At 47.3% G+C, this 118,319-nt stretch overlaps 3 protein-coding genes and 2 long non-coding RNA genes across 5 annotated transcripts; 3 read left to right on the forward strand and 2 right to left on the reverse strand.

The window, feature by feature from the left end:
* Positions 1-8,345: 8,345 nt before the first annotated feature.
* LOC125428855 (zinc finger protein 397-like) lies at positions 8,346-9,220 on the reverse strand. The gene has a single exon (XM_048489558.1). It carries the CDS (start codon positions 9,204-9,206, stop codon positions 8,661-8,663), a length of 546 nt encoding a protein of 181 aa, XP_048345515.1. The 5' UTR covers positions 9,207-9,220; the 3' UTR covers positions 8,346-8,660.
* A 10-nt stretch (positions 9,221-9,230) lies between these two features.
* On the reverse strand, positions 9,231-31,701 carry LOC125429911 (zinc finger protein 202-like). Its single transcript, XM_048491495.1, has 7 exons — positions 31,561-31,701; positions 28,641-29,545; positions 25,311-25,416; positions 23,686-23,768; positions 21,283-21,409; positions 16,761-16,868; positions 9,231-9,496 (listed from the first exon to the last, which is right to left on the reverse strand). Exons 2-7 carry the CDS (start codon positions 29,334-29,336, stop codon positions 9,231-9,233), a joined length of 1,386 nt encoding a protein of 461 aa, XP_048347452.1. The 5' UTR covers positions 29,337-29,545; positions 31,561-31,701.
* Positions 31,702-41,033: 9,332 nt separating this feature from the next.
* Positions 41,034-42,289, forward strand: LOC125428947. Its single transcript, XR_007243917.1, has 3 exons — positions 41,034-41,096; positions 41,956-42,026; positions 42,233-42,289. It is a non-coding gene; the product is annotated as an uncharacterized LOC125428947 (long non-coding RNA).
* Positions 42,290-46,935: 4,646 nt separating this feature from the next.
* LOC125429914 (zinc finger protein 271-like) lies at positions 46,936-90,817 on the forward strand. The gene is made up of 10 exons (XM_048491501.1): positions 46,936-46,957; positions 47,927-48,217; positions 50,125-50,597; positions 50,979-52,557; positions 52,976-53,144; positions 79,232-79,311; positions 80,747-80,802; positions 87,420-87,507; positions 87,596-87,639; positions 90,620-90,817. Exons 1-10 carry the CDS (start codon positions 46,936-46,938, stop codon positions 90,815-90,817), a joined length of 3,000 nt encoding a protein of 999 aa, XP_048347458.1.
* On the forward strand, positions 61,637-67,625 carry LOC125428924. Its single transcript, XR_007243889.1, has 3 exons — positions 61,637-61,730; positions 66,608-66,713; positions 67,567-67,625. It is a non-coding gene; the product is annotated as an uncharacterized LOC125428924 (long non-coding RNA).
* Positions 90,818-118,319: the final 27,502 nt, after the last annotated feature.

A 118,319-nucleotide genomic window follows, 5' to 3' on the forward strand; every position in this document is an offset into this window, starting at 1 on the left:
TAAGAAAGTCTGCATCCAGAAGCCGATTCTGTTCATCCTCTCCCATCGAAAGAGAGAACTGGGATGAGTGAAGTGGGCTGCACCGGCGTAAGATGCCCAAGAAGCATACGGGACCCGCGAACGCCAGCTATGGGAGTGAGGAACGGGCACAGTTACAGCAAGAGCTAAAACCTGCAGAGGGACCGGGAACAACAACGCGAAAGAAGTCCAACTCGAAGTTGGACCTGCGCTAAAGATGCGCCCAACGGCAATATGAGAATCTGTCAGTCCATGATGATAAGGTCCTGGAACACTCCAGACTGGATTTACAGCTGCAACGCTGAAGTCCGCTTCAGGCCTCATGGCGATCGCAAAGTGAGCTTTTACTGCAGCTATTAAACGGGATCCTAACTGGGCTAAATTGAACGCAGAAAAAAAGCAGCTCTGCATGCGCACCAGTGATGCATTGAGACCCCGGCTAAGGAGAGAGAGCTGGCTGCATTGGAGAGGGGAACTGAGGAGGCAGCAGACCAGGAAGCCCCAAGTTGGAGTCTATGCTGTTACTAATACTGCTTCGGGCGCCAGAGGAGCAACATTGCTGGGTCCTGCCACCTGCTAAAACGCTTCAGCCGCACCGCATTTCGATACCGCCGCGATTCCGCCCCCCCCCTGTGCAAATCACCGCTGCCCGCTTCCAATCCTGTTCAACCCCTAGCGGCAAATCACCGCTTCTGCCGGGCTTTAAGAGCCGTGCGGGAAAGGGGTTACTATAGGCCCCTCGATACGCTGCCCTCGCTTTTGATGGGACCGCTTCCAAACTTCTCTACTCTCCATTTTGCAACCTCGATGCCCACATGGAGTGACTACGCACTTACATGATTTAGTACCGGGTTCTGAGCTAAAAAAATACGGGACATCGGCTTTCAGTCCTGGATGGGGCAGCAGCCGACTGGTTTGTGACCCTTTTGGATTTGCAAGATGAAGACTCTCGCGACGGGTGCCCGCAGATTCCTCCAAGCCTTAAGAGCCGCCTAAGCATCCGGGCGCCATAAAATGAAGCTATCTGGCACCATCAAAACTATTCCAGCAGGGTAAAACCGATCGCTTGCAGAATTTGCCCGCGGAATTTCAGGTAGCGGGCGCTGCTGCTCGACTCTCCCTCCCTTGAGTGGCCTGAACGCGATTAGAAATGCTAATACTTCGGATGCTGTTGGACGGCAAGCTGCGTGGAGACGGTGTTTTCTTAATTCGGGTTCCTCGCGACTATTGCTGATTGATCCAGTTGGGATCCCAAGTGGCGCTCTCGCTGGAATACCGACGCTGCGCCGGAGGCCGCCCATCAAGCCTGCCACTACCGCGCTCTTTCCAAGACAAGCCTGGTACGCCGCTTCCCCACCGAAGTCCAATTCTCTGATGCCGTCGCCGACCGGGATTGTGTCCTGTACTCATGGAGGACCAGGTCATCTAGCCGCCAACTGTCCGAAGAAACAAAACTAACCGCTTCCAGCCACGCCAAGCATCTCTCGCCTGCCAAGCCACCACGCGAAGTCGGGTCACGCTCGATCGGGTTCTCCCTCTAAGGCGGTCATCGGCGCACCTACGAGGAGGAGGGAAGCAGCTGTTTGCCTTTCTTCAGCCTCCCCATGGATATGGGTCCGGACTCCTGACGCTGTGAGTGAAGGCAGCGAGCACTCCATTACTGTCCAGTTGCCGCTTCTGGCCAACCCCGCTAAACATACCCGCGATTATAGCCTCGCCCTTGTGGGATTCTGGGCTGCTCCCATTGCTTAATAATGCGCCACCCCTAGGTGGCAGAGAGGAGCTAGGTCTGGGACTACTAAATTCCCTGGCTAAGCTTCTTCCATACCATTCACCCAAATGGACGGCAGCCCTCGAACGAAGGACCGCCCAGTTTCAAAACACAACCGTTCTCCTCCTCGCTATGCCGCACCATTGGGGAGAAAAAATTAGTTTTATTTTTACGCCAAAGTGGCCAAACACTCCATAGTTTTGGGCATGCCATGGTTATTGTTACATGAACCAAAAGTTCATTTTGGAAAAGAACGATCTTTAGAATTCACTTTCGGACCCTCCCCGCGGTGAACACATGAATTGGGGAAAACCCAACTTCTCCTGACACACCCTCCCTGGCTTCTTACTCAGCCATTGCTCCCCCGGATTCTATTGGACATCCCACCGGGCGCATTTCAAGATCTAGCCAGAGTTTTCAGGAGCAAGAATGCGACCAGTTGCCACCCCATAGGAGACACTGACTGCAAAATTGTTATACAACCAGGGGCTTAACTTCGCCCAGCAAAGGTAGAATCTACCGTGATGAGTCCTTAACAAATGAGGAGAAGGAACTTCGCGGCTCTTTCTGAGACAAGAACCTCGCTCAGCGTGGTTCATAATGGGCGTATGGCTACTAAACACACACATCGCTGCTTCCCAAGGAGCTTTTGTTTGTAAAAAAGAAAGATGGGTCTTTACTTAATTTTGCGTAAACAGATTATCGAGGTCTCAATGCAGTCTCCTCCTGTCCAATAAATATCCTTTGCCTTTGATCAAGGACCTTTTAGGATGCACTGGGCAAGGGGCGCATGATATTTTACTAAATTGGACTTGGAGAGAAGCTTTACTACAGGGTCAGAATTGCTGAAGGCTATGAACACTTGGATCATGCGTTTAACACAAAGTTTGGACAGTTTGAATACTTGATAATGCCATTCGTTAAGCGGGGCCCCCGGGGCTTTTATGGCCCTTTATCAACTAAGTTCTCCATGATTTATTGTACAAGGGAGTTGTGGTATACTTAGATGACGCTTTTAATTTATTCACAAACCATAGAAGAGCATGAAACATTGGTTCGAGGTATTGAAACGCTTTGCTCGACAACTCTCTCTTTGCCAAACTCTCCAAATGCTGTTTTCACCAGACCTCCATTGACTATTTGGGTTACCGGATCTCACCAGGGCTTGAAAAATGGATCCTGCTAAAATTGACGCCGTCCTCCAATGGCCTGCCCCCACCAACCGCAAAGAACTCCAATCTTTCTTGGTTTTGCTAATTTCTATCGCGGACTTTATACCCCACCCGCTGAACTGACTCTCCCTCTCACAGACCTCTTACGCACTAAGGGTAAAGATCCACTGTCCGCCAAGCCCGGGCCCCTTTCCTGGTCTGAAGAGTGTCAAACAGCCTTTCAACTCTTAAAGTCTGCTTTTACCACCGAACCTATCCTAAAGCACCCTGACCCAGATCTCCCGCTTGTGGTTCACGAGATGCCTCGACAAAGCACTTGGGGCAGCCCTGTTGCAGAAAAAAATAAAGATGGTAGGCTGGTTCCGTGGTGCTTATTTATTGAAGAAATTCTCTGGTGCTGAACTCAACTGGACTGTAGGGGATAAAGAGACCGCGGCCATCAAAGTAGCACTCTCCACTTGGCGCCATTGGCTGGAGGGGCTAAACACCCCTTTCAGGTTTGGTCGGATCACAAAAAACCTGGCCGCTTCTTTCCACCCTCAAGATGTCCGCAAAACAACTCCGCGGCCGATTTCTTTTCTCGCTTCTCTTTTACAGTCCATTTTTTCCGGAAAACCAATAAACTGGCTGACGTGCTTCGCTACTGCCCGAGGTGGAGCTGCCTTACGGGACATTCCACGACTGTTCTCCCCTCCCAGTTGGGGCTGGCTGTCACCCGATCTCAAACATCCACTCCTCCTTCACCGCCCATTCCTAGCCTCGTCTCCCTTTCCTACGGGAACTCGAGGAGGCGGGGCTGCAAGAGCCTCCAGCGGAGGAAAGTGACTCCCAATTGCGCTTGGGAGAATGGGGTTTGGCTGAGGGGAGGTTGGTACTGCCTCCCTCCCTCCGCAAGCAGGTTCTTGAAGCCTGCCACCATGCCCGGCCGCTGGACATTTTGGCTTTCTTGAAAACTCTACATTTGGCCCGGCCAGTTCTGTGGCGCGCAATGCGCAAGGACATTGAGGCGTATGTTAAAGGTTGCTCGGTTTGTGCAGAAGCCAAAACTATTCGAAAGCCCCATGGGCTGTTGAGCCCTCTCCCGGTGGACTCCCTGCCTTGGCAAGTCATCTCCATGGATTTTATTACAGATTTGCCCGAAAGTCATGGCAACACGGTGTTGTGGGTGGTGGTGGACTTATTTTCTAAACAAGCCTATTTTATTCCATGTGCTTCCATCCCTCCGCTCCTAAGTTGGCACGGCTGTTCATTCAGCATGTTTACCGCCTACATTCCGCATAAGGTGGTCTCCTACCGCGGCCCCTAATTCATTTCAAAGTTCTGGAAGGCGCTTTTGGGTTGTTAGTCGCCTTCGCGTCAGCCTCTACCACGCCTTCAAAGTGACGGTGAGTCGGAGAGAACGCAACAGAACCTCTAGAGCAGTATTTACTTGTTACACCAACTACCACCAAGACAATTGGCGCAAGCTCATTCCGCTTATGAGTACGCCTATAACAATGCGTGTTCATAGCAGTACAAAGAAAACCCCTTTGAAATTGTGTCTGGTCGCTTCCTTCCCGCCATTGCACGCGAACTACCCGCGACAGCTTTGATCCTCCAGAGTTTCAACAATGGATTTCATCCTCAGTCGAGGGGTGGAAATCGTCCAGACCGCCTTTACAACAGGTATTAAGGACTCCCAAAAGCTGCAAGCGGATAAGCACCGCCGGATTTCCTCTGCAGGGCGCTTGGGTGTATTTGTCTACCAAAAAATCTCAGAGATGTGCATAAATTTTCCAAACTTTGGCAAAAGATTCGCGGGACCTTTTCAGATTACTAACGTGATTCATGATGTCACTGCCCGATTGATTTGCCTAACTCTCTTAGTAACATTCAGCCTGTCTTCCATTCCAGTTGGCTCAAGGGGACTCCCGCCTCCGATGCCTGGCACGACCCGCCGGAGAGACCCCCACCGACTATTATTGATGGCCACAAGCACTACGAAATTGACGCCATCCTGGACTCTCGCTTTAATCGCAAACGCTTGCAATATTTAGTCTCTTGGGTGGGATATTCCTCTGGGTATAATCAATGGGTTTATTCCGAAAATATTGACGCCCCCACCCTTATTTCTGCTTTCCACCGCGCCTTTCCACGTAAACCTGGGGGGAGGGGTCTTCTTTAAGGGAGGCAGAGTGTAAAGGTTTCAATGGTGTTGACGGTAAAGTAACCTTGAGTGCATTCCACAGCCCGGGCGATGGGCCAGCTTCAACTGCGGAGACTTTATCTCTGCGCGGGAGATGAAGTCTCCGTTCCCATGGGAAGCCGGGAGGGGGATGGGATGGATAGAGTTATAACCTGTGCTTCTGGCGGGAAGTGTCATTCCTGCCACTGCGTGTACTTGAGCTTTCTAAGATGTCTGAATAAACGGTCTTTTTTCACCAAAGAGCCTTTTATTTCTGCTTCTATGGAATTCCTTACACCTGGTGTATGTTGCTGACCCTGCCTCTCAGCATTACATTCCTAAGCTCCCTGATCTGGTATATCCCAAATACCACTGGACCTAGTTCTCGTGAGAATGTAGAAGTATTGATTTAGAAATAGTATACACTTCCACTCCAGGGAATCTGCTTTGGCCATTCCCAAGGAAGAAACCATATAATAAAATCAAGCATCAAAACTACCAGTTTGAAAACCAGCCAAACAAGCAACATGCTGCAGCATAAAATAGCATTTAAGACAACCTCCCAACTGTAAAACCAGTTTGAAAAGAGAGAATCCTGCAGTTGAAGCTTAGATCAAGAGGAACGTTTTGTTTTGGCTCAGCACCTACAGGACCACGAAGTTGAAAACAGGTAAACCTCAAGAGGGAAAGCACTCCACAGGGATGCCACCACTAAGAAAGCTTTGGAGAGGCTGAGCACACAACAGAAATAGAGAAGATGATTTCGGCAGGTGAACTAGGCGGTGTGGGGAAGAGATGGTCCTTCAGGTATCCAGGCCCCAAGCCTTTTGGCGCCTCAATTGCTGTTTTTTTGATGGGCAGCCACCCACTGGAGCTCAGGAATGGGAGCTTCTCCCCCAAAGTGGACCTCACAGAAAGTACCTTCTCCCTCTGACCCAGCAGGATTTTATTATCTCTGTTCACCACTCACTTGTGGCTCAAAAAATCCTCTCCTGAAACATAGGGGGTTGCCTGTTGTACATATAGCCTGTTGCACCCCTTGGTCTCTGTCACCCTTCCCGGTCTCTGATCCCCAGATATGATCTGAGCAAGCCATTTCATTTTCTCCATCCAGGAAGGCCATTATCTTTTCCAAAGCTTTGAATGTGGATACTTGGGTGATGCTTTGGATCCACTGACTTCTCCTTTCCTGCCTGTCTTGAGCTAGGAGAAAGGAAAAGCTTTTACAAGTCAACGTGGAGGTTTTACTGAGCCCGAACATCCAAATAAAATGCATTGCTGCACAGGCCCCATCAGGCCCCACAGTGCCTAACAACTTCCTGAGCAAAAAAGAAAAATCCCTGCCCCAAGGAGTCTGCATGTGCATATAAGAAGAGGGAATCTTGTGCACATAGTTTATTAGTCACTCTTTAGTTTATTAGCCACTCTTATGGGGAGGAGAAGTCAGGAGCCAGCATGGAGTAGTGGTTAAGTGCAGTGGACTCCAATCTGGGGAAACAGGTTCGATTCCCTGTTCCTTCCCGTGAAGTCTGTGGGGGACCTTGGGCCAGCCCCAGTTCTTAGAACTCTCTCAGCCCAAGCAGAAGCAGACAGTGGACTTGACTGCACTTTCCACCACTGTCACTGAGACCCAAGTGTAGTTTGTTTCAAAGTAATGGCATCACAATTTGGGATTAAGAATCTTTTCATATACTAGAATTCAACCATAATGTAAACAAGCATCAGACTGGGTGGCAAGTGAAGAAACCACTTCATCACTAGGGCTCATTCCGCACATGCAGAATAATGCACTTTCAAACTGCTTTCAGTGCTCTTTGAAGCTGTGCGGAATAGCAAAATCCACTTGCAAACAGTTGTGAAAGTGGTTTGAAAACGCATTATTTTGCGTGTGCGGAAGGGGCCTAACAAAAAAACCTTTGCATTTATTACAGTACTTGACTGGATGCTTCAAAGCGCTTCCCTACACTCTTGCTGTAATCCTTACAACCCAGGAGAAAAAGACTGAACGAGAATCGCTCGCCTAAAGCCACTTCTGGGTGAATGGCACGTGCAGGATTTGAACACAGGACTTGCAGATTCAGAGTGCGGTCTCTTTTCTATTTTTCCACATACTATTAGGAGCGAGATGCGTTATGTGCCAGAGGTACTAAACGGGATTCTGGCAGTAAATTCAAAGCACCTTCCTTCATGCATGCACAAATGTTTCAATCTTTATTGGTTTCATGAGCTCAAACATTTGCAGAAATTTCCTGTCTGAGTCTTACTGCTCGCACAAAGGGTATTTGGGAAGAGAAAGGAGATTTATGTACTTCTAAATGCAGGCATGGCTCCCCACCACCACCACCTCAGGAAGGAAGGCAGTCTCATCGGATCTGAGAAGCTCTAACCAGATTTTGTACTTGGAAGGGAGTCTGCCAAGGAAGGGTTTGCAAGGAAGGCAGTGGCAAACCACCCTCTGCTTCTCATTTGCCTTGAGAATCTTTTGAAGGGATTGCCGTAAGTCAATTGCAACTTGATGGCACTTGCAAGCATACTATGGTTTCCGCTCCCCAAACTAATTCAAAGCAACACAGGAAAAAATGAAAAAACTTCCCGCTTTAAGTGGGGAAAATTAAATGAAAACAATGAATTTAAATCACCTTCATATTAGTAAATTACAAAATAAGACATGGTGGAGTTAGGGATGCAGCCAACATAGGACTACCTGCAGGTAAAATCCTTCACCTGCAGCACTGCAGCTGAGGTCCCACTGAACTCAACAGGATTTACGAACTGGTAACTGCCATGCAGGGCTAGTCTACAAAGAGGAGTGCTCAAATTAGGCAAATTGCTGCTCCAGTGACCTGGAGTGCCCCGGCTAGGCTGATAGTTTCAGATCTCAGAAGCTAATCAGGATCAGCTCTGGTTAGCACCTGATTAGAAGATCACCAAAGAAATCCAGGGTCGCTATGTAGAGGCAGGCAATGGTAAGCTACCTTTGTGTGTCTCTGCCTTGAAAACCCTACAGGTTACCATAAATCAGCTGCAACTGGAAAGCACTTTCCACCAGCAGCAGAAGGCCATTGCTTTCACATCCTGCATGTGAGCTCCCAAAGGCACCTGGTGGGCCACTGCAAGGAGTGGAATGCTGGACTAGATGGACTCTGGTCTGATCCAGCTGGCTTGTTCTTATGTTCTTCTTATGTTCACCACTGGCTGTCCAAAGAGAGAGGCAGGGAGGTGAAGGTTATAGACTGTATTCAAGACCCCCTTAACTTTCCCTCCATACCAATCATTTGGCCGCTGGCTCCTCCCAACCCAGGAAAAGGTATCTCACCTAGTCTTTAACTCGGATCCAACTAGTCTGCCATTGAGGCTCACTGGGCAATCTGGGGGAAGGAAGGAGGGAGGGGAGGAGGGAAGGAGGGAAAGAGGGAAGGAGGGAAAGAGGGAGGAAAGGAAGGAAAAACTTTTTCAGCAAAACACACCAATAATAAACAAAGGGCAATGTCTTTTCCCCCAACAAGGAGCAGGAAGTAGTCAGAAGGGTTTGCTCTCAGAGTATTAAAAAGTCACTCTCTTCCAGATGGACTTGTTCATGTCTGTTCAGTATGGCTCTTCGAGTGAAGCTCTCCCTACACTGCTGGCACTCAAATGGCTTTTCCCCAGTGTGGATTCTCTGATGCCGGATCAGTACTTCTCGCTGATTAAAACTTTTCCCACACTCAAGGCATTCATATGGCTTCTCCCCTGTATGGATCTTCTGATGTCGAACCAGCGAATCCCTCCGACAGAAGTTCTTCCCACACTCATGGCATTCGTACGGCTTCTTCCCTGTATGGATTTTCTTGTGCCTGATCAGGCTCTCCCTCTGGCTGAAACATTTTCCACACTGGCTGCATTCATGCAGCTTCTCGCCAGTGTGCATCCCCCTGTGTCTTATAAATCCTTCTCTCCAATTGAAGCCTTCCCCGCACTCCGAGCACTGGTATAGTTTAGGTCTCACATGAATCCTCTGGTGTTTTGCAAGGTAATTCTTTTTCTGGAAGCGTTTCCCACAGATGAGGCACTCATGTAAGGATGCTCCAGCAGGGATCATCATCTGATTGGTGATGTGTCCTGGATTTTACAGCTGCATACTCATTTTCCCAGTCTTGGAGTGCAAAAACTTATTCACCCTGGAGTGCCCTGCGGTTTCCTTCACTGCCATTGGACCTTGCATGGATTCATTCCATCCTTTTTTTCCATCAGAGTCACATCCTGACTCATGAATCTCAGCTACCAGAGAAGCCTTTCCTTGGGATATCTCCAAAGACATGCTGTATATTTCCTCCGGCTCACTGTCTCCTTGTGGGGAATACTCCACCTTGACCTTGCTTGGATCCTCATCACCTGAAGGGAAGAAAAACAAACAAATTCTAAAAAAGTCCAATGCAGCCAAAAATAACAGAAAAGTCTAGTAGCATCTCAAAAACGAACAAACAGATTGCAGTCAAAGTTTTTGTGTTGCAAAACCCATAAAAATTGTTATGTCTTTAGTGGGACATGAGACTCTGCTAATTCAGACAGAGTCACTTGACATGGCTGGTGGATCTGCTAACTTCTATGTGATAAGGGTGTTCTTGCATGATTCTCCACATGTGATTGTTTAAAACTGTGGTTGAAATGGGGTGCTGTGTGGTTTCCGGGCTGTATGGCCATGTTCTAGCAGCATTCTCTGTTGACGTTTTGCCTGCATCTGTGGCTGGCATCTTCAGAGGATCTGATGGTAGGAATGGAAAGCAAGTGGAGTATATATACTGTGAGGTCAAAAGGTGAGGCCATCTGAATAGAGTAGCCTGGCATGTGAGTCACAGAGAAGTCTGTAGCATGGGAGTAACAATGAAGATAGCAAGGTCAATAGGTGAATGGATCTGAATAGGAGTATCCTGGTCTTTGTTCCCTTTGATTGCTATAGTCTATAGTTGTCCTGTGTTTGTGTGGAGCTGATTAGTCACTGTCTTGATTCTAGAGTTGTTCAACACTGGCAGCCAAATTCTGTTCATTTTCATGGTTTCTTCCTTCCTGTTGAAATTGTCCATGTGCTTGTGAAATATTCACAGATTTCTGTTTCCACCTCTTTGAGATGGGATGTGCAGAAAAGATCAGCTGTCTCAGGGACTGAGTTTAATGTGTTCTCTTAAGTGCAGGAAGACAGCTTCCCTCTCTTCCTTGCCTCAAGGTGAATGGAAGAAGGATTAAAACTTAGGAGATGCACAAAGAAGAACAGACTGACCGACAGGAGAATGGGAGGGAACAGACCAATATAAGCCGTAGGGCAGTGATGGTGAACCTTTTCGAGACCGAGTACCCAAATTGCAACCCAAAACCCAGATATTTATGGCAAAGTGCAAACGCAGCAATTAAACTGGAATAACCCCCTCGAGCAGGGGCCAGCCTGCTGTAGCCTCCAGCAAGTCCCACATGCGCCGCTCTGCGCCTCTCTAGCATCTCTGCTGCCTCTGCCCTCCGCCCCCCCGGGCAGCAGCCACCTGGAGCACAGGCACCAGGCCCGCTAGCCTCCCTGCTCACTGAAGTGCACGCACATCAAGTCCAGCGGCCCAGGCCAGCCCTCCACATGTGTGTGTGTGGGGGCTGCATTTCCCCATGACACAAACTCCGCGGCATGCGTGCCCACAGAGGGGGGGTTTCTGAGGGCAACCTTCTGGCACTGCGCAAGGCTATACAAGGTTCACCACCACTGCCATAGGGAAAGAACGACCAAAAATCACCAAACCATGTTAGCAGCATCTATAAAGAACCAGTGTATAATGGACACAAAGCACGATGTAAGGTAACATGTAAAGTGATTCACATTCCCATGCACAAAAGAGACAATAAAAGGGGGAAACAGGAGGGAAAAATCCTGACCTGCTAAGATCCTATTAACCAGTGCCTCAGCTGCAAAACCATGTATAACAGAAACCCTAAAACTTTACCAGAGCGCAAGAGTGCCCCTAGAGCACCTGAGATCCTGGATGCTTGGGGTTTTGTTTTGGTTTTGCTGTCAAGTCACAACTGACCTATGGAGACCCTGTAAGGGTCTTCAGGACAAGAGACATTCAGAGGTGGCTTTCCTCCACATCATGCCTGGTGTTTCTTGGAGGTCTCTGCTCCAAATAGTAGCCAGGTCAAGGCTGAGTGTGTATGGCTGGCCTAAGATCACCCAGCAAGTTTGCATGACTATGTGGAGATTCGAACCTGGGTTTCCCAAGTCCTAGTAGTCCAACACTTTAACCACTTCCCCATGCTGGGTCACCATGGAAACCCTTGGGGTTTACATTACCCCATTACCTTCCATTCCACATTCCTCCATTCTGCCAGAATTAAACTGGGGTCCCCAGGGGTTGAGAAGGGGCTAATGACTGCTCCAACATCTTGTTACTGAAAGAAACTCTGGACATGCTCTGAGGACCTTAATACAGCCTTGGTAAAGTATATTTAGCTGAGTCAGATCAACCTTATTGCTTTTATTTGTAAATTTGTGTGCTGTGTTGTTATGTATCTTTCCCCTGTATTTTCCTTTGCTATCTTCCCAACCTTTTTAGAATCCAAACACCTTCCCCCCTTATTTCTTTTATAACAAGTTTTCTTTTTTATAAAACTATCTTGGGGGCTTTGTTTCAAGTCAGTATATCTCTCTGGGATAGTTCTCTTAATCTCTTCCCCAAGCGTTAAGACTGCACAGAAACTATATAGTCTGTTATGCAGAGGCGTTTCTAGGCAAACTGGCGCCCAGGGACAAAACCTGAGTTTGGCGCCCCCCCCCATATGGGCGGCCACCCTCCCACACTACTCCCAAACAATGATTTTTTTGCACCAGCTCACAAAACACCCCCCCCAGCAAAACATACATGGCTCTCTCCCCACCAACTTTCTTTCCTAATTTTATCCTCACACCAACCCTATGAGGTAGGTTGTTAATCTGAGAAACAGCTCCTAGCCAGTGCAAGTGGGTTTTAAACCCTCTCTCGAGGTCACTTCACCTCGGCCACCAGCAGGTGGCACCCCCCCCAGCATTTTACCTCCAACACATAGTTTCCACATATTTTGATGTTGAATATGACATTTGTCATGTTTTTATTGGAAAACATTGGCTCTAACTCAATAAAGGCAGGTTTACTTTTAGAGAGGGGACATGGCTCAGTGGATAAGAGTATCAGCTTTGCATGCAGAAGCGATTCCAGGTTCAATCCTTTGACATTAAAGGAATAGGCAGTGAGTGATGGGAAAGACCTCAGTCTGGGACCCCTGGAGAGCCAACTGCCGGTCTTAGTAGCCAATGCTGACTTTACTGAAAACAGCCAGATTCAGTAGAAGACAGTAGAGCGATAGTTTCATGTGTTCAACTAGATTCATAGAGTTAGAAGAGACCCTAAGGGCCATCAAGTCCAACCCCTGCAATGCAGGAACACATAATCAAAGTAATTCTGACACAGATGGACACATCCAGCCTCTCTAAAAAAATTCCAATGAGGGAGACTCCACCTCACACTCCAAGCAGTAGTGCATTAGTCTCTAGAGCAGCAGAAAAACAAGCTTGCCCTCACCTAACGAACATGACATCCCTTCAAATAGAGTCTCAAGCAACATGTATATCATGTCACCTCTTAAGCAAAGTATACCATTGATGGTATATCCAAACCTTTAAGTATTTTATGTGGATCAGTTGAATTGGAAAATGCACATTTCAAAGGCAATACATATTTTGAATGTGGAAACAAGTTCTACAGAAGGATAAAAACTCCAGCCTCTGGAGAAAAAAGATGAGATTGTGGAGATGGGGGCTGGGAGTGTGTGTGATCAGTTGCTCCCAAAAATACAGCACTGCACCGTGTGATTTGTTAAAAATTTATCTACTTTGTTACCTGTCTCTGTAGGCAGGGCTTAGAGTTCAGGCAAGAACCACTGGGAAAGCAGCCCCACCTCCAGCCTTTCTTAGAAAGGTTGCTCAGGAGAAGGTGGTGCCAGGTTTTATCTCCCTTCTCGCCACAGGATTAGTAAACCTCACTGCTTACCCGGCCAGTTCACACATACCTATTTCTCTGACTCAAAAAAGAGCAGCAATGGCGTAGGGAGGCTGAGCCTCGTATCTAATCTGGAGGAACCGGTTTGATTCCCAGCTCTGTCAGCTTGAGCTGTGGAGGCTTATCTGGGAATTCCAGATTAGCCTGTGCACTCCCACACATGCCAGTTAAGTGACCTTGGGCTAGTCCCAGCTGGAAGCTTCCTCTCAGTTCCCACCCCACCTCAGTTGGTGGTGCTTTGTTGTGAGGGGGGAAGGGCAAGGAGATTTCATCAGCCTTTGAGTCTCCTGCAGGAGAGAAAGGGGGATATAAATCCAAACTCTTTCTTTCTTCTAAAACTGCACAGCTTAGAGAGTGGCAGAGAAGGTGAGGAGGTACAACCCATGAAGAAAAAAAGACTGGACATTTCTGGTTGTTATATAGTTGCTCACTTTTACCAGTCTCCTGACCACCAAAAGGCAGCCATAATGCCCCAGCATAAATAATCCTTTCCTCCCACTTTCTCCCACTGGTAGCTGGGGAGGGAGAGTAACCTCAGAAAAAAAGAGCCCATTCTATGCACAAAAGAAGTAAAACAATCAAATGGAAGGCTTGCAATTTAGTAGGCTGTAGTTGTAAATACCGTGTGTGTATGGGAGTGAGGTGAAAAATAAAAAAATTAAGTGCTAAAACGAAGTGGGACTGCCGTAAACCGAATCAAGATTGTATAATTGGGGAGGGGGGGGAGGATACAATTATGTGGGTAGCAATGGGAAAGGGGAGTGCGCAGGTTCTGCTGCTACAGCCCAAGGAAAGGGAGGGGAGTGCAAAGGTGATTGTGCAAGAGTGCGATTGAAGAGTGCAAAAGTCTCTGCTACAATCAGAGCATTGGCATCAGCCACCTCTGTGATCCTAAATGAGTTTTTACCAGAAGTAGTACTGCAGATTTCCATTCTCATGCCTTCCCCCAGTAAAGCCTCTGCACGCTACTCAGCACTCCACGCTGGAGGAGGAGGCTTCCTTCCATTCACGAAAAAAAGCAGCGAAAAAAGAGCCCCTCTCTACTGGTTTTCTGAATGGAAGGAAAGGAAATCCACCTGTAAATAACTCCTCTTTCTTCAAGTAGGTGGTGCAGGGGACTTGGGAAATGCCAAGCTTCCCCTGCGGCACTCAGCTGAGGGGGGAAGAGGTAGATTGCAGGCAGGATTTAATTTTATAAGTCGCTCATGAGGCAGCTGGGGGGAGGATTGGCAATCTCCCCCCAGCTGCCCCATGAGGCTTGGTAAAAGCTTTTAAAACACCACAAGAAAACTACCTCTCTTTCCCTCTCAGCCGGGCGTGATGGGACTTTGCATTTCAAGCCCCTGCACCAGCTGAGAGGAAAGAGGCCTGGGCTGGGGAAATGCATGGGGAGCACCCGACAATGGCTGGCCTGGCACTTAATGGAGGGGAGTGGGCAGCCTCTGCAGGGAAGGGACTTCTTAAAGGGGAGAAACAGGCTGCCCTTCAACCTCACACTCCCACCTGAAGGGGCCCATTGGCCAACGCCGGGAGACGGAGACTCAAGAGAGAAAATGCCCCCCGAAGCGCTCCCACTCCCATCGCCAGGCTACCTGGGCCTGTACCGGCTGGCTTCCTTCCCTGTGCTGCTGCTGGCCAGGCAGCCGGGAGAAGGCTGTGACCACACACAGAAGGCAAGGCATGCTGGGTTGGAGGGCGAGCTCCCGTCCCCTCCTGCTGCTGTGGGGCTTGCTGGGACTGGGGAGGCGGAGCACCTCAATGCATAGTGGGACTGGGCCAGTGGGCCACCGTACAGAGTGGGTGGGGCTGAGGCAGCCTGAGCCGGCTGCTCCGTAAAGCTTGCCGGTGCTGCTTGCTTGAACTGATGCAGTCTATGGGGGACATTTTGGCGCCCCCCACGTGACTGAAATGGTTGCGCCCGGGGACAAGGGGTACCCCTCGTCCCTAGGCAAATTCGCCACTGCTGTTATGTGTTTTTTTCCAAGGCTTACACCCTGTTACATAGGCCCTTTCCGCACACGCACGGATCCGAGCCTCCGCCAGCATAATTTAGCATGTGAGCGGCTGGCACTTCCCCTTCAGCCGGAGGCCGGTCGCCCCCCTCCACTCACCGTCCCATCCTTCGTTGCTCTGGAGTGCTGCAGGGACCTGCCCACGCTGCCCTCCAACCTCCAGGGGTCGGAGGGCAGAGTGGGCGGGGCTCTGAAGCCCTCCATAGCTACAAAGGACAGGATGGTGAGTGGAGGGGAGGAGGAAAGCAGCGTCTTCCCACCAGTGCTGTTCGCACCGCGCCGATGGGAAGACGGTGCTTTAGAAAAACCTCGCTAGTTTTGCGAAGTTAATAGGAGCGGCTTCACGCCGCTTCACGCCGCTGCTGCCTTGCAGCAACACCTCCTGTGCGAACAGCTGCCCAGGGACAGCGTTTTTGCTGTCCTTGGGCCGCTGTAAATCGCCCATGTGGAAAGGGCCTTAGTTATTGTTCTACTACTGTGCCAAAGGGATACTTTCTCAATGGGTCAGTCTAAGTGTTCTCAGGAGACACCTCAATGGTGGTGGGTTCTTTCCAGGGGATCTTTGCTCCCAGCAAGGAAAGGTAGCTCCCCCCACCCTTCTTCTGTAACACAATTGGTTTTGCTTGCCAAATTGTAGGAAGACACCAGAACACACACACTGTTGAAGGCTTTCATGGCCAGAATCAACTGGCTGTGGTGGGTTTTCTGGGCTGCAATTTCAGCTTTTAATATTTCGCCCACATCTATGGCTGGCATCTTCTGAGGCATGCAATGATAGAGATGGGTTTCTCTCCATGGCACAGTGTGGGGTGTTTTGTGTAACTTGGTATCTGTTTTGTAGGTGGGGCTGAGAGAACCGTGACTAGCCCAGCAGGCTTGACATGTAAGAGCAGGGAAACAAATCCAGTTCACCAGATTAGGGTCCGCTGCTCATGTGGAGAAGTGGGGAATTAAACCTGATTCTCCGGGTTAGAGTCTGCTGCTCTTTAACCACTACACCATGCTGGCTCTTGTACTGAGAGGTATACCATCTTTACATATGAGAGTTCTATTCTTGATTGTCTTAGCTGCAGTCCATCATCATGTATTTATCTAAACCTTTCATAAGAATGTAAGTACAACTATACAGAATCAGACCTCTGGTCCATCATCCTCTTTCCAAAGGAGGGGCATCTATCAGTCACTGAAGAAACCCAAACACAGGATGTAGAAGCAACAGGGCTCCTCAGCTTTCCCTCACCTACAGGTTCATACAGATATACTGCCATTGTATTTGGAGGAGCTGTTTAATCATCAAGGCTAACAGATGTTTTTAAAAATCATCACCAGTGTGTGTCTCCTGACCCTTGTAAGAGAGAAGAAACCAAAAGAAGCTTTCAGGATGTTTCTGTAATTATTAATTTTACAATTAACCAACTTACACTCCTGTGGAGTGCCAGCACAGAGAAAGAAACAGGACTTAGAAACACAGGAGAAATTTGGCAAAGAAGGTTTTCCACATCAACAGTGTGGTCTCTGGTGTGGGCGGTATCCCTAACGCTACCCTGTCCCCTTACCCTATCAGCCCCCCGTCCTCACCAGAGAGGCTTCCTGGAAATTCTTCCCCTTCCTCTGAGTCCTGGACAAAGGTAATTTCTCCTTGTTCCATCTGGGATACAGCTTCTGGTTTGGGAATCACAAATCCTCCTTTGGGATGGAAAGAGAAACAGAAAAATCACAAATAAAATAGCGCCAAGGAAACACGATTCATGATGTCCAGTATAACTGTATTGGTGGGCGGGGGTGAAACCACAAGAAGAAGAGTTGGTTTTTAGATCCTTCTTTTCTCTACCTTTAAGGAGTCTCAGAGAAGCTTGCAATCGCCTTGCCTTCCCTCACACCCCCACAACAGACACCTTGGGAGCAGTGGTAGGATTCAAATAATTTAACAACCGGTTCCAAAAGGACTCAGTGGTGGGATTACAACCATTCTCTGAACTACACAAAAAAATTAGCTACCGGTTCTACCGAATAGATGCGAATAGGCTGAATCCCACCATTGCTTGTCAGGTAGGTGTGGCAGAGAGAGTTCAGAGAAAACTGTGGCTAGCCCAAGTTCACCCAGCAGACTTCATGTGGAGGAGTGTGGAAACAAACTAGTTTGCCAGATTGGAGTCTGCTGCACACATGGAGGAACGGGGAATCAAACCCGGCTCTCCAGAGTAGAGCCCACCACCCTTAACCGCTGCACCATGCTGGCTCTCTCCATGCTGATTCTCTTCTTCGTACTCTCAGAAATTCCACAGATGACAACAGTGTAGACCAAGGATCATATCAAGCCTCTGCTCCCCAAATCAATCACACAAGGCCGAAGCCTTGCTTTAACCATGCATTCTTGCTGTAAGCAGCCATGCTGGTCTGCAGAAGAAGAGCTAGATTTGAGTCCATTAGTACCTTCAAAACCAACAAGATTTTTGGGGGAGAAGCCTGAAGGGAGCGTTGACTCCTGAAAACTTAAACTCTGCTGGTCTCTAAGGTGCTACTGGACTTGAATTTAGCTGAAGGAGGAGGAGGAGGAGGAGTTTGGATTTATATCCCCCCTTTCTCTCCTGCAGGAGACTCAAAGGGGCTGACAATCTCCTTGCCCTTCCCCCCTCACAACAAACACCCTGTGAGGTGGGTGGGGCTGAGAGAGCTCAGAAGAACTGTGACTAGCCCAAGGTCACCCAGCTGGCGTGTGTGGGAGTGTACAGACTAATCAGAATTCCTCAGATAAGCCTCCACAGCTCAGGGGGCAGAGCTGGGAATCAAACCTGGTTCCTCCAGATTAGATACACAAGCTCTTAACCTCCTACGCCACTGAAAAGAGAAGCAGCCAAGTTGCCCCACACCAGGTCATCCCCAGTTCGAAATAAACCTCAGCTGCAGTGTGTGCTGTGCTAGCCTGCGCACTGAAAGCCATCACAATGCTAATGCGCAGGCACTGACTTTAGAGGCGTTAAGAGCCATCTGCTTCCCAGGGTGGGGTAACTGAGTCCTGAGGAATGGGAACATGAGCAACTCACCCTGATGAAATTTTAACAAACAAAACTAGGGACAGCAATCTGCCATGGAGGAGCTCCTATTCGCCAGAATCAGGCGAAGTTCCTTAATCTCAATTCGTCCCCATCTTTTGCTTCCTTTTTGAAAACAGACCAATTCCTTTAAGATTTTGGGAGCTTCACTCATCTTTCTTCAGCCACTGGTTTCTCTTTTAGTGGGGTTGGCAAATCCTGAATTTCCTTCACAATGGCCAGCTCTGAACTTCAGCAGTGATACTGGAGCTTGAACCATGCATATGTAAAGCCAGAACTCTGTCGCCCTTTTGAAGCAGGTTTCCTATCAACGTTCCCTGTAAGCTGCGCAGACCCCATATTGGTGCTGTGGAGATTGGGTGGCCGCCAGCAGGGCGGGGGAGCTCTTGCAGGCAGTTCAATTCCGCGCAGAGGCAGAGAACTTCTGCGCAGTTCCCTACCATGATTAAAGGGACTACTGTTTCCTATTAAACTGTGTGTCCCTTCACAGAGCAGAATACATAAGGCTCATAAGTCAAAGTCTCCCTCTCTGCATAACCAGTTAAGATTGTACTGGGTTGTACAGAGGTGCTCTGAGTGGCCGTTCCTCAACTATACAATTTGCTCTTGGTAGATTTTTAATCAGCACCTTTGGAATTCTGACACAGGGTGATTACTGCAACCACAAAATGGCTGCCATCGGAGGTGCGGCCAATGACAAAATGGCTGCTGTGGGAGGTAAACCGACCATAAATTTGTCAGGGATAGAGGTTATTCATAACTATAATAGGAATCCTTCAATATTTCAGGCAGAAGCTGTGTTTTTTATAATGAGCTTATTGTTTTACAATATTTTCTTCCTACACACCGCTTATCTTCACTGGTGCAGTGAAGACCCTTGTGCTGTGGTGGCTGCTGCTGCAAAACTACTGCGCGCCTACTTACAGGAGGTGCCTACCGTGATCACATTCAGCCTGTATTGCGCCAGCTGCATTGGCTCCCAGTGGAGTTCCAGATCATCCACAAGGTATGGGTATTAACCTTTAAGGCTTTGCGCGGCCTGGGGCCCTCGTACCTTTGGGACCGCCTTACCCCATATGCGCTCAGCAGAGGCCAATTTACTGGTGGTCCCCGGCCCCTCAATGATACGGCTGGCCTCCACCCGGGCCAGGACCTTTACGGCCCTGGCCCCAGCCTGGTGGAACGCTCTCCCACCATCTGTCTGGGCCCTGCGGGATCTTGGAGAGTTCCGCAGGGCCTGTAAGACCGAATTGTTCCACCGGTGCCTTTGGGGAGGCCGGCCGCTGATAGTATGCGCCCCTCCTGCCCCTCCCTATTACCACTCTGGGAGCTACAACATCTATACCGCCCCCCTCTCCGGGAGGGGGTTCTTATTAATAGTTTAATGTTGGACGCCATATGGTTTATGGTTTATACGAAACGCTGTAATTTTATGTAATTTTATGCAATTTCTATATTTAATAATGTTATTGATTTTAAATGATATTGTTATTGCCATATTGTCGATAATATTTGTTGTTCACTGCCCAGAGCCCTTAGGGGATGGGGCAGTTTTATAAATACAATTATAAATAAACAAATAAATAAATAAAACCAGTTTTTTAAGAACCACAACCAATCAGATCGCCAATGGCTATGGGCAAAAGCTCCACCTGGCTGCACCCACTTTCTAAAACCACTTGACCGGCACCAGAAAAAGTGTCAAGGGTGCCACGCTGGGGACGACTGGCCTAGCTCTAAGAGAAGTGGATAGCCTGCCTGGGTTCTGCCTCTGTGAACCCACTGCTTGTGAAAGCTTGCGCGGTTGAAGGTTGTTCTGTATTTTTTAAAATTCACACACCCAGAAAAGTAGCCTGTCAGGGAGAAGGCAAAGCTAGTTTTCTAGCTGGAGGGAACTATTTCCTACAGAGGAGCATTCAGTCATTTGAGAGCCCACCGAGGAGGTTATGAAATAATAGCTGAGATCTGGAGAAGCAAGCTGAAGAGAGCTACACAGCGGAGGAACAGGAACCCCAAATATCTCTAACTAGATAATTTTCAAAAAGGAAATTTATACATTTTTAATTTGTTGATTTGGGAAATGAAGAGGCCGCTACTCCTGCGTCCTGCTTTTGTAATCAGTAGAAACCCCTTTTCGGTTTAGCCACTGGCTCAGACAATGTCAAAATGACACTTTCGTTCCAGGCAAGGACCTACAGACATTTTTTTGACAAATCAACCGGCTCACAGATGATCTAACTGACCGACTCAAAATATATACACAGACTGTGAAACTTCATCGAAAGGGCATTCTTTTCTGAAAGGGTCCAGGTGGTTAGGAACAGAACTTTTCAAAAAGCCACGACAGAAGGAAGGGCTAAGGTATGTATTTTCTTCTTCATCAGAACAGTCCAGAGATCTCCAATATAGTGCCCACTGGCACCACAGAGACAGCAAAAACGTTCCCTAGTACCTGCCAAGTGTTTTTTGAAACTGGGTGGGGCCAGGTGGTGCTTTTGGAGGTTCAGCCATTGGAAATTTGATTGGCGATGCAGATTTTCAAAAATGTTACTTCGCCAGCAGCTGCCACCACAGCACAAGGTTCACTGTGTGATTGAAAATATGCATTCGGTGGTTTACTCCATCATCTGCAGCAACCATTTTCGGACACAAGAGCCCCAAATAAACATAAATTAACATTCAATCTTTATCAGCATTTTGAAACGTACAGGTCTGACTGAATTGCTCTTTGTTTCAGCTGCCTGTTGTTCTTACTGACAGAAGGGTAATCCAGTAAAGGAATTCTCTGCTTGCTTTGGCACAAGCAGTGAAGAACAGAGTGTATGAAATGCTTTCTGCTGAGACTCAAATATGCCCCTTTCTGGTTTCTAATCACAAAGGCTGATTCCGCATGGGCCAAAAACAGCAGTGTGAAAATGGTGTGAAAACAGTATAAACCCTTTTACACCGTTTTAAACCCTTTTACACCATTTTCACACCGTTTTCACACTGCTGTTTTTGGCCCATGCGGAATCAGCCAAAGTGTTTGTGTGTGTGGGGATACCTACCTAAGTTGCTGACATCCTCTGAGTTCTCCTGCATGACTTCCCAGTGCATGGTTCCTTGGCTGGAGTTCAACATGGCACAGTCAACGTTGTCCAAAGACACCATCACCTCATTCAAATTCACAGCTGCCTGAAACAAGAAAGCATCTCCCATTCAGCTCCCGCTACTGCCCTGTTTTAAAATAACCCCCCACCCCCCGTTACATTGTGCTCAAACTGGTTTTCGTCAGCCTATCTCAGGGTGGAGTAAGCAGAATTTTCACCACAGAGATACCAAGCAATAGAGTGATGTCACTCTGCTGTCATAGTACATCACGGTCAATATTAGATTTCAGTTTTTTCTGGAAATTGGTCTTTATTGACAGAGTTACTGACTCCATGTTGGAAAATGCCTGGAGATACAGGGGTGGAGCTCAAAGGGTATAATGCCACATAATGCACCCCCAGAGCCGCCATTTTCTACAGGGGAGATGATCCTTGTAGTGTGGAGATCAGTTGTAATCCCTGAAGATATCCAGGCCCCACCTGGTGGTTACTATCAAGTTTATTGAGGGTTATAGTACAGTAATTAGGGGAAAAAACATAAATCCAAACCGTACTAATGACAACTAAGGTAATTAGCGTCTATGTTTTTGTTCGTAACATTTATAAAAACCACAACCTAACCAGAATAAAGTCACAACAGCAGCATTACATACAAAGTGAGCTTGTAAAAAAATCTTACCTCCAAAGGTCTGTAGTTCGTAAACAACTTGAAACTTGTTATCAACAGAACTCAATGTAAAATAACAACACAGATTTCAGCAGACGTTCATTAGATGACAGTGGATGTTTTATGAACTCTCCAGCACTGCCTTGTTTCACGTAGTAAGTTTTACACTTCCTCAGAAATCTTCTTCAGTGCTCTTGAAGTATTCTTATGATTTTAAATGTCAACCATACTCTTAAACCTACGTATTAGCAACGGGTGGTCTGCCCAGCGATGAACGTCCATTCCATAAGGGGCAGATTCTTGAATGTGCACACGTTTCCCTCTCCAGAACTCCCTGTGAGGTAGATCAGATATGCCCCTTGGCTTACCAAACCTCTTTAAGTGCAACTTTCCTTTTGTCTTTGCTGAAAAAGCAAAGATCTGTTGTGTGCCCTCAGCTCACTGCAGCTTTGCTTGCCCTCCCGCCTTCTCCCATCTTCCCTTGCCCACCTAACAGCAGTTCCTCCCAGCAGAGAAGCCTGAAATGTGTTCTTTTTTTTAAAAAGAGAAAAAAGTGGCTGGTAGTAAGACAAGTGGCAGGTAAGGGAAATGGAAGTTGGCTTGGCTAGGGAAGCTTCACAACGGGAAATTCCCCGGTTAGCGCTGAGAATTACGGAAAAAACCAGCTCTGAAGAAAAGAGCCACTGGGTAAGCCCTGCATGGTTAATAGGTCTAAGAACTGCCCAAGAGGCTTCCCGTGATTCAAAAAGGTCTGCTTCAGTTTCAAGTTGTTTATAAACTACACACCTTTAAGTGTTATCATGAAAGCAAGCCTGGAAGAGCCAATGCTTGTTTCAGTAAAACCTGGGTTCTTTTCTCCAATAACTCCAACTAGCCGAGGTCTCAACGATTTTTATTGAAAAACAGAAATCAAAGAAATAAAACATGATTGCGGTTAAGGGATTGCTTAGGTGGCTATGTCCCTTTTGGTTCCTTGTCCCCATTCTGGGAACCCATGGCCAGAGATGTTTCTCTGACCACGTCTCAAGATGGAATTCCAAAACCTTTGTTTTCCCCTTCTCAGGAAAACTCTGTTCAGGCCACGGGGTAACTTAGGCCTTTGAAGTTTCATCCTGGCACCTCTGCATAGTTTCCTGTCCTCCCTCCAGGATATCAAAAGGCAAAGATGCTTTTCACAGTCATATGTTACTTTGCTAGTTTTACAGTACTATTCCATCACAGGTGTAAATTTTTTTACTAACTATCTTTGTATATAATGCTACCCTTGTGACTTTATTCTGGTTGGGTTGCCTGTAACTGTGATTATCTTCACAAATGTCACAAACAAATATATACACTAATTATCTTAGCCATCATTGTTACAGTTGTTTGTTTGGATTTATATTCTTTCCCCTCTGGTTGTTGGTACCCTGTTTGTTACTGTGTTTTTATAGGGCTCCAGGAGCTATGTAACTGTCTTAGATTGGAGAAGAAGTGAGGTGTAGTGAAGGTCAGGGAAAGACTGGTGAGACCTAGGTTCGAATTTTCACTCAGGCATGGAACTCACTTGGTGGACTTGGGCCAGTCAGCCCAACCTACCTCAAAGGGTTTCTGTCAGGATAAAAATGGAGGGCAGCACCACAATACAGTGTATCCCAAGCTCCAAAGGCAGGATAACAATCTAGCAAATGGACAGGTTGGCATGATATACTTACCTCATCAAGTTCACCTTCAGTCAAGTCTTTGTCTTCAGGGGTCAGCACTGAGCTAGGATGGCTTGTGGACATTATTCCACTGGCTGTGAGGAGACAGAAAAGAGGAGGAGATTTCAGAAGGGATTTGTGCAGTTTCTTCAACCCCTAAAGTTAAGCCACCATCTCTACCTCCCACAAACTCAAATACTATTCTAACACTCAGATAGCTAATAAAATGTTATCTCTGCCATCTGGACTCCAAGTATATATAATGTGTTTAAGTTATGTCATATCACAGCTGACTTAGTGACAGCCTTCGAAACAGAAGATAAACAGAGGTGGTTTGCCATTGCCTGCCTCTGCATAGCGACCCTGGAATTCCTTGGTGGTCTCCCATCCAAGCACTAACCGGGCACGACCCTGCTCAGCTTCTGAGATCTGAAATCATCAGGCCATCCAGATCAGGGTAGTATATTCACTGCTACCTGTTAAAACAGTATGAATCATCAATTTATTTATTCCCATGACTGAGGGTTCAACTATATATTCCAAGTTTTGATGTCAGGATTAATTTGTCAAGGAGCGTGTGGATGGGTAATTTCATTTTTATTTATATTTACTGAAATTACGTTATGTTATTTATTTTTAGATTTCTACTCTGCCCTTTCCCAATTAAGCCTGGTTCAGGGCAACTCAGGGCGGTTATATCAATACACCAGAATAACAGAATAGGTTATATCAATACACCAGAATAGGTTATATCAATACACCAGAATAACAGAATACACCAGAGAGAACAGAGACAAAGAGGGTAAGCCAAGACATCAGGCCAAGTGGCCTTGATCGCTGCAGAGGATTCTGGGAAATGATCACCACAGAGTTCTAGCTGACCCCAAGAAACCTCACTGTCACCTGTTGTGAGCTGAGACAGCGCTCAGACCATATCTAGCTGCTCATTACGCTTCAAGAAACCCATCATAAGCTTTTATGGGTGCAAGGCCATTTCGACTGTGGATTTTGGAACTCCCTGTCCCAGAAAACCTGTCTTGTCCTCCTCATTTCTGGCCTTCCGTATATCTGTTAAAGCAATTTGGTTCCAGCAGGTATTTGGCAGTTGGCGAACTGAAACGATCTCCTGGCATGGTGTAGATTGAGACACTCCATTTCTGCTGGTTGCTGGTTTTACTGCTGTGGTTAATACATTACAACACTTGTCAGGCACCAGGGCACTGTGTTACTGATCGCAGAATTGAGCGGTGCTACTCAGAGTAGACAAGTGGTCTTGTACAGCAAACCCCCACCTTCATGAAGAAAAACTCCACACAGCTGTTTCATTCAAAAGAAGGCTTTTACCATTGAGTTGCTCTATGTACAAGATACTACATACAACATAGAATAAGCAGGAATATTAAGCAGTCCAACAAAGTGCTTCGCCGTGCACTTGTTTCCCTAAGGAACACAGACACAGTACAATACAGTTGCTTATATACATGGTTCCACCAATCATTGTAAAGGTCACTTGCATCTGGTTAGAACCGGTTCTCTAGCTGTCAGATCATTCCTTTCTTGCTGACTCATACCTCTGCTGGATAGGATATGATCACCATGATCTAACTGTCATGACGATTACCTCAATGAATGCTTACCGAGCAAACAGAGATCCCCCTCTGCTTTCTCCCTGGCCCCCATGTAGTTCTGTCTCTGAAGAACCTTCTTGGTTTCTGGCCTCACATCTGCCTCCTCCAATGGAACCTGAAAGAGCAACAATTCTGCAACTCAGGAGAAAGAGGCATGGATCGGCGCCAGGACTATGTGTGAGGATCCCCACTGTGTTCCCTCAGAGTCTGCTGGGTGGGTGGGTGGGTGGGGGCACCTTTGATGATGCTGACTATGGCTGAAAGAGCAGCATTCTTCAGCACCAACAAGAACATACCATACCCTTGGGCCAAGAAACATAATTCTGGAACATGTTTAGAATCCCATACCCTTCTGGTCACCCATCTCAGAAAAAAACACTGCAGTGTGGGAAAAGGTGCGGAAAAGGGTGACCAAAGTGATACAAGGTTATCTCCCTGGGCCGCCATGTTGGTATAGTGGTTCAAAGCAGATGGACTCTAATCTGGAGAGCCAGGTTTCATGCCCTACGCCTCCACCTGAGTAGTGGAGTCTTATCTGGTGAATCAGATTTGTTTCTCCACTCTACATTCCTACTGGGTGACCTGGGGCTAGTCACAGTTCTCTCAGAACTCTCTCAGCCCCACCTACCTCACGAGGTGTCTGTTGTGGGGAGAGGAAGGGAAGGAGTTTGTAAGCTCCTTCTCCTTACAGGAGAGAAAGGGAATATAAATCCAAACTCTTCTTCCTTTTCTATGAGGAAACAGTTTGGAGTTTTGTTAGTTCAAATACATATGATCAGAGGTGGGATCTCACAGGTTCCCGAGAGTAGGTTGCTAATTATTTGTGTGTGCCGAGAGGGGGTTACTAATTGGTGATTTTGCCACGTGATTTTTGCCTTAGTTACACCCCTCCTCTCAGCAGTAGTGCGCAGAACTTGAAGTAGTCTAGCAGGAGATGCACCGGCATGCGTGGCAGCCTGCGCCTATGTGCATTCGTTTCCTGCTCAAGGACTGGCGCAGCAGCTGCGTCCTTGCCACAGCCCCGCCCAGGAATGCCCCACCACCGGAATGCCCGGCCACACCTCCGGAATGCTCTGCACAGCCCCATTGGCGCTACGCCACAGTTTGAATCCCACCACCATGGGAACCTGTTACTAAAATTTTTGGATCCCACCACTGCATATGATCCTGAGGAGAAAGGTTTGTTTTTTAAAAAAAGCATCCGTCTTCCATAATGCCAGAATCCAGGGGCATTCAATTTAGTTGATAGGACATAGAACCAGGACAGAGAAACAGAAGGTAGTTGTTTGCATGATTAACTGACTGATGATAGTGATGATCACAACCTTAAATGGTTTTCAAAGAGGGCTGGACTAATTATCAAGGAGGATCAGAGAGCCAATATGTGGTTAGTATTGATGGATTAAGATCTGGGAGACACTGATTCAAATCCCCACTCTGCCATGGAAGCTTGCTGGGTAACGTTGGGTTAGCTGATCTCGCCCAGCCTGAGTGGCATTCAAAAGATCCCAGGCATTCAAACCAGGGCATCACCATCTAAATGGATCAGGTGAAAGAACTCTGCCTACAACTCTGCCGATCAAGTAAACAATACTGGACCAGGGATCTGATCCAGTATAAGGAAGATCCATACGTTTGTGACTAAAAAGAACTTCCATGTTCCAAGGCAGTCTATGCCCACCCTTTCCCCAGCAACTTGCATTCTAACAACAAGGCAAAGTTGCTTCCTACATGCTTGCTTCTGAGTTTCCTGGAGAAATATGCCTAGGCATCACTGGAAGGTGGGGAAGGATATGGATGATCCCACACCCACGTGGATCTCTGGCCCGGATAAGAATGGTGCCAAAGTGACTGGATCCTACCTGAATTTGATTCAGAGCAATTCCTTCTGCACATTTACTTAGAACTAAATCCCACAAAGCTCAACAGAACTTAATAGGATCTAATAAGTGGGTTATAGGATTGCCAGCTATGTGGAAGATTTTGGGGGGGGGGGTGAAATTAAGTAAGGGCAAGCACCATAAACACTACAATGCTCCAGGAATCCCGCCTTCCTTCCCACAAAAAAATGTCCATGCGGAAGACCAAAGGGACTGAGCAAATTCCTATAACATCATGGACAATTATTAGCAGTGCATGGTGGTGGATAGTCACTCCATTATGGACCACTTATCAGCCCCTGCCAGCATGGTCAATTGGCCATGATGGCAGAGGCTGATGGGAATTGTAGTCCATAACATCTGGAGTGGCAAAGGTTCACCACCACTGCCACAGCATTTATGACAGAGGAAAAGAAAGGGTGATTGCCCACAGTGGGCCGGAAACTGGCAAACCTGGGGTGTTGCAATCTTAATTCTGTAGAAGGACAGGACAAAAATCTGCTGTCAGGACAAAAATCTGACAGACATAACACTGAGAGATTGGGAAAGCTCTGCAAAGCTGACGTATTTCTTCCCCATCCTGTCTCCTTTGTGCACATACTAATTCGCTTTACTGGAGCTAATTGTGTTGTAGTGTTACATCCGCAGAAAATTGACGACTAATTGTAGTTCACTCAAACCAGAACTTATGACCAACTGTGGTTCACTCAAAGCAGAACTGATGACTAATTGTGGTTAGCTCAAAGCAGAACTGGTGACTAACTGTGTTTTGCTCAAACCAGAATTTGCAGACTGTCTCTCCCTGTGACCAGTGGTATTTACCACATTTATAGATTACCATATTTGTTTAGGCTCAAGGCAGATGCAGAGAGAAGTGCTGCCTCACAACTACCCTGTTTCCCTGAATATAAGACATCCCCAAAAAATAAGACGTAGTAGAGGTTTTGCTGAGGTGTGAAATATAAGGCATCCCCCGAAAGAAAGACGTAGCAAAGTTTTTGTTTGGAAGCACGCCCGATGAACGGAACACAGAAAAATAAGACATCCCCTGAAAATAAGACATAGCGCATCTTTGGGAGCAAAAGTTAATATAAGACACTGCCTTATATTCGGGGAAACACGGTACCATCCAGAAAAAGAATTGATGAAGGAGATATGGGAGGAAGGAGAGACATATATGAGCCCAACATGGACTGAATACCAGTGAGGAGAAGGGGAACATTGCGCATGCGTAAGACCAGGATGGGAAAATCTAATATACTGAAGAAAGGGAGATGTGTGACAAAATGTGATCCAAGAGAGTCATTAAGGTGGGAAAGAGATTTGGATTTGTGATCATCCTTGATTTAATAGGTTTTGTATTACTATTGGTGAATCTATGGCAGAGGCTGACCTTAGTGGCTGAACCATAAAATACATTATCCTCATGTCACACATCCTGATATTTTTCAAACCTTACCTGCCATTCCCAGGACTTGGCCTCTTGAGGATTCTTCAGGAACTCTTCTGCCAATGTTGAAATGCCAGCCTCTAAGTCCCTGGCTCTGATCTTGCTCTGGATTTCCTGGGGCAAAATGGCCAGGAACTGCTCCAGGATTAGCAGCTCCAAGATCTGCTCCTTCGAGTGCCTCTCTGGCTTCAGCCACAGGTGGCAAAGCTCCCGGAGCTGGTTGTAAACCCGCCGTGGGTCCTCCACCTCCCGATAGCGGAACTGCCGGAAATGCTGCCGCAGGGCTTCCATGCAGCCAGCTTCCCTACGCAAGATGGCTGCCCTCACTTTCCCATAATCCTCTCTGTCTCTGGCCTCTAGGCTGCTAAAGGCCTGATGGGCTTCTCCACTCAGTGCTGGTAGGAGCCGGGTTGCCCATTCTTCCCTGGGCCACTGACAGGCCTCGGCCACTTGTTCAAAGGAGGCCAGGAAGGCCTTGGCGTCATCCCAGGGCCCAAGTTTTATCAGCTGTGGGTTTCCCCATCCTAAACAATGGGAATCCAGAGCTTTCAGGAACTCTTGACGCTGGGCTGCCCGTTGCTGAGACAACCTATCATCTGGTTGTCGTTCACCTTTTTGCGAGGCCACCTGTCTTGGGAGTTCCTTTAAGCACGTTTCATTGACAGTTTGGGGAACCTCCCTTGTGGTTTTGACTCTCTCCTCCATTTTTAAACCTAACTCCTTCCCCTTCAGTTTTCAACAGGCCAACCTGGGCAGCTGGTTGTTTTGACCCTTGCTGGGCCTCAGTTTGCAGCTACTGAAAGGCAAGCTCAGCAAGCTGTTCCTACAGCATCTTGTTGGGACATGGGTCTTGATGGCTTCTTCTCAGAGGGCATCACCTACCAGTATGTCCAAATTGCAAGCAGGATTGCATCCTGTAGGAAAGACAAAGAGACAGAAGACTGTGGAAAGGATAAGTAGCTTACAGTGGAACCTCGGTAATCACCGGGAATCCATCCAGTGGCGCTCGGCAAACTCTGAAACGGCGTAAACTGAGGCTACGCCATTTGCAAATTTACGCAAAGAGCATAGGCAAACACCAAGGCACCCCACGACAACCGAGGAAGATAAAACAGCCGGGCGCAACCGACGAACACCGAAACCGGCATAAACCGAAGGCAGAGATTACTGAGATTCCACTGTATTTTTTTAAAAAACCTTGGTGAAGGCTGATGTGTCCCTAATTATTATCTACAACAGTGGTTACCAACCTGGGGCACGCATACTCCCAGGTGGATGTACCAGAGTGTTTGGAGGTACCTGAAAAAACGATGTAATGGATTTGCTAATATGGGGGTACAATTTTAGGGAAATTGGTTGCCAAGGGGTACCCAAGTGAAAAAGCCATTGGGAACCACTGGTCTACAACAACAGGCTCCAGCTCCTCAAGGAATTGGGGTGCGGGATGATGACAATCCCTATGCATACCCAACCCGCCACAAATATCCAAGCCAGAGATGTCAAACATGCAGCCTGGAGGCTGCATCCAGTTTCTTGGAGGGGTTTATCAGGGCCACCCCCCACCCCTGCTCCTTATCTGTGGGTTCACTAGTCCAGGCACCCAATTATCAAGAAGACTTATAAGTAACTGGGGTTTCTTCAGTCTGTATGCAGTTCTGTTCCCCCCAGTGGTGCACGGGAGGGGGGCATAGGGGGCTCAAGACCTAGATGCCACTTGCCTAGGTCATGTTGGGGGCACATTTGGCTGGCAGGTCCATCCCCCTCCCCCCACTTGTCCTGCCCTGCTCACTTGGTTGGCCACCACTCACCTCTGGAAGCAGCCATTTTTGATTTGGCTCAGTGACTTGTGGCAGCCATTTTGGAGTAAACCCGCTTTCAAAATTCTGAAGTTGCTCATAGCCTCAAAAGTTTAGGTGCCCGTGGGTTAGAAAGCTGATCTAGTGCTAGGGAGATCTGGGTGCAAACCTCCTATTCTTGCCATAAGGTGTAGCTTTGTGCCAGTCACTCCCTCTCACACCGTTTTTGTTAAGATAAACTTGGCAGGAGGGTTAAATCTGGAATATATTTCATTCTCATTTCTAAAAAGATCTCTGTCGCCCAACTAGCATATGTTCAAGGGAAACCACAAAAAAAACCATTTATTCAGGTGATGTTAACTTATGGAACTCACAGGTACTGCCACAAGTAAATGATATTATTTATTTATTTATTTTATTGGATTTTTATACCGCCCCATCCCCAGAGGGGATCAGTCTAAATTGCTTAAAAAAACAGTCATGGATAGCAGATCTATCAATGGCTAGTAGCAGTGATTGTTACATACATACAGGCACCTGTGCCTATCTGTGCCCTCACCTGTAAGGCCCAGGCTAACCTGATCTCCTCAGATCTTGGAAGCTAAGCAGGGTCAGTCCTGGTGAGTACTTGGATAAGAGATCACTGAGAAGACCAGGGTCCCTAAACAGAGTTCTCCCAGAATTACAGTTTCCCTGGATAGAACAGTCATTTTTGGGGATGAACTGTGTCACATGATACCCCACTGAGGTCCCCTTCCCCCCCATATCCTGCCCTCCCCAGGATCCCCCCCCACCTCCCAACCTCCAAGAATTTCACAACCCAGACCTGGCAACTCTGAATTCTGCCTGTGCCCCTGAGCAAGTGCAGAGTGTGATTCTCTCCTGCACAGAAGACCATATCAGGAATGACCAGGCTGCCTGGGGTTGGAGACATTGCGTCCAGCACCTAACAAATTGTAAAAATAAACTAAATCAAGCGGTGCACAAATCGAAGCCCCTGCCTGGGTGAAGGCGGGTGGGGGCATGACTGGCAGCACCCCTTTCTCCATAGCAACTTTTCCCTTCTGCCAGCCAACCCCCCCTCCCCCCGCAGCACCTTCCTGTAGGCAAAAATCTTCCCCTTTAAACCTCACCTTCGCTTCACAGCCATCCAAGGCAAGGGTGCCCCCTCCCAACGAAGCAGGAAAGAGCCGGGCTGGGTCCGGGGGAAGACGGAGGACTCCTCGCCCGCCAGCCCCGCCTCCCTTCTCAAATGTCCCCAGGTCCTCCAGCTTTAACCCTTTGGACGCCTCCCCCATCCCCGGAAAGGAAGCCCTTTGCAAGCTGCATCACAATGTTTCAGGGCCGCTCCTCCTCCTCCTTGGCAACTGCAAGCCCCGTTGACCCCCCCACGGGGTTGAGTCGCCAGGAAAGCGTGCACGGGGAAGCACCGGGCTTGCAAAGGGTGCGGGGGAGGGGGTGGATGCCCGGAAGGACCCCAAGATGCAGGACAGAGAGTAATACACGCCCTCCTGTTTCCGGTCCCCTTTCGACACGAGGAAGAAGTCACCAGAGGAGGAGCGCTGGAGAGTCGCGTGTTGTCGTACGTGCAAACGACGGACACGCTTGTGGCATGAGATGCGTGTAGCTTGCGCCTCTCCCTCGCTGCCAGGGAAGGCTTCGCTCTATCATTTGCGGCCTTTCCTCATTGCTTTGGGAGAAAACGATGCTAAAATACTGTGATGGAATAATACTGTAAAATCTAGCAGCGTCATACCTACATGGTAAAAAGGGTCTTTGATCAAATGGTCTTTGATCCACCGAATGGGGAAACCAAAAGGCCATGGAAATGTACCCAGGATAGGAAGATGCCCAAATAAGGCACTTCAAAGGTTTTGGAAACCTCATGGCGAGCGGGAGAAGTTTTCTTGGAGAATAAGGGAACAAAGCCTAGGTGACTCTATTTGTTATTAGAATCGTGTTTTCCAGATATTAGGAACTGTTACTCCCTCCTTATCAGTCTCTACCAGCGAGAAAGCCAGTTAGAATCCAGTAAGTCTATCCAATTTATATTGGACAGAGGCCGATGGGAATCTGTAGTTCCTGAACATCTGGAGAGCCAACAGGTCTTTTCCTACCCTGGCTAAGAGAAGCACCTCTTGACTGGAGGTCCCAAGAGATCCACAAGAAGCATTCAGCTGGTCAGTTTCTCTAAATGCATTTATGTTTTATTTCTTTGTTTTGAACTTTTACAATAATTCTTTGAGAAATCAGCTGGTCTGGAGTTTAATAGGAGGGAAAAGAACCCGAGATTGAGGTGAGATAAGAGTGGCTCTCCCAAGCTTAATCTCAGCCTCAGTCGTCATAAATACCCTCTGGAGATGCCAGCCACACATGCAGGCGAAACGTCTGGGCTGGAGAAAATGCTACTAGAGCACGGCCGTGCAGCCCGGAAACCACACAACAGCCCCGATGCTAAAATCCCCTACAGACGTCAGAGCAGAATGTGTACAATGCGATGGTCCAAGAGAGCATTTTAATAAAAGGAATTTAAGCAAAAAGGGGCTCTAGTTTGTCCCGCTGTTATTTTCATTGTTTTCTTGTGTTTGTAATTCAGTGTTTTCATAGGGTTGCCAACCTGCAAGTGAGGCCAGGAAATCTCCCTCTCAGAATTGACAACTGTGATGGAATAGTACTGTAAAACTAGCAAAATCACACATGACTGTGAAAAGCATCTTTGCCTTTTGATCTCCTGGAGCGAGGGCAGGAAACTATGCAGAGGTGCCAGGATGAAACTTCAAAGGCCTAAGTTACCTCATGGCCTGAACAGAGTTTTCCTGGGAAGGGAAAAACAAAGGTTTTGGAATTCCATCCTGAGCCGTGGTCAGAGAAGGATCTCTGGGCCATGGGTTCCCGGACTGGGGACAAAGAACCAAAAAGGGATATGACCACCTGGGCCAATCCCTTTAACTGCATCTTAAGTTTTATTTCTTTATTTCTGTTTTTCAATAAAAATCGTTGAGGACCTCAGCTGGTTGGAGTTATTGGAGAAAAGCACCCAGGTTTTAATGAAACAAGCATTGGCTCTCCCAGGCTTGTTTCTTTCATGATATGCGGTGGCAGCGTGCGGATCTCCGGATACTTCCAAGACACAAACCTTCGTGGCTTTGGCTATGCAGGCTTGCTTTCGTGGATTCCAGAGTGTGAGAATTTTTGGGAAGAGAAGGCTGGCGCGGCAGGCTCGAGATGGTAACCAGAGAGTCTGATGCCGATGGCATGAGTGCTTTGGGAGAAGATGTGCCAGGATCCCTCGCAGGGAGAAGTCAAGGGGCCAGGGTCTCAGGTTCTGAGCTGGGCGCTCGGAGGGCTTTCTCAAGCTGATGGCAGGAGCTCCTAAGAAGCTTTATGCCAGTAATCTACAGGCTATTTGGAATCTTTTGACAGCACAGCAGAGAAAACAACTTCCAAAAAATCTCGGGCTGGAGGGGACTGCAAAGTCTCAAGGGAGGGAATGAAAAGCCTCCAGGTGGGAGACTGTTCCATTCAGATGCAAGCGGAGAGAAGCCTGGAATGAAATCCTCTTCGGAAGCTACCAGCATCCTTTCAGAAAGGGGGGAGAGAGCAAATTTCCAGAGGGAACAGAAGAGGTCTTCGGAGGAAACTGCTTGGAAGTCACCCGGAATGAGCTCCATAGCGGTCATCCAGCACCAGAAGGTTGGTGGGAAGGAGATCAACCCCCAGGAACAGGAACTTTCGGATGACAGCATGAGAAGTGGACAGATGAACATTTCATCTTCTGAAGCTGGTGTAAGATTAATTGATGATGTTGAATTACATGTAAGTTTTAATCAGTTTAATGGGAAAAATCGTGTTTTGACCCATGAGAAAGGTAGAAATGCACAAATGAGTGTTTCCACTAGGCCCCAAGAAAATGTTGATTTGGAAGGGGGGGTGGAGGATGAAAAAGTTGTGTGAGAAGGTGGATCTTCCACAAGGTGATACAACTGTAATTACACAATCAGTCGAAGCAGTTCATATTGACGTCGCAGATCCTGTAACTGCTAAGAGCAGCAGCATTCCTCTGCTGGTTAAGGGGGATGGAGAGGAAATCCTTTTGAATGCAAACTTTGGAGGATGAAATTGTTTGGTTTGATATGCAAAGTGCTGAAGGTATCACACCAGAGCAGCAAGGGGCTCAGGTGGCAGAAATGCTGGCTGAAGGAAAAGGTATGTTCTGCAGCAAGCCAGGTCATACATTGACTTGATTTCACACTACATTGATATGGGCGGAATTTTGCCTATTGAAGTGATGTCCTTACACAATGATGTTGCATCATGCAGTAACCAGGAAGAGAAATTCCAAAGGGATAGGATACCTATTGTAAGTTTTCTCCAGAGAAGAAGGTATCAGACTATGGCTGGGAAAGTGAGCATGAGTCTTGTAGTTCAATGCTCAAGGATATTGCATTGTTTATTAGTCTGAAAGCATGTATTAGTCTGAAATTGTGTTTTGTATTAAATATTTATTTTCTTCATTCTGTATTGTTATGCTATCATAAGGACTATGTTATGCATGAAAGGAATTGTAGTTAGCAGATCTCTGTATTAGTTAGAGATGACTGATGTGAAAGTAACACACGTAATCTTTTCTAAATGGATAGATGAAATATGTAGCCATTAGACTACAGATTTCCTCTCCAAAAGGGGGCGTGTGATGGAATAGTACTGTAAAATCCAAAGCAAAATCACACATGACCGTGAAAAGCATCTTTGCCTTTTGATCTCCTGGAGCGAGGGCAGGAAACTATGCAGAGGTGCCAGGATGAAACTTCAAAGGCCTAAGTTACCTCATGGCCTGAACAGAGTTTTCCTGGGAAGGGAAAAACAAAGGTTTTGGAATTCCATCTTGAGACGTGGTCAGAGAAGGATCTCTGGGCCATGGGTTCCCGGAATGGGGACAAAGAACCAAAAGGGATATGACCACCTAAGCAATCCCTTAACTGCATCTAAGTTTTATTTCTTTTATTTCTGTTTTTCAATAAAAATCGTTGAGACCTCAGCTGGTTGGAGTTATTGGAGAAAAGAACCCAGGTTTTAATGAAACAAGCATTGGCTCTCCCAGGCTTGCTTTCATGATAACAACTGATTCTCCTGACTACCACACAGAGAAAATGGCAACTTGAGAGGGTGGACTCGATGGCGTTATGCCTCACTGAACTCCCTTCCCTTTCCCCAGGATCCACCCCCACCCAAATTTCTCAGCCCGCAGCTAGGAACCCTAGTTTGCGGTCTATACTTAGTGACTCTACTGTTTCTTTCTGGCTGGCCCTGCTGGATTTATTGTAGGGCGCTGAACCATATTTGAAAACCATATTTATCGGTATAAAAACAGAATTTAGTTGAAAACAATGCTAATCACGCCAGCTGGGTGACCTTGGGCTAGTCACAGCTTTTCGGAGCTCTCTCAGCCCCACCCACCTCACAAGGTGTTTGTTGTGAGGGGGGAAGGGCAAGGAGATTGTAAGCCCCTTTGAGTCTCCTATAGGAGAGAAAGGGGGATATAAATCCAAACTCCTCCTCCTCCTCTTCTTCTTCTTCTTATGTTTCACCTGCACCTGTGGCTGGCAGAGAATTGTGATACACCTCTGATGATGCCAGCCACAGATGCAGACAAAATGTTAGGAACAAGCTCTACCAGACCACGGCCACACAGCCCAGAAAACCTGCAACAACAAATAATGATGATGATTAACAGCCAAAATGGGTATTAAATTGGTCTGTATGTATAACTAGGACTATGCTCAGATAGAACTGAGCATGAATTTAATTTAGCATACCTGATTGGTAAGGTTTTTATCCTGATTTTAAATCCACAGTGTATTTTCCAGCTTTTAAAATTAATATTTATGAATGTAAACCCCTTTGATATCAATCTGGTCCATGACTGTCAATATTCATTCATGATGTTGAACCCCAAGGAACTGTGATGTTTTAAAATCACGCTGATTACATTTTAGCAGGTCGACTCTGAAAGGCCGAATTAGGGGCAGGTATTAAAACAAAGCTTTGCCTGATTCAGGAATGGCCTTCCTTTTCCTTTCCTTGCCCCTGTGCCTTCCTTTCATCGCTCTGGTCATCAGCCTTAAAACTTTTGCAAGGACAGCGAGTGAATGAGTCTAATGTTTGTTAGTGTGCGTTCTCCTGGAATTAACCAGTTTCCTTATTTCTCCTGCCTTACATCTTATTATACTACACTCAGGAAAATGGAAACACCAGGACTCAATAGAGCTGTTGAAGTCTTATCTCACTACATAGACGAACACCATTCAGTTCCTGCATCAGTTTGTAAAGTCTTTTGTTATGCTGTATGCTGATGTGCCACCATTCACAGGTTTTGCTAACTATTTTGAGCCAATCTGAGCTGTACTTATTGCTCAGTTACTTATGCACAGCACCCACCACCACCACCTATATGTAATGGTTGGGGGATAAGTATGCGTCGCCTACATAAGCTTACACCAGAAATAAAACTTTGTTGGTATTTATTTATACTTTGATTTCTAGGCTGCCCTTCCCCATGATGAGCTCAAGGCAGCTTACAACAATGAACCAACACATTAAAATATATGATCATACATTATGAGAATAATGGCACGCTAATATAATAAAAGGAAGAGGGAAAGGGAAGCAAGAAAAAAGGGAAAGGAGAAAGGAAGGCCAGCTGCGATGAAATGCCACTGCTGCCCTCAACAGTAGGCCTGGTGGAACAGCTCTGTCATACACAGGTCCTATGGAACAGCAATAGGATCAGCAGGGCTGGTGTGCAATTCAGCAGAGTTCCGCCAGAGCCAGGGCTAAAAAGGCCCTGGCCCTGGTCAAGGACAGCTGGATATCTTTCGGGCTGGGGGGGATCACCCACAAGTTGCTATTTATAGAGAACAGTGCTGTCTTGGAGGTCTTGAAGGTGCCACTAAACACAAACATTTTCCTGCTGCTTTCACATCTATCCGCTTGAATTTATTTTGTCTCTTAGAAAGATGTCAACAATGCTTGCTTTCAGGGCTGGCGTCAACATACCCCAAGATGGAGCAGCTGCTAGTGCCCAGGTCTTCCGGAAGGGCCCACTGCTTCTACTGTTGCATCCCCCAAACACCCTCCTGCCACCAAGGACCATCAGGATGAGTCCATGCATGTCTGTGGTGCATGTTGGCAAGGAGAGTGGGTGCAAATAAATGAGCAGGCAGGGGAAGGCCTGGGCAGGCAGTTGGGAGTAGCAGAGGAGGTGTATAGCCTTTTTGGGCTTTCTCCTAGCTCTTATTCTGATTGTGGGAAATATTCTTCATTGGCCTCCTCTAAAATATCCCCACTGATTCTGCTAGCTCCAAGTGTTTTGGCTGGTGGTGTCACTGTTTGTACTCCTGTAATCTTTGGGAAAGAAAAGAAGAAGAAGGAAGCATCAGTTTACTCATCCCGTATGACATCTGCTACCCTTTAAGGTCCAGAAGCAAAGTCCTATTCTCCTTCTCAGAGGTGCTTTTCAGGACTTGGAGAACAGCCTTTCTGTGACGTGATTTTGGTATTTCCTTGGATCCAACTTGACACAACACCAAAGGAGCCATCAAGGCAAAGAGCAGCAATGTGACAGATGAGGGAGGGGAGAGGGCTTCTAGGGAGAAGGAAGGAGGGATGGGTAACATCTCCAATTGCCAGAGGTAACTCAAGGCGGGTGGGGTGGGGGGATGTGAATCTGCCCCTTCCCCAAATGCTCCAGGTCTCCTGCAGGGTTCCCTTCCCTGCCTCTCATCTGGTCCTTTCCTCTCCAAAGGCCCTTTTGCAAAAGGACGGGAGGGGGGAGGGGAGATGCTTTGGGGGACGTGTGTCGTCCCCCGCCCCACCCCACCCCACCCCACCCCACTGGCTGCCTCCTCACCAAGGAAATGAACTCCTAGAGGGGCCAGCAAGGAGAGGGGCGGGGAGGCCACTTCCTTCCTTTCTTCCTTCCTTGGGTGGCCTTTGTTCTTGCCACTCCTGTAGCTCCATCAGCAGCCTCTTCCCAGTGAGTAAATGAAGTCGGGGGGCGGGGGAGAGCGACGCAAAGCTGGGGAATGAGGGGTGGGTGGAAGGGGGATCAGCGGCCCCGATCCAGGAGTGTTGCCTTACAGCAAAGTCGGGGTGTGTGTGTGTGTGCTCCATCTGGCGCCCCTCCCCCCACTCCCAGCACGAGGCTTGGGTTGGGGAAAGGCGCAGCCCCTTCCCTGCATTGCGGAAGTCTGGCGAGTGATTTAGACTTGCAGGGGGATGGGGGAGGAAGCACGGGAGGGTCTGGAGCAGTCTTGTTGAGAGGGAGGAAAGGCGGGGGAAGAGGCGCTGTATTGGGGAGGGTGGGTTGCTTAGGGACGGACCCCCCCCCCGCCCCCACCGGGCGGCTGCACTCAGGGGCGAGAGGCTGGCTGCAGAGGAGGCACCTGGGTGGGCATAGGGAGAGGAGTGAGCGTGGGGACCCCGAGCTCCTTCTCTGGGGCATTTAAGGCCTGTGCAAATGAGATTAATTCAAGAAGGGTCTGGGTCTGTAGAGGGCGTCCCTCAGGGGCGTAACGAGGCAGCCCTGGGAAAACTGTAGCCCTGGGCAAACCCTGAGTTGGATGCCCCCCCATGGGGGGGGGGGCAAGATTCTTGCCCAAGAATCTTTGTTCTGCATTGAGTTTTCTGCATTGCTGTCAATGGGGGTTGCAGGCTGGGGGGGGGGCACATTTCTGAAGGCACAGTCTCAAAACTTTCAGGGTCTCATCAGGAGACTGCCCTGATGATACCCCCCAGGTTTGGTGCAGTTTGGTTCAGGGGGGCCAAAGTTATGGACCCTCAAAACTGTAGCCCTCATCTCCTATTAGCTCCCACTGGAAACAATGGGGGATAGGGGCACCCCCTTTGGGAGTCCATAACTTTGGACTCCCTGAACCAAACCTCACCAAACTTGGCGGGTAGCATAAGGACAGTCTCCTGATGATACGCTGAAAATTTGGTGCCGCTAGCCTAAAAACTGCGCCCCCTGCAGGCCAAAAATGGAAAACCACTAAAAATACCCAAAAACGAACCCAGCATTTTGATGCCCCCCACAAGGTGATGCCCTGGGCAGCTGCCCACCTTGCCCAATGGGCGGGACGCCAGTGGCGTCCCTTCATTGGGGAGGGCAGACCCCTGAGCAAAGAGTTCCAAGGGGTCAAAAGGGGGCTCTCTAGGGGAGGGAGACGATACCTCAGGAGCCAAAATCCTCACATTGAGGGCTTGAGGATGGGCTGAAATGTAGGGCAGGATCTGCTAGGCAGGCCCCAAAGCATGGAGAAAGGAAGTGGGGAGCAGTGAATAGGGAGAAGAGCTTCCGTATCCTTCCTTATTCACACGCATACCGTTCCTAGGCCAGAAGGAGCTAGGAGCCACTTTGTTCAAAACAAAGAATCCCCTAAAAAATAGGAGAGGCAAGAATTAAGAAATGGCTTTTCTACCCGCTTTAGACTGGGGAGTGAGCTGATTGATGAAGGCTGAGGAGGGGCTGCAGATTTGGGGGGAGCCCCCCTTCTACCTCCTCTGCTTCTTGACAGCCTGGCCCCAGCTGGCCTTTCCTTCATCCACCTCAAAAATTAAAAATACAGCCTCTCCTTTGCTTTTTGGGAAGTTGATGAGGGAGAGGCCCCCCCCCCTTCCAATCCCCCTCTCTTTCTCCCTATTGAATTACCTGTCTGTCTGCATTATGAGCTGCTTTCCTATTACGCCGCACATGTAGCCACGGAAATACCACCAACACCCACCAATCGTCACAGGAGGTGACTGCCCTGGGACAGACAGAGAGGGGCGGAGCATGCTTGTGAACCCACGCCCCCTGGCACCAGCCTGCTGCCCACCACGTACAGAAGGGACAAGTGGCACATGGGCATGCATTACTGTGAGAGTCATGCCACACCTGCCCATCCCTCCCCAGCACCCTTGGCAGAGGCAGACATAAAGTCAGATTGTCCTTCCTGCACTGGGGTTTGTGTGAGAGGAGCAATTCCTTTTGCCAGGCAAGAGAGTTCCAGACCCCTCCAGGCAACACAACAGGAGAAATGCAAGGGCTCAGTCACAGGAGCCCTGTGTTCGGGTCTCATTAATGATTTTGACTGATGCTCCCCCTTCTCTCCCAGATGCAGGGTTGCCAATATCCCGGTAAGGCCTGGAAATCCCCAGGGTTTGTTGCTCCCCTCCCAACTTCCATTCATCCCAGCGACCCTTGTACCTCGATCCAAACACAAACCACACCCCTGATGCAATCCCACTTTGCTCCTGTGCCTGTGGATGGACATATCTCCTGACCCACTTAGTAACCATCCCAAGCTCTTGGAGCAGCCTGATCCAAATAACATCTTTAAAGAGACATATAAATAACCCAAAGGATCAAACAGGCATATTTCCAAATGCCTGTTGTGGGGAGAAGAAGGGAAGGAGTTTGTCAGCCACTTTGACACTCTTTAAGGTCAAGAAAAGTAGGGTATAAATCAAAACTCTACTTCTACCCCTTGTCTTACGTGTTGCTGTTGCTGCTGTTTCAGTGGTTGGGTCTGTCTATCTGTGAAGATGGAAGCGAATTTGGAAAGAGCTCCATTGGAGGAAGGGCAGCCGGGCCAGTCCCGGGAATGTGCCCAAGATGCCCTCTCACACGGTAAGGACTCATTCTGACTCGATGGGGTTGGGGCACCCAGTTAATTTTCTGGTTGGGAAAAAAATGAAGTGCTTCTTCATTCAAATTATGGAGCTCGATGTTCAATACTCGGGATGCCCATAAAAGTGGATTATAAAATTCATGGAGGCAGCTCCTCGCATTGATTCCAATATTCACATCCCTCCTTTCTCCATTGGAGAGACTCAAGGTAGCTCAAAACAAAAGGCAGACAAATCTCAACCAACTTCTTCAGTCTTGTGAATAAACAAAGGCTGCATGTTCTGGTCAGCACAGCTCTAAGTGCTTTCTGCTTATTGGGCCGTTTGACTCGGCACTGTAGGAAATAGAGCCCTGGATGAGGGATGCCGTACTGGGGGCGGGCAGGGCTTGAGGTGGGTGTGATGCCATGTTGATGTTGCCTGTGGCCAAAAACCCAGATGTGACATCAGTGGATCAGCAGGTGCTATGGACACCCATTGAGATTACTCTCCGTTTCTGCAGGTACTTAATTAAAGTCTGGGGTTTTTTGTTACCCTGGTGTGATAGTGACGTGCCAGATGATTTCCTTTCTGCCTCCCTGTTTTTCTTCCAGCAGTCTGGATTCAAGGGCCCAGCTAGTGGATTCAAGGGCCCAGTCAGTGGCATCTATAGTGCCCCAAGGTTTATGGCTTATGGGTACCTCATGTTTCTCTTCCGCCTCTCCCTCTACTTACTAGAAAGGCTGAGTCTTCTTGCTGGGTGTACATAGGGCAAGGTTTCACAGCCCTGGGAACCGGGATGCAGGAAGCATGATTCACACAAGCGAATAGAATAGGAAGCGGAGGCTAATTCTCCTTCTTCCCTTTTCCCTCCCTCGCAGGCAGTGAAGAAGCAGTGTTGATCGGTTCTGTTTGTAGAGGTGTGAAAACAGCTGCTGCGCCTCCAGTCCAGGTATGTGAGATGAGCAAAGGACAGCCGGGGTCTCCTCTCCTTTCTCAAGGGGACTTTTCTGCTGCAGCTGGTGCTGAGGGGCCCAGGCAAAAGGCTCTGAACGGCACTCCTTTTACCCCCTGAACCCTCCCAAAATGTCCCCTTCCAGCACACCATCTCTGCCTGGCATGACCTCTGAAGACTGAAGTCTCTGCCTTTTCTTTCAGTCTCTGTGTCATGGAAGATGCTATCGCTACAGTAAAGGGAAGTCACATATGACTGTGAAAAGCATCTTTGCCTTTTGATCTCCTGGAGGGAGGACAGGAAACTATGCAGAGGTGCTAGGATGAAACTTCAAAGGTCTAAGTTACCTCATGGCCTGAACAGAGTTTTCCTGAGAAGGGGAAAACAAAGGTTTTGGGATTCCATCTTGAGACGTGGTCAGGGAAGCATCTCTGGGCCATGGGTTCCCGGAACGGGGACAAAGAACCAAAAGGGACGTAACCAGCTAAGCAATCCCTTAACCGCAATCATGTTTTATTTCTTTTATTTCTACTTTTCAATAAAAATCGTTGAGACCTCGGCTAGTTGGAGTTATTGGAGAAAAGAACCCAGGTTTTAATGATACAAGCATGGCTCTCCCAGGCTTGCTTGCTCTGGTTTCTTTTTCTTTTTTTAATAATGCTTTATTAACAAACAAAATCACATACAAAACAACATATAACAAAAACACATATTGATAAGCTTCCACATATGCGCTTTCCTATCTGTCGACATTATAGTTCATTTCCATACTTTCATCTGTAATTATCTTATAATGCTTCCAAGATAACGTATTTTTGATTGTTTTTTCTTTCCAAATACATGAACCAATGTTTCCATTGTTCCAAAAAAGTTTTCTTCGGTTTCTAATATTTCGAAACCTGTTAATTTTGCCGTTTTGATTAACTTTAACACCTTTATTTGCCAATCCGAAATTGTAGGAATTTTGTCTGTTTTCCAGTTTGGGGCAAGGACTATCCTTTCTGCTGTTGCTAAATGTTGTAATAGTGTTCTATCACTCTTCTTTACATTTTTACAGATGCCTAATAAATATAATTCTGGTGTACACTTTAACGGTATATTTACAATTTTTTGTATCTCTTGGTGTATTAGTAACCAAACGTTTTTGACTTTTCCACAAGTCCATAACTGATGATAAAGAGTTCCCACTTCTCCTCTACACTTCCAACAAAGATTTTACTTATGTGTATATTTAGCTACCACAACAGGTGTCAGATACCACCAGAACCATATTTTATAGTAATTCTCTTTAATATAATTACTAGTAGTAAATTTAAGACCTGAATGCCATAATGTTTCCCAATCTGATAGCATTATTGTATGCCCAAAATCTTGCACCCACTTAATCATATATTCTTTGATAGTTTCATCTTCCATCTCCAATTTTAGGCATAATTCATAGAATCTTTTGATTAAATGGTCTTCTTTTCTTTGTAATATCTCCTCGAATTCATCATATACTCCCATTTATTAAATGGCTTTTCTGTGTGCGTGAATGTTGTGAATGTTCAACGCTGTTTTAATGTATTTTAATATTTTAATGTCTCAGTTAGTAGATAAATGCTCCTTTTTACTACGGTAACTCTGTAATTTATAATGCCAATAAAGGCTTTGGATTTTTGGATTTTTTGGAAAATGGCTTTTCTTCTTTATGGAAAGTACTATTTAGTTGCTGATGTAACCACCAGCTTATGTTCCAGCCCTCTAGTTTTAATTCCTCCAACTCTTTTATTCTGAAGATTATTTTATTCTCTTCTTGAGTCGTTTTAATTAAATCTTTATAAGTTAACCATCCCTTGTTTATGTTATCTCTTTTAAACAGTCTCTGGTTTCTTTTGAGGAGGTGGCCATATTTTTCACAGAGGAAGAGTGGGCCCTGCTAGATCCAGACCAAAGAGCTCTTTATGAAGACGTCATGCTGGAGAACTATAGGAGCGTGACTTCTCTGGGTAAGGAACTTCCACAGCTGCTCAAATCACACATTTCTGCACTTGGGATTATTAACGAATCAAAATATTTTTTTAAAATGTCTTTATTTATATGATTTCAAATAAAAAGTTTACTTGCATACATAATCTCTTCTTGGCATTTTCCATCGCAACCTATTTTTGCTTAACTGAAATCAGTTAACATAAACAATTATAACATACATGTTTGACTTCCTTTAGACTCATCTTATTACTTTCCATTTCACTTTCTTATTTCTGGAGAGTAATAAGATGAGTCAAAATCTTGAACACTAATACGTTGCATTAAGGCCTGTTCCACTATTTGCTCCCTTGTCAGCTGACTCCAGTGTTTATCCATGTCAGCTGACCAGTGTTGTGGCCATCACCCAAACCACAGAGACATGTTCCAGCCTGAGGCCAATGCAGGACTGAGAGGAAAAGAAGCAGAAGAGTTTGGATTTATACCCCACCTTTCTCTTCTGTAGGGAGACTCAAAGGAGCTGACAATCTCCTCATCTCCTCCCCCCCCCCCCAACAAACATCCTGTGAGGTAGGCGGGGTTGAGAGAGCTCAGAAAAACTGTGACTAGCCCAAGCTCATCCAGCTGGCGTGTGTTGGAGTGCACAGGCTAATCTGAATTCCCGAGATAAGCCTCCACAGCTCAAGCAGCAGAGTGGGGAATCAAGCCCGGTTCCTCCAGATTATACACCTGCTCTTAACCACTACACCACTGCTACTCTTAACCACCATGCCGGTGCTTCCTCAGGAAGACTCTGGAAGGAGCCACAACCTAATTTCTCTGTTGCCAAACATTAGAACACGTCCTCCAGATGGGATTACAGCGATCCCCTCTGACTGTGATCTGAAGAGCCAACATGGTGTGATATGTGAGAGTGATGGACTCTGATCTGGAGTGAAAGGTTTGATCCCCCCTCCTCCTCATGAGCAGTGATCTCTCATCTGGTGAACTGGATTTGTTTCCCCGCTCCTACACATAGAGTTTGCTGGGGGACCTTGAACCATTCACTGGTTGGGATTGTGGCCTTTGATGTTGACCAGGTTTCCATTTTTCCTGGGGAAAAAACCTCTTCTGTGGATTTCTTTCTTTGCCTATGTTAGAACCATCACTTTATGTGTACCAAAGGAGACAGGAATGTAATAGACATTTTGGCGGAGACAGACAAAAGCCTCACATCCGAAGAGAGGCTGGAGAGTTTCTCAAGAGTGTTTCCTTCCCAGATGAACAGGCTACAAGCAAGGATCCCTCATGGTTATGTGAAGGGAACAATCATGGAATAGCCCTGGAGGATTTCTGCTTCACCTCTTCAGAAGTCTTAATTTGGCAGAATCAGAAAGTCGGCTGGAAAAGGAAGGAGGATGTTCTTCTGGGGCCTGAAATCTGGGATGCTCTGAAGCTCCTTCTGGGTCTGAGTTTAGCTGTGGCTCTGCAGGGGCTGCTGTATCCTTCAATATTTATGGTAGATTGCACAGCTGCCAGATCTTTAGCTGGTTGTTGACCTTAATTACAATTTGAGCCTCACTCAGAGGTCTAAGAAGTTGTAATGTATCAGCGTAGTATTCGTATTATTAATATTATTAATAATATTATTAACAACAACAACAATAATAATAATAAAAGTGGAAGAAGGGAAGCATGCACTGGCAGATTATGTGAAGGAAAGTCAAGAACAGGCATTGATTGAAGTGAAGAACATACATTTTCTGCAAACCCAGAAAACAAGAATACAGAAAAAATGTGATTAAAATGAGGACTGAAAGCTGGCACAACAAGGCACTGCACGGCCAATTTCTGGAGAAAATCAGACAAGGTGGATAATGAAAAGACCTGGCTGTGGTTAACAACTGGAACTCTGAAAAAGGAAACTGAATCCCTAATTTTAGCCACCCAAGAGCAAGCCATCAGAACAAATTCAATCAAGGCCAAAATCGAAAAATCCTCAGATGATGCAAAATGCAGATTGTGCAAAGAATGTCCAGAGAAAGTAATGGAAAATGAGAAGGTCAAGATCCTGTGGGACTTTTGAATCCAAACAGACAAAGTGTTGAAACACAATACACCAGACATCACCGTGATCGAGGACAAGAAAGTGAGCATCATCGACATAGCAGTCCCCGGTGACAGCAGGATCATTGAAAAAGAACACGAGAAGGTCACTAGATACCTCCCGCTGGGATTTGAAAAAAATCGAAGCTGGCTCAGCCGCCTATGGCACAAGCCAGCTGAGGTCAGTGCCTCCAGTGGTAATTGGCACTCTGGGCGCCATCCCAAAAACACTAGGGCAGCACTTGAAACATCTTCGAATTGACAAAATTAACATCTGTCAAATTCAGAAGGCAGCCCTGCTGGGATCCGCAGATCAATATTTTCACGCTCTCGATACATTACAACTTCCTAGGCTTCTGGGTGAGGCTCGAATTGTAATGAAGGCCAACAACCAGCTAAAGATCTGGCAGCTGTGAAATCTACAATAATAATAATAATATGACTTGTTTGATCTCTCTACCCCTGAAGGGCTCAGAGCAGTTCACAACACACCAATATACAATACATAACAAGTTACAAAGAGCAGTCGAATAATACAGTTAAAATACAATAAAATACAATACTTAGAGTACACTAAAATCAGCAACAATAAAAACACAACTATAATTTAAAGGATGGTGTCCAGTCCAACTTCCCGGGAGGGGACAAAGCCAAGATTCGGGCAGATGACATACCGGGCATCATAAAGGGGTGGCGGTTACTCCACGCCCCCCCCCCCCCACAAGGCCCGGTGGAACAGGTCAGTTTTGCAGGCCCTGTGGAACTCACCAAGGTCCTGCAAGGCCCTTACAGCTGGAGCGAGAGCGTACCACCAGGCATAAAGGCCCTGGCTTGGGTAGAGGCAAGCCGTATCATGGAGCGGCAAGGGACCACCAGTAAGTTCACCTCAGCTGAACGGTGAGGGCGAGACAGGACATATGGGTTAAGGCGGTCTCAAAGGTATGAGGGCCCCAAGCCGTGAACAGCCGTAAAGGTCAACACGAACACCTTGAAGATGACCCGGAACTCCACTGGGAAGCCAGTGCAGGTGGTGGAACATGGAGGTAATGAGCTCTCTGACTGACCCACCCGTGAGAAGACGAGCCGCCACATTCTGAACCAGCTTCAATTTCTGGATCAGCCGCAAGGGAAGGCACGTGTAGAGCGAGTTACAGTAGTCTAGTCTGGAGATGACCATTGCAAAGACCATTCTAGCCAGGTCAGCTTGGGAAAGGTAGGGGGCCAGCCGCCGGGCCTGACGAAGATGAAAAAAAAGCAACCCGGGTTACATGTGCCACCTGGGTCTCCATTGAAAGAGACGAATCCAGGTGGACATGCAGGTTGCGAGCCGAAGAGGTTGGTGCCAAAGCAACCCCCACCAACATCGGTGGCTGGAAATCCCCAATCTCCCCCTCGCGGTCCAGCCAAAGGATTTCCGTCTGGGGATAAGGTGGGACTGGAGCTCAGTTGGAGAGAAAAAATATATGAGAAAGAAAATGATCACCTGTAAATGAGCAGTGCCTGATGGGTGACTTGACTTCTTGCCCATGTGCTAACTGGACCACTTCCTTCCTTCCTTCCTTCCTTCCTTCCTTCCTTCCTTCCTTCCTTCCTTCCTTCCTTCCTTCCTTCCTTCCTTCCTTCCTTCCTTCCTTCCTTCCTTCCTTCCTTCCTTCCTTCCTTCCTTCCTTCCTTCCTTCCTTCCTTCCTTCCTTCCTTCCTTCTTTCTTCCTTTCTTCCTTCCTTCCTTCCTTCCTTCCTTCCTTCCTTCCTTCCTTCCTTCCTTCCTTCCTTCCTTCCTTCCTTCCTTCCTTCCTTCCTTCCTTCCTTCCTTCCTTCCTTCCTTCCTTCCTTCCTTCCTGCAGCACATATAGAGGAGACGGTTGGGAGAAACCAGGGGTTCTCCTTGGAAAAAGACATGGATGATGTTTCTGAAGGAAAGGTGGAGGACAGAGACCGACCACCGAGGCCAGAGGGAAGCCGTGCAGACAAGACAGCAGACAAGGCCATTCCATCCCAAGGAGGATGCGTCTATGGAAGTCCAGTCCAAGAAATAAGATCAATCGAAACAAGAACGAATGAATGTCTTTGTGCTAATCAGAAAATCTGCTCCAGGGAAAACCAAAATGAAAATCTGGCCTTTGGAAAGACCTTCAGTAAGAATATCACTCTCATTCTTGAGAGGCAAATTCCCTTAGGAGAGAAATCGTATTATTATTATTATTATTATTATTATTTTATTTAATTTAATTTAATTTTATTTATTTAATTTGTATACCGCCGGATCCCCGAAGGGCTCCGTATGACTGCCTGAAGTGCGGAAAGACCTTCAATCAGATTCCACGCTCTGCTGCTTGAGCTGTGAGTGGTGGAGGCTTATCTGGGGAATTCAGATTAGCCTGTGCACTCCAACACATGCCAGCTGGGTGACCTTGGGCTAGTCACTGTTCTTCTGAGCTCTCTCAGCCCCACCTACCTCACAGAGTGTTCGTTGTGCAGGGGAAGGGGAAGGAGATTGCCAGCCCCTTTGAATCTCCTTACGGGGGCGAGGGGGGGGGGGCGCTGTTCAGTATAGATAGTTTAGTTTTCCCCCTCTATTTATATTCAATAAATAATCCTCTAACATAAGCTTCGAATGAATCCGAAATTATATTCCAATTATCATAGTTCAATATCATAACTTCAAAAAATTATTTTCATTTAGTCTATTATAAACTGTTCGTCCTGCATTAAGTATTTATCTAGTCTCCATCTTCTTTCATAATTTTTGTTTTTCTGTTTTATAACATCAGTACCAGTTTATGATCAGAAATTATATTCGCTTGTATTTCTACCTTCCTTATCCAATTAATAGCATTTTTTGATGTCCGTATCATGTCCACATTTGATGTCTTTCAGAATAGAAAGTGAAATCTTTCTCCTTTGGATTTCTATATCTCCACACGTCTGTAAAATCGAAACGTTCAATCCCCTTAAAGAAATTACATGGTAGTTTTCCATGGTCTTTCAAACCAGTAATTCCTTCCCTGTAGTACTTATCAAAGTGACTATTTATTACCCCATTCATATCTCCTAATATTATAAGACCTTTGTAGTTGTGAGATAAATCTATAATTTTCTTCAGTAACTTTTCATAAAAGTTGTTTCCCTGAATTGGGGGCATACATTCCCACCAGTAGTGTTTCTATATAATTCACAATTAAATCTGTAAATACAAATCGACCCTCTTTATCACTATCAATCTCATTATTAACATATATCATTATACCAGTTCCCCCCGCCACTCCCGAGTTCTAGAGGCAACAAATTCAGTGCCTAACCTAGCATTCTTCAAAAATCTGCTATCTCTATTATATGTGTTCCCTGTAAACATGCAATTTGTCTGTTTCTTGTCTGTTCAAATAGTTGAAGCCCTTTTTCCTTTTAAATGGATTCCTTATTTTTAATATTTTTGCTGAAATTTCTTTCAAGATTAATATTTCCTTACCTCCCATCTTCAGCCTATCCTCATGTTTGTGCAACATATCATTCCTAAATGACTTTCTGATCAGACCCACAATTACGTCCCTAGGTAAATTTCTCACTTTGGCTATTTTGGAATTTGCCCTATACACTTCATCTATCTCTTCTTCAACATCTTTAGACGATCTTCCTATAAACTCAGCAATAATTTCTAACATTTTAACTATGAGATACTCATTCTCTTATTCTGGAGTCATTCCAAATCTTAGAAATCTCTCTTTTTGTTTCAATTCTAGCCACAGATTATCATGCATATATTTATCTTTTTCTGTTTCAAAACCTGCCATCCTTTCTTCTACTGCTTCCAACCATTTTAACTCAAAAGAGCTGTAGCTGGAAGGCTCCAATCAATCTCATAGTTTGCCATCCTGTTGGAATTCGCACCGGAAGCCCCACAAACCAAGCTTTTTTGATGGAGCAGGCTTGAATGTCCTTTTAAAGTGTATAACAATATGGTGAAACATTTGTGTGTGGAGGGAACTTATAGGGAAGATCGGACTTCCTTGTGTGGATTCTAACAGGACTTCTCTTTTTATTCCAGCAGGAGATGAGCAGTGGAATGAGGGTGATGAGACAGCACTAAATAAAGTCCAGAAGGAAGACTTGGAAGGAATTTTCAGGAATCAAAGTAGACCTAATAAGCAGAAAGGAAGTCACATGGCTGAAAATAGGGATAAAGCCATTTCATGCCAAGGGCAGGATTTCAATGAACTAATCCATATAGGAGAGGAAGTGTATAAGTGCTTGGGATGTGGGATGACCTTCTCACATCAAAACCAATATGAGATCCATCTGCAAATGCACAGTGGAAAGAAGATTCATCAATGCTTGGATTTTGGAAAGAATTATGTTTGCAGAACAGAGCTTCCTAGCCATCAAAGAACATTTAAAGAAAAGAAACCTTATGGCTGCACAGACTGTGGCAAGATCTTCCCACGAAAATCCGATCTTACTCAAAACCATTGTCGGACTCCTTCCAGAGAGAATCCATTAATCTGCATAGAGAGTGGAAAGGCCTTCTCTGGTATAAGAAAGAGTAATGAACATTTTCCGAAGAAGAGTATAATAAGGGGACATAAATGTTTATGGTGTAGAAAGTTATTCAGCTGCAGATCAAAGCTCCTTATGCACCAAAGAACTCACAAAAAGGAGAGAACTTTTGAATGCTCAGAGTGTAGAAAGAGATTCAGTCACAGTAGCACTCTTCAATTGCATCAAAGAACTCACACAAAGGAGAGACCTTTTGAATGCTCAGAGTGTGGAAAGAGATTCAGTCAGAGTGGCACTCTTCAACAGCATCAAAGAACTCACACAAAAGAGAGACCTTTTGAATGCTCAGAGTGTGGAAAGAGATTCAGTCAGAGTGGCACTCTTCAACAGCATCAAAGAACTCACACAAAAGAGAGACCTTTTGAATGCTCAGAGTGTGGAAAGAGATTCAGTCTCAGTAGCTATCTTCAACTGCATCAAAGAACTCACACAAAGGAAAGACCTTTTGAATGCTCAGAGTGTGGAAAGGGATTTAGTCTCAGTAGCTATCTTAAACTGCATCAAAGAACTCACACAAACGAGAGACCTTTTGAATGCTCAGAGTGTGGAAAGAGATTCAGTCAGAGCGGCAGTCTCCAAGTACATCAAAGAACGCACACAAACGAGAGACCTTTTGAATGCACTGAGTGTAGAAAAAGATTCAGTCAGAGCAGCACTCTTCAACAGCATCAAAGAACTCACACAAAAGAGAAACCTTTTGAATGCTCAGAGTGTGGAAAGAGATTCAGTCAGAGCGGCACTCTTCAACAGCATCAAAGAACTCACACAAAAGAGAGACCTTTTGAATGCTCAGAGTGTGGAAAGAGATTCAGTCTCAGTAGCTATCTTAAACTGCATCAAAGAACTCACACAAAGGAGAGACCTTTTGAATGCTCAGAATGTGGAATGAGATACAGTCATAGTGGCCATCTTCGTAGGCATAAAAGAACTCATACGAACGAGAGACCTTTTGAATGCTCAGAATGTAGAATGAGATTCAGTCATAGTGGCGCTCTTCAAAGGCATCAAAGGACTCACACAAAGGAGAGGCCTTTTGAATGCTCAGAGTGTGGAAAGAGATTCAATCGAAGCGACGGTCTCCGAAAGCATCAAAGAACTCACACAAAGGAGAGACCTTTTGAATGCTCAGTGTGTGGAAAGAGATTCAGTAGGAGCAGCAACCTTCACACACATCAAAGAACTCACACAAAGGAGAGACCTTTTAAATGCTCAGAATGTGGAATGAGATACAGTCATAGTGGCCATCTTCAAAGGCATAAAAGAACTCACACAAACGAAAGACCTTTTGAATGCTCAGAATGTAGAATGAGATTCAGTCATAGTGGCGCTCTTCAAAGGCATCAAAGGACTCACACAAAGGAGAGGCCTTTTGAATGCTCAGAGTGTGGAAAGAGATTCAATCGAAGTGACGGTCTCCGAAAGCATCAAAGAACTCACACAAAGGAGAGACCTTTTGAATGCTCAGAGTATGGAAAGAGATTCTGTTCGAGCAGCAACCTTCACAAACATCAAAGAACTCACACAAAGGAGAGACCTTTTGAATGCTCAGAGTGTGGAAAGAGATTCAGTCAGAGTAGCACACTTCAAAAGCATCGAAGAACTCACACAAAGGAACGACCTTTTGAATGCTCAGAGTGTGGAAAGAGATTCAGTGACCGTAGCAATCTTCAAACGCATCAAAGAACTCACACAAACGAGAGACCTTTTGAATGCTCAGAGTGTGGAAAGAAATTCAATCGAAGCAACGGTCTCCAAAAGCATCAAAGAACTCACACAAAGGAGAGACCTTTTGAATGCTCAGAGTGTGGAAAGAGATTCTGTTCGAGCAGCAACCTTCACACGCATCAAAGAACTCACACAAAGGAGAGACCTTTTGAATGCTCAGAGTGTGGAAAGAGATTCAGTCAGAGTAGCACTCTTCAAAGGCATCGAAGAACTCACACAAAGGAAAGACCTTTTGAATGCTCAGAGTGTGGAAAGAGATTCAGTCGGAGTAGCCATCTTCAAAGGCATCAAAGGACTCATACAAAAGAGAGACCTTTTGAATCCTCAGTGTGGAAAGGGATTCAGTGATTGTAGCAATCTTCAAACGCATCAAAGAACTCACACAAAAGAGAGACCTTTTGAATGCTCAGAGTGTGGAAAGAGATTCAATCGAAGCAACGGTCTCCAAAAGCATCAAAGAACTCACACAAAGGAGAGACCTTTTGAATGCTCAGAGTGTGGAAAGAAACTCAGTCACAGCGGCTATCTTCAAAAGCATTGAAGAACTCATACAAAGAACAGGCCTTTTGAATACTCAAAGTGTGGAAAGAGTTACAGTCAGCGCGGCAGTCTCCGAGAGCATCAAATAACTCACACAAAGGAGAAACCTTTTGAATGTTCAGAATGTGGAAAGAGATTCATTCAAAGTAGCACTCTTCAATTGCATCAAAGAACTCAGACAAATGAGAGACTTTTTGAATGCTCAGAGTGTGGAAAAAGATTCAATCAGAGAGGCCATCTTCAAAGGCACCAAAGGACTCACCCAAGGGTGAGACTGTTGAAGTGCCTATCGTAAGGCCACTGCCCATTCTCAAATCTGTCAACCCAATCTGATCCCTGTCTTCAGTTATTATTTTTGAAGAACACCCCCTGAAGGGTTGAAAGTGCTTTTACATGCTCCAAGTGTAGAACAAGATTGTTTGTGTGGTTAGTTCTCTTCCTTTTGTGTTCTTTTCTGTTCCTTTGCTCTGATTATTATTAAAGTTCTCTTTATTCCTAAGTGTGCATACCTGGAATGCTGCATTGAGGCTGCTGATTTTATTTCTGTAATATTTTGCTTCTTTTTATTTTTAGAATTAGTTTCCTTCCTTATCCATCAAGATTTTCAATTTCATTTGGCGACATGAATAGCCTTTCCAAAGTTCAAGAGCTTAACTGATAACCACCTGCCTCCCTTCTTTCTACCTTTTTCCAGCTATTCTGGGGATTTTCACCTACTTACTCTTCTGTCTAGACATGCAAGTCATATGTCTAAGGCTGTATAAAACATATTGTATATACTTGGGAGTAGCCTAAGCTCTAATTTTTTTCAGCACATTTTTAATGCTGAAAAAGCCTCCCTCGACTTATATTCGGGTCTTATACTCAAGGACATGCGGTATTTGCTGTATGTGTCATTAGGGGGAGCTAAAGAGCTCAGATTTTCCACATAAGGAAGAAAAGACTCCATTTTCTCATAACTGTTAAGAGGCCTGTATTTCAGGTATGAGAATGTTTGTATTAATTGTTTAGAAGGGGATATTGTGTTTATATTGATTGACTATTAGTTTGTATTTTGGTTTCCTGTTATAAAATGTTATAATGGGCACTGCCTGTAGCTGGAGCCAGTCAATCTTACAGAGTTCAGTTAAGAGGTCTGTAGTCTGTATACAGATAGAGAGAACTGGGCTGTAAAGGACTGAGACCCTGCTAGTCTGTTTTGCATAGCAGCCCAGAACTATTATATGTTGATTATTGTTTCTGTATTGGTTTGCCATATTTTACTGTTACACTGCACACTATTGTTTATGAAACAGAAAACAGATTTAAAGTTTCTTTTGTTGTAAGTCTGGTGAATGTTAAGGGTCACAAGGTGGGATCACACTGGCAAAGACTTGAACTCCTTTTCTATTTCTGATAATATCCCTCTTAAAATCTGAGTTGGGTTACATTTGGACATACAGATGAGGAGGAGGAATCCAGTTTTGAATGATTTTAACTCTTGTGTTTTAGCTTGGTTGCTGATTAGGGTAAGTTTTTTGTACTTGTAAAGTTATTGTTGAGACCATATGGTTCTTGTTAACCCTCTTTTCCACTTATAGAGCTAGTTTACTGTTTTTCTTTGAAATAAATATTCAAAAACATTCAACCTACTGATGCCTCAATTAATGTAAGTTTATTGGTATCTTTTTATTTTTGGCTCATTCCGCACATGCAGAATAATGCACTTTCAAACTGCTTTCAATGCTCTTTGAAGCTGTGCGGAATGGCAAAATCCACTTGCAAACAGTTGTGAAAGTGGTTTGAAAACGCATTATTTTGCGTGTGCGGAAGGGGCCTTTGAAATTTACCAGTAGCTGCTGTATTTCCCACCCTAGACTTATACATGAGTCAATAAGTTTTCCCAGTTTTTTTGTGGTAAAACTAGGTGCCTCGATATGCGGGTTGACTTATACACGAGTATATACTGCTGCAGTAAAAATTCAACATGCCTTTCATTCAGGGCTTAGTTAAAAACCCAGTGAATCTGTGGCTGTTTGAATTGTAGTTTGAATTTGCTATCTTATAACATGTATGTAATATTTACTTTTTCTTAAAGCATTGGATCTTTCCCATGTATTTCTATTAAACCGTATTTTTCTATGTACTACATAGACATCTTTCAATAAATGAAATAAAAATAAACCAGCAAACCCTTTATCATCCCTAACTCCCATAAATGATGCCTGTTTCTCATAACCTCCAGACAAGCCCTGGCAAAGAAGCAGACCCTGAACACCTCTTGAAGATTTCCAAGGAGGTCCCCCTCACCTCTTCCGGAAGCCCCGTCCCTGATATAGGATGCCTGTTATTTTGGTTGGTCGTGTGCCAAAATATGAGTCTTTTTGTAATTGTCAGGATGCTTTTAAGTCCTCGTGTTGTGGATGAGAGGTTCAGAAACCTCCCAATGTAATCTTGCAATTCCAACATCTAACCCAGAGCAAAGTGACATCACTCCCTAGGTTTCAATGTGGGTTCCTTCTCCAGTCATGTTTCAAGTAGGGTTTTGGAGCTGCAGCTTTGTAGAGGTATCATCGTCTGGTGATTCCAGTCCTATCTGGCTGATGGGTCCCAGAACTCTATAATTCCCGAAGCCTAAAGAAAGCCCAAAATATTCTGAGGGACCCGTCTCATCCAGCACACTCTCTTTTTGAACTGTTACCATCCGGCAGACGATACAGGTCTATAAAAACTAGGACAAAGAGGCTTAGAGATAGCTTCTACTCTAGAGCTGTGGCTATGCTGAACTCCGTGGCTTCGTGTTGATGTGTTTGGGGCTGTGTAGGGATGGGTGGAGGAAGGGGAAAGTGAGGATAGGGCATGAGTCTGAAATTGTGTGCATTGAGGAATGCTGCTGTAAATTTAGTTGTGCGTGCACAATGACAATAAAATGCTTATGCTTATGAAAGTGGAGATAGGGAACCTCTGCTTGACACATGCCATAGGGTCCCCAAGGGTTCTCTCGTGTCCTTAGTGCTTTGGATTCTGCAATATTCTGGGGGACTTTGAGAGTCCAGGCGATGTCTCTGCTAGAGTCTTTGTTCAGGCATCAAATGTGAGGTTCTTTAGAAGCATTGGTCAGGATGTCTTTCCAATGTTCTCTCCTTCGTTCAGACAGCAGGCTGGCTCTAAGTTTTACCATGGAGCTGGAAGAATGACCAAGTAATGCTTAGCAGAATGACTCCTTTTTGAGCCTGGGGACTTGTTGGAATTCTGACATCATGTGCTAGGTGAGACTCCAAAATGGCTGCTGCAGGAGGTAGAGACAAAGAGGGACGGAGGGAGAGAGGGAGGGAGGGGTAAACAAAAGGAGGAGGAGGAGGGAGAGACAGTAAAACAAACAGGAGCAGCAGTGGTGTAGGAGGTTAAGAGCAGGTGCATTCTGAACTGGAGGAACCGGGTTTGATTCCCCGCTCTCCTTGCCCTTCCTCCCTCACAACAAACACCCTGTGAGGTGGGTGGGACTGAGAGCTCCGAAAAGCTGTGACTAGCCCAAGGTCACCCAGCTGGCATGTGTGGGAGTGCACAGGCTAATCTAAATTCCCCAGATAAGCTGCCACAGCTCAAGTGGCAGAGCGGGGAATCAAACCCGGTTCCTCCAGATTAGAATGCACCTGCTCTTAACCACTACGCCACATTGAAAGTGAAGCTGTTTCAGGGTGGGGGATAATCCACCCCAAGACAGCATCACTTTCAATGTTGTTTAACTAGGGACCCCAGATTCTCCCTTTAAGGTGGATTTAAAAGGAGAATTTGGGCTCTCTAGTTTAAACACCATTGAAAGTGATGCTGTTTGGGGGTGGATTCCAGCATCACAGCGGCTGCCTGGGGGGGGGGGGCGCAAAACTCAGATTTTGCACCGGGCTTCTTTTTCCCTCTATGCCTCTGCCCAGAGGGGAGGGCAGAAGGAACTGCCGGCTGCTGGCTGGGAGCCCAGCTGGTGGGGGGCAGGGCAGGGCAGGGGAGTCTGCTGTCCCCGGCCTCGGAGAGCTGCTTTTATAAGCGCTAGGCCAGGGGCGGGGCTTGGGGAGGCATGGCCATGCCCTAGGGCCACACCCCCACCCCAAACCTCCACCCCCAATTAAAAATTTATACCTACATCCCTGTCTCCTACAGGAGAGAAAGGGGGATATAAATCCAAACTCCTCTTCTTCTAGATGCTTCTGAGCAGGGAGCCCAGCAGCAGCAGAACTGAAGATGATGCCGACGTTTGTTTGGTAAACCTTCTGATGGGGGAGTGACTTGTGAGAGATTTACATGCTTAAAAGTTAATTCCCCTTGCACTGGTTTGGAGCTGTTTCTCAGGCTAGCAGCCTACCTCACAGGGTTGGTGTGAGGACACAATTAGGAAAGTGGTGGGGAGAGAGCCATGTATGTTTTGCTGGGGATGGGGGGTGTTTTGTGAGCTGGTGCAAAAAATTATTGTTTGGTCGTCGTGAAGGAGAGTGGCCACCTATGCCGGGGCGGGGCGCCAAGCTCAGGTTTTGTCCCTGGACTCCAGTTTGCCTAGATACGCCTCTGCTCACAGGGTTGTTGTGAGGATGACAATGGAGGCAAGGAGAAAGATGTGAGCAGCTTTGGGGCCTTGATGGAAAGAAGGGTACAAGTGTCAGGACCACATTTCCCAGCAATCACCAGTTCCTGCCTTTTTGAATTAGAGCGGGCAACCGAACTGCAGAGCTACGGCAAAACGAAACTATGTCGCTCTGTCAGAACCAATGAGAGACCAGGAGCTGGGGGGAGGGGAAGAGCTGATTGGTTGCTGTCTGTTTTTGTAAGTAGAATAAATACTGGAACTGAGGACAAGAATCCTCAGTTCCAGCACCCTGCAGTTAGGGCAACATAAATCAGTAAAGTTCCTTTTTAAAAGCTAGCTTTCTCTGAGTGTGTTCAGCTTTACACAAAAGTTTTGTTTGAAAAAAAACCCAATGAAATAATCATTTTACCAATTCAGAATCCAGCGTTCCTTCCTTTTCCCCAAATGCCATCTGGCAGAGGTGAGCTGGGACAGAGTGCGCCCGGTGCGCATTCTGTGTATTCCGTTCTCCCCGCCCTTACCTTAGTGCAGGCAGGAGAAGGGGCCTGTTCCCTTCAGGCTGAAAATGGCCTGGTGGAAACTTGCACTTCCCATGAGACCTTGGGGCTCGCAAGGTCTCCAGGAAAGTGTAGTTCCCACCAGGCCATTTTTAGCCTAAAGAGAACAGGCCACTTCTCCAGCCTACACTAAGGTAAGTGTGTGGGGGGGATGCCGTGGGATTTTCGGGGAGGGGGGTGCCTGATGCAACACGCATCCCCTGCCCCCTTGGCGCTACCCCACTGCCTTCTGGGGGCTGTGGCGGATCTCCCCTCCTCCTGGATCAGACACTCTGCAGTGATCCCCTTTAGTCCCCAACAGAAAGTCCAAGAGGTTGAAGGTTTAACTGTGTGCCTGTCAGGCTGGCGCCTAGCCTCCAGAAACACTGAGACGATATGGATGGCAGTGGGAGTGGGAATGGACAGTTACTTTCTCTTTCCTTAGGTAACAAAGTGGGAATGCCTGGGCCAGCTGCCTTCTTCTGGCCTTGAGCTGAGATACATTCCCTTCAACTGTGGTTTTGTAGTCTGGGATAGAAAGCAGGAATCGGGAGGGGGATGGGAGGAGTTTGAGGGTTGAAATTATTATTATTATTGTTGTTGTTATTATTATTAAACAAAATACATGGGGAAGGGCTGCAGCTCAGGGGCAGAGAATCTGAATAAGATGTAATCTTTATCCCCCACTTTTCTCTCCTGTGCAGAGTCTCAAAGCAGCTTTCCCTTCCCACAACAGACACCTTGTGGGGGAGATGAAAGAGTTCTGAGAGAACTGTGACTAACCCAAGGTCAAACTGCTACAACATACAAGATATCTTGGGCAATGTGGCCTACTATTTACACTGTGCTTAATGGCTTAAGTCAGAAACATAAACACAGAGAAGAAAGGTGTGAGTGCTCTGTTTATGTGCAATAAGGTGCCTGAAACATACAAAAATTAATGATTAGTAACACACTATGCTGGCTCTGCAGTGAGAATTTTCAGATTCTTCGGCCTTCGTAATTGCAGATCAAACTGGATTTCCAGTTTGTCCCTCCTGTTGAGTTTTGAAAATAAAAAAAATGCCCCCCCACATAAGAAAATCCTGTACATTTTAGGGCATGCAGACACTTTTGGCCTTCCTCTGATGTAAGGCAGTTATTTCAAGAGAGATGAGGCTTGGGCCACGTGCAGAAAGGAAGGAGGTTTTTACAATTAGAAGAGTGGAAGCTGACCTGGAAAAGGCACAATAACTTTACATTGACAATGAATTTAAAATAAAAATTTGTACAGATATTTTATAGATGGTACTACACCCCTGTCAAATTAGGCAAAACAAACCAAAAAAAGAGGAAACAGATGCTGGAAATGTAATAAGAAGGTACATTTATCCATATGTGGTGGGAATGCAAAAAGTTGGGATTTGGTATTGAAGGAAATGGATATGATTTTTAAAACAAACATTGAAAGAAAACCAGAAGTAGTTCTCCTGGGTTTGACGACAAATGATGTGGTAATAAAAAATGCTATCCTTTTCTTATACTTATTAACGGTCGCCAAGATCAAAATAGCAGGAATGTGGACATCAAAGGACCTTCCAAAGACCGAGGAGTGGGAACAGAAAATAAAGAATATGGCAAATATGACTGAACAGAAGCAAGTGTAAACAACAGATGCATGTTGGGGCAAAAAGAACAAAATATCATGTATGCACTTAGAACTGAATAAAATAAATTGAAGATTTCTGCAGACTCGGCACATCATTTCCCAAGGCATGAAATTCCAGGTGGCCCAGTGTAGATCGCAGGAAGGTGTGTGTGTGTCCCACTCTTGCCTGTTCTATAATGTGTGTGTGTATGAAGTGCAATAAAGTCACATCTGACAGCCTTGTAGGGTTTTCAAGGCAAAAGACAAAAAAAAGATGGTTTATATTCAGGGTCGGGTCTGTCTCCCAGCACTCAGTTCCACCCCCCTCCTTGCCACAAATGCCCACCCAGGGACCCTGGAGCACCCCAGAACCGACAGCCCCGCCACTGGACTTACACCAAGGAGCAGGGATGCCCAGGAACAGCAGAGATATGGCAGGAGAGTCAGAGCAGCAAGAGCCAGTCTCTCTGGCTTAGCCCCCCTGTATTGAGAGAGTCTGCTCCAGATGTCTGCTCTTGATCCAGCCACTGGCCCCTGAGAGACCCTGCTGTGGGTGTGTGTGGGGGGGGGGGAGATCTGTCCCTAAAAACTCCCCCTCCTCCAGCTGCCTTCCTCTTTCCCTCTCTTTGACCCAAAAAACTCCCCTGCCTAGGCGGCACATCCAGACCTTCCTTCAACCCACCCAGCAAATCTCAGTCCCTTGAAATACAGGGAAGGGCCTGGATCGTCCCCCCTCCCCTCAGGGTTGGGAGGGAGCTAGGGAGGTGCCCCAGAGCCTTTTCTTGGGTGGCTCCCTGCCCCGAGTCCCCTGGCCCTGTGCTACTCCTGATTTGTCTCCAGGACTGGGATATGGCATCTGCAGTCCTCAAGTGGCGTAGCTATTGTCTCACCCAGCTTCTCTCTTCTTTGGTTTCGGAGGTTGTGCCCCCTTGCATGTTCGGGTTTTAGGAAAAAGGAGGCTTGCAGATGCAAAACTGGCTGGCATCCGTTTTCTGTGGGGAAGAGACAGGGGGTGGGGGGTACTAGTATTGTCCCTAAGTTGGGGAGCCAACACAACTCTCCTGCTCTTTCACCCCTGCCTCCATGCTGCAAAAATGCCCTTGCAAGTACCTCCTGGGAAAGGCAGCCCTCCCACCAGGGCTGGCCAGAGCGAGGGGAACCAAGAGAAAGAGGGAGGGGCTTGCTAGTGGAGATCAGCAATGGCTCATTCCGCACATGCAGAATAACGCACTTTCAAACTGCTTTCAGTGCTCTTTGAAGCTGTGTGGAATGGCAAAACCCACTTGCAAACAGTTGTGAAAGTGGTTTGAAAACGCATTATTTTGTGTGTGAGGAAGGGGCCTATGTTATTGTTTTTGTTGTTGTATTTACTATCCCGCTCTTCCTGCCGGAGCGGGCTCAGAGCAGCTAATAACAAAGATAAAATGCCATTTATATAAAATCACAAAATCCAAACGATAAACGTCATATAAGACAGCGCTGAAACAGTTCCCCCCCCCCCCAACTTCCAGGTTTAAAGATAGAAAGAAAGGGGGGGGGGACGAGAAAAAGGGGGCAGGCCAGCTTTGGGGGAGGGGGAGATGATGCCCCCATTATCATAGCCGTGCATTATCTCCGGCAGCAGGGGAAGGGCTGGATTGCCTGCCTCCCCCCACCTCCTTGCCAGCCTCTCCCCACAGCCGGACTCCCTGGATCCTACCCCCCCCCCCTGCCCTGCAAGGAGGAGGGGGCTGGCAACGGAGATCCCCTTTCTGCCTCCAGGGAGCCTGTTCCTCCAGATTGGGGGAGGGGGTCTTCCAGTGAGAAGAGCAACATCTCCAATCGCCAGAGGTGACTCAGGGCTGGGCTATGGGTGATTCGCCCCTTCCCAAATATTCCTTGGCTCCCAGTGGTCAACCTTCCTGCCTTCATTCAGCCTCCCTCCCACTCCCCAAAGGCCCTTTGCAAAGGGAGGGATGGGGAGGAGACGCTTTGGGGGACATGCGTCGTCCCCCCCGCCCCACCTCACCCCACTGGCTACAAGGAAAGGGGGCGTGGAGGCCACTTCCTTCCTTTCTTCCCTGGATGGTCTTTGTTGCTTCCATTCCTGTCGCTCGGTCAGCCGCCCCTTCCCAGTGAGTCAAGGGTGTTTGTTTTTTTTGAGGGGGGGGGGGAACGACTCAAAGCTGGGAAATGAGGGGTAGGTGGAAGGGGGATCAGAGGCCTTGGTCTGGGGGAGCTGCCCCACAGCAAAGCCTGGGGAGGGGGCTGCTCCCTCTGGCGCCCCTCCTCTCTGCACAAGGCTTGGGTTGGGGGTGAGACATTTCCTGCATTGTGGAAATCTGGCGAGTGATTTCAAATTGGCGGGGGGGGGGGGAGGGAGAAAGCAAGGGGGGAGGGTCTGGACGAGTCCTCTTGGCGGGGAGGGGGTTGGGATTGGAGGAAAGGCGGGGGAAGAGGCGCTGGATTGGGCAGGGGGTTGTTTAGGGACAGACCTCCTGGCGGCTGCTCCCAGGGGCGAGAGGCTGGCTGCAGAGGGGGCATCTGGGTGGGCAAGGGGAGTATATAGGCCCCCCAGCATAGAGAGAGGAGTGAGCATGGGGACCCCCAGCCCCTGAATGTTCTCCGGGAATTCAAAGCCTGTGCAAAGGAGGCTCATTCAAGAAGGGGCTGAGTCTGCAGAGGATGATCCTCCGTTGGGGAGGGCAGACCCCTGAGCACAGAGCTGCAAGGGGTCAAAAGGAGGCTCTCTGGGGGAGGGAAACGATACCTTTGGGGCCAAAATCCTCACAGTGAAGGCTTGAAGTTGGGGTGAAATGTAGGGCCAGGATCTGCTGGGCAAGGGGAGCTGCAAGGGGTCAAATTGGGGCTCTCTGGGGGAGGTAAACGATACCTCTGGGGCTTGAGGATGGGATGAAATATACGGCCAGGATCTGCTAGGCAGTCCCCAAAGCGTGGAGAAAGGAAGGGGAGGGGGGAGCCATGAATAGGGAGAAGAGCTTCCTTATCCTTCCTTATTCACACGCACACAGTTCCTGGGCCAGAAGGAGCTAGAAACCACTTTGTGCAAAACAAAGAAGCCCCTAAAAATAGGGGAGCCAAGAATTGAGACCCACAAGAAATGGCTTTTCCACCCACTTTAGACTGGGGGAGGGGGCTGATTGATGAAGGCTGAGGAGGGGCTGCAGATTTGGGGGGAATAGAATAGAATAGAATCTTTATTGGCCAAGTGTGATTGGACACACAAGGAATTTGTCTCCGGTGCATATGCTCTCAGTGTACATAAAAGAAAATACATTTGTCAAGAATCATAAGGTACAGCACTTAATGATTGTCATATAGGTCTAGTAAGCAATCAGGAAACAATCAATGGTAATAAAAACATAAAATGTAAAATCATAAAATAAAATGAAATGTCAGCACAGGCTATAGTCATACAGTCATAATTGGGAGGAGATGGGTAATAGGAATGATGAAAAAGTAGCAGTAATAATTATATAATAAATATATACAAATAGCTTGACATTATCGAGGGAATTATTTGTTTAATTAGGAGTGATGGTATCTGGGAAAACTGTTCTTAAGTGTTCAGTTGTCTTGGTGTGCAGTGCCTCAGCTTAATGTTTAGAGGGTAAGAGCTGGTTAGCCTTATGTCCAGGGATGCGAGGGGTCAGTAACATTGTTCTTTTGACCTCGTGCAGCATATACAGGTCCTCAATGGAAGGCAGGTTAGCAGTACTGTTTTTTCTGCAGTTCTGATTATTCTCTGAAGTCTGTGTCGATCTTGTTGGGTTGCAGAACCAAACCACACACAGTTATAGAGGGTGCAGATAACAGACCTACCGATTCCTCTGTAGAACTGTATCAGCAGCTCCTTGGCAGTTTGAGCTTCCTGAGTTGGCGCAGAAAGAACATTCTTGTTGTGCTTTTTTTTGATGACATTTTGATATTAGGGTGACCATTTTAGGTCATGACATGATGGAGCCTAGAAATTAAAGGTCTCTACTGTTGATAATTGTGTTGTCTGCTAGGTATTGTGAGAGGAGGTAGGATGGGGAGGGTTTCCTCCTGAAATTCACCACCATTTCTAATGGGTTTTAAGTGTGTTCAGTTCTAGATTGTTCCAGTGGCACCATCGAAGAAGTTATTCAACCCTCGTCTGTATGGTTTCATCGTTGTTCCTCAATGAGACCAATCACTGTTGTATCATCTGCAAATTTCTATTTTAATGTATGGATCATTTGAGATGCAGTCATTGGTATACAGAGAGAAGAGAAGTGGTGAAAGTAACAGCCTTGGGGCCCTGTGCTCATTCTTTACAGGTGTCTGATGTAATTTTTTCCTTAGCTTCACCTGCTGTTTCCTATCTGTTAGAAGCTTTGTGATCCACTCTACAAATATGCTCAGGAAAATTGCTAGCGGATTGAGTTTGGCTAGAAGAATGTCCGGTCTGATAGTATTGAATGCTGAACTAAAGTCAACAAAGAGACCCCTGCTGTGGTTCATGCATTCAAGATGCTGTAGGATATAGTGTAAAGCCATATTAACAGTATCATCTGTCGCATCTATTTGCTCGGTATGCAGATTGCACGGGGTCGAACAGTGGATCCTGGATGGTTTTCTCAAATGGTACATCACTAGCCTCTAAAAGTTTTCATAACTACAGATGTTAGAGCAACTGGTCTGTAGTCGTTCAGTTCTGATGGGAAGGCTTCTTCGCACTGGGACCTATAGTGGAGTGTTTGGAAGCAGGAAGGAACATAGCACACCCTAGTGATTTGTTAAAGATTTGGGTGAAGATGGGGCCAATTGGACAGCACAGACTTTGTGGGCAAGAAGGCAGTTATCTTGTCTGGGCCTGGTGCTTTTCCAGGTTTCAGTTCAGAAATAGATCTTGCACTTCCTTTCTGAGATCACTAGGGTTGTAAACCCAATGAAATGGGTTCAGTTATAGGAAGTTTGGCTATTGTTGGTGCATCTGAGATAGAGGTTGTGGAGAAAGGTGACTGTAGATTGTTTTCAACCTGTTGTGCAGAACACGCTCAGGTCGCCTGCCAATTGGGTTGATTCCTCTCAGCTTGGGAAGGTGGCTTTCACTGTAACCGTGATATTTTGGAGAGTTTTCCTACGTTTGTTGGGTTCCGCTTGGTGAAAACTGATTTTTAGCTTTTCAGAGTAGTTTTGCTGCCTGATCTCCTTTGTTAATACATTTCTGGCCTGATTGTAGGCCAGCATTCTATCACCCTTTCTGTAGGCCTTTCTTTGGAACGACGTAACTGCTTAAGTTTAGCTGTGTCCAAGGTTTGTTGTTACTATATATACACGAAGTTCCTGGTTGGTATACAAAGATCTTCACAGAAGGACATATGATGTTACAGTATCTGTGAGTTCCATCCAAATCTGCAGAGGTACCTTTAAAAATATTCCAGTCTGTACAGTCAAGGTAAATTGGCAGCTTTAACTTCTATTCTTCAGTCCAAGTTCTCACCTCCTCGATTTAGTTGGTTTTGTGGTTTTAAATCTCTTTGTTTGTAGGCAGTACAAAGTGAATCATGCAATGATCAGAATGGCATACAGCTGCTCGTGATAAAGACCCATAAGCATCTTTCAGTGTTGTATAGCAGTGGTCTAAGATATTCTGTGCCTCTGGTGGGACAGTTGACATGCTGAAAGTATTTTGGTGGTGGTCTTCCCTTAAGTTTGCTTTCGTGTTTAAATCGTACCAAAAATAATAACCAGTGAATCAGGGTATTTGGCTATTTCAGCCTCCATAATCTGATCGGTTAGGAGTTCTGTAATGCCTTTTTTACAGATGCCAGTGGATGAATATATAAACCAAAAAAAACAGAACTGGAATTTATCTCTCGAGGGGAATAAAAGGGTTTGCAATTAATAAGTAAGGACTCCAAATTTTCATCACAGGAGCCCCCCTTCTACCTCCTCTGCTTCTTGGCAGCTGGGCCCCAGCTGGCCTTTCCTTGCATCCACCTCAGAATTAAAAAATGCAGCCATCTCCTTTGCTTTTGGGGAAATTTATGAGGGAGAGCCCCCCCCCCCTTCCAATCCCCCTCTCACTCTCCTCCTATTTGAGTTACTGGTTGCTCCACAAGCTATGAGCTAAGCTTTCTCTACTTCATGCCGCATGTTTATTAGCCACAGGTTCACCACCAAAACCCACCAATCGTCACAGGAGGTGACTGCCCTGTGATAGGCACAGAGGGGCGGAGCATGCTTGTGAACCCACGCCCCCTGGCACCAGCCTGCTGCCCACCACGTACAGAAGGGGACAAGTGGCACATGGGCATGCATTACTGTGGAGAGTCATGCCACACTCCTGCCCATCTCCTCTCCCTTCAGCAATTCTTCTTCTTCTTTGGGCAGAGGCAGACATAAAGTCAGATTGTCCTTCCTGCACTGGGGTTTGTGTGAGAGGAGCAATTCCTTTTGCCAGGCAAGAGAGTTCCAGACCCCCCCAGGCAACACAACAGGAGAAATGCAAGGACTCAGTCACAGGAGCCCTGAGTTCGGGTCCCACTAATGACTTTGACTGATGCTCCCCCTCCTCTCCCAGAGGCAGGGTTGCCAATATCCAGGTAAGGCCTGGAAATCCCCATGGTTTGTTGCCCTGCCCCCAACTTCCATTCATCCCAGCGACCCTTGTGCCTCGATCCAAGCACAAACCACACCCCTGATGTAATCCCACTTTGTTCCAGCACAAGATTTACACTTGAGCTATAGTAACAGGAGACGCCTTTGCCTGTGAAGGGCCTATCTCCTGACCCACCTAGCAGCCATCCCAAGCTCCTAGAGCAGCCTGACCCAAAGTAACGTCTTTAAAGAGACAGATAAATAACTTGAAGGATCAAACAGGCATATTTCAAAATGCCTGCTGCGGGGAGAAGAAGGAGTTTGCAAGCCACTTTGACACTCTTTAAGGTCGAGAAAAGCCAGGTATAAATCAAAACTCTACTTCTACCCCTTCTCTTACGTTTTGCCGTTGCTGCTGTTTCAGAGGCTGGGTCTATCTGTGAAGATGGAAGCTAAGTTGGAAAGAGCTCCGTTGGAGGAAGGGCAGCCGGGCCAGTCCCAGGAATGTGCCCAAGATGCCCTCTCACACGGTAAGGACTCATTCTGACTCGATGGGGTTGGGGCACCCAGTTAATTTTCTGGTTGGGAAAAAAATGAAGTGATTCTTCATCCAAATTATGGTGCTCAATGTTCAATTCTTGGGATGCCCATAAAAGTGGATTAGAAAATTCATGAAGGCAGCTCCTCGCATTGATTCCAATATTAGATCTCTCCATTAGAGAGACTCAAGGTAGCTCAAAACAAAAGGTAGACAAATTCCTTTTCAGCTGGAGTTCTTTCAGGGGTCTCTAGACAATACAGTACAAAGGCTGCATTGTTGGCCAACCTGGTCAGCACAGCTTCAAGTGCTTTTCTGCTTATTAATGCTTTGACTCCTGGCACTGTAGGAAATAGAGCCCTGGATGAGGGATGCCGTACTGGGGGCGGGCAGGGCTTGAGGTGGGTGTGATGCCATGTTGATGTTGCCTGTGGCCAAAAACCCAGATGTGACGTCAATGGATCAGCAGATGCTACGGAGAGCCATTGAGATTACCCTCAGCTTCTGCAGGTACTTAATTCAAGTCCAGGGTTTTTTTTACTCTGGTGTGATAGTGACGTGCCAGATGATTTCCTTTCTGCCTCCCTGTTTTTCTTCCAGCAGCCTGGATTCAAGGGCCCAGCTAGTGTCAGTGGCATCTATGGTCCCTCAAGGCTCATGAATATCTTGTGTTTATCTTCCCCCTTTTCCACTACTTTCTAGAAAGGCTGAGTCTTCTTGCTGGGTGTACATAGGGCAAGGTTTCACAGCCCTGGGAACCGGGATGCAGGAAGCATGATTCACACAAGCGAATAGAATAGGAACTGGAGACTAATTCTCCTTCTTACCTTTTCCCTCCCCCGCAGGCAGTGAAGAAGCAGTGTTGATCTGTTCTGTTTGTAGAGGTGTGGAAAACAAAGCCGCTACCTCCAGTCCAGGTATGTGAGGTGAGCAAAGGACAGCCGGGATCCCCTCTCCTTTCTCAAGGGGACTTTTCTGCTGCCCCTGGTGCTGAGGGGCCCAGGCAAAAGGCTCTGAACGGCACTCCTTTTACACCCTGAACTCCTCCCAAAATGTCCCCTTTCCCAGCACATTCCATCTCTTGCCTGGCATGACTCCTCTTGAAGACTGAAGTCTCTGCCTTTTTCTTTTCAGCTGCCTGGTTTTTTTTGAGGAGGTGGCTATATTTTTCTCTCAAGAGGAAGAGTGGGTCTGCTAGATCCAGACCAAAGAGCTCTTTATGAAGATCGCCATGCTGGGAGTAGAACTTTCATAGGAGCTGCGGGCTTCTCTGGGTAAGAAATATTCACAGGTGCCAGAATCACACATTTCTGCCTTTGGGATTATGCCTGAATCAAAATTTTGAACAGCAATACATTGCATTGAGGCCTGTTCCACTATGAGCTCCCTTGTGGAAGTCTCAAACTTGGCAGGATGGCAGCATAAGATAGCTTCAGCCATGTGTAGGTAGAGCGACTCAAGCTACCTGGTTTGTCCATGTCATCTGAGTGGTGGCCATCACCCAAACCACAGAGAGGTGTTCCAGCCTGAGGCCAACACAGGACTTAGAGGCCCTCGGGAAGACTCTGGAAGGGGCCACATCCAATTTTTCTGTTGCCAAACATTTAAACCCACTTGCCTTCCAGATCTGAAGATCCAGCATGGTGTAATTTGTGAGAGTAATGGACTCTGATCTGGAGAAAAGGGTTTGATTCCTCCCTCCTCCTCATGAGCGGTGAAGTCTCATCTGGTGAACTGAATTAGTTTCCCACCTCCTACACATAGAGTGTGCTGGATGACCTTGAACCATTCACGATTCGCTCAGAACTCTCTCAACCCCACCTTCCTCCTAATGTATCTGCAGTGGAGAAGGGAAGGGTACATAAGCAGTGGGATATAGATACCTTTGATCTTGACCAGGTTTCCGTTCTCCCTGGGGGGGAGAATCCTCTTCCTTGGATTTCTTTCTTTGCCTATGTTAGAACCATCACTTTCTCTCTGTGTGCACCAAAGGAGACAGGAATGTAATAAGAGACTTTGGTGGAGACAGACAGAAGCCTCACATCCGAAGAGAGAGGCAGGAGAGATTCTCAAGAGAGTGTTTTCTTCCCAGATGAGCGGGCTACAAGCGAGGATCCCTCATGGTTATGTGAAGGGAATTATCATGGAATAGCCCTGGAGGATTTCTGCTTCACTTCTTCACAAGTCTTAATTTGGCAGAATCAGAAAGCCGGCTGGAAAAGGAGGGGGGCTGTCCTTCAGGAGCCTGAAATCTGGGACGCTCTGAAGCTCCTTCTGGGTCTGAGCTTAACTGTGGCTCAGCAGGGGGCTGCTGAGTCCTTCAATATGGGATATTCCAGGGAAAGGTGGGGGCTAACCAAGCTGGAAGAGGCCAACAACCCTTTCCTTTAGCAGTCACCTAAATTCCTTTAGGGCTCACCTGCCTTCCTCACAACTGGCAGCTCTTCCACAAATAATGTGGGGGCTGTCCTGGTTGGGTTTACTCAGTGAAATACTGGTTCCCCCTTCACCCAAGCAAATGCACCAGCTCCCCCTTCCCCCAGGAAAAAATCCAGATCTTCCTGGCGATCTTCACAACTAGAATGAACCTGTCTGTACAGTTGCAGGATTGGATATCATGGTAACTTCTTATAAAGAGCCAGTTTGGTGTAGCGGTTAAGAGCAGTGGAGTCTAATCTGGGGAGAGGGGTTCAAGCAGAGGCAAAGCTGTGTGTGTGTGTGTGTGTGAGAGAGAGAGAGAGAGACGCACAGGGGGGGTGCCCCTGTGGGGGTGTGGCGAGGACGTTCCAGGGGCGTGGTGGGGGCGCTCCAGGACAGGGCTGGCACAGAGGATGCTCCGGGCGCTTTTCCCCTTTGCTATGTTTCTGCCCCTCCACATGAAGCCTCCTAGGTGACCTTGGGATTGTCAAAGTTGTTCAGAATGCTCTCACCCCCACTTACCACCCAAGGTGCCTGTTGTGGGAAGGAAAGGAATGTGATTTATAAGGCACTTTCAGGCTCTTTAGGGTAGGGAAAAGTGGGATATAAAAGCGTTCTCTTCTTCTCCTTGATCATAAATAGCAGAGACTCAATAGCGCTGCATTACAAATCAAATGTAAACAGTAGGGGAATATGGATTGCCATTTCCTCCCCTTAAAGTGCAAGGAATAGACAGAATATAAAACCTGCTGACCTGGAGGACCTGACTGGGGATAAGGTGGGACTGGAGCTCAGTTGGGGGGGAAAGAATATATGAGAAAGAAAACGGTCACCTGTTAATGAGCAGTGCCTGATGGGTGGCTTGGCTTCTTGCCCCTGTGCTAACTGGACCTCTGTCTTTCTTCCAGCAGCACATATAGAGGAGACGGTTGGGAGAAACCAGGGGTTCTCTGTGGAAAAAGACAAGGATGGAGTTTTTGAAGGAAAGGTAGACGACCGAGACCGACCAGCGAGGCCGGAGGGAAGCCCTGCAGACAAGACAGCAGACAAGGCCATTCCATCCCAAGGAGGATGCTCCTGTGAAAGTTCTGGTGGGTTTTCCAGGCTGTGTGGCCGTGATCTGGTAGATCTTGTTCCTAACATTTCGCCTGCATCTGTGAAACAGACTCTTCTCTGTGATGCCAGCCACAGATGCAGGCGAAACGTTAGGAACAAGATCTACCAGTTGAATCCAGCCGTGAAAGCCTTCGTCAATTCATCTTCCAATACAGTTTTAATTTCTTGTAATGATACTAGTGGGTCTTCTAAAATGAGAACTAGATGGTCTGTGAAAGCCTGAATTTTAAAGCATTCTTTATTAATTTTAACTCCTTTTATCATTGGATTATTTCTGATTTTATCAATAAGTAATTCTAACACCAAGATAAATAAAGAGTAGATAGGGGACATTCTTGTCGAGTTCCACATTCTAGCCTACATTCTTCCAGTCTCTCACCATTTATGATTCTTGCCGTCTGGAATGTATATATGCTTTTTATCCACTTTATAAATTTATCTCCAAAACCTTTCCTATGCAATACCTCCATAATTAAATTCCAGCTCAGATTGTCAAAGGCTTTATGCATGTCCGGAAAGAAGAGAGCTAAGTATCTATCAGGGTGGTTCTGGAAATAATCTATAATATTGATTATTGTACGGAGATTATCCTTCATTTGTCACTTGGGGAGAAAACCTGTTCGGTCATTCGGAATCGTATGTACTAGAACCTCTTTCAATCTGTTAGAATCATTGTAAAGATCTTCTAGTCAGAGTTAAGAAAGGGTATAGGTCTATAGTTCACAATCTTTCCCCTCTTCCGGAATTAATGTGATATTCGTATTCATCCAAGATTCAGGAATACTATCAGTGGCAATTATAGGCCAGTCAGTTTGACATCTGTTCCTGGTAAATTAATAGAATCTATCATTAAAGATAAAATTATAAAACATGTAGAAAAGAAAGACCTGCTGAGGAAGAGTCAGCATGGCTTTTGCAGAGGCAAGTCCTGTCTTACAAACTTACTAGAGTTCTTTGAGGGTGTAAACAGACATGTGGATAAGGGGGAACCAGTGGACATTGTCTACTTGGATTTCCAAAAGGCTTTTGACAAAGTTCCTCACCAGAGACTATTGAAAAAACTCAGCAATGAAGGAATAATCCTATGGATTAAAAACTGGTTGAGCAACAGGAAGCAAAGGGTGGGTGTAAATGGGAAGTCTCACAATGGAGAGATGTAGGGAGTAGTGTTTCCCAAGGATCCGTTTTGTGACCAGTGCTCTAACCTATTCATAAATAATTTGGAAGTAGGGGTGGGTAGCATGGTGGCCAAGTTTGCAGATGATACCAAATTATGTAGGGTGGTGAGAACCACAAAGGATTGCGAAGAGCTCCAAGCGGACCTTGATAAATTAGGTGAGTGGGCTAAGAAATGGCAAATGCCGTTCAATGTAGCAAAATGTAAAGTGATGCACATAGGTGCAAAAAATCCAAACTTTACATGCACACTACAGGGGTCAGTGCTATCAGTCACAGACCAGGAAAGGGATTTGGGCGTCTTAGTTGATAGTTCCATGGGAACGTCACCTCAATGCATGGCAGCTGTGAAAAAGGCAACTTCTATGCTGGGGATAATTAGGAAAGGAATTGATAATAAAACTGCAAGGATTGTCATGCCCTTATATAAGGGTAGCCCTTTGAGGGTCCATAACTTTGCCCCCCCCCCCAACCAAACTGCACCAAACTTGTGGGGTGCCATCAGGACAGTCTCCAGATGATACCCTGAAATTTTGGTGCCGATACGTCCAAAAACATTCCCCCTGCAGGAACATCCCAGAAATTTGTCCAAGAATCTTTGTTCTGGAGTGAGTTTTCTGCATTGCTGTCAATGGGGGTTGCAGGCTGAGGGGGCACATTTCTGAAGGCACAGTCTCAAAACTTTCAGGGTCTCATCAGGAGACTGCCCTGATGATACCCCCCAGGTTTGGTGTAGTTTGGTTCAGGGGGGCCAAAGTTATGGACCCTCAAAGGAAGTGCCCCCCATCCCCCATTCTTTCCAATGGGAGCTAAGGAGATGGGGCTACCCTTTTGAGGGTCCATAACTTTGTCCCCCCTGAACCAAACTGCACCAAACTTGGTATCATAAGGACAGTCTCCTGATGATACGCTGAAATTTTGGTGCCGATATGTCTAAAAATGCACCCCTCCAGGCACCAATGACCTGCTGTAAAAAAAACATTTTTGGGTCGTGGGGTGGCTGCCCAGGGAGGGGGGGGGGCATCCAACTCAGGTTTTGCCCAGGGCTCCAGTTTGCCTCGTTACACCCCTGGAATCCAAAATTATATTCCAATTACCATAGTTTATAGAGATAACCTCAAAAAATTCTTTCAATTTAAATTTACAGTCTAATATAAATTAAGTATTTATCTAGTCTCAATCTTCTTTCATAATTTTTGTTTTTACGTTTTAGAACATCAGCAGCGGTTTATGATCAAAAATTATATTCGCTTGTATTTCTACCTTGCTTATCCAATTGATAACATTTTTTGATGTACGTATCATGTCCACATTTGATGCCTTTCAGAATAGAACATGAAATCTTTCTCCTTCGGATTTTTATATCTCCACACATCTGTAAAATCGAAACATTCAATTCCCTTAAAGAAATTGGATGGTAGTTTTCCGTGGTCTTTCAAACCAATAATTCCCTCCCTGTAATACTTATCTGAGTATTTATTGCCCCATTCATATCCCCTAATATTATGATACATTTGTAGTTGTGAGATAAATCTATACTTTTCTTCAATAACTTTTCATAAAAGTTGTTTCCCAGAGTTGGGGGCATAAATTCCCACCAGTAGTGTTTCTATATCATTCACAGTTAAATCTATAAATAAAAATTGACCCTCTTCATCAGTATCAATCTCATTTGGGTTTAAATTGTTATTAATATAGATCACTATACCAGCTTCCTCCCCCTCTCCCAAGTTCTAGAGGCAACCCATTCAGTGCCTAACCTAGCATTCTTCAAGAATTTGCTATCTTTCTTGTAAACATGCAAATTGGGTTTTTTTTCTGATCAAATAGTTACAGACCTTTTTTCTTTTAAGTGGATTGTTCATACCATTTACGTTCCACATAATATAATTCATTTCTGTTTGATAAAGTTATACAAATGACAGAATTTAAACACAATTTATTCAAGACTGAAAAGAATAATCTATAAAACATAACACAACAATATAACCAAAAGCCAATAAAGATGTGAAGATTACGGTAACTATAAGTGTCTATGAAGTCAGAATAAATCAGATTCGAAGTACTTATTTCAGATCTTTCTTGACTTTTCAAAAATTCATCTGCCTTAGCTTTATTCCAAATAGATCTTCTAGCCCCTTTAAATTGGAATGAAAGCCCCTTTGGAATCTCCTATTTATAGTAAATATTATTCTTTTGCAATATGGAGTTGAGATCTGTATACTCTTTCCTTATTTTTAATATTTTTGCTGAAATTTCTTTCAAGATTAATATTTCCTTACCTCCCATCTTCAGCCTATCCTCATGTTTATGCAACATATCCTTCCTAAATGACTTTCTGATCAGACCCACAATTACATCCCTTGGTAAATTTCTCTCTTTGGCTATTTTGGAATTTGCCCTATACACTTCATCTATCTCTTCTTCAACATCTTTAATCGATTTTCCTATAAACTCAGCAATAATCTCTACCAACTATGAGATTCTCATTCTCTTGTTTTGGAATCATTCCAAATCTTAGAAATCTCTCTTTTTGTTTCAATTCTAGCCACAGAGTATCATGCCTATATGTCTCTTTTTCTGTTTCAAAACCTGCCATCCTTTCTTCTACTGCTTCCAACTGTCTGTCCATTTGCTTCATTTCATCCATTATCTGGTTAATTCCTTGTTCCAAAAATCCAATTTTTGTCTCTAGTTTAATACCAGTCAAGTCCTCCTCTATCTTTTTCACTTTGTCATTTGTTTCCAAAATAGTATCAGTTATCAAAAATCAAGTTTTGCCAGCAGCTCGTTCATATAAAGTTTGTCTGGTGTGTTGGTACCATCATCAATTTATTATTACAGTCAAAGACCAGCAAATTACAGTCAGGGATCGACAAATTCTATACAGCAAATTACAGTCAAGGATCAATAAATTCTATACACACTCTCAACCTTGTAATTCCCAGTGTAATTGTAATATATAAAATGCCCTAAAATCAACACTGAGGCCTAATTTGTTTCACTTGTCCCATACATACGGTAACTTAGCGTTAAAATACATCCAGTCCATAACTTAGCATTAAAAAATCCAATCCATAACTTAGCGTTAAAATAAATCCGATCTATAACTTAGCATTAAAATGAATCCTATCCATAACTTAGCGTTAAAATGAGTCACTCAAGTTAAAATTATTCGTACATGCGTGGGCTTGCCTACTTATTATCTTTCGGCCTGTCTGCACTCCCATTTGTTCAATCCTAGATTAAAATAATAATAGTAATAATATTAATAATTAATAATGATTGTGAGCCATATATTCATATGTCTGTATCTCTAATACAATATCAGTTGCCTACTCACTGGTCTGCTTTTCTTTATAACAAATGTACAAAATTTGGCAACCAGTCTAGACCAGTTTGGATTTTTGTCTTCCAGGAGCTTCCTTATACATACATTTTCTGGATAGCCCCTGAAGTTATTTAATATTGGGTCTAGTATTTTGGCTCTTATTTCTCTGAAGTGAGGGCAGCGGAGGAGGATGTGGCCTGTAGTGTCCATTTCTTCTAAATTACAGGAGCAGATCCTCTTTTCTTTGGGTATCTTATATCTCCCTTCTAGGATCGCAGACAGGAGTGATGCACATCTCACCAGGGTAAGGTGTGTTGGTATGAATTCCCTGATTTCCATGGCTGGCAGCTTGGTTCTTGTTATGCTTTCTTGGAGTCATCTTTCCTTTTCTTTCGCTCTCTTCAAAATTTTCCTGCCTGCATTTCAGTCAGTGTGAGCGCTGCAGGGCGTTACTATCTGTACTAGTAACCATTTGGAAATATGGCAAAGTGTCACGTGGGCTGGTTTATCCTCATTCAGTCAACATGCACAAGCTCTGTTTGAACCAAACAAAATATATTCAGTACTTGATACAGTTCAGGTGGAATCTTTGCCTACTGGCTCAGAATACAGCTGGGCTATCTCCACAGTTCAGTTAGCTCCTAAGAGGCATTATCTTGTGCTGCACCAATTCTCGGTCTTGGCCTGGTGCTTCTCCCGCCTTCGGGGAGATGAATGCACTGGAGGTCCTCTGCAAAGATCCTTTATACTGGAGATTTGATGTTGGTAAAAAGTAAAGCTGCTAGGGTTTTAACTCAAAAGAGCTGGAGCTGGAAGGTTCCAATCGATCTCAGAGCTTGCAATCCCATTGGAAGTCATACCGGAGGCCCAACAAACCAAGCTTTTTTGATGCAGCAGGCTTGAATGTCCTTTTAAGAACATAAGAACAAGCCAGCTGGATCAGACCAGAGTCCATCTAGTCCAGCTCTCTGCTACTCGCAGTGGCCCATCAGGTGCCTTTGGGAGCTTACATGCAGGATGTGAAAGCAATGGCCTTCTGTGGCTGTTGCTCCCGATCACCTGGTCTGTTAAAGTGTATAACAATATGGTGAAACATTAGTGTGTGGATGGAACTTATAGGGAAGATAATACTTCCTTGCGTGGATTCTAACAGGACTTCTCTTCTTATTCCAGCAGGGGATGAGCAGTGGAATGAGGGTGACAAGACAGCACTAAATAAAGTCCAGAAAGAAGATTTGGAAGGAATCTTCAGGAATCAAAGTAGACCTAATAAGCAGAAAGGAAGTCACATGGCTGAAAATAGGGATAAACCTATTTCATGCCAAGGGCAGGATTTCAATGAACTAATCCAAACAGCAGAGGAAGTGTATAAGTGCTTGGGATGTGGGATGGCTTTCTCAAATCAAAGCCAATATGAGGTCCATCTGCAAATGCACAGTGGAAAGAAGACTCCTCAATGCTTGGAGTTTGGAAAGAATTACGTTCGCAGAACAGAGCTTCCTAGCCATCAAAGAACATTTAAAGGAGAGAAACCTTATGGCTGCACAGATTGTGGCAAGAGCTTCCCACGAAAATCCGACCTTACTCAAAACCATTCTTGCACTCATTCAGGAGATAATCCATTAATCCGCATAGAGAGTGGAAAGGCCTTCTCTGGTATAAGAAAGAGTAATGAACATCATCCAAAGAAGAGTATAATAAGGGCACGTAAATGTTTCTGGTGTGGAAAGTTCTTCAGCTGCAGATCAAGGCTCCTGGTGCACCAAAGAACTCACACAAAGGACAGACCTTTTGAATGCTCAGAGTGTGGAAAGAGATTCAGTTGGAGCAGCCACCTTCTCACGCATCAAAGAACTCACACAAAGGAGAGGCCTTTTGAATGCTCAGAGTGTGGTAAGAAATTCAGTCACAGGAGCACTCTTCAAAACCATCAAAGAACTCACACAAAAGAAAGACCTTTTGAATGCTCAGAGGGTAGAAAGAGTTTCGGTCTCCGTTGCAATCTTCGATACTATCAAGGAACTTACGCAAAGGAGGGACCATTTGAATGCTCAGAGTGTGGAAAGAGATTACGTCACCGTAGCAGTCTTCAACAGCATCAAAGAACTCACACAAAGGAGAGACCTTTTGAATGCTCAGAGTGTGGAAAGAGATTCAGTCGCAGTAGCCATCTTCAAAGGCATCAAAGGACTCACACAAAGGAGAGACCTTTTGAATGCCCGGAGTGTGGAACGATATTTAGTCATAGTCACAGCCTTCAACAGCATCAAAGAACTCATACAAAGGAGAGACCTTTTGAATGCTCAGTGTGTGGAAAGAGATTCAGTTGGAATAAAAGCCTTCGATTGCATCAAAGAACACACACAGATGAGAGACCTTTTGAATGCTCAGAGTGTGGAAAGAGATTCAGTCAGAGTGGAACTCTTCACACGCATCAAAGAACTCACACAAAGGAGAGACCTTTTGAATGCTCAGAGTGTGGAAAGAGATTCTGTTGGAATAGCAGTCTTCGACTGCATCAAAGAACACACACAGATGAGAGACCTTTTGAATGCTCAGAGTGTGGAAAGAGATTCAATCAGAGTGGCCATCTTCACACGCATCAAAGAACACACAGAGATGAGAGACCTTTTGAATGCTCAGAGTGTGGAAAGAGACCTGCATCAGCAGCCATTACCTTTCACACTCCATCAAAGAACTCACACTTTAAGGAGAGACTTTTGAATGCTTCAGAGTGTGGAAAGAGATTCAGTCACACAGTAGCTCTCACACGATCAGCAACTCACACGTAAGGGAGAGACCTTTGAATGCTCTGTATGTGGAAAGAGATTCAACAGAGTGGCATCTCTTCTAACAGCATCAAAGAACTCACATGAAGGAGAGAGACCTTTGAATGCTCTTAGAGTGTGGAAAGAGATTCAGCCAGAAAGTGGGACCATCTTCAAGATCATCAAAGAACTCACACAAAGGGAGAGAACCTTTTGAATGCCCAGAGGCGGAAAGATGATTCTGTCTCGAAAGTAGCAACTCTTCACGCATCAAAGAACTCACACGAAGGAGAGACCTTTTGAATGCTCAGAGTGTGGAAAGAGATTCAGTCAGAGTGGCACTCTTCAACAGCATCAAAGAACTCACACGAAGGAGAGACCTTTTGAATGCTCAGAGTGTGGAAAGAGATTCAGTCAGAGTGGCCATCTTCAAGATCATCAAAGAACTCACACAAAGGAGAGACCTTTTGAATGCTCAGAGTGTGGAAAGAGATTCTGTTCGAGCAGCAACCTTCACACGCATCAAAGAACTCACACAAAGGAGAGACCTTTTGAATGCTCAGAGTGTGGAAAGAGATTCCGTCACAGCAGCAACCTTCACACGCATCAAAGTACTCACACAAAGGAGAGACCTTTTGAATGCTCAGAGTGTGGAAAAGAGATTCACACAGCAGCAACCTCACACACGCATCGTTAAACTCCACACAAAATGAGAGGCCTTTTGAATGCTCAGAGTGTGGAAAGATTCAGTCAGAGTGGAGCTCTTCAACAGCATCAAAGAACTCACACAAAGCTGAGAGACCTTTTTGAATGCTTTCAGATTGTGGAAAGAGATTCTGTTGGAATAGCAGTCTTCGACTGCATCAAAGAACGCACACAGATGAGAGACCTTTTGAATGCTCAGAGTGTGGAAAGAGATTCAATCAGAGTGGCCATCTTCACACGCATCAAAGAACACACAGAGATGAGAGACCTTTTGAATGCTCAGAGTGTGGAAAGAGATTCCGTAACAGCAGCCACCTTCACACGCATCAAAGAACTCACACGAAGGAGAGACCTTTTGAATGCTCAGAGTGTGGAAAGAGATTCAGTCACAGCAGCAGCCTTCACACGCATCAAAGAACTCACACGAAGGAGAGACCTTTTGAATGCTCAGAGTGTGGAAAGAGATTCTGTTCGAGCAGCAACCTTCACACGCATCAAAGAACTCACACGAAGGAGAGACCTTTTGAATGCTCAGAGTGTGGAAAGAGATTCAATCATAGTGGCCATCTTCACACGCATCAAAGAACACACAGAGATGAGAGACCTTTTGAATGCTCAGTGTGGAAAGAGATTCAGTCACTACAGTTACCTTCACACGACAAAGAACTCGCCACCTAAGTAGAGACCTTGAATGCTCAGAGTGTGGAAAGAGATTCGAAGTCAATAGCAGCAGCCACCTTCCTGCGCATCAAGAACTCACCGCAGAGGGAGAGACCTTTTTTGAATGCTCAGAGTCAATGAAGGGTCAGTCAGAGCAGCAACCTTCACACGCATCAAAGAACTCACACGAAGGAGAGACCTTTTGAATGCTCAGAGTGTGGAAAGAGATTCAGTCAGAGCAGCAGCCTTCACACGCATCAAAGAACTCACACGAAGGAGAGACCTTTTGAATGCTCAGTGTGGAAAGAGATTCTGTTCAAGCAGCAACCTTCACACGCATCAAAGAACTCACACGAAGGAGAGACCTTTTGAATGCTCAGAGTGTGGAAAGAGATTCAGTCGGAGTAGCACTCTTCAGCAGCATCAAAGAACTCACACAAAGGAGAGGCCTTTTGAATGCTCAGAGTGTGGAAAGAGATTCAATCAGAGCAGCCACCTTCACACGCATCAAAGAACTCACACAAATGAGTGACCTTTTGAATGCTCAGAGTGTGGAAAGAGATTCAGTCATAGCGGCAACCTTCACACCCATCAAAGAACTCACACAAAGGAGATACCTTTTGAATGCTCAGAGTGTGGAAGAGTGGCCATCTTCAAAGGCATCAAAGGACACCCAAGGGTGAGACCTTTGAAGTGCCTTTTGTAGGGCCACTGTCCATTCTCAAATCAGGGAACCCCATTTGATCCCTGTCTTCTGTTAGTATTTTAGAAGATCACCCCCTGGAGGGCAGAAAGTGCTTTTACCTGCTGCAAGTGTAGAACAAGATTCAATTGGCGTGGTTAGTTCTTCTGTTCTTCCTTTTATGTTCTTTTCTGTTCCTTTGCTCTGGTTATTATTAAAGTTCTCTTTATTCCTATGTGTGCTTACCTGGAATGCTGCATTGAGGCTGTTGATTTTATTTGTGTAATCTTTTGCTTCTTTTTATTTTTAGCAATTAGTTTCCTCTCTCATCCATCAAGATTTTCAATTTCATTTGGCGACATTAATAGCCTTGAACAGGAACGGAAGCGAACCAGCCTGGCCAAGGCTGAAACACCACTCAAAAAAACGAGGAGGGGAGATGCACTATATACACTAGGAGCATACACAAAAAAAGGCCACTAGATGGCAGTAGTGGTATTAGCCATGTATTTCATTGAAATATCCATTCAGAATTTCATTCACGTTTCATTGGATCATAATACATAGATGCGACAACATTTTCCCATGACTCGCAAATGGGGAAGATATCTCATGAGTCACAATACTAGAATAGTATATAAAAGGAGTACATCACAGCATCTCTCTCAGGAGAATCAACGAGAATGTCCGTGAGCCTGTACGATACCCGCAGGCAGAGGCAAAGCAGTAGAACGTGGGTGCGTTGACAAACGTTTTCAACTCAGCAAGTCTTCTTCAGTACAAGTCAATATACGATTTCACATACATGAGTATGCAACCCTATAACAGTGGGTTCCACATTCTAAAAAATAAATATTGTTGCATCTATGTATTATGATCGAATGAAACGTGAATGAGATTCTAAATGGAATATATCAATGAAATACATGGTTAATACCACTACTGCCATCTAATGACCTTTTTTTGTGTATGCTCCTAGTGTATATAGTGCATCTCCCCTCCTTGATTTTTTAAGCAGATTTTCAGCCTTGGCCGGGCTGGTTTGCTTCCGTTCCTGTTCATGTATCTCCACCGCTTTCTGTGCTTGCTTTGGTCGACATTAATAGCCTTTCCATAGTTCAAGACTTAACTGATAACCACCTGCCTCCCTCCTTTCTACCTTTTTCCAGTTATTCTGGGTATTTTCACCTACTTACTGTTCTGTCTAGACATGCAAGTCGTACCTGTAAGGCTGTATAAAATATATCTTGGTTGCAGTAAAAATTAAACCTGCCTTTCAATCAATCAATCAATCAATCAGTCAGTCAGTCTTTATTTGTTAGCCATAGGCCTTTCAAATTACATGACAGATCAGCAAATTAAAACAGAAACTATATTAAAACCAAATTTTATACACAATGGTGGTAACATGACCTTAAGGATTAACAACTTTTCAGATCCTACATCATTTCTTACCAAGTTTCAGATCTTCCATCTTATAACTTATTCTTTAAGCTGCAACCTTTCTGCGTTCTAAGTTTAGTAATAAATGAAGCAACCCTATGTGTAACTTCCTCAAAAACATCAGACAACAAGAAACACACTTTATTCTCAGTACCAGATATGTTGTCAAGAATATTTTTAAAATATAAGTTCCTAATGTGATCAAACATAGGAAAATGCAAAATATGATGTTTTACATCTTCTATCTGGTTTGTGCCACAATCACAAATACGTTATTCCTTGGGGCACTTATTATATCTGCCAAAGAGATAATTTGATGGAAATGTGTGAAATCTTAAGCTGGTGAATGCTTTCTTAAATTTGAATTCGTTAAGTGTAAAAGGTAAAGGGCCTGATTGCTGTTTTTCTTAATTTTTGGGAACCAAGGGGCAAAATCTGAGTTGACAGCACTCATAATATCCTGTTTTATTTATTTATTTTATTTATATATTGGGTTTATATACCGCCCTCCCCCGAAGGGCTCAGGGCGGTGAACAGAATAAAATAAAACACAATCAGATTAAAAATAAACCCTTCCCCATTAAAATGCAGCATCAAATAACATTAATACTAGATTTGACATTAGCACAAGGTGGCGCCTACTATCAGTTCCCTCTAACCCCAAGGAGGGGCGGTAGGATCCACTAGGTGTATAAAAAGCGGAAGGGCCCCGAATCAACGGCTGGTCTCCCCAAAGGCCTGGCGGAACAGCTCAGTCTTACAGGCCCTGCGGAACTCAGTGAGATCCCGCAGGGCCCGGACAGCTGGTGGGAGAGCGTTCCACCAGGCCGGGGCCAGAGCTGTAAAGGCTCTGGCCTGGGTGGAGGCCAGCCGTATCATTGAGGGTCCAGGGATCACCAGTAGGTTGGCCTCTGCCGAACGCAGAGACCGACTTGGGACATATGGGGTAAGACGGTCCTGCAGGTACGGAGGTCCCAGGTCGCGTAAGGCCTTAAAGGTCAACACCAACACCTTGAAAATGATTCGGTATTCAACTGGTAACCAGTGCAAGCGGCGGAGCACAGGCGTAATATGTTCTCTAACGGCACCTCCTGTAAGCACACGCGCCGCTGCATTCTGGACCATTTTTAATCTCCGAATCAGGCGCAAGGGAAGGCCCGCGTAGAGCGAGTTGCAATAGTCTAGCCTGGAGGTGACCGTTGCATGGATCACAGTGGCTAGATCGGCTTGGGAGAGGAAGGGGGCCAGCCGTCGGGCCTGACGAAGATGGTAAAACGCGACCCGGGTTACATGGGCCACCTGGGTCTCCATTGATAGAGACGAATCCAGGTGGACCCCCAGGTCACGAACAGAGGGGGCCGGTGCCAATATAGCCCCCTCCCACACCGGCGGCTGGAAATCCCCCGCCTCCCCCTCACGCCTCAGCCAAAGGATCTCCGTCTTCGATGGATTCAGTTTCAGCCTGCTCTGTTTCAACCAACCAGCCACAGCCTCCAAACAATGCTGGAGAGCCGCAGGGGCGGCGGCTGCTCCCCTCTCCATCAACAGAATGAGCTGGGTGTCATCAGCATATTGATGACACGTCAGCCCAAAGCTCCGCACCAACTGAGCAAGGGGTCGCATATAGATGTTGAATAACAGCGGGGACAGCAGCGCTCCCTGAGGCACACCACAGTGAAGTGAGCACCTCTGTTGAGAATCTTTAGTAAATAACCAGTCTCTAATTCTACCTGGCTCCCATATCACAATAGATTCCAAAGATGGGATCTCATAGATGTTAATTAAAACATTTAAATGGGTTAACTGTTATCATCAGCCCACTCATTTAGTTTATTTAAGATGAAACGTGTATATAGTTTATAAGAGATATTTAGCAGACTTACAGGCCTGTAATTTGAGGGGTTAGATTTTCCCCCTGTCTTATATAAAGGGATGGCTATACTTTGTTTCCAGTAATCTGGAATTCTACAGGAGTTGTTTATGTCTGAAAAAAGTTTTGCCAAAATTGGAGCCCACCAAGATGCATTTAGTTTATATCACTCTGGAGGAATTAAATCCTCACCTGTGGCCTTACAGTTTTTCAGTGAGTTTATTAATGTTTCACATTCAGATACTGACATCATGCTCCATTCTGGGAATGTGACCTTGTAAGCTGAAATTTCCTTGGGGGCCATGTCCTCGCTGTTATCATTTGAACTAAAAAGGTTGAAAAAATGGTTGTGCCATTTCTCTAGAGAGGGATCACTGCATTATCAATCCAAGGGGTATTCCTTATGTCTTTTGTTACTAGATTCCAGAACGTGCTGTCTTGCTTCTGTTCCATTGCTCTAATCAGATCACCCCATTTTGCTTTGTTGTAAGCCAATTTTGTTTTGTCTAAGCAGATGTTTATAGTCAGACCTGGATTTTGACAATTGGGATAACAACATCAACTATCCTATGGAATGAAACAACGGGGTCAACCTTATCCTTACACATCTGATCCCTTATAACTAGAAATGCTTCTGAGTATAATAGCTGTTTTATTTCATTATCTAACTCTGGACTCCATAGGAGGCGTCTTTTACTACAACTCACGTCGCCATCTGCAATTGTTATACTCTCACTTAATCCTGAAAAGGTGGAATAAATAGGAACATGGTCGCTTTCAACCCTGTTTGGGGAATGGAAGTCAATAACTCTATTACGCAAAGAAGGCGAAATTTATATAAAGTCAGTAACACTTGCGCCCAATGCACCTATAAAGGTGTATGAGCCACTAGATTTATCACAAATAGTTTCGTTTAAAAATTGTAAACCAAACTCTAAGCATAGATTTAGAAGCAAGCAACCCCCTTTGTTGAAGACATGGTCCTGGGAATGCCAGGGCTCCATCCATAAATTAGCTACAATAAGGTCATCTTTAACACCATTTATATCTTGTCCTACCCTTGCGTTAAAATCACCCATCATTAAAATATCGGCTTCCGGAAAATCTACTATGGCTCTTTCCATGATGAGATGTAGTTGCTGCCACCTAATTGCATCAGATCCTTTAGAAGGAACATAAACATTAAAACATAGGCCCCTTCCGCACACACAAAATAATGCGTTTTCAAACCTCTTTCACAACTGTTTGCAAGTGGATTTTGCTACTCCGCACAGCTTCAAAGAGCACTGAAAGCAGTTTGAAAGTACATTATTCTGCATGTGCGGAATGAGCCATAGAGTCTGTCTCATAATAGGGTTATTAATTTCTAAAACCTGAATACCATTACACTCTGGCCACTGATGTTGATGAACTGTCCCCTGAACCTCCTCTGCCACGAATGTAACTAAACCACTGCTAACCCGACCAAAAAAATTGTTTGTAGTTGCTGGAGAGACAAATTTTCTAAAACCCAACAATTCAATTGCATCGGATTCCTCACACCAAGTTTCCTGTAACCCAATAATATCGAATTGATTTAAATACTCTTTGAAAGCATTATCAGCTATTTTTGAAGCCCAGCCCGCGATATTCCAGGACATGGCCCTCCCAAGAGGACCTTTCACCATCTAGTCAATTTTCCAAAGTATTAGGGTTGGGAGGCTGGCCTGTAGTAATTTCAGTCTGCCAACTGTGCTGATTCGCTTGGTTACCTTCCTCAGTACTTATTCTGTTAGTGATGCAGATTTCTGGGGAGAGAGGAATAGGAAGCATATGGTGGGCTACTTTTCCGGACAATAAGGGGCTAATGGGAATACTGAGTCGCCGTTCAGAAATTTGTTCTGAAATGTTATGAGGGGCTGTCACTTCTGAATTTTCCTCTTCATTCTGTATCTCCGTTTGCTGAGTGACGCTCATTTCCTTCATGGCAAAATCCTTTTTGGGCACGAGATTCTCATTTGTTGGTGATGTTCTAAGAGGTCCAATCGGTTCCTCTGCGGAGTTCATATAACCATGGGTGTAATAACTCTCATTTAATGAGACTGTAGATGTGAATGACGACTGAGGATCCTCTTTCCCAATAACAAGTGAACAAATTGTGGGCTTTTCAATATCACCCCTCATAATTGGGTCACATAATTCTCTTAATTCCTGTGCCCACGACTTTTCCCTGCCATGGAAATTAAAATCCTTTTGTAAGACGCGGGCTGATCTGATATCAATGTCTATGTCAGCAACCTGTTGGTCTGTCTCGGGAACGATATGCATTGGCTCCTTATCTATTTTGATTATATCCTGGTTGGTGCTTGCTGCTTCAAACAACACTTGGCAACTTTCTGTGCGGTTTTTAGTACCATCCTTAATAAGATCCTCTGTGTGACGCATCCCAGAGTCAAATTGTTCCTTATTTACATGACTAACTTGTGAAAGCAGTTCAACAGATGACAACTGCAGGTTTTTTATCTGAACCAACGCCGTGTCAAACTGACTCCAATCTTTTGTCAATCTGACTAAACTTTGTTTCATATCTTCTAAGTGTGGTGTTTGCCTTACGCAAAGAGTCTCTTCTTTTAAAGGATTGTTGTTGTAAATGTCGGTAATATTTGCATTTTTGAATGCTCTTGTCAACTGAATGTCATACATACTGCGTAGATTATGGCTTATTCCCATTAAAGTGTTTACAGCTTCTGATTGGGAAAAGAAAAGGACTCATCTTTTATATTTGCCAACGCTAGAAAGTGTTTCATATTTTCGTAAAGGAATTTGTAGCTTGGGCTTTCAAGCAACAGCCCCAGAGACTTTTTAATTTCCCCAAAATTTCTCCATCTGCCATGGTTAAGTCTATTATTTACTATAGAAATTGCCAGTTGGTTCTTTTGTAAAATTAAATTTGATGTACCTAGCGAAGCCCTTGTAGGCATGTCTGAACCATGGAATTGGATATGAGTTGCTGTAGGTGAAATTTGGGAAGGACACATTTTCCCACAATTATTAGCTTTACTTGTTAGGTCTATATGGGCTATGCACATTTCAGTTAATTTTTCCACACTGCCTGTAATTAACTTGCAGTTAGCCAAGACCATTTCTAGTGTCCTTGCAACTAAAACAGATTGTCTTGAAAAGAAATCAATTAAAGTTCCATCCAAAGGGTACAGGCTTTTGTAACCAGTCATCAGCCCTCGGAGCATCGGCTTGCATTTGGGATGGTATTTCCTCACTTGAAATATCAAGGCTTGCATTCTCCAAGGGAGCAAACCTATTAGATCAGGGGTAGGGAACCTGCGGCTCGAGAGCTGCATGCGGCTCTTCTGCCCTTGCACTGCGGCTCCACGAGCCAAGCCGCCAACCCCATCCTTGCCCACCCTGCAGGCAGCAGGGCAAGCGCACCAATTGCCCGCGGCCGGCTGGGCCGCGCCGTGGGCTTCCCCTCTCGCCCGCCCTGTTCGAGCGGGGCGGGTGTTTTCCCGGCAGTTGGCGAGGCTGCGCCACGTGCTTCCCCTCTTGCCCGCCCCGTTGGAGTGGGGCGGGCGCTTTCCCGGCGGCCGGCAAGGCCAAGCCGCCGGCTTCATCCTTGCCTGCCCTGCAGGCAGCAGGGCGGGCGCACCAATTGCCCGGCTTCCCCTCTCGCCCGCCCCATTGGAGCTGCGAGGCCGAGCCGCTGGCCCCATCCTTGCCCGCCCTGCAGGCAGCAGGGTGGACGCATCCATGCGCTTCTCAGAATGAGCGGAGTAAAAGGTAAAAAACCCCAATATATACAGTGTTATCTTTATTTTAAATGTCAAAAATTATTTGCGGCTCCAAGTGTTTTCTTTTCCCATGGAAAATGGGTCCAAATGGCTCTTTGAGTGTTAAAGGTTCCCTACCCCTGTATTAGATAGTTCAAGGTTACAAAGCAGTGCTTCAACTTCTGTGTTATCTTGTAAATATGAGTCTATCTTTGTTTGCTTACAAGCTTTTTGCTCAGAAGGGCCTGGTGAAGAGCGCCGCCACTTTTTGTTAGGTATTTTCCTCTCTCCTGTCACTGTAACTTCCCAGCTTTATTTACAGGAGAAAGATATCCAAACCGAAAGAGCAAGAAAACCGGCTAAGTTGCCGAACAACCGAGACACATGAATATCTAAGCTGTGTAAACTTATCTTAAGCAGCAGTAGTAGTGACGCAGTCTCCACCTCCGTCAGGCTGTATAAAATATATCTTGGTTGCAGTAAAAATTCAACCTTCCTTTCATTCAGGGCTTAGTTAGAAACCCAGTGGTTCTGTGGCTGTTTGAACTGTAGTTTTAATTTGCTATCTTATAATATGTATGTAATATTTACTTTTTCTTAAAGCACTGAATCTTTCTTTCCCATGTATTTCTATTAAACCGTATTTTTTCTAAAAGCTTTGTGCTACATGGACATCTTTCAATAAATGAAATAAAAGCAAACCAGCAAACCCCTCATCTCCCCTGTCTCACTCCCATCAATGATGCCTGTTTCTCATACCCCCAGGCAAGCCCTGACAAAGAAGCAGGCCCTGAACACCTCTTGAAGTTTTCCAAGGAGGTCCCCCTCACCTCTTCAGGAAGCCCCATCCCTGGTAAAGGATGCCTGTTATTTTGGTTGGTTGTGTGCCAAAATATGAGTCTTTTTGTAATTGTCAGGATGTTTTCGACATCACTCCCTAGGTTTAAACAGCTGGATGTGGGTTCCTTCTCTAGCCATGTTTCAGGTAGGGTTTTGGAGCTGCAGCTTTTTAGAAGTATTGTCTGGTGATTCCAGTCCTGTCTGGCTGATGGGTCCCAGAAGTGGAGCCAGGGAACCTCTACTTGGCACATGCCAGTGTCCCCGAGGGCTGTCTCGTGTCCTTAGTGATTTGGGTTCTGGAATATTCTGGGGGACTTTGAGAGTCCAGGTGGTGTCTCTGCTTGAGTTTTTGTTCAGGTGTCAAATGTGGAAGCATCGGATGGGATGTCTTTCCAATGTCCTCTCCTTCATTCAGACAGCTAGCTGGCTCTAAGGCCCTTTCCGCACGGGCCGTTAATGGCGCCCTGGGGACAGCAAAAATGCCGTCCCCAGGGAGCCATTCGCACAGGGGGCACAGCTGCTGCGCAGCCGCGCTGCCCTCGCGCCGCCCGACCGGCGCGAAGCCGGCGTTTCCAAACCTCACTTGGCAAGTGAGGTTTACTGGAAACGCCAGCTTGGAGCCGCTGCTGTGCGAACGGCAGTGGCTTCCAGGTGCCTCCCCCCCCACTCCCACCCTTCACTTACCTTGTCACCGGCCCTCCGGCGCATCGCCAAGGCCTGGGGACATGCCCCCCTGCCCTGCGACGCTGAAGCAGGCACGCAGGGCTGGGGGCGTGTCTCCAGGCCTCGGCGATGTGCCAGAGGGCCAGGGACACGCCGGGTCGGCCGGGCGACGGCGCTCTGCGGCGCCGTCTGCCCGGCTGTTTCTGGGACCGTTTGTGCAAATGGTCCCAGGGGGGGTTGGGTCGGCGCGGAATGCGCCGACCCAACCCCCATTGACGCCGTGCAGAAACGGCCTAAGTTTTACCATGGAGCTGGAAGAATGACCAAGTAATGCTTAGCGGAATGACTCCTTTTTGAGGCTAGGGTCCCATTGGAATTCTGGCATCATGTGCTGGGTGAAACTCCAAAATGGCTGCTGCAGGAGGTAAAGACAAACACATGGGGGGGGGAGGGAGAAGAGGTATAAACAAAAGGAGGAGGAGGAGGGAGAGACAGTAAATGGCCTGGTGGGAACTTATACTTCCCATCAGTGGCGTACCTAGGCAAACTGGAGCCCTGGGCAAAACCTGAGTTTGCTGTCCCCCCGTGGGCTGCCACCCTCCCCCACCACGACCAAACAATTATTTTTTACACCAGGTCATTTCAAAGTCACCATAACATTATAGAACATGCCCCAACTCACAAATCTGAACACAGCAATGGGCCATGCCACACAGCAACATGCGCCCCCCTGCCCCCTTGGCCCTACGCCACTGCCATCTGGGGGCTGAGGTGGATCTCCCCTCCTCCTGGATCAGACACTCTGCAGTGATCCCTTTCAGTCCCAAAAAGGAAGTCCCAGAGGTTGAAGGTCTAACTGTGTGCCTGTCAGGCTGGCACCTAGCCTCCAGAAACACTGAGACAATATGGATGGCAGTGGGAGTGGGAACCTAGGGAATTACTTTCTCTTTCCCTAGGTAACAAAATAGGAGTGCTTGGGCCAGCTGCCTCATCTGGCCTTGAGCTGAGATACATTCCCTTCAACTATGCTTTTGTAGTCTGGGATAGAGAGCGGGGACTGGGAGGGGGAGGGGAGGAGCTTGAGGGTTGAAATATTGGGTGTTAGCGCAGTCAACTCAGAATTGGCTTTGAGCCTCTGGCCCGTGATGTCTGGCAATAAAGATTTTTGAACCAAGAGTTACAGAGTCCGAATTGTGCTTCAGATCCCGGGCTGGACAGAGAGTTCCAACAGGCTGGAGCCAGGGATAAAAAGGCCCAGGCCCTGGTCAAGGACAGCTGGATATCTTTCGGGCTGGGGATCACTCATAAGTTGTTATGTATAGAGCAAAGTGCTGTCTTGGGGGTCTTGAAGACACCACAGGACACAAACATTTTTTTGGTGCTTTCAGGCCAGCACATCTACCCTCCTGAATTTATTTTGTATTGTCGAAGGCTTTCACAACCAGAATCACTAGGATCCTCTGAATATGCCAGCTGCAGATGCAGGCAAAACATCAGGAGGAAATGCTACTGGAATATGGCCATACAGCCTGGAAACCCCACAACACCCCTCTGAATTTATTTTGTCTCTTAGAAATATGCCCACAATGCCTGTTTTCAGGGCTGACGTCAACATACCGCAAGATGGAGCAGCGGCTAGAGCTCAGGTCTTCCGGCAGGGCCTACTGCTCCCACTGCTGCATCCCCCAAACACCCTCCTGCCATCCAGCACCATCAGGATAAGTCCATTCATGTCTGTGGTGCATGTTGGCAAGGAGAGTGGGTGCAAATAAATGAGCAGGCAGGGGAAGGCCTGGGCAGGCAGTTGGGAGTTGCAGAGGAGGTGTATAGCCTTTTGGGGCTTTCTCCTAGCTCTTATTCTTATTGGAATAAAAATCTACAGACAAATAGTTGGTCTAATGAAGGAAAACTTTATATTTGCAAACAGAATGCTTGCAATCACACACAAAATTATCTGCCTGTTCCCCCAGAGTAAAACAAAGAACATTACTTTATAATATCCCATAATGCCTCTCCTTCTGTGTAGGGATGAGCCGCTGACCCAGCAGCACCGTAGGCAGAGCGCTGGCATGCCGGCCCAACTACGGCCTTCTGGTCGCACCCGCTCCCCCATCCCCCACCCCCCGGTGAGTCACAGGTCATGAACTACCTGGCTCACAACCACCAGGTGTCCCAGACAAAGGGACAATGGAGCCTTTGCCCCCAGGTGTGGATTAGACTCCAGACGCAGACACTTCCTCCCCGCGACGTGAAGGCAGCCCGGATGAGATCATGTATCCCATGATGATCTTCCCGGTCTCCCGTTTCTCCTGCTCTCCCGGTCTCCCACCGATCCACCCCTTTACACGCCTCTACTCAGGAACCTCTAATAAAAGTGGTGCGAGAAACTAGCATCGCTGACTAGAGTTGCTACAGGGATCCACCCGGACCCCAGCGCTCCCGCTGCTGGCTCTCTCCATTAGGATGACATCCCCGCGCCTCGCCTCGCTTCTTACGGTGACTCCAGCTGGGCACAACTACAAGCTGGTGCCGAAATCCGGGAATTCTCGAACCTCCACCCTGCTTACCGTCAGCCTGGGAAAGGGCAGCGATGGTACCGTGACGTCCGCTGGATCGGCGCATCCAGGGAACTCCACCTCACCGGTACTGCCCGGTCTTAACTGGAATTCAGCTTATCCAGGGATCTCTGAGTTCTAGGACACTCTCTCGTCTGACGAACCAACGAGTAGGTATGGAGGAGCTTGCGAAAGCAGGGCTTATGACAAGCACGTTAGCGAATTGAAAGCGCTAGCTTAAAAGCGGCAGGGTCTCCGTGCAGTAGGGGAGCTGCGCAAAATTGGTTGAGGAGATTGAAGCTCAATGTCCATGAGGTGACCCAGAAAGGGGGGGGACATTGAATCTTAAGGATTGGGGAAGCAACATCGGGCGCACTTCTGCACAGTGAGAGCCTCGCTTGGCCAAGGCCGATGTTAAGCTGCATACTGACGTGGAGGCAATGCTATGTCAGGGCCATCAGCCTGCAGGGTCTATGGCTCTCTTGCCGTGAGAGTCGCCCTCCTTTGACCCTTCAGCTTCCAATCTTCACCCCCGGAACTTTCTCTATCCCACTAAACTGGACCGCCTCGTCCTCCTTCACCTCTGCCTCCCACTTTGCTTCCCTCGCCTCCTTCAAATCCTCCCGCTGCTCGGCCGCCTTCCTTCACTTTCGCCTCGCTAACTTTCATTTTCTGAAGCCACCACACCTCCGTCAGCGCCATGCGTGAATGGCTAGCGGGTTTCTTGAAAACCCTAGCAGAGCCAGTATTAGCTACACGCATCTGCAGAAAAAAGGAAACCCCTGACGGAAGACGCATGCCGACATTATCCTCGCCATCTGCCCCGTCCATTACACGCATCGATCATGAAGGGAAGATGGCGCTATTCAGCTGAAGTTGTCGAGGTACGCTCTAGGTTACTAAACATTCTCACTGAACTTCCAAGCAAAGCGATGCGTAGCATGTAGGAATCCACCTGTAGCCCCTGCTATGTGGATGGAGGTGCATGTTGGAAGCAGGGCCGCGAGGGAATCACCTAATGGTTCCGGAGGACTGGAAAACCACCTTCGTGAGCATGCTCTTGAACCCCGCTTTTAGCAGTATGTGGTCTGGGAAAGCGAGTACCGGCTTTCAGCAGTGCATAAGCAAAGTTGAGCAGGCCTCTGGCGGCGCTTACACCGCCAAGCCAAGAAAGCTTTACGTGGCTCACCCGAAGCTTTTCGGCTAACCCCAATGATCAGATCACCGTTTCTGCCGGAGGCCACCCTTCACGATGCAGCCCTTCTGAATGCGCCCTTACAGGGCGTTTATGAAGAGTCCCCAGTGCCGGACAGCCAACCCAAAGTTTCTCTACCATCCGACACAAAACCTCAAGAGCCCTATGCTGAATTGGTAGGAACAGGCTCCAGGAGGTCTCCCTCCAAAGAGGCAGGTGTAGATAGCTGCAGGGCGTGCTCCAGAGCAGCGCAAGCTCCTTTACGCCTCGCCAAGGAGAGAACGCCTCCCACTGGAGATTGCCGCATGGAAGCCATCACAGGCTCTAGGGGAGGAACCCCGAACTGGCCGACACATGCTTAAAGCTTGCCAGTGACATCGGATCTTCCAGCTTCCACCAAGCCAGCCTTCCTAGCCGCAGCACTCTCCACTGCCAGGGGACAGCCCCAGGATGAGTGCTTCCAATTTACTACGAGCAGAAGCCAGGGCATCTTCCCGAGGGAGTGTAGGCTGTCGACGGCAGTGGGGGCCTACAACCTCTTGAGTGGGAGGGGGGGGTCACTCCCCAGGAGGCGAAGACTCCCCAAGACAGCCCTAGAGTAGGGGACCAGATGCCCCCCAGTGCCAGAGAGGCTTCCCACTGGAGGAGCGAATCGCCCGTCCGGGGAAACTTCAGCGCCCGGGCATCTCCCCAGCCCAGGACCAAGGGGAGGGAGATTACTAGAACAGCCCCAAACACCGAAGCTCCACACCCAAACCACACCTCCCTTTCCTCATGGCATCCTCACTTTCCTGCCTGCACCTAGCCCTATCTCCCTCCTCTTAAGTTCCCCACGAGATTCTCGTTGCCCCAACCCAGTATAGCGATCCCATCCCCACGGGGACCATTGGGCTGGTGCTACCAAAGGCTTCCGCCGCGGAGCAGGGGTTGTCCATCATCCCAGGGGTCATCGACTCCACGCACCAGGGATCCATCCACATCCAAGTATGGACAAACATCCCGCAGGAACTGCCCAGCGGAACCAGCTGCGCACAGCTGATCCTCCTGCCCCATGCGCTGCCCGCCATCGATTCAATAAAGGCCACGAGCCCAGGCAGCCATCAAGGCACAGCCAACACCACCATAGCAGCGGTGGAAACACCCATCGGAAGCTCCCGCCCGTACCTGGAGCTCACCATATGAAGGGGTGTCCCGTTCAAGGGACTGGTGGGGACACTGGCGCCGATCGTTAACCATCATCAAGAGCAGCTGAGTGGTGCCTGATCAGTGGCCAACCGAGGTTTTGGCTCCGGCCAAGCATCCTGGGGTGGGGGAAAACAGACCGCTTGAGATGGAGCATCCGCCGCTCACGTGTCTACAGCTCCAGGGACTTTCTCGAGCTGACAGCTCACAGTCTGCCCCATCGTTTTGGACATCCATGTTAACCTTTGGGGAAGAGACCTCATGAGCCAGGTCAAGACGACCTTGGTCTGGGATGGATAAATCCACCCCCACCGCCTTTCCCCATTGCACAGACCACTGACCCCAACTGTGTTTATTGACTCCGTCTCCTGACTTCCGCCCAGGAGCTGTTTCCCCCCTCCTTCCTTTTCTCCTTCCCTTTCTCCTATTTTTCAACCAACAAAGGCGGGAGGGCCAATTGGCTGACTGGCCCTCCCTGGATTAAAATCTGGGCCCGTCCTGGTACCGCAGCACTGCCAGGACAGGCCCCAAGTTAAGGGGAGGCCGCCGCCATCTGCACTTACTTGCAACCCGTTTGGGTCGTGATCGCCCGGTGCATGGCGTCTTATTCAGCGCCTGGCAACTCTACCAATACCATGTTAAAGGCCAGGCGCTTAGCCGAAACCGCCCCTTAAGGAGTGGTTTCGGCGGGCGGCATTTCCCCAAGATAAACTAATCACAAATTTAGCACCCTTACAGCCCTTGTGAGTCAACCACCAAGGTCACGGTAAGCACATTCCCCTCTGCAAGGAAAACCCCCCCTCCCCTTTGTGTTGGAATTTTACCCCTAATCGCCTGATTGTTTTGTCTCCCTGATGCATTCCTCACTCCCAAAGCGCTCTCAAAGTCCTTTTGTACTGCAAATTAGGTATGCATACCCACAATTCCCTAATGGTCCGCTCGCCCCCCCTCCCTCGGGGCTCGGACCCTCGCCTTGACGCGCCCCGATGACGTTTTGAAGCCGACTTTCCATCAGGATCGCCTACCCTCTGCCCTCCCTGTCAAACAACTTAAAGAAAGAGGAGTAGGCGGCCCCCAACAGATTGCACTAAAAGCAATATTCACGTAGGCTACAAATAAAAGCAATATTCACGTAGGCTACAAATTAAGTTTATTCATATCAAACAAATCACTTGAACTCGAACTTGACCTCCCGCCATCTGCTCCAAGACCGAGCCTGGCGGGACCCGGCCCCTCCCATAACCTGGGGAAGGGGGTGTGTTTTAGTCCTTCTTCCTACAGGTCCCCTGTGGATTCCGACTCGCCATGTCCGGCCAGCCCATGGAATGGCGCCAGGAAGGAACCAACCCCATCCCGGAGATGGAGCGGATCTCTTTGGAGGATCCCGTCCTGCGGCCTCGACGGAACCGCCGCCAGCGCCCGGACGGTCCAAAGACCCGGATGACCTGGGGGGATGTCAAGGCGACCACCAGCCAGGCTCGGGAGTTGCTGCAACAGCGAGGCTACCCCGAGACACCCGAGGATCTCTGTGCTGCCATCTTCGTGATCATCACTGCCAACTCTGCAGTCACCATCCTCTGCCTGCTCTGCTGCCTCCTGCCGGTGGCAATCGGTCACCCCCTGACAGGCCTTGATCAAACCAACATCTGGGAACGGTTCGCTGCCGCTGCCAACGTCTCAACCTTCTGCCTGGGCCAGTACCTAGGAGTCGGGAGCTTGCTAAGCTCCTGCCTGCTCCCCATTTGCAAAGCCCCTGGAGATTTCCTAGTGGAATCTGGCTTAAGCCCCTTTATGAATGCCTCGTCCATCAAGTACTCTATGAGCGCCGACTGGGGACCCGTCGTCCAGACCCTCCCGGCCGGCGCTCTCTCCCTTATCACCAAGACTGTCGCTAACCACAAGTCCAACACCTGCGCCCGCATTGCCGGACGAGAGACCAGCCCGGGCCCATTCACCGGCTCAGCCAGCTGGAACTGCACGCACATGGAGGATATTCCCCCCGTGTACGGGAACATCCTGCTCCCCAAAGGCTGGTTCTGGACTTGCGGGGAAAGAACCTTTAACTACATCCCTGCTCGACTTTCTGCCGGAACTCTTTGCTGTCTCAGCCGCCTCACCATCGTCCTGCCTCAGGCTCCACCCCGGGAGCCCAGGCGCCGCCGCCGCTCCGCTCTGCCCCTCGACCCCTCTTGCCGGAGCGACGCGGTCGCCCTCTCCGAAGCAGAGTTCGTCTCCCTCGCGGCTTCCCTAGTGGGAGTCCCTGGACTTGCTTCCTACAACGCTAAGACTATTGGCCGGCTGGCCTGTGCCCTTGCGAAGTCCATCAATTCTACCTCCACCGCTCTGGATGCCCTGGCCTCCGAGCAACAAGAACTTCGTCAAGTGACTTTAGATAATCGTGCCGCTATTGATTATTTGTTGTTACTGCATCACCAAGGTTGTGAGAATGTACATAATATGTGTTGTTTTAATCTCTCTGATAATTCCCATTTGATTCATATGAAAGTGCGTGAGTTGCAAGATGTTGTATCCAATCTGAAGTATGACGTATTGCCCCACTGGTGGTCCGCCCTCTGGAGCTGGCTACCGGGGGGATGGTTAAGTACTATTGTACAGCTCTGCATTGGCTTGACTGTATGCCTCATCGTCGGATCTTGTCTTATTCAATGTATCTCTAATATTGCCTGTAGCGTGTGTAGGAAACCCTTTGACTTCCCCTTACGTCGCAACCAAGTTCTCATGTTGCACAAGCAACTCGACCAGCTTGGGCAAACGGTGGAGGAGGTAAGCGTCCCTTTAAATTATCCCCATCAATTCGGCCTCCTTCCTAAAACGTAAAAAAGGAGGAGATGTAGGGATGAGCCGCTGACCCAGCAGCACCGTAGGCAGAGCGCTGGCATGCCAGCCCAACTACGGCCTTCTGGTCGCACCCGCTCCCCCATCCCCCACCCCCCGGTGAGTCACAGGTCATGAACTACCTGGCTCACAACCACCAGGTGTCCCGGACAAAGGGACAATGGAGCCTTTGCCCCCAGGTGTGGATTAGACCCAGACGCAGACACTTCCTCCCGCACGTAGCAGCCCGATGAGATCATGCATCCCATGATGATCTCCCGGTCTCCCGTTCTCCCGCTCTCCCACCGATCCACCCCTTTACACGCCCCCACTAGAACCCTAATAAAAGGTGCGAGAAACTAGCACGCGACAGAGTTGCCAGGATCACGGACCCCCGCGCTCCCACTGCTGGCTCTCTCCACCAGATGATATCCCCGCGTCTCGTCTCGTTCTTACGGTGACTCCGCGGGCACGACTACATTCTGCATTATAACAGGTGTAGATTTTGAGGTATAATTCAGGAAAATACTAGACCAGGGGTAGGGAACCTTTAACACGCAAAGAGCCATTTGGACCCGTTTTCCATGGCAAAAGAAAACACTTAGAGCCGCAAATAATTTTTGACATTTAAAATAAAGATAACACTGTATATATTGGGGTTTTTTTACCTTTTACTCCGCTCATTCTGAGAAGCGCATGGATGCGTCCACCCTGCTGCCTGCAGGGCGGGCAAGGATGGGGTCAGTGGCTCGGCCTCGCCGGCTGCCGGGAAAGTGCCCGTCCCGCTCCAATGGGGCAGGCGAGAGGGGAAGCCCGCGCTGCAGCCCAGCTGACCGTGGGCAGTTGGTGCGCCCGTCCTGCTGCCTGCAGGGCGGGCAAGGATGGGGCCAGTGGCTCGGCTCGTGGAGCCGCAGTGCAAGGGCAGAAGAGCCGCATGCGGCTCTCGAGCCGCAGGTTCCCTACCCCTGTACTAGACGTTTGATTGGACACTTTTAACACAAACAGAAAAAGGTCTCGGCAAGCAGACTTGCTTTTTGGTCTGAGGCCCCTTCCACACACGCAAAATAATGCGTTTTCAAACCACTTTCACAACTGTTTGCAAGTGGATTTTGCCATTCCGCACAGCTTCAAAGAGCATTGAAAGCAGTTTGAAAGTGCATTATTCTGCATGTGCAGAATGAGCCTTAAAGAGTGGCTGTCAAAACTCTTATCTTGTCTCATCTGACTGATAGAGACCAAAATGTTCTAAAACATACCCTAGCAGTAACTTTTCTGTTAACCATGACCTTTGAACCTGCCTTGTTGGCTGAGTGACAATCTAAGGCCATTTCTGCACGGCCTCACGAGCGGAGGTGCGTTAGCATAATTGATGCTGGTGCACATCCCAGGGTCGTTCGCACGGTGCCCTGCGAATGGCCTTGGTGCCCAGTGGCCCAGGAGGCCGTGTTCGCATGGGCACGCCGACACAGATCCCTCTTACCTTGTCGCCCAGCTGCCCTCACACTGGAGAGGGCAGGGGACACCCCCCCATGGCCATGGCAATGCCTCCGGGGCGGAGGCCAGGAGGCGTGTCCCCTGGCCTCTCCAGAGCGTCATGGCTGGGGGATAAGAGGGATCTGCGCTGGCACAGGGAAAACACCAGCTTCTACCCAGTGCCGTTGGCTCAGCACCAAATGAAAGCCGGCATTTTCCAAAAGACTTGTTCATTGAGCGAGTCTGAAAAACGCCCGTTGTGGGGGGGAAACGCTGCCACTGCTGTGCTCCAGCATCGATAGCTGTGCGATCTCCCCCCCCCCCCCATAATGGCATTTTTACCAGCCCCACGCCAGTCTAAATGGGCTGTGCAGAAGCGGCGTAAGATTCCTCTGGGTTTAACACAGACACCATTTTATATTGTTTTGTTTGCTACTTGGCTGACTTTTATAAATTAAATCAAACAGTTCTGTTAATTTTTTACACAATAGAACAAACATAATTACGTAATACAAAAATAATCTGACATTCTGATTTTGGGAAATATTCTTCACTGTTCTCTGGAATGTCCCCACTGATTCTGCTAGCTCCAAGGGTTTTAGCTGATGGTTTCTCTCTTCATACTCACATAATTTTGGGGAATGAAAAAAAGAAGGAAAATCAGTTTACTCATCCTGTATGACATCTGCCACTCTTTAAGGTCCAGAAACAAAGTCCTATTCTGCTACAAGGAGCAGGAGAAGCCCAACGTGACAGATGAGGGGATCACAAGGAATCACAACATCCCAGAGAGAGACAAGGCACATGTTTCCTGAATGTAGACACAAAGCCTCTCTCTCTTCAGACCTTATTAGACACACGAGAATCAATACAGGAGACAACTCCTACCAATTCCGCAAATGTGGGAAAATCTTCAAGCACATGTCAGCTCTTAAGGGTCATCAGAGAACTCACGCATACAAAGTAAGCCTCCCTGGCAAAAGGCAATCCTTTTGCTGTGCCTCTCTTTCTGAAGGACAGAGAATACTTCAAGCTATTTCTCAAACTTTTGATAGCTGAGGTGCACTTGCACATTAAAAAAATGTTTACAAATTATTTTGAAAGGTTTTTTTTTAAATATAAGCAAAATTCATAATAGTGTCATATCAAAATATGTGTAAGGTTAAATACAGGGAGCCCCATGGTACAGAGTGGTAAGCTGCAGTACTGCAGTCCAAGCTCTATTCGTGACATGAGTTCAATCCCGACAGAAGTCGGTTTCAGGTAACCAACTCAAGGTTCCTTCCGAGATCAGGAAAACTAATATCAGGTTGCTTGGGATAAAGTGTAGACAACTGGGGAAGAAAATGGCAAACTTGTCTGCTTAAGAAATGCCCGATATGATGTCACCCCATGGATCTGAAATGACCCGCTGCTTGCACAACCTTTACTGTTAATATTAAATTTGTGCAAGAAACAGTAAAATATGCAGGACGGGGAAGAAAATGAAAACAATGTATTTTGCTTATTTTTAAATTTTATTTGTTAAAATATCCCTTTCAAGTTTGCAACCAAGTGGCTGGTGTTTTTACTGGGATTTTTAATCGGTCTTTATCTCAGTCCATTATTCCATCTTGTTTGAAGGTTTCCATCATTGTTCCACTACTAAAGAAGTTCCCTGCTGACAATCTTCAGGATTACAGACCAGTGGCACTAACCCCCATCATCATGAAGTGCCTTGAAACACTGGCCCGTGGGCATATTAGTTCTTGCCTTCCAAACACATTTGATCAATATCAGTTTGCATATAGGACTAATAGATCTATGGAGGACGCCATTGCCATTAGTCTCCACACTGCTTTGACGCATCTGGAACAACAGGGGAATTATGTGAGGATGCTCTTTGCGGACTTTAGTTCTGCGTTTAATACAATCTTACCACAAAGACTGGTGACAAAACTTCTGGATCTTGGACTCTCACATCCAATCTGTTTGTGGATTAGGGACTTCTTTTCTGGATGTTCCCAGAGGGTTAGACTGGGTAATCAGGTTTCCTCAGTTCTTACTCTCAACATGAGAATGCCACAGGGCTGTATGTGGAGTCCTTTAGTGTTCACCCTTTATATATATGATTGTACCCATCTATCCTAGTAACACCATTATCAAATTTGCAGATGATACAACAGGTGGTGCTTATCTCTGGAGGGGATGAGTCTGCCTACCGGGGTGAGGTGGACCGCTTGCTCTTGTTGTGCGGGGAAAATAATCTGGTTCTTAATACTAACAAGACAAAGGAGCTTATAGTAGAATACAGAAGGAATAGCTCAGAGATGCAGCCCTTGGTTATAAATGGGGATCAAGTAGAGCGTGTGGCCAGTTTCAAGTTTCTGGGTGTTATGGTTAAGAAGGCCCAGCACAGACTGTATTATCTGAGGCTTTTAAGGAAACAACAACTGAATGAAAAACTGCTGGTGACGTTCTACCGCTATGCTATAGAGAGTGTCCTAACATACTAATAACATCCCCTAGTAAGGGGGGGGGGTTTCCTCGGGTTCAAAACTCCCCCATTCATGTCCAAAGCTCCGCCCCTCTATTTGTGGGTTTTTAGTGTTTTTCCAGTTTTTGGCCTGCAGGGGGCGCATTGTTTGGGATAGCAGCACCAAACTTTCAGGGATTGTTTGGGGGTATCTCCTGATGGCACTACCCAGGTTTGGTGAGGTTTGGTTCAGGGGGTCCAAAGTTGTGAACTCCCAAAGGGGGTGCCCCCATCCTCCATTGTTTCCAATGGGAGCTAATAGAAGATGGGGGCTACACTTTTGAGGGTTCATAACTTTGGACACCCTGAACCACATTTCACCAAACCTGGGAGGTATCATCAGGAGAGTCTCTTACTGATACCACCCAGGTTTGGTGAAGTTTGGTCCAGGGGGTCCAAAGTTATGGACTCCCAAAGGGGGTGCCCCATCCCCCATTGTTTCCAATGGGAGCTAATAGGAGACGGGGGCTACACCTTTGAGGGTCCATAACTTTGGACACCTGGAACCAAACTGCACCAAACCTGGGTGGTATTATCAGGAGAGCCTCTTATTGATACCACCCAGGTTTGGTGAAGTTTGGTCCAGGGGGTCCAAAGTTATGGACTCCCAAAGGGGGTGCCCCATCCCCCATTGTTTCCAATGGGAGCTAATAGAAGATGGGGCTACATTTTTGAGGGTCCATAACTTTGGACACCTTGAACCAAACTTCACCAAATCTGGGAGGTATTATCAGGAGAGTCTCTTACTGATACCACCCGGGTTTTGTGAAGTTTGGTCCAGGGGGTCCAAAGCTATGGACTCCCAAAGGGGGTGCCCCCATCCCCCATTGTTTCCAATGGGAGCTAATAGGAGATGGGGGCTACACCTTTGAGGGTCCATAACTTTGGACACCCTGAACCAAACTTCACCAAACCTGGGTGGTATCATTAGGAGAGTCTCCTAAAGATACCCTGAAAGTTTGGTGCTTCTAGATTAACAATTGCACCCCTGACAGCAGGCACCCCCCAAATTTCCCCAGATTCTCCTTTTAAATCAACCCCCTTCGGCATAGATTTAAAGGGAGAATCTGAGATCCTCAGTTTAGAAGAAGAAGAAGAGTTTGGATTTATATCCCCCCTTTCTTTCCTGTAGGAGACTCAAATGAGGTTACAATCTCCTTGCCCTTCCTCCCTCACAACAAATACGAGTCTGGAAAAGAAGCAGAATGCTGCAGAACTCATGAGGTTGGAGGAAGCGAGACTACCAGGCTGGGACCTTGATTGATTTTATTAAGCCCTTAACACCTTGTTTAAGCGTAACTACAATGTTGTAGTAGGAACTAGTGGGAAGGAGTTTATTTTTTTTACTATATTTTTAAATGTTAGAATTTATTGTTTTTCCAGGGTTTTTTGTGTATGTAAATGGTGAGAGTTTTTCTGGGAACCTTCATCATCTTGAAGCCCATTCACCAGAAGCCTCAGAGAAGTGCTTCAAAACCAAGCCACCAGCAAAGAAGAATTGGACTTGGCAATATCAGTAGACTGTAAATAAGGACTTGAAAATGCAAACTTAACAGGACTGCAAAGTGTAAATGTTAAAATGGTTTTAATAGTGTTATTTGTTAAAGTAAAGTAAACTGTTTTTTTGTTTTAAATTTGGTTCTTTTACAACTCCTTCAAAGAAATGCTGCCCCACAGAACCCACAAGCTGAGGTTACACAAGCAGGTAAGCGGGAGGCAGCGGGCAGAAGTGAGGGGCGCAGCAAGCGGGAGGAGGGGCGGAGCAGTTGAGCCGGGCAGAGCAAGGCAAGCAGGTAAGCGAGCGGGCGAGTGAGCGGGGGGGCAAGGCAAGCCAGATGTGAGCCGGTGGTGGGCAAGTGGCCCGAGGGCACAGGCCAGCAGGTAGCCAGGGCGGAGCAGACAGAGTGTGAGCAGGCAGGCAAGGCAAGCAGGCAGAGTGGGCGTGAACGAGCAAAAGTGGGCGGGCTGGAGACAGGCAGAAGCAAGGTAAGCTGGCAGGGCGAGGCAAGCAGTGGAGGCGAGCAAAGAGAGAGGAGGAGGAGAGTGGGGGGGGCAAGCAAGGCTTGGGCAGGCCTAGTGGGGGCAAGCAGGGCTGGGGAGCCAAGCCCGGGACCCGAGCCCGGTGGCCGAGTAAATGAAGGCTCTTTGAGTAAAAAAGGTTCCCGACCCCTGGTCCAGGGGGTCCAAAGCTATGGACTCCCAAAGGGGGTGCCCCATCCTCCATTGTTTCCAATGGGAGCTAATAGAAGATGGGGCTACATTTTTGAGGGTCCATAACTTTGGACACCTTGAACCAAACTTCACCAAATCTGGGAGGTATTATCAGGAGAGTCTCTTACTGCCCAGTACCACCCAGGTTTGGGTTTTGTGAAGTTTGAGATCAGGGAATCCCAAAGAAACTGGACTCCCAAAGGGGGGTGCCCCATCCCCATTGTTTCCAATGGGAGCTAATAGAGAGAATGGGAGGGGCTACACCTTTGAGGGTCCCATAACTTTGGACACCCTGAACTCAAACTTCAAACCTGAAACTGGGTGGTATCGTTAGGAGAGTCTCCTAAAGACTTCCCTGAAAGTTTGGTGCTTCTAGGTCAACTTAATTGCACCCCTGACAGCAGAGGCACCCCCCAAAGAATTTCCCCAGATTTACTCCCTTTTAAATCCAACCCCCTTCGGGCACATAGATTTAAAGGGAGAATCTGAGATCAGTTTAGAAGAAGAAGAAGGAGTTTGGATTTATATCCCCTTTGCTTTCCTGTAGGAGACTCAAATGAGGTTACAATTCTTGTCCTTGCTTATTTCCTCCCCTCACAAACAAATACCCTGTGAGGTGGGTGGGAGACTGAGGCCTGAAACTCCTAGAAGCTGTGAGCTAGTCCAAGAGTCACCCAGCTGGGCGTGTGTGGGAGTGCACAGGCTAATCCTGAAATCCCAGATAAGCCTCCCACAGCTCAGAGTGTGAGCAGGCAGGGGAATCAAACCCGGTTCCTCAGATTGGAGAAATGCACCTGCTCTTAACCACTATGCCACATTGAAGGGTGAAGCTGTTTTCAGGGTGGGGGGGATAAATCCACCCCAAAAACGACATCACTTTCAATGTTGTTTAACTGGGACCCCAGATTCTCCCCTTTAAGGTGATTGATTTCTAAAGGAGAATTTGGGCTCTCTACAATGAAAGTGATGCTGTTTGGGGGTGGATTCCAGCATCACAGCGGCTGCTGGGGGGGGCACAAAACTCAGATTTTACACTGGGCTCCATATTCCCTCTGTGCCTCTGCCCAGAGGGGAGGGCAGAAGGAACTGCCGCTGGGAGCCCAGCTGAGGTGAGAGCAGGGGAGAGGGAGCAGAGGAGGAGGGAGTCTGCTGTCCCAGCCTTGGAGGCTGCTTTTATAAGCGCTAGGCCAGGAAGTGGCGAGGGGCTTGGGGAGAGGCGTAGCCATGCCCTAGGGGGGCAAGGTGGGGGTGTGGCCCCACCCCGAACCCCTCCCCATAAAAAATCTATACCTACGTCCCTGTGAGCGACCTATAGCTGCCAGTGCCATGTTTGAAAGTTTTTAGCCATTTGAAACTTCTCCGCAGATCTGATCTTGATTTTGTCCGTGGCATGAGGGAACAGAAAATCATGAGGGAACAGAAAACCCTCCCCACTCACACCCGTTTTGGTATTTGAAAAGGCATAGGAAGGGGAGAAATAACTATACCTGGCCGGTGTGTCATGGATATGATCAAGAGATGAAGACACTCCCTGGCATTTTAAGTAAAAATGGCATCAATATTCTGCTAAAATGTCAGCAGTGGCTCATGGCTATCATAACGTCCAGATTGGCTCTGAATCATCTTGAGATGTGTTTTCTTTTAAAAAATCAGAACAGCCACCAGGAGCTTTTCTGCAGGGTGAATATTAAACACAGCAAAATAAGGAACCAGTCTTTTAGGAGACGGACATTGGAAGGAGAAAACAAAAAAACACCTAATGCCACAAGGACGCATGCTGGTAAAAAGAAAAACAGGAAATCATGACAAGATCTTGGCGTAATTGAGTATGGAAAATCCCAATTATATATTTTTATATTTGTTAGGAAATAAATGGTTCCCTGTTGTATCTTATGTGGGGGGAAAGTATAGCATAAGACTATCAAAGGCTGAAAAGTAGTAAAGGAAAAAGAAAAGAATTACATGATAAATAAAATATAATAAAAGAAAATCAAAAGTATTCCTTCTACGGTAGGAATATCTGAACAATTATTGTAATGAAATAGATACATGGGGAAGGGCTGCAACTCAGGGGCAGAGAATCTGAAGAGTTAATTTTCATATACCACTTTTCTCTCCTGTGCAGAGTCTCAAAGCAGCTTTCCCTTCCCACAACAGACACCTTGTGAGGGAGGTGGGGCTAGAAAAGAGATCTAGAGAGAACTGCTTGATTCTTAGCAAGGTCAGAATTGCTTCAACACAAGATATCTTGGGGCAATGCCTTGACCTACTATTTACTTGTACTTAATATGAAGCTTAAAACAGAAACATAAACTCAGAGAAGAAAGGTGTAAGTGCTCTATTTATGTGCCTGAAACATACAAACATTAATGATTAGTAACACACTATGCTGGCTCTGAAGTGAGAATTTTCAGATTCTTCGGCCTTTGTGATTTCAGATCAAACTGGATTTCCAAGTCCCTCCTGTTGAGTTTTGAAAATAAAAAATGCACCCCACAAAAGAAAAACCTGTACATTTTAGGGCATGCAGACACTTTTGGCCTTCCTCTGATGCAAGGCAGTTATTTCAAGAGAGATGAGGCTTGGGCCATGTGCAGAAAGGAAGGAGTTTTTTACAATTAGAAGAGTGGAAGCTGACCTGGAAAAGGCACAATAACTTTCATTGGCAATGGATTTAAAAGAAAATTTCGTGAAGATATTTTATAGATGGTACTACACCCCTGTCAAATTAGCCAAAATAACCCTCCCCCCCCCCAAAAAAAGAGGAAACATATGCTGGAAATGTAATAAGAAGGTACATTTATCCACATGTGGTGAAAATGCAAAAAGAAAATTTTGGGATTTGGTATTGAAGGAAATGGATATGATTTTTAAAACAAACACTGAAAGAAAACCAGAAGTAGTTCTCCTGGGTTTGACGAAAAATGATATGGTTATAAAAAAATGCTATCCTTTTGCTTACTATATACTTATTAACGCTCGCCAAGATCGAAATAGCAAGATCATTGTAGTAATGCACTGCTGACCCAGCAGCACCGTGAGTAGGGCGTTGGGGCGTAGCGGACGGGACCCTCTGACCTTCTGAGGTCGCACAGGCCACCCCCCACTCCTCATCCCCCTATGAGTCCCACGGGTCATGACCTGTCTGGCATCAGTGCACCCGAGGCGCCCGAGGACAATGGTCTTGCCCCAGGTGAGGGATTGAGGCTCAGGCAGCTTACGCTCCTCTCCGCCATACGTAGCCAGGTGAGATCATGCATCACATGATGATCTCCGACCTCCCGCCTCCGTTCTCCCGGAACTCCCCGGTCCCTCCCTCCTACCGCGCCCGATAGAATAACAATAAAAGGTGCCAGGAACTGACGGCAGCGGGAGATTTCGCTTCGAACCACCCGGACCTCGGGCTCCCGCTGCTGGCGATCTCCACCAGATGTTATCTCCGCGTCTTTCCTCACCGTTCTTCACGCTGACCACGTGGATGCGACGCTACAAGCTGGTGCGAAACCCGGGAGATCCTCGAGACCTCCCACCCTGCTCACCGTCGCCACAGGGAAGAGACGCTGATACCGAGAGAAGTCCGCTGGATGCGGCGCATCCAGGGACCCACCCGTTCGATATCGCCTGTATCACTCCTCTGGAATCGGCGCATCCCAGAACTGCAGCGTCCTAGGACACTCTCTGCCGTCCGAGCGGAACACCGGTGAGTATGGGAGCTTGCAAAGCAGGAAGCTTATGACAAGCCGCACGTTGGCGAACTGAAAGCGTTAAGCGAAATCGCGCGCGACGAGGTCCCCGGTAAAGAAGGAGCTGGCGCAAATTGGTTGAAGGGGATTGAAGCTCGAGTGTCCATGGTACCCAGAGGGGGGGACATTGAATCTTAAGGACTATGGGAAAACATCCGGGGCGCACTCTTACGCTGCAGAGCCTGCAGCGGCGCCCGATGTCGCCTGCTACTGGCGTGGAGAACAATGTTATGTATAGCCATCCAGCCTGCAGACCTATGGTAATGCTCCCCTTGCTAGGTAAGGCAGCCCTCCCTTTCGATCTTTCACCTTCAATTTCAACCCGAGATTTTCTCTATCCACTAAATTGGACGCCTGTACCGTCATCGCTTCTGCCCCCCTTGCTCCCTTAGCCCGATTTCAAACTCTCCAGCGGCTCAGCAGCCGCCCCTCTGCTCGCCCCTTCGATTTTCTCCGAAGCCACTGCACCCTCCCGTCAAGCGCCCGCACGTAATGGCGCGGGTTTCTTAAAAACTCTGCATAGAGCGCCAGAGCGTATTATTGCCATCGATCTGCAGAAGAAAGAAAACCCTGGACGAGGAAGAGCGATCACCCGACCCTATTCTTGCATTTGTTGCCCCGGTCCATTTCACAGATACCGAGGGGAGGGTAGGCGTCATTCGGCGGGTTGGCCGAGTACTGCGCCCTTTAAAGCTATAACATCACTCACTGAGCTCCGCCAAAGCTGTCGCGGGGCGTAGGAGTCACCAGCCCCTACGTGAGAGGGCATGCCTGGAAGACTATCGCGAAGGAACCACCTAATGGTTCGGGACGACTGGAGACCCACCTTCGCATGCTCCTGAGCCCTGCACAATTTGTGATCTGGGAAAGCCGAACGCCGTAGCAGTTGCTTCAACAGGGGCAGCCACCTGGCGGCGCCTACCGCCCGTGCCAGCAGCTTGCAACGAGCCGATGCGCTTCACCCAACCCCAGCGATCCAGATTGTCCTGCCTGTGGCTACACCCCGCTCACGGTGCAGCCTCTAGATATCGCCTACAAAGGTACGTTTTGAAGAGATCCCCAATACCGGACAGCCAACCCAAAGTTTTTTCTAGCACCCGGCAGAAGCCTCAAGAGCCCTATGCTGAGGTTTGTGAACAGGGCTCCAGGAGGGCCCTCAAGAACGGCAGTGGTTGACAACGAGGAGGCTCCAGAGGCGAACTCCTTAAAGCGCTTGCCAAGGGGAGAGCGCTACTCCGCTGGTAGTGCCGCAAAGCGATCACAGGCCCTAGGGAAGGAACCCGAGCTGGCCGACATGCTCAAAGCTGCCAGGATATGAGGGGTCTTTACGCCCATCAAGCCAGCCTTCTAGCCTCCGCCCTCTCCGCTGCCATGAGACAGCCCCGAGACGAGTGTTTCAACCGCAGCACTGCCAGGACAGGCCCCAGCTTAAAAAGGAGGCTGCTGCACCAAATTCACCCACAAACCAGTCTGGGCGCCTCCAGTGGTGATGGCATTATAGCACCATCATCACTTCTAAGACGCTTGGCCGAGTGGTTTCGGCGGGCGGCCTCTCCCAAAGATAATTCGATCACAAATTCGCGGCGCCACTCCAGCCTTCCTGCGGCATTTAGCCACCAGCGTCCGCGGTAAGGTGCAACTCCCTTACCAAAGAAACCCCCCCCCCTTTTTTCTTTTTTGTCTGTCGAGGAATCTGCCTCTAATAAGCCTGATTGCTTCATTCCCCGGATGCACCCATCCCCAAAGAAGCTGCCAGAAGCCCTTTTGTGTTTGCTGATTAAGCATGCATACGCCACAACTTCCCAGGGCCCATACCAGTCCCTTCCCCCTCGAGTGTTCGGGACCCACCGCCTTGGCAGCACGCCCTGATGGCGGCTCAAGCCAATTTCCCACCAGGTCAGCTAAGCCTACCTCCTGCCCTCCCTGTCAAAACCAATTAAAGAAAGAGGAGTAAGTGGCCCAAGTGAGATTGCATTAAAAGCAACCTTCCATGCAGGGCTGCAAAACAAGCCTTCTTATATTAAACTCTAAAATCCCAGCTCAAACAAAAACTTCGATCTTGATCTCCCGCAGCCACCCGGCTCTGGGAGAACCGAAGAGCCTGGCGGGGACCATTACGCCTCCTATAACCTGGGGAAGGGGTGTGTTTTCAGTCCCTATTCCTACAGGCTCCTGTAGTTCCAGGCTACTGCGCCATGGCGGGCCAGCCCATGGAATGGCCAGGAGGAAACCAACCCCCATCCCAGAGATGGAACACATCTCTCTGAAGGATCCCGCCCAGCCGGCCCTCTTGAAGGCAGAGGCATCAGCGCCCGGCCTTAGACGGTCCAAGAGACCCGGATGACCTATGGGGAAGCGTCAAAGCAACCGCCGAAGCCAAGCTCAAGAGCTGCTGGCGTAAGCAAGGACCACCCGAGACACCCAAAACCCCTGTGCCGCTCTCTTTCTGCGATCATCACCGCCAACTTTCGTGACCACCATCCTTGCGCACCTCTGCTGCCTCCTGCCGATGTGATGGCGATGCGGCCACCCCTGGCGAGGCTTTCACCAGACCAACATCTGGGGGGCAGTTTTGCTGCCACGCTGCCAACGTCTCATCTTTCTGCCTGGGCCAGTACACAGAAGTCCGGAGGAGCCTGCTAGCTCCTGCCTGCTCCCCGTCTGCAAGCCGGAGACTTCCGGAGACTTCCTGGCGGAGTCTGGGCTAAAGCCCCTTCATGAATGCCTCATCCATCAGGTACTCTATGGCCGATACATTGAGGGACCCGATGCGTCCAAACCCTCCCGGCTGGCTCTCTCCCTTGTCACCAAGACTGTCACTAACCCGCCCAGAATCTAACACCTGCGCCCGCATCACAGGGCGCCAGCCAAGCGAGAGGAACCGACCGGGCCCATTCATCGGGCTCGGCCAGTGGGACTGCACACACACATGGAGGACATTCCCGTGTTCGAAACATCCTGCTCCCAGGGGCTGGTTCTGGACCTCGCGGGGAGAGAGCGTTAATTACATTCCGCCCCGACTCTCTGCGGGAACTCTTTGTTGCCTCAATTAGCCTCACTGCATCGAGTCCTACCCCAGGCTCCAACCAGGAGCCAGACGCCCGCCCAGCGCCCAGCAGCTCAGCCTCTGCCTTTCGACCCCTCCTGTCGCCGAGTTGACGAGCCGCCCTCTCCGGCCGGAGTTAGGTCTCCCTCGCCTTCCTGAGTGGGGAGTCCCGGTTCTGGCTTCTTACAATGCTCTGCTAAAAGACTATTGGCCCGGCTGGCCTGTGCCCTTGTCTGAAGAAGTCCATCAATTCTACCTCCATTGCTCTGGGCGCTCTGGCCTCGAGCAGCAGGAACTTTTCGTCAAGCGACCCTAGACAATCGTGCACAATCGTGCGCTATTGATTACTTATTGTTATTACATCACCAAGGTTGTGAGAATGTACATAAGCTATGTGTTGTTTTAATCTTTCTGATAATTCCCGAATTGATTCACTTGAAAGTCACGTGAGCTGCAGTAAAGTTGTATCCTAATCTGAAATATGATGTTTTGCCCCCATTGGTGAAGTCCAGCCCTCTGGAGTTGGCTGCGGGAGGATGGTTGGAGTGCTATTGTGCAGCTCTGCATTGGTTTAATTGTGTGCCTCGTTATGCCGGATCTTGTTTACGTTTCAATGTGTGTCCTAATATTGCCTGTAGCGTTATTAGTGTAAGAAGCCCCTCGAATTTCCCTTACCCACCGCAACCAAGTTCTGATGTTACACAAGCTTGGCTTCGGTCAACAGGATGACGCATGGAGGAGAGACAAAGTGAACGTCCCTTTAAATCACCCCTTAGCATTTGGGATTCCCCCTTCCTACAAAATGTAAAAAGGGAGGAGATGTAGTAATGCACTGCTGACCCAGCAGCACCGTGGTAGAAACGTTGGGGCAGCCAGCGGACCTACACTGACCTTCTGAAATCGCTTACCGCACCCCACTCCCTCATCCCCTATGAGTCCGCGGGTCGCATGAACTGTCTGGCTCAGTCGCGTGTGCCGGGACAATGGTCTTGCCCCAGGTGAGGATTAGGCTCAGAACTTACGGCTCCTCTCCGCCGCGTAGCCAGGTGAGATCATGCATCACATGATGATCTCCGACCTCCGCCTCCGTTCTCCGGAACTCCCGGTCTATCCCTCCTGCGCCCCGATAGAATAACAATAAAAGGTGCCAGGAACCGGCACGCGGGAGACTCGCTAGGAACACGGACCTCCGGGCTCCCGCTGCTGGCGATCTCCACCAGATGTTATCTCCGCGTCTCGTCTCGTTCTTACGCTGACCACGTGGATCGACTACAATCATGGAAATCAAAGGAACTTTCAAAGACCGAGGAGTGGGGACAGAAGACAACAAATACAATGACAATTGGAGACTGGAAGAAAAGCCAAAGAAATTTGACAAAGTCTGGGAACCTTATTTACAATATTTGAGAAAGTCTGAATTGTAGTTATAAAATTGTATGCCTCTCTCCTCTTTTTTTCTTCTCCCCTGGTGGCCTTACTTAACTTAAGAAATAATAATACTAAAACTATACACTAACTTAAGGTGACCAGATGGTCACCTTTCCGGCCCGGGACAGGAAAGGTGGCGATGTATGTGACGCCAGCTGCAAGAAGCGCTTAGAGCGCCTTCTCGGCTTCTGCGACGCGTTTGCCGGCCTATGTGACAGGAGGCATTAAACGACAAGCGGCCTCAATGATGACAGCGGCGTGACGCAGAGAGCAGCCTTTGCTCCTCCTGATCAGAGGGAGGGGCGCCCAGAAGGCACTCTAGGCTGCGCGGTGTCTTCTGGTAGCTTCCCCTGTTTTCCTGACGGGGGCCGCCCGTATAAAAGGCAGTGTGATATGCTGCGCGGGCCATGTGTCGTCAATCGGGACAATGGCATAAAGCCAGCGGGACGGGCCTTGGGACTCACATAAAAGCGTGAGTGTCCCGCGAAAATCGGGACGGATGGTCACCCTACACTAACTATACCAAAGTTATATTAAAATTATTTAGAATACAATATATAATCTTCTTTCCTATAAGATGGATGCGTTACTAAATCTGTCGTATAATATGAATTTCTTGAAATGTATTTTTTACTATCCTCTCAGCTTTGGTTCTTCCATCACCTCTGTCTTCTCTGTAATTTGATGAATCTATAAATTTTATTTTTATGTTTACTACTGGGATAAAGTTAATGTAAAAGAGATTTGCCATAATTATAATAATGTTGCTAGTGTTTAGAAATACGTTAAAGGATATTTTAGGTGACAAACTTTTCTTTTTTTGTCTTATTAGTACATAAGGTGGGAAAAATAATAATTTGATAGAATTATAAGTTTTGATAACATGTTTATTGTACTAACGAGGCAGCAAGTAAACTGTATTTTATTATTCTTGTTAATATTTACATATCTTTTTTCTTTTCATAATAATTGTGACTTTGTAATTGTATTTTTAAATTTTTATTAACAATAAAGTATCAAAAGTTTAAAAAAGAGACATGAGGCTTGGGCGAAGCCCGAATTACCAGTGGGCGGGGTGTTGCCCGTTGCACCGGGTGCATCCTGTGGAGACAGAAAGAAATGCATGCCTGTCCCCCTGTCCCCGCAGTGTTCCCTCTGCCCCCACACTTACCTTATTGAAACTGCAGGCTGGAGAAGGGGCCTGTTCCCTTCAGGCTGAAAATGGCCTGGTGGGAACTACACTCGCGAGTCCCAAGGTCTCCTGGGAAGTAAAGTTCCCACCAGGCTGCTTTTCCAGGCTGAACTAAGGTAAGAGTGTGTATGTGAGTGGGGGGTGGGGTGGGGGTGCCCTCTCAATTCCCTTGCTTTCTGCTTTTGCAAGTTAAATCAAACAGATTAATTTGTCTCGCATATTAAAACAAACATCATTTGTTTCACACTACAGCTCCCCAATCCTGACCAATGAACCACTTTCCCCAAATGAAAGCCCTTTCCTAGTCCTGCCTTCTGTGGGTCGTGGGAGGGGGGAGCAAACTAGGTGAGGGTGGATTTCCCCTGTGTTTGAGTCTGCCCTGTAACCCCACCCGCACCCCAATATCTCCCTCTAACAAAACCCCCTTGGAACTGAATAAATTGATGATTTCTGCAGACTCTGCACATCATTTCCAAAGGCGTGAAATTCCAGGGGCCCTCGTGCAGATCACAGGCGTGGGGGGGGGGGGGTCTGCACTGGCTTAGCCCTCCTGTATTGAGAGAGGTGTATTGTATCTGTTCCTCATGTCTGTGGCTTGGGGGGGGGGGGGGGATCTGTCGCTAAAAACTCCCCTTCCTTCAGCCACCTTCCTCTTTCCCTCTCCTTGATCCAAAAGTCCCCTGCCCCATAGGGTCCATTCAGACCTTGAAATACAGGGAAGAGCCTGGACCCTCCTCCCACCCCCATGTGCCTCTCAGGGGAAAGGAGAGGAGCCAGGAGGGGAAGCCCCCCCCCTTCTGTGGGGTGGCCCTCGCTCCCGGTCAAATTCTGACCTCTCGGTGCCAATTCTTGACCTTCCTTCAACCCACCCTGCAAATCTCAGTCCCTTGAAATGCAGGGAAGGGCCTGGATCCCCCTCCCCCGGTGCCTTAAGTTAGGAGTGAGAGGGGCCAGGGAGGGAGCAGCCTCAGAGTCTTCTTTAGGGTGGCCCTTGCTCACTGTCAAAGTCTGGCCTCTTTGTGCCAATTCTTGACATGTCTCCAGGACCGGATATGGCCTCTGTAATCCCTGCAATGCATATTCCCACCCTGCTTTTCTTCTTTTGCTGTCGAGGCTGTTGTGCTTTGCATGCCTGCTTTAGAGGGAAGGAGGCCCCAGGTGCACAACAGTCTCTGTGGGGCAGGGACAGTGTGTGGGGACCATTGCCCCTATGTTGGGGAGACAAAACAACCCTCCTTTTCTCCCTATCTCTCCATGCAAAATGGCCTTTGCAATTACTTCGGGGAGGGGAAAGGGCAGCCCCCCCACAAAGGCCAGTCAAAGTGGGGGGAACCAGGAGAAAAGGGGGGGACTTGCTGGTGGAGATCGGCAATGTTATTGTTCTTGTTGTTATATTTACTATCCCGCTCTTCCTGCCGAATACCATTTATATAAAATCATAACATCCAAATGATGAACCTCATATAAGACAGCGCTGAAACAGTTTGCCACCCCCGGGTTTAAATGGGGGGGGCACGAGGAAGGGGGGGCAGCTGGCTTTTGGGGAGGGGGCGATGCCCCCCAATATCATAGCTGTGCATTATCTCCAGTAGGGAGGCTGGTGTTGCCTGCCCCCCCCCCACCTCCCACAGCCCCGCCCCATCCCAGGGGCAGATTTTCCGGCTTCCTCGGCCCCGCCCCCAAAGAGGAGGGGGGCTGGCATTGGGGACCCCCTTTCTGCCTCCAGGGAGCCTGACCCTCCTGCTTGGAAGTGGGGGGGACTTCCAGGGAGGAGGGGAGGGCAACATCTCCAATCGCCAGAGGTAACTCGGGGGGGGGGGTGATTTGCCCCTTCCCCAAATGCTCCTATCTCCTGCAGCTGTCCTCCTCTGCCTTCTCATCTGCTCTTTTCCCCAAAGGCCCTTTTGCAAAGGGAGGGGAGGGGAGAGTGGAGATGCTTTGGAGGAGGCGTGGCGTCCCCCCTCATTGGCTGCCTCCGCACCAAGGAAATGAACTCCTAGAGAGGCCAACAAGGAAGGGGGCGAGGTGGCCACTTCCTTCCGTGGGTGGCCTTTGTTGCTTCTACTCCTGTGCAGCTCCTTCCCAGTGAGTCCTTGGGGGAGTTGCTTGCTTGCTTGCTTGCGGGCGGGGGGGAGACGGGGACACAAAGCTGGGAAATGAGGGGTGGGTGGAAGGGGGATCAGCGACCGCGATCCCGGAGAGCTGCCACACAGCAATGCCTGGGGACGTAGGTTGCTCTCCCCTGCACGCTTTTACAAGAGCTTCTATTCCTCCCCTATTCACAAGCACCTCCCTTGGCTAGAAGGGGAGCTAGGGAGCCACTTTGTCTGCTGAAGCCCCTAAAAAAAGGAGAGCCAAGAATTTAGACCCACAAGACATAGATTTTCTAGCTGGTTTAGACTGGGGGAGGGGGCTGATTGATGAAGGCTGAGGAGGGGCTGCAGATTTGGGGGAGCCCCCCTTCTACCTCCTCTGCTTCTTGGCAGCCGGGCCCCAGCTGGCATTTCCTTGCATCCACCTCAGAATACAAAAATGCAGCCGTCTCCTTTGCTTCTGGGGAATTAAATGCGGGACAGCTCTTCCAATCCCTCTCAGTCTCCCTATTGAACCACTATGGTCTGCATTGCGGGCTTCTTTTCTACTAGGCTGCATGTGTACAAAGTGGGTGGGGGGGGGTGTCCCCCCAGGCTCCTTGGGAAGATGCACCAGAGTTGCAGGATCTCTTCAGGGTCAGCAATGCTGGGTGGAAGAACAGAGCTTGGGTGCTCCACTCTGGGACATGCCTAGGAGACAGTCCTCCCAGACTCTGATTCACAATACACAGCGGGCACAGCCTTTTTCCTTGTGGTACTAGCATTCTATGTGTGGGGAGTTTTCCATTATTCAGAGAAAATTGATAGTTGTCACATTTTAATGCACTTCCCTCCTCGCCCAAGGGCCAGATAGTCCAGTTTTAGCCCTTAATCTGTAGCTGTGGACATGATACATTTGATAGCAAATCTGGAATGATCCAATGAAAAAATAGTGAATATCCATTATTTGGAACTCTGTTGTTTCATTGTGGGGGTGCCACCAAGCAGCAGATTCATGATTTTTTTGGTGTGCCGTCTCTGGGCATGGACACTCTATGATTCTATGATTCTATGATATTTGCGTCATTGGATATCGTGTTTTTAATCATTTCTATTAAAGCTTATGGTTTTACTGCTTTTATTTTGAGCCAGGCAGAGTGATTTTTCCTTTAATATGTTGTTCCAAACTCCTCCTCTGTTGGATTTGGATGATGTGTGTAGACACAGTCCCTCTAGGAAAGGTCCATTCTAGTAGCACTACTTCAGTAGCTGTTGGAAAACACTACCAACATCCACTGTAATCAGTGAGGGGAGGTGACTGTCCCAGAGGCAGAGAGGGCAGAACATGCTTTCAGGAACCCACACCCTTGGCATCAGCTCAGTGCTGCCCACCATGTACAGAAGGGACAAGTGGCACATGGGTATGAGAGTCATGCCACACCTGCCCAGGTAAGGCCTGGAAACCCCCTGGGTTTGTTGCTCCCCTCCCAACTTCCATTCATCCCAGCAACCCTTGTGCCTCGATGGAAGCCAGTGGTTCTCAACCTTCCTAATGAACATAAGAACAAGCCAGCTGGATCAGACCAGAGTCCATCTATTCAGTTTCTGTTACCGTGAGGCCCCACCAGTGCCTTGGGAGCTTACATGCAGGATGTAGGCAATGGCTCATGCTGTTGCTCCCAGCACCTGGTCTGTGCCAAGGCATTTCTGCACCCCAGATCAAAGAGGATCAAGCATTGCAGCCATAACCCATTCTCCTCCATAAATCTGTCCAAGCCCCAAGCTATCCAGGTTAGTGGCCATCACCACCTCCTGTGGCAGCATATTCCAAACACCAATCACACGTTGCATGAAGAAGTGTTTCATATCCCAATTCTTCCCTACCAGCATTTTCAATGGATGCCCTGGTTCTAGTGGTTGTGAGGCATATAAAACATTTCTCTGTCAACATTTTCTACCCCATGCATAATTTTATAGACTTCAATCATATCCCCTCAGACGTCTCCTCTAAAGAGGAACTAAAGAGTCCCAAACGCTGCAGCCTCTCCTCATAAGGAAGGTGCTCCAGTCCCTCAATGCTGCGACCCTTGAATACAGTTCCTCATGTTGTGGTGACCCCCAACCCTAACATTTATCCATTTTACAGATGGAGAACACTGATGGAGAGTCTTAGGTGACCCCAGGTTAAGAACCACTGATCTAAGCACAAACCACACCCCTGATCCAATCCCCCTTTGTTCCAGCACAAGGTTTACATTTGACCTACAGTAACAAGAGACCCCTGTGCCTGTGGATGGACATATCTCCTGATCCACTTAGTAACCATCCCAAGCTCCTGGAGCAGCCTGACCCAAAGTAACATCTTTAAAGAGACAGTTAAATAACCCAAGGGATCAAACAGACATATTTCAAAAAGCTTGGTATGTAGTATTGCGAATAATGACCACCAGGTGTCATCATTCTCTTTTGTTTTTGTTCTGACATGTTGATATCTGCTTCCTACCTTCCTACCCCCACAGAAAGAAGCCTGTCTTCATACCCAAGTGAGTATGGGAATCTTTTCACAGTCAGAGGCGACCTAGTAGAGGAAGAACATGGAAGAGCAGGACCTAGGAGGACCTGGACTTGGCAAGAGAGCAAGGAAAGACCCCTCATCCCATCCAAGCTGGGAGTGGTGTTGCATTCTGGGAGAGCTGTGCCAGAGGTCTTGGGATCAGGGAGCCTGAAACCACATCCTCTGCTTCTGGACTCTTCCGGCAGTTCTGCTACCATGATGCATGGGCCCCAGAGGTTTGCCGTTTCCTCCCCTTAAGAAGAAGAAGAGGAGGAGGAGGAGTTTGGATTTATATCCCCCCTTTCTCTCCTGCAGGAGACTCAAAGGGGCTGACAATCTCCTTGCCCTTCCCCCCTCACAACAAACACCCTGTGTGGTAGGTGGGGCTGAGAGAGCTCCGAGAAGCTGTGACTAGCCCAAGGTCACCCAGCTGGCGTGTGTGCGAGTGCACAGGCTAATCTGAATTCCCCAGATAAGCCTCCACAGCTCAGGCGACAGAGCGGAGAATCAAACCCGGTTCCTCCAGATTAGATACACGAGCTCTTAACCTCCTACGCCACTGCTGCAAGGGATAGAAAGAATGTAAAACCTGCTGACCTGGAGGACCTGACTGAGGACAAGGTGGGACTGGAGCTCAGCTGGGGGAGAAAGAATATATGAGAAAGAAAATGGTCACCTGTTAATGAGTGGTGCCTGATAGGTGGCTTGGCTTCTTGCCTCTTTCTTTCTTCTAGCAGCACATATAGAGGAGACGGTTGGGAGAAACCAGGGTTTTTTTTGTGGAAAAAGACAAGGATGATGTTGGTGAAGAAAAGGTGGAGAGACCGACCACCGAGGCCAGAGGGAAGCCGTGCAGACAAGACAGCAGACAAGGCCATTCCATCCCAAGGAGGATGCGTGTGTGAAAGTCCAGTCCAAGAAATAAGATCAAGTCGAAACGAGTGCATGTCTTTGTGCTAACCAGAGAATCTGCTCCAGGGAAAACCGAAATGAAAATCTGGCCTTTGGAAAGACCTTCAGTAAGAATATCACTCTTATTTCTGAGAGGCAAATTCCCCTAGGAGAAAAATGGTATGACTGCCTGAAGTGCAGAAAGACCTTCAATTAGAAATCAGCCATTTCATCCCATCAAACTCAGTCAGGTGAGGGGGTTGTAATGTATCGGCGTACTATTTGTGCGGATCCCAGGAGGGCTGCCTTCTGAATTTGACAGATGTCAATTTTGTCAATTCGAAGATGTTTCAAGTGCTGCCCTAGTGATTTTGGGATGGTGGCCAGCGTGCCGATTACCACTGGTAATCCCAAAGCTTGGGTATCTGGTGTGGTTTGGTTGGCCTAAAGGGCAGATGTGTCTGAATTCTGGATTGTGTCTGAATTCTGATGTTGTGGTTTGGTGCTTTGTCTGGTGGTAGTCAAGGCTGGCAAATGTGCCCCTTGTTTGAGAGTTTTAGCATTGTGTATTGCTTTGGTTCTGTTAGGGGATGTGATGTATTGGTTGTTGTGTGGTTAGTTTTGTGGCCTTGCCTCTTTCTTTCTTCCAGATTCGAATATCACTGAGCAAAGACTGGCAGATCAAAGGCGATGCATCATATGGAATATTATTATTGTTGTTGTTGTTGTTGTAGATTTCACAGCTGCCAGATCTTTAGCTGGTTGTTGGCCTTCATTACAATTCGAGCCTCATCCAGAGGCCTAGGAAGTTGTAACGTATCGGCGTAGTATTTGTGCGGATCCCAGCAGGGCTGCCTTCTGAATTTGACAGATGTTAATATTTATTTATTTGTCTGTCTGTCTGTCTGTCTGTCTGTCTGTCTGTCTGTCTGTCTGTCTGTCTGTCTGTCTTGATAGACCACCCAACCCCCGAAGGGCTCTGGGCGGTGTACAATGAGACATAAAACAAATACAATATAAGATCTCATAAATACAATATAACAATAAAAAATTAAAATTCATTAAAATGCATTATAGCAGCAATTCCAAAAATTACAGATAAAAATACATGCACAGATAAATACTTACGGATGGTAACCCCAAAGGCCAGGAGGGCCAGTATTGCCCAAAAATAGGTGGAATCAGCAATGCTGAAGATGGCAAAACTGTCGTGGGGGCTTCAGAGGGGGCAGGCAGCCTGCGGCTGGCATCCCCAAAGGCCCGGTGGAAT

Source organism: Sphaerodactylus townsendi, linkage group LG03, assembly GCF_021028975.2.
Source record: "Sphaerodactylus townsendi isolate TG3544 linkage group LG03, MPM_Stown_v2.3, whole genome shotgun sequence".
Taxonomy (NCBI): Eukaryota; Metazoa; Chordata; class Lepidosauria; order Squamata; family Sphaerodactylidae; genus Sphaerodactylus; species Sphaerodactylus townsendi.

Bases quoted from the DNA above. Each gene is read 5' to 3' on its own strand.
- LOC125429914 (XM_048491501.1), top strand. From the start codon at position 46,936: ATGGAGCGGCAAGGGACCACCA. The intron at 50,598-50,978 runs GCCTTCTCTGGT...CAAAGAACTCAC, and splicing joins TCTGCATAGAGAGTGGAAAG to ACAAAAGAGAGACCTTTTGA. The intron at 53,145-79,231 runs GCACCAAAGGAC...CAACCTTCACAC, and splicing joins CAGAGAGGCCATCTTCAAAG to GCATCAAAGAACTCACACGA.
- LOC125428855 (XM_048489558.1), bottom strand. From the start codon at position 9,206: ATGATGATCCCTGCTGGAGCATCCTTACATGAGTGCCTCATCTGTGGG.
- LOC125429911 (XM_048491495.1), bottom strand. From the start codon at position 29,336: ATGGAGGAGAGAGTCAAAACCACAAGGGAGGTTCCCCAAACTGTCAAT. The intron at 25,417-28,640 runs GTAAGGTTTGAA...TTGCTCTTTCAG, and splicing joins CCAAGTCCTGGGAATGGCAG to GTTCCATTGGAGGAGGCAGA. The intron at 23,769-25,310 runs GTAAGCATTCAT...GTCTCCTCACAG, and splicing joins GGGGGATCTCTGTTTGCTCG to CCAGTGGAATAATGTCCACA.